This window comes from Notolepis coatsorum (assembly GCF_963971535.1).
Source record: "Notolepis coatsorum genome assembly, chromosome: 16".
NCBI lineage: Eukaryota > Metazoa > Chordata > Actinopteri > Aulopiformes > Paralepididae > Notolepis > Notolepis coatsorum.
Genome location: NC_140180.1, coordinates 34,068,775 through 34,212,953, shown reverse-complemented (window position 1 = coordinate 34,212,953; position 144,179 = coordinate 34,068,775). Strand labels below are relative to the sequence as shown.

General features: G+C 44.1%; 1 protein-coding gene across 1 annotated transcript; it reads right to left on the bottom strand.

Annotated features, from left to right (window-relative positions):
• Positions 1-114,122: 114,122 nt before the first annotated feature.
• Positions 114,123-115,964, bottom strand: lingo2 (leucine rich repeat and Ig domain containing 2; the record flags this gene model as incomplete). Its single annotated transcript, XM_084332245.1, has 1 exon — positions 114,123-115,964. The coding sequence occupies one exon, from the start codon at positions 115,962-115,964 to the stop codon at positions 114,123-114,125; it is 1,842 nt and encodes a 613-aa protein (XP_084188371.1).
• Positions 115,965-144,179: the final 28,215 nt, after the last annotated feature.

Below are 144,179 nucleotides of genomic sequence, written 5' to 3'. Positions count from 1 at the left end.
AGAATATTGAAGTCCATGTAAACACAAAATACAATTAGATGATATACACTCACTTGTGTCTCATCCAATCCGTTGTGTGAATGAATGATGATGTATCATTGTTTGATCATATAAAATCAGTCCCACATCTGCATGTTGATGATAATAGGTGACAACAATATTCTGGCCAATCTCTTGTGAACTCTCTTATCTGTCCGACCATAATTTTCAGTGGAAGAACTTCAATTACACAGTAATTTAAATTACCTTGGCAGCATCGTGTATGACCATTTTTATTTGTTTCCCATCTGAGCCAGTCGCCCTCTGTATGAAAACACGTTTTAATTTTGAGACTGACCGCAGGTTACTGAGCTTTGTCATATTACTGTCACAGAAATGCCCGTAAAACGCAGACAAGAACAGATTTATTTCATCTCATCCTAGATCATTTGATCAACCCTGCAGGGGCACTGGTGGGAAACATTGCAGAAGGAGTGGGTGGCGACTGGGAGGTGTCATTTTGGTTTCAAGTTCAAGTTTCAAGTTTCTTTAATAGTTGTCATACAGAAGTACAGAATACTTTTATACAAAATGCTTCTTTCTGTTACACTCCAGAGACTGTGCTAGACAAAAAGATAAGTATGAAATAAAATAAGTATAGCAAGTAAAAAAAAAATAGAAGTCACGTACGTAGACACAAGTGTTCAGTATGTACATATGTACAATGTTCAATGCAGAATAGAAGTAACTGAGTTACCATACAATATACTATGCAATATACTAATATACAATGTACTATATAGTGCAAAGCAAAAATGGGATGAGGTACAATTTAGGTACAATTTACAGTAAGGTGTACTGAGGTATGGGTTGTAGTGCAAATTTTTTGCCAATAAATATAAAGTGTGTCTAGGTGTTCTAAAGTGTGTAGAGTGGGTTCTGCAGTGGGTTGTTTGTTTAAAGTGAGTGTGTGTGGATGTGTGTGCTGTGAGTGCATTTGATGGTTGTTGCATAGTGTTATTGTTCGTTGAGCAACCTGATGGCCTGGGGATAGAAGCTTCTTCTGAGTCTTTCTGTGCTTGCCATGAGACTCCGGTATCGCTTGCCTGACCGCAGCAGTTCAAAGAGGCAGTTGTTTGGGTGGCTGGAGTCCTTGATAATTCTCTTAGCCTTACCCCTGCACCGCTTGTTGTAAATGTTCTGGAGAGTGGGAAGCCCCCCTCCAATTGTGCGCTCGGCTGAACGGGCCACTCTCTGTAGTCTGCTACGGTCTTGTGCGGTGCTATTCCCAAACCAGGAGGTGATATTGCCAGTCAGGATGCTCTCTATTGTACATGAGTAGAAGTTCTTAAGGATCTTCTGACTGACTTGGAACTTCCTTAGGCGCCTGAGGAAGTAGAGGCGTTGCCGTGCCTTCTTCACAACACTGTCAATGTGTGTGGTCGATGTCAAGTCCTCGGATATGTGGGCTCCGAGGTACTTAAAACAGTTCACTCTCTCAACCGGTGCCCCGTCGATGCTGAGGGGGCTGTAGTCCCTGACCCCCGACCTTCTAAAGTCCACAATCATCTCCTTTGTTTAGCTGACGTTCAGGGAGAGGCTGTTCTCTTGGCACCACCCCGCCAGGACCTTGACCTCTTCCAGGTAGGCAGTCTTCCAGTCGTTTGCAGAGATCAGGCCCACCACTACTGTGTCATCAGTAAATTTGATGATTGTGTTGTTGTTCCGCTGAGCCACACAGTCATGTGTGTACAGGGAGTAGAGGAGGGGACTCAGAACACAGCCCTGGGGGGCCCCTATGTTGAGGGTGATGGATGAGGAGGTGCAGTTGCCTGCTCTCACCACCTGGGGTCTGCCCGTCAGGAAGTCCAAGACCCACTGGCAGAGGTCATAGTTCAAGCCCAGGTCCCTGAGCTTGGCTATGAGTTTGGAGGGGACTATGGTATTGAATGCTGAGCTGTAGTCGATGAACAGCATTCTCACATAGTTCCCCTGCCTCTTGTCCAGGTGTGATGCTGCTGTGTGCAGCACATGGGCTATGGCGTCCTCCGTGGACCTGTTGGGGCGGTATGCAAATTGCAGGGGGTCCAGGTTGATGGGGTTAAAGCACATACAAAGAATTTAATTAGTTATTGTACAATAGGACCACTGTGCTTAGGACGCAATATCCCCATAGTGTTCCACACACAAGTTCCACAGCCAATGAAGACAATTCAGCTTCCTTATGATTCCATGATCCTTATGATTCCACCTATGAATGCACTTATTTTTTCTTTTTTTTGTACTTATTTTATAGCATTTTCAGCTTTTTCTGGCCACGCAGGACAGAGAGAGGGAGAACGGGAGGAGAGGTAGGGAAGACATGCGACAAATGGTCGCCGGGACTGGGAAACGAACCCGGGACGACCGCTTTGCGACTCAGCACGCTATGTGGTGTGCTACTGGAGTGCCCCTGAATGCACTTCTTCTAACATTGAATCGAATTAAATCTTTATTTTGAACATGTGAACACTTTTTATAAATACAAATGTAATGAATAAAAAGCAACAACAAACCAAAATACTTAAAACAACTACACAATATTAACTTAACATGTCCGAAAAGGAGTAGATAGAAGTATAAACATATTTAATCCTACCCCTTCTCTACTACTCTGTGATTGTGTTCTCCATGCTGCAATTAGTTAGACCAACTGAGACCACAGACATCGCCTGCTTTAAATAGATTGTTAAAAAACATTGCGATTTTCGGTGCCATGGAGAGTACCCCACTATATGAGCATGTCACTGACTTAAATGCAAATCCTACACGAGGGACATGTTTCATTCTGTCTGATAAGTGCTAAAACAAAATCATTTATTTGAGACTTATTACAAGACTTGCCAGGAACTTTAAAAGGAGCTCCTGAAGTACTGGTGTCATTAGAGAACTCCCTAGATGGATTAAAGTCTTCGACCACAAAACACTCAGAAAGCCCACGGATCGTCGTCCAGTGTGTCCCGGATCCTTCTTTCAGAGAGAAAGGACATGAGACAATGTCACTGCACAGCCCCAAAAAAGGCAATTAACTAGCTGGTCCATTGTGGGAGTAGGAACATCACAAAGGCCAATTTCCTTGTCTTGGTCTTGCCTTTTTAGACAAAGTGGAGATAAGACGATAAGATGATATGCTCATTTTCGTTAAGACAAAGCAACCCTTTTACTATAATGATGGTGGAATGTCATTATCGCCTTGCTGATGAAGCCTTTGATATTCTTCCAAGTGATGTGAACAAACTTAAGAAAAGAAATATCTTAAATGTGCTGGAACTGTGGCACAGTTCTATTTTGCAACCTTTTAGGATTGTCAGAGAATAATCTAAAATGAAGGCCTGTACCCAGAGATAATTATTTTTCATATGGGAATTGTACTTTATTTGCAAACCATCACAGTACTTGCCATGAAAAATGCTAATTGAGCGGAACTGTTCAGAGCCTAACATTTATGACTCAAGGCGTACGCCAATGTTACTCCCTTTTCATTTGAACACTGCAGTTCCTGTCTTTATGAATAACTCAAATCTTCCCTCAAGGGCTTCTGTCTAATCTTAAGCTCATTATCAAAACATAGTGATACATGAGGACTTTGTGGATTTATTTTAATTTAAAAGAGGCATTATTTTTTTCTCTCTTTTAATCACAACCCTTTTGGAACCTGATTATAGCCACCAAGTGTGCCGCTTGCATTTTCTACCAGAGGGAACTTAGATAAGGGGAGACAGTGACCCCTGTTTATGACCTTGTGGCTAACCACCATCTTGGGTTTTTGTGTCTGTTAATTTCCGGGGGCCATGCATATGTAGGTCTAATGACAAAACCCAAATTCACAAAACCACTGTCTCCCCCCCCCTCCTCTCAGGCATGCATATTTGGCATCATCCCCTTGACCCTCATATCCACCAACTGCCAAATCCTCCTTCTACCACCGTCACAATATTTCATAGATCCAGCCCTCTCTCTCACACACTGCTGCTGAAACACTGACAATCCAAGCCTTAATCTCCTCATGTCTTGACTACTGCAACTCTCTATGCTTTCTACGCACAACGGGAACAAACCCAAACAACAACAAATCTTTACTTAGGAAAATAAGGGCGCTAATGTCAGAAATGGGAATGATGGATGTATGGAGGGAGCTGAACCCGAAAGGTAGGGATTACACACATTATTCATAAACACACTTAGTTTACTCAAGTACTACTTGATGATGTATAACAGAATTAGGAATTGTGACATTGGTATAATGGATCTTTCAGACCATAGCCCTGTGTATATGACCTTTAATCTGAACAATAGAAGGAAAAACACCCTCTGGAGACTGAACTGAAAGTGTTTTAAGTGAAGCAATGAAAGAAGAATTGAAAAATGAAATTGAGCTGTACCTGACCTGACAGAGAATGACAATGGAGCGGTGAACTCGGCCGTGCTCTGGTGATGCCTGTAAGTCAGCACTGAGAGGGAACATTCTAGCTAAATCAGCATTTATGAAGAAGGCAAAACAGGAGAGAATCTGGAAAGTGAATATAAACAACTAGAATCAAAACATAAAGAATCAGGAGACCCCAAGATAAAACAAGAACTAAATAAAACAAAGAATAAAATTGATGAAATATATACACAATACTACTATGAAGTGGGTAGAAAAGCAGCCAAACCTTTAGCTTATAGACTAAGAAAACCATAATCGGAGAACACCATAAGCAGAATCCAAAATCCCAGAACTAAATAAAATCAGGAAACATTGGAGGATATTAAGACATACTATAATAACCTTGTCGTGGAAATGACTAAGAACAAAGGATGAGCTGAGTGATCATTCTGAGTCGAGTTAATATAAACAATTTACATAGCCACAGTGAAAATTATCAGTTTATAGAAAGACACATGTTTACACACACGCGTCTGACCAGAGAGTGACCCAGAGGTCTGGTCAGACACAGATCAAATACACAATTGAAATGACGTACATTATACATCCAGATATGTCAGAAAGGTAAACAAAATGTGCCCCAGTTAGGGAATAAATAACAAGATTGGCTCAATAGCCGTTGTTATGTCTTAACACCATTTCCAGTAGTGGGCAGCTTGAATTGCCAGGTCCTAGAACCAGCGCTCTGGGGAGATCTTTTATTTTTAGAGCATTAACTCTGTGGAATGGCCTGCCTCGGAACCTCTGCTGCATTTACAGTAGATTCACTTTTAAAAAGAATCTTAAATTGTTTTTAAATTGTTTTTAACACAGTAAAGTAATTTTTTGTTTTTGTTTTACACTAATGTAATTTTAGCTATATTAATTGTTACAGTAGGTTCATTATGCATTGTGTGTACTGACTTTTAATAATTTTGTTTTTTGCAATAGTGATTGTTTTTGTGTGTTTTTTTTGTGTGTGGACCCCAGGAAGACTAGCTGGTTGCTATCGCACCAGCTAATGGGGATCCCTAATAAAATAAAATCAAATCAAATCAACTGGAGAGAGAAATAGCCTTGGACCTCTCCTATCTCCTGGCCCTTTGGCTGAGTTTAAGGGTGTTTTCACACCTGTAGTTCGTTTGCTTTGTTCCGATTCAGGGAGACACAGGGACTATTATGATACAATTGTTGTGTGCCCCCCCAACCCTGAATCTCCGCGTTACATTGAAATCGGGGAGGAGAGAGCGGGGGAGCAAATGAATGAATGTGGATGAGAGCTGTGATGTAAGTGGTTGCAGATACGGCTGTGGGGGTGCTGGAGACATGATCGAATAGACTTGTATGCGCCAGAATCTCCTGAACACGGCGCGAGCCCTTCATAATCGATCAGAAGTTCAGAACTAAATCGGCAGCGAAAAAGCCCATTTTAAAGCACCTATTACCCATGCACATTTGCAGATTGCCCACAGAGTCTGGACGATGCGAGATGACGCACGAATGAATGTGGACTGTTCCATCAGAGGGGGGAGCTTCGGTGGCCAGTGTCCTTTCAGCCGACCAGGATAATGAAACAATGATCCCACTAAATGGCCAGAAGCGTCTTATGGCGACATCTACAATTACCTCATTGAGTCTCCCAGGTAGACTAATGTTTATATTTAAGTGCAGCGGTCTGTAGCCACTCACATTACCACCGAAGCTCCCCGATGGAACAGTCCACATTCATTCTCTCGGTGAGAGAGAGAGAGAGAGAGGGAGAGAGAGAGAGAGTCAGTGAGAGGGAGAGAGAGAGAGGAGGTGTTGTCTCGCACGGTGCTGCTGTTGCAGCGTCACTACAGTCACTAAACTTTCTGTACACTTGCGTGTTCTCCAGCATCTGACGAATGTGATCGTCTGCCCAAATATCAACGAGGCAGTGTACCGAGTCATCGCTGCTCCACGTTGACCCACGGCTCACTATTATTATTATTGTGTCGGTTTGCTAAATCGATTGCATTCTCACAGCATACGAGTCGCGTCGGGTTCGTTTGGAAGTGTGGTCTCGGCCCGCTTGTTTTGTTCCGCAACAGAATGTGATTGCTGTGTTCATATATGCCCAACTGAACCGAAATAGGGGGTAAACGCTCCAGGTTTCGGAACAATAGCTCCAAACGAGCTAGGTGTGAAAACGCCCTAAGAGACACTGAAGAAACTGTCACCCAGTGTCTGAGCTCAGTTTACTATATTAACTAGTCAAGCTGTAAGACATATAATATGTATTTTTAACACAGATGTATAGACATAGATAACATTTCCATAACACTCCCATCTTTGATAAACAAATCATAAACATTAACATAATGTCGGCTTGAGAATCATGTTGGCATTCGGGGTCACGCACTTGCCTGGTTTAAATCTTATTTAACTGATAGAACACACTGCGTGGTCTATAATGATATAACATCTGAGACCCTCCCAGTGCAATGCGGTGTCCCACAAGGCTCTGTCCTGGGCCCTTTGCTATTTTCGATTGACATGCTACCCCTCGGCAATATCATACGCAAATTTGGCATAAACTTACATTTTTACGCTGATGACATCCAATTATATATACCTGTTAAGCCAAATGATTCCTCCCAATTACAAAATATTGAGGCTTGCCTGCGTGCCGTCAAAAAGTGGATGTCGCAAAACGTTCTACTCCTTAATGCAGATAAAACTGAGATGTTAATTGTTGGCCCCCCAAACCACAGAGGCCTGTTTCAGGACATCTCCCTCAACTTTGATACTTGTCATGTATCCCAGAGCTCCACCATAAAAAACCTCTGAGTAATTTTTTATTCCTCCCTCTCATTTAATGCACATGTAAAAAAAATCACCTAAATTGCCTTCTTCCATCTTCGTAATATCGCAAAAAAATCGTCCCATTTTAACTCTGGCTGATGCTGAAACCCTAATTCATGCTTTTGTCTCATCACGTCTAGACTACTGTAATGCACTTTTTTCAGGCCTACCTAATTCAAGCATCAAAAATCTTCAACTTGTGCAAAATGCGGCTGCACGGATACTAACTAAAACTAGAAAATTGTATCACATCACACCAGTTTTGTCCGCCCTACACTGGCTTCCTATTCAAGCCTGATCTGACTTTAAAGTGCTACTCCTCACCTACAAAATGTTTAATTGGCTTGCACCGCTCTATCTATCCGATCTCATCTCTCGATACTCGCCCGCTTGTGCTCTGCGCTCACAAAATGCGGGGCTTCTATCGATTCCTAGGGTTAAAAAGAAATCCGCCGGCCACAGAGCCTTTGTCTACCTCGCTCCCTACCTGTGGAACAAATTACCTGCTGTCGTCAGGGGCCCCTGCTCTGTCGAAGCTTTTAAATCCCTGCTTAAGACCCATCTTTTCTCTCTCTCCTTCAACCTACCCTGATCTCACCTGGTCGGGGACTGACCCTTAGATTAATCTGTCTAGTTTAGTTAGGTTGTCTATTTAACCTCTGTCTCAACCGGTCCCATGGAACAGCTTCATACCGTCTTCTGTCTGGCCTGCAGTGCTGAACCTTCTGAGTGACTTCTCCTGCCCCCACGGGGCATTCGGCCCTGAGCTATTGTCTTGTATCTCATCCTGTATCCATACGCCTGCAGTAGTTCTATATATTACTCTATTTCACAATTTTCTTATATACTATGATTCTACTGTCACCATGTATGCATATGCTTACTACATGTATTGTATTTATTGCTCCATCTCCGCCCACTACAAACATGGGAACTTTCTAACCCCCCCCCCATCTCTCTGAGTTTGTCTTGTAGTGCTGACCAAGGTGGTGGATGTCTCGGGGTCTTGGCCAAGATTGCAGTGACTGTTCTACGTGCACCACCGAGGCCATGGATCAGCTTCTTACCGTCTTCTGTCCGTGGTCTGTCAACATGGTTTGTGGTCTGTCAACGTGGTTTCATTGCTGGGTTAAGTACTTCTATTCTATTCACATAATAGATAGATAGATAGATAGATAGATAGAAACTTTATTGCCATTTCAACACGGTTGATTGGGATTTGTCTTGGTGCCACATACAGTACAGACATTGTTAAAAACATACAATATAAAAACACAAGAATACAATCCCCACAATAAAAGTTTTACACAAACAATTAAAAAGAAAAAATGCTACAGTACCTAAAATAAATTGCTCAGTGTTCCAGTTTAAAGTGCATATTGCCTTAAAGTGCATGTTGGCTGGTGCTAACCCTTGTTGTGCAAAGTGCATGTACATTTGTCCTTGAGTTCAGGTGACGGACAGCCTCGGGATATGTACTGTTTTTAAAACGGGATGTCCTGCACCTGAGACGTTGGAGTCTTCTGCCATAGGGAAGGGGGTTAAAGAGGTCGTAAGCAGGGTGAGAAGGGTCCCTGATCACCTTTTCCCCTTTCCGTCTGATTTGTGTGGCATAAATGGAGGCCACAGAGGGGAGCTCACAGCCGATGATTTTTGACGCTGTGCGTACAGTTCTTTCTAAATGTCCCCTATCATGGACGGTGGTGTTTCCGTACCACACAGTCATTGAGAAGGTAAGGACACTCTCCACAGTGGCTCTATAAAAGCTGAGCATCGCCTCCCTGGACACACCAAACTTTTTAAGCTGGCACAGGGAGTGGAGCCTCTGGTGGGCTTTGCTAATTATGAGGCTGGTGTTAACTTCCCATTTTAAATGATCACATATGGTGATGCAGATGAATTTAAAACTGTCTACCCTCTCCACCTGCTGGCCGTTTATGTACAGAGGAGGGTGGACTGCCTCTATAATTTCCTTTGTCTTAGAGATGTGAATGAAATGAAGGTTCTGAGTCTGGTCCTGCTCAGACTCACCAGAACACTTGCCGACGGGCAACACAGCAAACAGGGGTCCATGAAAAACGGAGTGAGAACATAGGCATCCTCCCGTGGAAGCATAGAGAGCAATGCCGATGCCTCACACTACAGAACACTGCCGACGTGCAACTCAGCAAACGAGACCCACGAAAAAGGAGTGAGAACATAGGAATCCTCTCGTGGAAACATTGAGAGCGATGACGATGTCTCACACCAGGAACGAGGCCCACGGAGAGAGAGTGTAGGGCAGTAGATGGCACGACGTCTCACCCCAGAGACGCGGCGGTAGATGGTAGCAACGGATGGCACGATGTCTCCCAGTGAGAACATAGGAAATCCTCCTGTGGGATTATAGAGAGCGAAGACGATGTCTCACCAGGAGCGCGGCGGTTGATGGTAACATACAGAATGACCTGGCCATGAGTGGAAGGCAGTCGGCAATCTTTGTAGTCTCCCGACGAGCTAAATGCCAACCACTCTCAGGTGCGTGAGCTGAATGTTCAGCACGCCCCCTCATTGGGAAGCATGCAGTTCCTACCCAGCCCTCACACTTTGTATATAATAAGGAGGAGTACCTTCAAATACATTTTAAGTGTCACTGGAAGCCAGTGCGGAGTAGCTACTACTGGACTAATGTGCTCTTTCCTCTTGGTTCTAGGTAATTGTTCTAGTTGCAGAGTTTTTAATGAGCTGAAGTCTCTCCATGGTTTTTCTTCGAGAAGCCAGTAAAGAGTGCATTACAGTAGTAAATTTGGCATGAAATAAAGGCATGGATCTGTTTTTCAGTGTCCTTTTGATTTATAAATGGTCGTACTTTAGCTATGTTTCTAAGGTGGAAGAATGGTGTTTTTGTCACCTTGTTAATGTAGGACATAAAGCTTAGATCTGAGTCTATGATAACACCAAGACTTGTAACTTCAGGTTTAACCCAAGTTTCCCCATATTATTCAGCAGCATCTGTTTGTTATAGGGTCGACTAGTAGGATTTCAGTTTTGTTCTTATTTAAGAAATTGTTGCTCTTCCATTTATTTATTGCTAAGAGACAGACAGAAATAGCTATAGCGTAATTTGGTTCAGAAGAGACATAGTTGTCCCAACTGCACACTCCCAGTGCCCATTTTCTCACTGCTAGTAAGATATGCTAGGCCCGTAGATTGTAAATCAAACTTGTTGATGGCATAGCAATATGCACATAAAACAGTGGATTTATCCAAACATCCATTCGGACGCCTTTTCTAATTAGACGTGGTGTTCAGGAGACCAGGGGGTGTGTCATCACTCATCTGCATGTCAGGAAAATCAACAAAGTAAACAAACATTGTGTACCAACGTGTTACTTCTGAAGTTATTGTTTACAACAATGCAATTTCCTTGAGGTCATCATTGATTTGTCTTAGTTATTTATTTATTTTTACGTAATAAGGTTTTGCAAATCAATCACGAGTGACAGGCCTGGTTTTAACCCCAGCATTTCCTTATGCAACAGAATGCAGCCTCTTTACCTCCTGTTGGCACAGAGGTAGAGTAGGGTGCCCACCACGCGGGACAGTCCCGATGGCTGAATTGGAGTGGGACGGTCACGTGACCCAAATCAGCCAATGGGAGCGAGGGTCTGGAGAGTGTGGGTCCGCAAAGTGTTGCGGTCCTGAGAGTGTCGGTGCTGTGGTCCTGCAGCTGGATGCATCTCCAGCCAAGGCTGCCGAGCAGCTCACTCGAGTCTCGCGAGTCGCGCTGCCTGTCACCTGTCCGAGCGAGGCCGGGGCAGCTGTATGTGTGACGTCAGAAGAAAGACCGCCAATATTACTGATACAAGTTGTTTAGCTAGCTAAGAAAAACAAGTAAATGGAGGCAAAAAAAGAGACTTTGCTCATATAACAGAGACGCGTCTCTACTTTCCGTAGCTGCATTTCTGCAGACCCCTCTCTGACATATACGTGGCTGAGATCCGTTTCAGATGATCCCCAAACTGGAGGAGAGGGCGACGTCACATATAGTTGTTCAGAGGAACGCCTCTTCAGCAAGTCTGGCCTGACTATTATTGAGAACTGAATCAGAGGGTCGGTTTGTTATAATAACAGAATACACGGGGAGTATCGCCGGGACAGAGGGAAGGGGGCAATAGAATCCGGAGGCTAATATCCCCAAAACCGGAGGTGAGTTTAATAAGATTAATAACAAAATGAGCTATATATAGCCTACCGTCTGCGTCGAATATGATATAAAGGCATTTAAATAATAAATAAATTTCTTTAATTTTAATTAGCAATAAAAAATATTTAAATACGTTTTTCTTTCTTTTTTCTCCCCCCCCCCTACGTGTCCCGCATTGTCCCGCAAAAGCAGTGCTGCTGTCCTGCGACTGACCCATGTTGACCTGGTCACCCTAAGGTAGAGGCTTGCAGGTTCTGTCCCTGGCAGAGACAGGGTATTTGTATTTTGCATATTTCAGCTGTCAATTTCTTTCTGAAAAGGTCGACTCAAAAGTAGGACACACTATTGTTACAGCATAATGAATATTGATCAGATCAGATTATTTTATTGTCACTTCTTTATACCTTGTACATAGAGAAAAATTATTTCGTTTTGGTTCCTCGACCTTGCAGTAACAATTGCACTTAGAATACAATAGAATAAAAGTAAGGCAGTAGAGGTAGCAAAAAAAACAAGGTAGCAGCACAAGAATAACATTAAAGGTAGCATTAATGATATGGCACAGTATATCATGTACAAAATATACAACATATAGAGCAGTGGCAATGGTGTAGATATAGTGTGTGTAAAGTGTGGTGTGCAGTATGTGAGCAGTAGAAAGTACCTGGTTTGCATGGGTGTGTATATTACTAGGTGCTCTACTTCCTCAGTATGAAACTCAAACATCCTGGAGGACATTCTCCCACTAAAAAGAAACCCTGCACCTCTAAAATAGCACATGTTCCTCCAAAGCCTGGGCTAAACCGCCCCAGTGCAATGTGGGGGTAATTCAAACTTAAAGTCATCTGATCTCTGATCTCTGATCTCGTAAATCATCCACATTAATGGATTAATTAAAGGACCTGTGCACCGCTGATAAAAAAAAAAAAACACAGATTCAATCACATGGGTTTACAGCCTCGTGTTCATAACTTGACATGGATAACTATGTTGCTTTATTAACTTCTCATAAATCAGCTCTTGGTGAACTGGACATCAGGATGGAGTGTGCTGCCAGAATTCAAAATGCTCATAGAGCCTGGAGGCATATACAGCTGTCCTATTAAGAATCAAGGCCAAAACTAAATTGTGTGCTTGGATTTATCCAAGTGAATGGTATTTACATATTTAACTCTGCACTTTAAAGAGGCTCCCATGCAATCATATCAAGAAGTTTGAGCCCATATGTGTAAACTCTCTTTGACTATGAATGTTTAATCTATTAACTCATTGACCGCCACGCTGTTTTCCCATCTCTACTCAATGGCGCCAGCGTTATTGACCATTTTAGCGATGTTTGCGGACCCATCATGTGTTCTGTATTATAGCTATGGAGACAATAATCCAGTATTTTTTCCTAGATCGCGAGATATGACGTGTTCGGGTTGCTCGCCTGAAACTCCAAATATTTCCAAATCAAAGTTAAATACTATATATATATATGTCTTCACAGGATCATCAAGGGGGGGGGGGGGTGTGTAGTTTTACCTCGAAACTGCGATCGTTACCAAAAGCATGTTTTAGGTCTGGTCAAATACGACACTGATCGGTACAAAAGCATGTTTTAGGTAAAAAAATACCAGCAGGTTACCTAAAATAGACCTTACCTCAGTCAGAAGGTACTCCAAAATGAATAAATCCCAGTCATCCCATTGCGATCGCAATTACTCGTGTATATTGGGCATACGGGAAACAATAGGTTTGAGGCATCAAATCTCCGACCGATTGCTATGTCCTGATCCACTTTGAGGGGGAAGCAGCCGGCAGTAACTCAGTACTGGAAGACAACTGATATCCCCAGTTCAAAAAGTCCCACATGGCGGGATTCTATCGTCATTGCAATTTTAACCTAGGCAGCTGTGCCAGGGAGACACAGGCAGCTCCGAGCGAGTGTTTAGAATGGGGATCAAAGGAAAAATATCAAATTATCGAAAAACGAGAAAACTCGTTTTTGGCATTCAAGCGTTGACGACGAAACACAAGTATACTCGTTTTTGGCGCCCAATGAGTTAAATTAAGACACTGTGAAAATAATGAGGCGGAAAAACACACAAATCCTTCAAATGTAAGAAATTCAATTATTATACTCCAATATAACGTAAGGTTATGTATATAACCAAGTTCTATGAATTCTGGTGACGCTCAGTGTCAGTCTGCACTAACCTCACTTTGTGCACATGCACTGAATAAAAAATCCACAATGTACCTTTACATACCAACATTCGTCTGGCCACACCCCTATCCGCTTACCTTCATTAGCAGGTGTGTGGTCATCTACTCGCCTCCTTCCCAAACTTTCACCACAAGGCGAGATCAAGGGCCGCAGTGGCGTCCTGACGCTGAGCGTCACCATAATTCATAGAACTTGGTTATATACATAACCTTACGTTCTATTTCATTCTGGCCTCCGCTCAGCGTCAGTCTGCACAAGAGGAGCTGAGCGGAAGCCAGAAGCTCGACAAATGTACCCCGCTGAGGCCCCCCACAACCATCAGACCGGGGAGGACCGAGCCCCCCGACCCTCCCTAATGGAGGGATACCCTTCCTATTGGAGGACGGGAGGGAGACGGATCCGACCGTGCAAAGAGGAACTCGAGCAACTCAACGCACAGGGTGAGCAGACCGTGGCTTGATCCCACGACTACGCACACGCACAACCCGCATGCCACCAGGGAACGAACGGAAGGAACAACCTCGTTACTGCCCCCAAAAAAACGGGGTCAAGAGCAAACTCAACCCCGTGGCAAGGCCGTAGCAGCGGAGCGCGAAGGAAGACCCAGACCCACTGAAGGGACTGGATCCCCCGGGAAAAGGGGGCCCGGAGAGGTCAATGACGCCAGGCATCAAGACCTCACCACTTAGTGACACCGCCCCCCACATCGCCAGCGTATTCGGACAGGGCCCCTCCAAGAGCAGGCCCTCCCCCCACTAGTATGCCACCAGGCACACTGACCCTGCAACACAGGCAGTCAGCATGGCCGTAACTTGAAGCACTCAAAAGGCTAACCATAACGGAAGCAGGCAGCGCACCGGGGAAACCAGGCAACAGGCTGTAGACCAGAGCCTGGAGCACTGCGGACGAGACAGGCGCCAAAGGGGTCAACTGAAAACAGCACCCCGGCGGAAGGCTGACACGATTGGCAGACGTCATGAACGTGCAGGGGCACACTCAACCGGGTAACCCAGGAGTTGACTCTGCTCCAACACACCAGGGAATCAACCACCCTCTTGGTCCACATACGGTGGTTGTTCCTATAACCCCTCAAGAAAAAAGGGTTATCCCAGGCCTACGGTATCAACGAAACCTTAATTCGGACCGGGCCCGGCGGCTCGGGAAGCACACAGGGTTACCAGAGGAGGTCCAGAAGACCACCCCAACAGCCCCCTCTTCACCATGCGTGAGAGAGGAGCGAAAGAAAGGAGAACCAGCCCCTTATGATAGTGCCAGGTACAACGTGTACCCAACAAAGGGTCTCCATAACGCCTAACCCTGCGACACCCGGGCCGACCCGGCATTTTCCACCCTGAAAAAAGCACAAGTCCCTCAGGGTACCAGAACAGCAGATCTGCGTCCCCGGCGAACAACGGGTTAACTGACCTGGACCAGTGCGACCAGAACCAGTCCCGTGCCCTAACCACGCCGACATGCCCACTCCAGGAGAGGGGGTAGGTATCCGTGTTGATCTAAAACATGAAAAGAGGGCGCCACCCAGACGGTCCTATTTGTACCGCGCTCAGTGGCCCACCCCAAGGGCGTGAGACCCCTCTACCTATGTTCTGATCTATTCCGTTAACATCCCCCAGATATGAACGAGAATCCGTCGAGACCCAGTAACAGGCTCTCGGAAGAGGAAAAAATCCCCCATCCCAGTTGCCCTATAAAAACGCTGTTTTAATAACGAGCAACCAAGGCGTACTAGCCTCCTGCATGATTCTTAACAGAAACACCCCGAGCGAGCACTATGTATGCGTCGGGACCCAAACACATCAATGGATAGTCTAACCAGACCCCAACATTGTTCCTTCAAGTCGCCTGGGAGAACGACAAGAAGTTTGTCGTGCTTCATATTCTCCACTCTTTTTTTTTTTTTATTAAAAAAGAAAGAAACACCGACCGACATGAATCCCACGTGACGCAGCCGAGGGTAATTTTTTTTTACATTTTTACATCCCGCCACCCTCACCACAGAGGAGAGACGGGACTCCTCAGAGAGACTTCCCACGTGAGCCATAGATTGAAAAGTCACGGTAACATTGAGTCACATGACCAACAGACAGACTCAAGTTACACATATATCGAGCGTAGTAGAACAGTAAGTTCTTACGCTCTGCCCCGACAACTTGACAACAACAGACCCTACATACGGGTCTAAAACTCACGGAAGCCGTCGTCCAATAGAAACGTGCCTAGTGACGTTTGCTATGACGGGGGGAAACCCAAGACTCAACCGCCTGTGATAGGTGCAGAGTCTGGGAAACCCTTTCCCCCCCCCGTGCCAAGCTGCCTAACAGCTTAGCCCTGACCGAATGGAAAGAAAGTCCAATAACCCCCTGACCAATCAGAAGAGGGAAGGAGGGGTTTATCCGGTACCCCCTCGCAAGCCTAACCCTTGCATACGACAACAACAACAGCCATATGATACCTTCAGTAGCAAATGCTAATGAACAGCGCAAGCTAATTCAATGCACGCTAGCCACAGACACATCTGTGAACAGGGTTTATAGCAAGGCCAAGTTGTGTATGTGTGAACCCGACACCCGTATCTATGTTGTAAGACACAGAAAATCTGAAAAGCTGAGCCGCGGTACATTTTCATACGAGCATTACTGCAACCAACACAATAGTGTTGCAGCTCAATATCACTGTGTAAGCAACAGAGCACACAACTAACCTCTACCTTTATGTGAAGATTCAGGTCGAGGCAGAAAAAAACCTTTCTCAACCGAGTGTAGGCTGCAGGCCTTGCTTAAGCTCTAACATGAATGTAACGTCTAGCCCTCCTATCAAACCCATACTAGCGAAAGATTCACACATCGCATCCCCATCATATGTTTGGTGAATAAACACACAGTTTGTAACAAAAAATGCAGTCCCTCCTTTAGGAGGGACTCTTTATTTTTCAACAAAATCATATTAGGGCCGGGAAGGGAACAGGGGGGGACCACAGAGGGAAAAAGTCATTATTTTTAGCGATGCCTGCCACGAGCCGCTCGGGATTTGCCACCCCGTGGAGCCCCGGAGGGACGGCAAATGATCTGCGGCTGGTCACGACGATCCCTACCGTCACCTCCGGACGTAGATGGGCCGGCTGCAGTGGCGGAAGCGTCCTCTCTCCTCCTGGCCTTCTTCGCCGAAGGTCCAGCAGTGGCAGTGGTAGCAGCGGCGGCCATGGTGGAGGAACCTCGACGACGCGGCGGCCGTCTGACTCCACCGGCGTCATCGGGCGGGGGGAAATGAGGCTGGAGCACGGAGCGCTCCTCCTGCATCTCCCTGCAGGTTGAGGTCATCAGCTGCAGTGCCGACCCGAATAGTCCACCATCGGAGAGGGGTGCCGTCAGAAGTGGAGTCCTCTTCTTCTCCGGCACATGCGCCTGCTCCAGCCAAAGGTGGCGCTGGATTAGAGTGGCCAGGGCACGCACTTTCCCGGCGGCTATAGCCTGCGGCTGAATCAGATGCAGGATGGCTCCTGCCGCCTGGGCGAGCTGATCATGTTGTAAATCAGTCAGCTCCGTGCCGCCCGTCAGTATCCCGGACATGAATCTCGCCAGCTGCGCGATGTTGGAAGTGGCAGCTAGAGATTGCGTCCCGGAGATAAATGACTGGTCACTCCAAAACGCCAACCGCCTCGCCGATTTCCCTTGGGGAACCGGCTTCCGTAACGGCTCCCACACCACCTCAGGACAAAGGAGCGCCGCCATCGGCCTATCAAGCCGAGGCACGCCCTCCTTCATGCCTTCTACCAAACCCACCACCCGCGTGACTTGCACGTAGGCGGGAGTAAGGCCCATGATGTGGGAGACCACCTGTCCCTGACGGACGTAGGCCTCCATTGAGGGGAAAAATGGGCAGACAACGTCCACCCCTCTCACCGGGCGACGTTGCCATAGATGACCTATGAGATCGTCAGGGACAGGAACAGGCAGTGGCTGCGGTAGCGGCACGGCGTTTGCGACTGCCGCCGCCGCCATGAGCTCAAGGAACAAAGCACGCAAGTCCCCCTGCATACTTTCCCCACCGAGCCCGCGTCCCTCACATGCAGCAGACTACTGGTTAAGGAGCCACATTCTGATGTGGCTGATAGCAGGGCATCCCGCCGCCGAGTCGGAGGTTCTAACCCAACATCTGCGGACGAGGAACCCCAAGGAGACATCTCACCCCCCTCCACATGTCTCCACCGGGCCTTCGAACAAGAACCCGTCCGCTTCTATCATGTAGTCCTCTGTTTCCATCGGCCATGTAGAATCAGACGCATCCTCATCCGGCTCCAGCAACTCACCAAAGCCAGGCCGTTCGCGTCTACAAGCGACCATCTTGCGACGGGAGCGAGCTGACGCAAAAAGTTTGCGTCTCAAATCCCCCGCAACCAAAGGCGCCGGCCGCCTAACAGCGGACGACTCCCCGGAAGCGGAGGAACCAGAGCCGGACCCAGGCCATCGCACAGGAGACGGCGCTGGTGCACCAGCTCCTTGGAGAGGCAAACTATCTATCGGACGCCTACCGGGCGTGGCTGCCGACCACGAGAGAGGCCTCAACCCCGCTCCAAGACGTACGACAGAGGCGGCAATGGAGAACCGCTGGTGAAGGGTGACGTTGCGAGCGCGACCCTCCGAGGTAAACATTATGACTTAGCTTTTTTCTTTTTAAATATATGAGAGAAGAAAAAAGCAAGAAAAAATTTAAACACGTATCAACTTTCTTCAACTAAACAACCTCGTCAAGTGTGGGTATCTACCGAAGGCACTTCCTTGTGGTGAAAGTGAAGAAGGAGGCGAGAAAATCTAACCCAGACTAACCTTAATGTCATGCACTTGTCCTAATAAACTAACCTACACTGTAACACGCAACACTTTGATGAACATTGTTACTCAGCTGATAGAGTTATACCCTTCTTGCTGTCTTGTCGCACAGAACTTGTAAGTCGCTTTGGATAAAAGCGTCAGCTAAATGACTAAATGTAAATGTAAATGAGTAGGTGACCACACACCTGCTTATGAAGGTAAGCGGATAGGGGTGTGGCCAGATGAATGTTGGTATGTAAAGGTACATTGTGGATTTTTTATTTTATTTTTATATTTATTTTATGTGCACAAAGTGAGGTTAGTGCATACTGACTCTGAGCGGAGGCCAGAATGAAATAGAACTACTGGAACTAATAGCTTTGGAAGCTGAGCGTGCAAGAAGGGATGCTGAGTCATCATTCTAAGCCAATGAAACAGACTGGGGCAGAGGTACAGGTAAATATGATAGTTTTGGACTTGTTGGAAGTTGTTTTTCTTCACTTCAGCTAGGCTAACTGCTTCCCCCTGGTTTCAGTCTATAAGCTAGGCTACCATGCACCCTGACCTGGATCCTGGAAGCACAGGTGTGAAATTGTTATCGGTTGTCTCGTCTGACTCTGGGGAAGATTGCAGATATGTGTATTTCCCAAACACTGTGAGCGTTCCTTTAAGGAGTTATTGACCATGTTTTGTGTTGAGATATACTATATATGTATCTATCTTTCCATCTATCTAGTTTCAAGTTTATTTGTCACATCCCTATCCGTATACAGTATAGAGGAGTGCAATGTTGTTGTTTGTTGGCTCCTTGCCCTAGCAGCAGCATCAACACAATTAGTACACAAATCAACAGTGTAGGATTTTAAAATCAGAACAACACTACTACTAAGTGTAGTATGTGCACATATGTGGTGTATGCAAGTCAGTAACAGGAACAGAGATACAATGCACACATGGTTTCCTCCAGTCATAGGCCAGTAGCCATCCATTAGTGTTATTTGAGTTATCAGCTGAAGCAGTTTGTGGTTGGGGTGGCTGGGGTCTTTAATAATCCTGCAGGCTTTGCAGACACACTGTCCGTTGTATATATCCTGGGTGGAGGGGAGCTCACAGCCACAGATGTTCTGGGCTGTTCACACGACCCTCTGTAGCGCTTTGCAGGCGAGGGCAGAGCAGTTCATATACCAGGGCCCCGTTCCCCGTACCTGGATAACTGAGTTAGCCAGATAACTTTCGGTGAAGTCTGACTTAAGCCGGACTTTCCGGCTCCCCGTACCTGGATTATCCAAATCACCATGACAACAGATCCAAAAGTTTGAGCCTGGTCGAAAGCAGGGTTTAAGTTCAAGTTAGCCGGATCAACCATCGCCACGCCCCCGCAAAGAAGTGACAGCCCGTTTCCTGAAATTATTCCCACAGTCTACGATCTGCATTATACCATTCTGAATTACGTTTTTGTGCTCCATTCTTCCAGAGGGGGCTTTTGAAATGTAAAATAGACCCAAAATGCTGATACTAAATTCACTTTGTCCTAAATAATGCACGTTATATATACCGTGGCGCTCGCTCGGTGCGATGTACACATTATGTGGTTATTTTAATTGTAACTGGGATTAAGATGTCTGATGAGATGCGCTGTTTGACGGATTTGAGAAATTGAATGAGCCGTTGACGTCACATTAATGAATGAGGATAAAGAAATAAAACTTCATTCAAAATAAAGAATATTCTAAACACGGGTCTCTCGTTCATTAATGTATAAACAATGAATTTATCCCATCTGGCACAGTGGCGCAGCGGTAGTGCTCAATCCTGCCAACCCAGCGACCGGTGTTTGAAACCCCGTGTTTCCAATATACATTTTTGGAATATAATATTAATGATTATACGCCAAAGTAGCCTGGTTTTAAGTTAAAATATTATAAATCTACATGCATTGAGGATGTCATTCTTTATATAGCTCTCAACGTGCACCAAATTGAATTATTCCTATATTGCAAAAAGAAGGAAAAGACTAGGGTTTCGAACCCCGGTCGTCTGCGTGAAAGTCAAAAGAACAACCCGTTAGACCACAGTGGAGATAAGTAAAAGATCGACCACACATCAATCAATGGGTAAGAGAGCCGTATCGTAATTCTGTATAACAGTTTAACTAATTATTTTCGCTAGCAAGATCTCATTTGATTATTCAATCCAGCAGGCAAGTTTAAAGAAATATAATCTGATTGATTGAGGTAATGAGGGACTTAAAATTAGCCTATAGATAACGCATTTAACTTGTCGGCGAGGCGATTGAGCCGTACTGCAATATGTTACTAAAGTTTTAAATCAATTAATCAATCAATGCCGCTAGAGAATCAGGATCTCTGCTCTCGACACTTGCTGCCTTCTCGGCTGAGGCGGGCACGCGCACTTATCCTGGGTCTCAAGTCTGGCTTGAGTTAACGAGATTGAATCCACCTTCGAGGAACAGGAAAATCCCGGCTTCAAACATCGGGTTAACTGAATCTGGATAATGACATCTTGATCGACTTAGTTGAACCAGGTACGGGGAACGGGGCCCAGGTGGTGATGAATCCAGTCAGGACGCTCTCGGTTGTGTCTCTGTAGAAGGCCTGTAGGATACGGGGCCATATGCCGAATTTCTTCAGCCACCTATCTGGCACACTGCTGAAAAGAAGCATTAGGTTGTTATCAAATATTTAGTTTTTATTTTACCAAGTTATATTTTTATATATTATATTTATTGGTTTAAAATACAGAGACAGTGCATATTAAGGAACATTTGACTGTAAATATGCCAGTTTAGCCAAATTGGCTAATTTTCAACTGTAGTCTCTGGGGCAGGTGACATGAGCACAACAATAATTAAAACATAGTACAATAATTAAAACACAGTAGGAATCAGTATAGGTTACAATTATACACTAAAATACATACAAATAAATACATTAAAATACATTACAATACAACCCCTCAGCAGTGATGGGCAGTAGCTTGCTACAAGTAGCGACGCTACATAGCTTAACTACAATTCTCAGTAGCGTGCTGGTAGCTCGCTACTTTTTAACCAGGGTAGCAGTCTCTGTAGCGGAGCTCTTTATAGAACGAAGTAGTAACGTAGCGACGAGAAACGTTACACGCTACTTTCGAGAGAAACAGTCATTCATTCATTCATTCATTCATTCACTAGAATATCTGCGAGGAGAAAAAAAAATCCCCGTAAAAAACCCACTATGATTGGTTGCTTGGTTTGTTTAGATATGAGTGACGACTTCACGATTGGGTATGGTAGGCCAAAACGTTATGGGTAGGCCAATCAGAGGCAGGATAGGGCGGGACTCCAGCCGCAAAGCAGGAAGTGAAAATCAAAACAGACGTATTGAATGAATGCAATTTAACGGATTACATGAACAAGAACCAGTCTGAGCGAAATGGCAGAGGGGTTCGATGGCATTGATGAAGATGATGATGTCAATAACAACAATGACTCTCCATGGCCCTATCTGGGACACATTTATGAGTTTGACTGAAAAAACGGCTAAAACTATGCTGCTCTCAACTTGAAGACACATTCAGGTGAGCTGATGAAAATCAACTGTTCCCAAACAGCACACAAGTCAGTACACTTTGTCAACAGCTTTAACTAAGATAGCTGCTATCATGATGTTTCACTGTAGGCAGAAAATGAACAATATTATTGGGGTGGAGAAAAGAAAAAAAGAGGGAAAAGCAGTGGTTCTCAACCTGTGGGACAGGACCCCCAGGGGCGGTCCCCACATGATTTTGGGGCCATGGAATGTTTTGTGAGTTACATATTTAAATACATTTGGTCATTTAGCTGACACTTTCATTCAAAGCAACTTACAAATTGTGTACAACAAGTCAGTAGGAGTGGTACATATCTAGCAGCCAAGGATAAGTAGTATTGTTTGTCAGTGTCAAGCTTGAGTGTTATACTCTGAGTACATACTGTAGTAGTATAGACATATTAGCATAGTTGGTACTGGTAGTAGTATATACATGGTAGCATAATACTAGTAAAATGAAGTAAAACAATTCAGATATTGAAGAAGTGTGTAATACAAGTTCATGTTAAAAGGATGACACAAAAAGCCAGACCGAGGGCTTGTTTCAGTTTTATAATAAACAATCAAACTGAGAATTTTTTTTCCTGCCTATTTGTTTGGTGGAAACTTGGTCACGAAGTAAAAAAAAAATAAAAAAGTAGTGCCGATGTAGCTAGCTATTTTTGCCATATTCTTGTAGTGTAGCTTGCTACATTTCTCTGGGGATAGCTTCCATTGTAGTTGAGCTATATTTAATCGAGAGTAACTTGTAGTGTAGCTTGCTACATTTTCCAAGTAGCTTGCCCATCACTGCCCCTCAGTTAAAATGGTCGCACACTTGACCATCTCTCAACCATGATTTTAAGTTAGTTTTAAATGAAATGTAACTTTGATACTCCCTGAGCCGTGTTGGCAGACTGTTCCAGGTGTGGGCTGCTCTCACGGAAAAGGCTGTCTGACTAAAAGCAGACCTCCTGTTTGGGACTACACAGTCCCCTCTGACTACAGACCTGGTATATCTGTCAGCAGATGCTTTCTGTTTTATGAAAGTACAGAGGGGGGGAGGAGCCAAGCCATGTAGGATTTTATAGGTAAGGCAGGCATCTTTGAATTTGACAAGATTGTCCCAGCTCAGTAGGTTCTGGTTTGCTATGCTATAACAATGGTGGTGGCTGTTTGTTTTCCTGTCCAGAACTTTCACAGCCTGATGGTAAACTACCTGTACAGATCGTAGTGTTGTACAGGAGGCTTGTGTCCAGCTAGTCAGACAGTATGTTAAGTGTGACATAATAATGGCATTAAAATACAGTGCTGCTGCTTTTGTTGACAGAGAGTCTCTGATGTGACGGAAGTTTGATAAGTGAAACTTTGCATTGTTTACTACCGATTTGATTTGTTTTTTAAATGTAAGATTGGAGTCCATTTTTATCCCAAGGTATCTATATTCGGATACAACTGTCAACCTTTCTCCTCTGACATAGACATCAGGTGAGACAGTATTCATCAGCCTCTTTGTAAAAAACATGCAAACAGTCTTTTTGTTGTTTAAATGCAGACATGAGTTAGTCAACCATTCAGTGACCGATGTCATCACCACTGTTAACTTGTTTGCAGCTTGCTGCTTGGTTTCTGCATGGACATAAATTACCGTATCATCTGCATACATCTGGATGTCAGACTTATTGCATACAGCTGGAATATCATTAATGTATAAACTAAACAACAGCGGTCCCAATATAGATCCTTGGGGGACTCCAAAACCACAGCTAAGGGCAGAGGATAGCTCACCATTTGCCCTTACTCTCTGAGTTCTACCTTCAAGATAAGACTTCATGTATGTGATGGTATTAGGGGAGAAGTTGTACTGAGAAAGCTTGGTGAGCAGGACACCATGATCCACAGTGTCGAAGGCTTTCTTTAGATCTAAAAATGCGGCTGCAACAACTCCCCCCTTATCAAGCTTAGATTTAATATTCTCCAGGAGGAAGCAGATTGCAGTCTCTGTTGAGTGTTTTGCCCTAAAACCAAACTTCTATCTTGGATGACAATGCAATACACACAATCAATATACTATAGGTGCTGATACTAACACACAACAGGCACATTTCTGAAAGATTAATAGCTTTTTGCTTCCTTGTTGACCATGGCAAGTAAAGACTTTTAAATGCGTTCAAATCACTGAAGGGAGATCTTCTAGTGATATGATATAATGTAAGCCCAACTAAGCTGTGGGCAGAGCAGCATCAAGGCACATGGCCTAAATGGCTCCCTTTACTGAGTTAATCTGCATGTTCTCCCCATGTTTGCGTGGGTTTCCTCTCTGTACTCTAGTTAGGATGGGTGCAAATGCAGAGGACAAATTCCTATTAAATGCAAAAAGGTATTGGGCAAATAAAGAGATTATAATTATTATTTTGTTCTTATTCTGACTTATATTGTTTACACTGCCTATTTGTATTCTATTTTTACTTCTCCACTGTACTATAATTCTATGACATGTACAGTATATAAGTTATTGCCTTAAGGAAGGTCAACTCTAACACCTTTGTCGGCGTAGTTATTGGGAATGGAGTTAATCTGCCTGTCAATTCATGCATTTAAAAGAAAAAAAAATGTTAAATTTTTTTAAAGCATGTCAAAATCTAACACAACACTGCTGTTTTTCATATTACTTGAATTGAAATGTTATGTGTTTTCTATATTGTGAGCAGTAGGGCCCAAGAGACCCATTCAAAACGACATGGTTGTCAATCTGAAATATATAGGTTGTTTTCTTTGCTTACTTCCTGAAACGCCTTGGGAGGGAGCTGGATTTGCAAGATCCCGTCAGAATACATCTTGTCAGGCTTCAAGGCTTTACGTGCTTGTGGGCGAACCACAGTGGTTCCAATCAGTGTCCTATGAGGAACTACTGGCAGCTACGAGCGTGGTTTAAGTGTGACATTCGTTACCTTTTTTGAATCAAATATCAAAGAATCAAACACAGTTAAGTCAAGTCAAGTCAAGAGTTTTAATTGTCACGGCATACAGGTATACAATGAAATGCGGGTGGTCTTGCCCGCAACGATGTGCAATACAGTGGTACATATAATAGAATCAAAAGAAGAAACAACATTGTGCAGTAACAGATAGCAGGTAACATGGAGTGACATCTCGGTATCTGTACATAGTTATTTACAGCGCATGTGTGACATGCTAGTTAGCTTTGGTAGTGCAATACACTGTTCCTGTTATTCTAATTTAAAGTGTCCTTTCCTTTGGCCATAAGTGTGCGTGTGTGCGACATGAGTGTGTGCCCGCTCATGTTAAAGTGTTAAGTGGCTGCTCGTGTGTGAGCGTGCACAGTGTGCGTGTCGTGTGTGTGTTCATGTGTGCTTGTGTGTGGACAGTTCAATGTTCTGAGCACTCAATGTACATTGTTCATGGCTCTGATGGCCTGGGGGAAGAAGCTGAGCCTAAGCCGCTCTGTCCTAGTAGCTAGGATTTGCAGGCGTCTGCCTGACCTCAGCAGCTGAAACAGGCTGTTATTGGGGTGGTGAGGGTCTTTCATTATCCTGCAGGCTCTGGATTTGCAGTACTATGCCACATTGGCGGAACCTATACACACAAACACACAGTTTCCTAATGCCAAACGGTAAAATGTAGGGTGGGAGTGCACAGGTTTTACTCTCACAGGTTTTACCACATTCTAATCACCAAGCAGAGCTTAGTTTGTGCATGCCGTTGTGTAACCACTGGCATTCCTTTGGAACGCATGCTTAGCCCCGTTGCTTGTAGTGAAACGTTACAATCACATAGAGGGTGATTGTTGAGAGCTATGACCGCAATACGCATGCATTACAAGCATCACAACGGGTGCTTGATTTTAGGGTGCAAGGCATTCTGGGTATGTTCCCCACAGTAGGGCATCTATCCTCTCCCGGTTCTACTCAGGTTGATGGCGATTCATCTATTATTAAAGAGATATGCATTCATACCTCATTTGCACCTTACCTTAAAGTTTTGTACCTCATTTTCTGCATTGTACCTCACTGTTTACTCATTTTTACTCACTGTACTTAGATTGTACCTATGTTGTACTTTCGATTGTATATTGTATTGTATATTGTATATTATGTATATTGTATATTCCTCTTTACTTACTTTTTACTTTTTTTTTTACTGTATGAAGCACACTCTCAGGGGCTCATACAGAACCAAGCATTTCACCGTAAAGTACGTGTATTTTATTGTGACAATTAATAAACAAACTTGAAACTTGAACTTGCTTTGATGATTTTTCGATTGTACACCCCTTTAACTGCAGGACATTGAACAATCAGAAACTGAAAATAAGTTTTATGAACTGTTACCCCACCACCACTTTTTTGCCTGTTTTATTTTATTTATTTATATTTTTCATCTCTCTCTCTCTCTCTCTCTTTTTTTTTTTTTTTAAAGTAAACTAAGATTTATGGACTGTCTGTCTAGCCAGCCTACTGATGCGGGACAGACCAGGAATTTATTCAAGGAGAAAGTTGTATTTTGACATAAAGTCAGTCTGTTCAAGTTCATGTATAAGAGATGTGAGATAAGTATGCTGATGATGCCTTGACACTTTCTGCGCCAACAACGAGTATACTTGTTATTGGTTGCCAGCGGTTGAGCGCCACGGGCGGCAAATAACTGATCGTTTTTCCTTTTTTTCGATTTTAATATTCTATTCAATGTCACGGACCTGTATGTTGCCGTTAGAAGGCATACTGGGACGCGTGTAGCTTATTGCCAGCGGAAGAGTGCAAGAGTACCGCACGCCAGTACGGTAATGCGCCTTTCCTTTCGCCCCGCTCAGACAAATGCATGTAGTACATTGCAACACAACGCAGCATTTCCGCGTACATTGCAACGAATCACTTGGAGTTTGAAAGTGATATCAGAAGAAACTACTCAACCTCGGCTGTCTTTAACTATGAGTGAACACAACGCATTGTAACGTTAACGCAGCTGTCAACTGTACTTTACTATGGAATATACATGTATATTATCGCGACGCGTCGTCACAGACTAAACAGTGTTCTGGATTTTCCTACAATGGATTATTGATTGTAAATTGAACCCTTGCACTGAAGAACCATTATGAATCTGTGTTAGAAAATGTTTTGGATCTAAATCACTTGGAGTTTGAAAGTGATATCAGAAGAAACTACTCAACCTCGGCTGTCTTTAACTAACGTTACAATGCGTTGTGTTCACTCATAGTTAAAGACAGCCGAGGTTGAGTAGTTTCTTCTGATATCACTTTCAAACTCCAAGTGATTTAGATCCAAAACATTTTCTAACACAGATTCATAATGGTTCTTCAGTGCAAGGGTTCAATTTACAATCAATAATCCATTGTAGGAAAATCCAGAACACTGTTTAGTCTGTGACGACGCGTCGCGATAATATACATGTATATTCCATAGTAAAGTACAGTTGACAGCTGCGTTAACGTTACAATGCATTGTGTTCACTCATAGTTAAAGACAGCCGAGGTTGAGTAGTTTCTTCTGATATCACTTTCAAACTCCAAGTGATTCGTTGCAATGTACGCGGAAATGCTGCGTTGTGTTGCAATGTACTACATGCATTTGTCTGAGCGGGGCGAAAGGAAAGGCGCATTACCGTACTGGCGTGCAGTGACGAATGCGGAAGCATTCTTGCACTCTTCCGCTGGCAATAAGCTACACGCTACTGGGACCCCGAGGGTGCAGTACCGGCCAGATCCTGCTAGTTCGCCCACCCTTCAAAACCTTTTTTTCACACCCGGTGTTACGTTTAATTCACTCCGGGCGTAGTTTTTTGGGTCAGGCGAGTCTAGCGGTTCACTCAATCACATTGAAACGCATCCAATGCCCCCAATGCATGTGTTGTGGTGGATTATGTTGGCGACACGATGGACACCAATACTGGAAATCGCGATCAGACAATTGGAATATTCTTTTTGGGGTACCTCCTAGTGAAGGTAAGGACTATATAACATTCAAACCTGCTTTGATCCAACCATGATTTCACATCGATCGCAACGACCATGTGTAACGTACTCCAAAACGTATGCCGTTGGTGACAATCAAAGCATAAAAAAACTACCCCCCCCCCACCTTTCATGCATTCATGATGAAACATAATACCTATTATATACATTTGATTTGGAAATAGTAGCATGTCCAGGCGAGCAACGTGAACGCTTTTAGCTAAATGCACGTATTGCTCCATAGCGCATAGTTTTCTGGAATTAGCCAGGATCACTCTGAAACTATACTTATATTCACCACGGTATAACACACGAACGTATACATGAAAAATTTTATAATTTTTCACATATTGAACAATGGATAGTTGATGTCAAATGAGCCATAGTATTGTATCCATAGCTATAATATAGAATATATATAGCCCTGCAAACACCGCCACGCATCCCTATCTCTTAGAGCGGTGGCACAGTAGGAACAAAGATGGGCTAGACTCGTGGCGCTGATTGAGTTAACCTACAACACAATTAAATGAAATCACGAATAGGAATGAGAATAATTGTCCACTGGGAGTTGAGATTCAATTAAATTAGCCTACTCTCATAAATCCAACGGTATCCTCCTTTCATGACTTTTCCTAAATAATTAGGATTTAAATGCCAGCACTTTCACGGTTCTAAAAAAAACCTCTTAAATGTGACATGCATTATAAATGTCTTTTTTCAGTGTCTAGCATTGTATTATAGTAATAGGAGTTAGTATCAATGTGTTTGTGTCTCTAAATACCATATTGGCGGATTGCCGTCATTCAGGTCATTCATTTCCTGGTCCATTTTAATCAGGTTGTTCTGATTTGACTCGCATGGTGACGTCACGTGGCGAGGATGGAGCGGATAGTGATCCGATTGGCTCTGTGGTTGTAGCGCACCAAACGGGGTTTGACAGAGAGCGAGCGAGAGAGAGAGAGGGAGAATCAGATAGACCCTCGCGACAGAGCACACATACACATACTCTCGGTCTGTCTCTCTCTCTCCCCCTCTCTCTCGATTCGGGAGCATAGCGCGCGGCACAGTGGAAGACTTCCTCAAACGGGAGAGGGAGAGAGAGAAAGATAAGGGGACCTGCGTATCTCGCTCGCAGCTATGTTTACACAGTTCTCTCTCTCTCTCTCTCTGTCTGCCACTCGCAGACTGTGTGGATGACTGTCAGTGAAAGTGCTTATGGGCAGAGCCCAGCCAATAACTGAAATCTTGAGGCTGGAAAATGATGCTTTTGATTACTCCATTTGAAATATAAAACAATGATTTTTTTTTTTTAAATAAACCTTACAGGGCGCCCCAGTGGCGAACCACATAGCGCGCTCAGCCGCGGCACGGCCGACCTGGGTTCGATTCCCGAACCCGTCGTTATTTGCCGAATGTCCCACTCTGTCTCCCATTCCTCCTCTCTCTCTCTCTACTGGACTGCCCAGTAGAAATAAAGCGATAAACGCTAAAAAATAAATATTAAAAAAAAATAAAAGATGAGTCCAAAGTCCCCATACCTCCCCACACAAGTCCAAATTCACCAGAGAATCATGGATGTAGAAAAATATAACAATAGATGTACTGCACTGAATAGATAAAAGTAAAAAAAATAATTAGAATAATAATCATAGTCTGCCACTTGGTACAGTTTCCGCCTTAAACCCTCGGAGCGCCTGAGTGCAAGTGTATGTGACCAGGACCCACAATAAGTATGGGGCTTAGAGCAAGAGCCTGCATACATTTACATAATAAACAATTCTCTATTGGAAACTGAAGCAACCCCTTCCTGATAAGGAACTCGCCTTGGAAACGGCAATTGGGGACTAGACAAGACCATGGATGGAGTCATCTCTGAGAGGCAGGAAACAAGTAGTGGAAATTAATGGGAGCATCTCCTCACTCCAACAGACGTGCAGGGTGCCGGAAGAGAGTATTTTAGGACCACTTTTATTTATTGTATATGTCAATGACATGAAATCTGCCTGTGAATGTAACGATGCTGCACTCATGATCTCCCATCAGGACAAAAGAGAAGTTGAGAGGTCACTCAGTCTTGAGCTTGACAAGATCAGTCAGGTTGAAAGTAGGTTATCCCTCCACCTGGGTAAAACCGAAGCTATCCTTTTTGGCTCTGCCATTCGACTTAAAGGGGACATGCATTATAAATGGCCTGTTCCAGTGTTTAGCATGTTTTCCTAGCAATTGGGGATTATATCAATGTGGTCTGTGTCGTTAATTATCATATTGACTCATCAGTCTAGTCTCGAGTTCACGAGATCCTCCCTCACTCAACTAAGCTGTTCTGATTTGACAGTTTTGCTGACGTGAATATAGCACTGATTTGCATAACTAACGCCCCCTCTATGGTTGACAGCGACAGCAGAGTGAGTGGAAATATCTTCACTTCCTCAAACAGAGCGAGGCAGAGAGCGCATAGTGTAACCCGACACTTCCTCAAATGGGTTTTGACTGCGAGGCAGGGAGCGGGCGAGCGAGAGAGATGGAGAGAGAGGGACCCGTCTTCTCTCACACACACACAGAGCGTTTACACAGGTTGTGTGTAAGTGCTCCGTGCCTCTGTGTGTCCTTCTGTCTCTCTCTCTCCCTCTCTCCCTCTCTATCTCTCTCTCCCTCGCAGTCGGGAGCACCAGCATATCACTGTAATATTTTTGCGCATGCTCCCACGCGCACGCCCGTATTCCGATACGTACAATAATATTCACAGGGGTATATATTGTCATTTGAAACAAGTTACCAATGCATTGTCCCGTGGGATTATGCCCCCCCACGGCAAAATTAATTAGTATCCCCCTCAGTCTCTCTATATCTCTCTCTGTGCCAGTCGCAGACTGTGTGGATGACTGTCACTCTAAGTGCTTATGGGCGGAGCCAGGCCAACACAGCCTGAAATCCAAAGGGAGAAAAATGTGGCTTTTGAGTACTTGATTAGTAATATAAAACAATGAATAAAAAAAAAAACTTACAGATGTGTTCAATAGACTCACAGGAATTGTGTAAAGTTGCCCAAATAGTGCTAGGAATAGTAATGTATGTCCCCTTTAAGAGGTCTCCTGGGTTCAAAGTAGTGGTAGGAGATACCGAGGTGACAGCTAAGGAAGAAGTCACGTACCTAGGATGTGTTTTGGACAACAACTTATCAGGGGTGAGCATGGCACAAAAGGTGGTCTCAAAGATCAACCAGATAATAAAATGTCTCGGCAGAGTGTCCACCTATATTAACAGGTCAGCCTTATAAGTCCTGGCAGGGTCCCTGATTCAATGTCATTGTGACTACACATGCTCCTCCTGGTACACTGGCATCACAATACAGTAGCACTGGACTCTCCCAGGACTCACCTTTCACAGAAACATTTTAACAGCCTCAAGTGGCTCAGGGTTGAGGAGAGGGTCTCTCAATTAAAACTCTGCATGGTACACAAGATACTCGGGAATACTGTCCCTCAGTACCTCAGTGGATATTTTAACACGTTGGCTGCCACGCTGTTTTCCCATCTTTGTACTTAGTTGGCCAGCACTGTAAAGTATAGGGATTTTCACTGTGCGTTGCGGTGTTTGCTATTATAGCTATGGAGACAATACTATGGCTCATTTGACATTAACCATCTATCGTTCAACATGTGAAAAATAATTAATTTCTTCATGTATACGCTCACGTGTTATACCGTGGTGAATATTGTATAGTTTCAGAGTGATCCTGGCTAATTCCTGGTAACTGTGTTATGGAGCAATACGTGAATTCTGCTAATAGCGTTGGCGTTGCTCGCCTGCACAGGATATGCCTCAAGTGTGCTGAACACGTTTCAAAGTGGTCAGATGAAGCGCTTCACTTGGCTTGGTCTAAAAACTGCGCCCGACCATATACGGTGTAACACAGTGTGAAATAAGGTTTCAAAGGGTGGGCAATACTGCCACCTAATAGGATGCGGCCGGTATTGCACTTTTGGGATTTCAGAATGACTTCCTATGGTATCACAGAGGTCTGTGGATGAATAATGAATAAAAAAATCGAATAAAAGAAAAAACAACCAAAACCCGAGAAATCTCCGGTCTGGCAGCCAACGCATGGCAAGTTAACCCGAGAAATCTCGGGTCTGGCCAGCAATGTGTTAACAGGGTTAGGGATGTACAAGGACACGCCACCAGGCGGAGCCCTACAGACCTCGTCCCAGTAAGATGCAACAGAGTAATAGGCCAAAACTCATTCTTGTATTCAGTAGCAGTACTATGGAATAGCCTACCAATGGAGTTGAAATCCATAAGCCCCTTCTCCACTTTTAAATCATCTATAAAGAGATGGATCATGAGTAGCAGAAGCTGGGAGTAGATAACAAAGGGATTATATTATGTGTCTTTCCTTTTGTTCTTTTGTTGTTTGTAAAATGGATTACTACTGTATGTATTGATATTATTGAATAGTTGATCAATTGATTGTAAGTTGTCTGCAATATGTCCCCCCCTCCCTGGTGTGGCGGGATCACTCATGCATATCCGCAGACTCTGATCATGGTATTCTATAGCACACATCCTGACACACTACAAACACCCACGTCCACACACCAGTACATAACTCCACAGACACCAATGATGAAGGGCCGCAATGGAAACGATAGGTTATGTAGATAACCTAGTTATATTAGTATTGGCTAAGCGTCCCGCTCTGAGCCTTACGAGATACTCTATCTCCTGTGATACCTAATGTATCTCCCACGAACAAAAACACATGCACCCCACCTGTATGGGGCCCCGCCCCTTACGGTGGTACCACCCATATAACCATGACTCTGGTCATGAAACACCCTTCCTCGCCAAAAACCCGTCCCAGGAAAAGACCCCTCAAGAGGGAACTCAGGGCGCGCAGAGCGGGACGCTTAGCCAATACTAATATAACTAGGTTATCTACATAACCTATCGTTATATTTCGTATAGCATCGCGTCCCGCTCTGAGCCTTACGAGATAATGGGGAAGAGCGGGCGCGAGACCCGACAGATGTACCCCCTGAGGACCCGTAAGCCCACATCAAGGGGTGCGGGGAGCCCTGTCACCCCATCCTTCCTAACGAAGGGGGGGCGCAGTCAACTCCACCTGAATGCGAACAAGAGGGAGCCAGAACCCCTTGAACACACCGTACAGGCGGAACCACGTGTGACTCAACACACTGTGGCCCATACCCATACACTCCTGCTACCCGACCAAAGGACGGGAAGCAGGAAAGGCCACAGACCCCAGAACCGCCTGGGAGACAGAACCCCCGGTCATGTCCATGAGGTAAAACCTTACAAAGGGGCCCGGTGAGGACCATGAAGCTGCAGCACAGATGTCCTCCACCGAGGCCCCACCCAGGAGAGCGGCAGAGGCAGCCACCCCACGAGTGGAGTGCGCCCTGACGCCCCCAGGGGGATCCTGCCCAGCCAACGTGTAGCAGAGGGCAATACCCTCGCACAACCAATGGGACAGGCGCTGCTTCGACAGTGCCTTACCAGCACGAGCCCCACCGTAACAGACAGAAAGCTGGTCGGTAACCCTGAAGTCCTGAGTGCGGCTGAGGTAAAACCCCAAAGCACGGACTGGACATGACAGGTGAAGGCCCGCATCTAACTCACTAGTGTGAGGAGGAGGACGAAAAGCCTGAACCACAATATCCCGGGAGCGGAAGGAACTCCGGATATTCTTAGGCACGAAAGCAGGATTAGGTTGCAGAGTGGCACCGCAATCGGTCCGAAAAGACAGGCACTCTGGACGTACCGAGAGAGCACAGAGCTCACCCACGCGTTTAGCGGAAGTGACAGCCAGTAGGAACGCGGTCTTGAAAGACAGCCGTCCCAACGGCGCCTGCTCGAGCGGCTCAAACGGGGCCAAGGACAACCGACCGAGGACCAATTGAAGATCCCAAGTCGGAGCCAAGGAGCGTTGCACCGGCTTAACGCGTCGAGCGCCAAGCAGGAAACGCTTCACAAGAGGGTGGCTGAACAAGACATCCCCCTCAAATCCCTCATGATAGGAGGATATAGCTGCTGCATATACCCTCACTGTCGAAGCCGACAGACTATCAAGGAGAGACTGGAGATAACCCAGAACAGCATCCAGGGGGCAGGAGACTGGGTCCCAGCCCCCCCCCTTACACCATTCTTGGAACGCACGCCACCTGCCCGCGTAAACCGCGACAGTGGAGGGAGCATGCGCACACCGGATGGTATCAACCACTGCGGGATCCATCCTCTCCAGACTCACCCTCCCACCAGCCACACCACCAGGCGTTGACCCAACACCGGAGGCTGGACAAGCACTCCGTTGTGCTGCGAGAGGGCCGTCGCTGACCACGGAATGACCCAAGGAGGAGCGACCAGAAGCTGGATTAAGACCGGGAACCACACTGACGTGCCCCGGTCCGGCGCGACCAGGATCACCGTCCTGCGCTCCCTCCGTATCCGCTCCAACAGCTGACTCAACAGCTGTACAGGAGGGAAGGCGTACAGAAGACCGGGCGGCCACGGAAAGGTCGAGAAGGCATCCACCCCCAAGGGGGGATGATCCGCTCGACTGAGCGAGAACCACAAGGGGCACTTGTGAGAACGTCGGCACGCAAACAGATCTACCGAGGCCTCCCCGAACCGATCCCAGATCTGTCTGACTATGTCGGGGCGGAGTTCCCACTCGTCGCGACGAGGACCGCCCCGAGACATTATATCCGCCGCCACATTTTCCGTACCAGGAACGTGGAGCGCCCGCAGACTGCGCAGCCTGCGGGATGCCCATAGCAACAGTTCGCGCGCCACCCGGAGCAGGCGGGCGGAACGAGTCCCACCCTGCCTGTTGATATACGCCGCCGCCGTCACATTGTCCGTCCTGATCAAAACATGTTCGCCTACCACCAGGTGGCCGAGCCGTTTGAGGACCAGGAGGACCGCCTTCAACTCCAACACATTGATATGCAGGACAGCTGGGTCGGCATGACCCGTCCAGCTGCCCCCCACTGCGTGGGTCCGAAACGCCCCTCCCCAACCTGTGAGAGAGGCGTCGGTGAAAACCGTGACGTGGGAGCCACTGCTGCCCATGGGGACCCCAGCGGAGAGGATACCCAGCCTCCCCCAGTGGGCGAGATCCCCCCATATCGACAAAGGAACCGTCAACCGTCTCCCTTTGCCCCACACCGGATCTATTCTCAAAGAGAGAAACCACCTCTGTATCCGCCTCATAAAGAGGAGGCCAAGAGGAACCACCGTGTGGGCCGCCGACATAAGGCCCAGCAGACGCATCACCTGCAGCGCCGTAACCGTCCCTCCCAGACGGAAACCCCCGAGCGCGTGACGGAGATCCCCCCGACGCTGCTCCGAGAGGGTCGCAAGCATGGGCTTCGACCTCAATGTCAAGCCCAAGTACTCCACCTGTTGACTGGGAAGAGGGCTACTCTTCTTCCAATTCACAGCAAAACCCAGGCTGGTGAGGAATTCCACCACCAGTCGAGTATGAGACCTGGCAACCTCCTCTGAACGGCTGAGGAGCAGAATGTCGTCGAGATAGAACAGAACTCGTATCCCCCGACGACGTAAAGGCCCCAGAGCAGCCGCCACGCACTTGGTGAATGTGCGGGGAGCCAGAGAATAACCGAACGGCATTCTGTGGTACTCGTACGCTACGCCCTGAAACAGGAACCGTAGGAACTTCCTGTGAGGAGGGAAAATGGGTATGTGAAAATACGCATCCTTCAGGTCTATGGAGGTGAACCAGTCCCCCCTCCTGACAGCAAGCAGAAGGAGTCGGACGGTCAACATCCTGAATGGTCTCACTACAATCAACCGATTGAACATGGACAGATTCAGTATAGGTCTGACCCCCCCAGTTTTCTTGGGCACCAGAAAATAACGGGAGTAGACGCCTGACATTGCGTCCTCTCTCGGGACCACAACGACGGCCTGCTTCGCCAACAGAGATTGAATCTCGTCGGCCAGGGCTGTCACCGCGCCCGACCCTAACAATAGGGTCGGCACCAAACCTGAGAACGGAGGATGGGGCCGCGCAAACTGCAAAACCAGCCCCGCCTCTAACGTTCTCCTCATCCACCGATTCAAGGGACATTCCCGTCGCCATATGTGAATATAATCCCACAGCGCCCCCGCCGTCAACTGACGCTGGGCCGCAAGGAACAGCAGATAATTGGCCCGGTCCCCCCCGTCGTGCAAAGCACCCAAGGGGGGACCCCGACAGAAAGGGCCGGTTTGATACGGGAGGAGCGGTCATCAAACTTGTGGACACACACTCACCCCCTGAACACCCCTCCAGCACACGCTGAGGAGCCGTTCCGCAGCCAGACACGCAAGGCCTGAGGACCCCATGGGCTCCTACACGCCGAAGCCCTGCAGTGATATTGCTACCACTCAAATCACGCCAGCCTCTCCTTTGCAGACCACTGCCGGTTTGACGGGAGTGGGAGGCAACAGCACGATACCCCGCCTGGCGAGGGCGAAGCCGGGGTAACCCCTGCTGAGCATTCAACAGAAGAGGCACCGAGTCCCCCTGCTGACCACTGGAGCTAGTGGCAGCTGCAACACCTGGTTCCACCCACCCACAACCTGCGGTGTAGGAACCACGCGACGACGGAACATTCTCACGGACAGACCCAGGCTCAGCCATCAACTGGGTGTCAGCCCCTGTCTCCATGAGAAGTGAAGAATGGGGCCGCATACGCTTCAAAGAAGGTTCGCGGCCCGCAGCCAAAGGAGAACGCTCAAAGCCCCGCTTCTGGGGATACCAGAGAGAGGACTGAACGGGGAGCGGGCTGCTCGCGGCAAAATGACGACGGGGTGGTTTACCAACCCCGAAATCACCCAAAATGGCCGATCCCTCGGCCGCCAAGACTGTCGGCCTTGCGAAACCCTGTCGATTCTCCAACCAGGGCACCACTGGCGGGGGAAACATGGCCGCCTGTCGAGGATCTCGCCACAGTCGTTGACGAGACCGTGCTCCCACCCCTGGCTGCACAGCGTGAGGCGGTGTAGGACCCGAATCAAAAACCGCCTGCGCCTCCACAGAACGCCCAAAAAGACTATCTGTGGAAAAAGGAGTCGTGGAGAGAAAACCTATCCTCTTCCCCAAGAGGAGACTGCTCCAACCAAAGATGCCTAACAACCAAAGTCGATAGCATCCGAATCCTCCCCGCAGTTATAGCTTGCGACTGAGTCAAGATCTCTATAACACCACAAACATGAATCACGTTCATAGTGTCGGTTGGACCCAAAGACCTACAACCCGACGCCATCTTGGATAGGAAAGTAGCCAGCTGAGCCACAACACTGGCCGCCGCTAAATGCCATCCTGCAGCAGTATACCACTCATTCGTCCATACTGCCACCCTCCGAGCCGACATGCTATCAAGCAACGTCGTTCATCCCCGCCTGGGCACAAAAAAGAAGCTACCTGGCTACTTAGCCAAGGTACCCCCGGGCTGCACCCCGTCGTCAGCCCCTTCACCCGCAAAAAAGGTAAATAGAGCTCAGCGAACCCCCCCACACCCACCACCGACTGACCTTCATCAATGAAGGTGGCAAGAGGAGGGAAAAGCGGAATCCCGCGGCGGGGATTATTAGACATTCCAGCGTCAACATCAGCGTTAGCAGAAGAAGCAGCAGTAGCATTAGCATTAGCAGTAGCAGTAGCATTAGCGTCAACAGCATGTTCCAGGATCGCCAAGACATCGCCCACTACAGTGGAACGATCGCCAAGCCGCCCCGGCCCTGGTGCCGAAACATACTCCACAGCACGACCAACACCGACATTGACGCCTACTGACACAGACCTCACCTTTGTACAAGCCGACCCGTTAGCCAAACCTTGTACGCTGCCCCTCGGTCCGTCGCCGTCAGCCGAGGAACCACCAGCATAGGTCTGCGTCGTCGAAACAAGCTCCGGAGAATCCAGGGAAACACAATCCTCCGGTAAGCCCTCAACATTATTAATCTTCCTTAATCTTTTCATTCCGCTAGCTCGTATGGTGCAAGCATCCAGTACGCTGGGACGAAAATAGAGGAAGGGTGTTTCATGACCAGAGTCATGGTTATATGGGTGGTACCACCGTAAGGGGCGGGGCCCCATACAGGTGGGGTGCATGTGTTTTTGTTCGTGGGAGATACATTAGGTATCACAGGAGATAGAGTATCTCGTAAGGCTCAGAGCGGGACGCGATGCTATACGAAATATAACAAGCCTATGGCTTTATTGTGTTTTGTAATCCTATTGGTTAATTGGTTAATTGGTTAATTAATTGTATATGTGTTATTAATTTAAATCAATAAACTATTAAATCAATCAAAAACCAATACCTATCCCAGACACAAGAAAAGAGTGAATGTTCTTGTAAGTGTTTAGTAGTAGTTATTTTGTTTGCCTGGTCCTGTTGTGCCGACACACTTGTGACAGAATGGACCGACCCGAAAAAGGGGAAACAAAATAACTACTACTAAACACTAACAAGAACATGAGACACGGGGAATACTCAAATGCAACATTGAACAATGGACTGACACAGAGAACAGGAAACAAGGAACACAGGAACAAATGACAAACAAGAAACACCTGGGATGATTACAACTGGAGGCATTACAAGGGGAAACAGACTGACAAGGAACTACAAGAAACAACACAATGAACTACAACTATGGATGACAAGACAACCAACACCAGACACTGGGACAAAACAAGCAGACTACAAACACTAACACTAAACAGTGAACTTAATACAAGACAGTAAAACTCTAGACTAACAGGGGAACATGAAGAAGAGCAAGAGAGAGAGAAGGGGGGAGAGAGCAAGAGAGAGAAGAGAAAGAACACTAAGGGACAGAGAGACAAGGAACACGCATACTGAGACAGGGAGAGGTAGAGCAGGGGAGAACAGTCCATGGACAGGGTGCACATTACAGTCAGGTCTGAACCAGCATTGAAATCCCATTGATGAAAGTCTCATGCTTTCAGGGACACGTCCTCAGCCACATGTGTCAGATGCATCCAAACCACCATAGTTTTTAGCAGCACTCTTCGACTGGAATAATATAAATAAATAATTGTGCTGCTAAAAATTGTTCTTATTTTAAAATACTAATATTAGCCTCATAGATTAGTGTTAATATTTACCCTCTTCCTTGTTCTAGCAAAAATGGATTACGAGTTAGGAATAATGTTATAGAGAGACTAACTTTTGGAAGTGAACCGAAGAGGATCGCCCTGATCTTCACAAGCATGTATATATTTTTTAACCTCCTCAATGTGTTTATGTGCCCCAGTGTTGTGAACGGTGTGGGTCATGGTCATTATAAAAGGATTGTAAACCATGGACCATGAACCTTAAAGATGAAGGAAAACCACAACGGTAACCACAACTAAATGGTAAAATAGTAAATGGTGCATTTATATAGCAGCTTTTATCTGAAGTGCTTTACAATTTGTTCCTCACATTTTACCCATTCACTCACACATTCACACACCGATGGCAGAGGCAAGGTGCCAACCTGCTCATCGGGAGCAATTAGGGGTTAAGAAGCAGTGGTTTTTCAGAAGCAGTGTTTTGCCTACAAATGTCATCATTGTTTACAAACAGTACAAGTATCTGTAATGTTACTTGAAATACCTGACATGTGGGAATATTCCATCCATCACGATAATTGCATCCATTTTGCCAGTCGAGCCGATCACAAAAAAAGGATATTCCAAAGGAAAAAGGATAAGTGTGATTTATGCTAAATATGACCCTCAGTTCCAGGCAGCTGTAGACACTTGACATGCCTGCAGTAAATTGTACACATTAGTACACAACACACACCTTCGGATCGATTTTTCTACTCCTGCCCACAGTGACAAATTCAATGTTGCCAGGAGCTGTGACGTGAGAGACCTTGAGTACACTGAGTGACGCGGACGGCGGTGTAACAAGACGAAGAGCAATTTGTGTTGCATGGTTTCACTTCACGATGCTGCAACAACTTGCCTTGACGTGTTCTAAAACGAAGACGGATTGCGTGTGATAGCCCGAGTCGAACTCGATTCACTCTCTGCTAAAAAAGAAACGGGAGCTCAGTTGAAGCAGAGAGAGATGTATCGTGGACCGGGGCCAAATTGACTCAATAGCCTATAACAAAAGCCCACAGTGAGGCTTTGATCTTTTATTAGTGCCCGTCGTGACGTCCCCATTTCATCTGACCTGCAACTTGGGTGGGCCTCAAGACAATATATGTCAGCGCTGAGAAAGGGCTCCATCACATAGACTAAAGAAGATGGGTTTTCTGTTATTCTTCCGTTATGTCACCGTTATTCTTGTATGTGTTACATATGCACAACGAGCCAGTAGCGGCTGCTGGTTCTCTCTCCACTAGGGGCGCTATAGCAAAACATTTTGCAAACATGTACAGTACCACGCAACCGACTCATGGCAAGACGTGAGCGATTCGACTCACGCTCACGGCAATGAATCGGCTCTTATGAACGAGTCGCTCAGCTGTTACTACAACAACACACAACCAGTCAAATAAAGTATAGTCTAATTCACAACTTGAAACACAATATATAAATAGAAAAGTTAGAAACAAAACTCGCTCCGTCTCCAAACACACGCAGATCTCTCCCTCTCTCCTTCTCTCTCTCACACACAGCGCGACGTGGAATCGATTCGTTACACAATCAGACCTATTATATACCAAGAATAACTTCAGTATGAGTACAGGGCTGTACACATATTTTGCATATTGTTAAACGAGCCAAGGCTAGCTATTAAACTATCGATATGAATCGAAAATCTGGGACCCTGATGTAAACAAGACAAACGTCTTTCTCTGGTCTGCATCCCCTTAACAATTGTGTGTATTGAGCCGTACTGTATTGTACCCATTCTGCAATCTGTTAATAAAGTTTTCATTCATTCATTCATTCAAACATAGACGATATTGAACAAGCCATAATCCACGTATTTTCAATCCAAAAGAAAGAGAGAGAGAGAGAGAGAGAGAGAGAGAGAGAGAGAGAGAGAGAGAGAGAGAGAGAGAGACTCACTGTTTAGTTGACACGTCCAGGGCAGGAGGGCTTGCCTTGATAAAGTGTATAATCCACTGTTGATGTATTCCAGACCACTGTCCACTGTGTCCAGACTGCATCCGCCATATAGCTTGTTAGCCAAGTGTTAGCTTGTTAGCAGTTAGCACCACACAACACAAGTACTTCATTCCTTTGTCCATTTCCGCGTCGAACAGACTGCAAACTACCTGGCGTTCTATCGCCATGCTCTAAGACAAACTCTAACCTTAACCAACTTTGAAAGAGTGCCTAAGCTTAACAGTCTAAAGAACTTGCAGTCACGGCACGCTCTAAGACAAACAGCTGCATCTCACAACGACACAACTATCTCTACCACCAACGGACCAACCTAGGAATAAGCTAGAATTGGAACATAAAAAATTGTATTCGGCCAATCAGAGATCGTCTCTGTGAAATTCTGCTACGGAAAAAAATACTGGCGTCGGCCAATCAGAGAGCGTCTCCGCGAAATGCGGCTACAGAAATTCTTGACGCTACTGGCTAGACCGCTTCAAATCGCGCCCGGATTCCAACATAAGTCATATTTCAACGCACAACGCGTTACGCACTGATTGGCTGCGACGGATACAGCGATCAAACCGTGACGTGCACTCAGAGCGCTATCGCGTCTAGCCCGGGCCGAGAAATACAAAAAAATAATAAAAAAAAGAAAAGTGAGTCACTTCCTGTTCAAGAAAACGAGTATTTTTTTTTTATATAATGTTATATTGTGCATTGGAAACACAAACATACTTAAAATGAGTAAATATTATTAATTTTAAACATGTTTATATTATTTATAGGGCTATAAAACTAAAAACTAAAAACTTATTTTTCTTGTTCTCTCATATAACCAGGGTAGGGCCTGAGGGGGGGCGGCGCCTGAGCGCCCCTAGTGGCGAGCCGCCACTGCAACGAGCTGTCCTTTAACCGTGAATGTAACCAACCTATGTGTGTTCTAAATTGTGTCTCCATAATAGCATTGGTGTACTGTACAGTTCATTAAGCAATGCATGAAGCTTAAAGTTGGACTGTAATTGTTCAGCGTGGATAGATACGATGGGTGACCGAATGCATGTTTCATACTGAAGTTATCTATATTGGAACTCAAAAACATGTGGTAGCCAACTGCAGAGCGTGGAGTGTGTCTGCACATTCATTGATTGTCTGACATTCATGGTTGTAGCATCAGTGTCATCTGAATGCAGTGAAAGCTTGTTGAGAATGACTTCTGTTTCATGCCCGAAGTTAACGCTCCCTATCAAATACAAAAATAGACTAATTAATTTAAATCAAATTATGAATATTCTTTTAAAATATTAAAATGCATGCGTTATTAATACATGTCCCTAATTATTGTTCATGTCTATATTTAACAATACAAATTAATTGGTTAACATTCCCTATAAAAAAAGGAAGAAAATTGAAATATAATTATTAATATTCTTAAAATATTAAAATACATGTGTTATGAATGTGTGTCCCTATTTTAACAATCAAAACTAATGGCGAAGCGAGTTCTGGCAGGACACTAAGTCATGCATGGAGTTAGCTTAGCTGGAGGTCCATCATCAGTCTATTTAAAGACCTCCCCGGTCACACACACTCTGCTGCTGTACCTGCTAGGTTTTCACCCACCACTGTAACTGTATAACGCTGTATCTTCTGTGTGCTCTCTTGCAGCACGGAGCACCCCTAGAATTAGAACTGTACCGCCAATACTAACTGTATTGCCATTTATTCTGCATTACAAATGGTTAAACTAATATGAGTGATTCCTGACAGAAATAATATTCATGAGAATCTCATATTAGTCTTAGCAGGACAAAGAAATTGGTAAATGTGGTACAGAAGGTATATTTTACTGACCTTGGTTTGCAGCATTTTGAGAGCTGTAATTTGGCAGACCCAATTAAAGGGGTGGTACTCTGCTATTTTAAACACAAGTCACTTTTCTGAAATCACATGGATTTAACTCAAATGAAATTTGAAGCCACCCTCTATCCGGAGACCCCAAGATTACGTGATGATGAAGTGAAGGAATGTGCCGAGATTATGTGTGTATCAATGGGAGTAGTTGAAAAGTGAGTCAGAATAGCTTCTTCCCGGATGCTGTGAGACTACTGAACAGTTCATCGCAGCGTATCACTGCCATGCCTCTGCACACTGCACTGTAGCACATTATCTCTTTTAATCAGTGAATCTATTGGTCTTATTGAATTAAATCAGTTTTACTGAATTAGACTAGGTTTCTTATTTTGGATTAGTTTGCTAATGAATCAATTCACTGTTTTTATTGACCGTTTTTAACTTTTTATTGAATGACTAGTTTCTACTGGATTTTTATTTAATCAGTTTGTATGTCTGTCATGAGGATCAGTATTTTATTTATTTATTTAGTATATATCTAGCACAGGGAGGGGCAACTGGCGGCCCGCGGGCCACATGCGGCCCTCACAGACACTCCATGCGGCCCCAGGCCAATATAAAAAAAAGAAAAAAAAACATTTATAATATTTTTTTTCTTTTTTGCATTCGACCAAAAAAAACATTTATAATATTTTTTTTCTTTTTTGCATTCAACCAAGAGGTTGGCAGTCGACTATGGCTCCTTTCGATCGATTAGTCGACTATTCGACTAATAGGGGTCAGCCCTAGTGTGGACATATTCAACGCTGTTGAAAGTGGCGTGCAGCAATATGGGGGGTTTGATAAACTGTCCGCTGTTGTTACCGATGGAGCACCCGCAATGAAAGGAAAACACACAGGATTCGCCGGGCTTCTAAGGCAGAGTGGCGTTGAGTGTCCAATGCTGCACTGCATTATACATCAGGTAAGTTCGCTAACATAATTTCCATCTATTGTGGGTCACTAATAATCAGGGGTGCAGTGGTCATGCCACGCGGTACCATGCCGTCCCAGCACTTTTCTAAGCAGAAGTACACGCACGGATGTGCACGCAAAAATGAAACGTTATTTCATCTGATGCAGATCGCATGCACAAACATTGAAGTTGACATTCCTTCTATTGTGCGCCAACAGGAGAGACCACAAGTGTCTCATTAAAGACAGAACCATTATTGACCCACTGTGGGGGGAGGGTGAATGTCATGCCAGTTTGATAAAGGGTCAATGGGAGGCATGTAGAATTGCACAAAAAGGAATTCATTATTCTGATGAGCATTGCACTTGGCTACTTGTTTACTTTTGTAGTGTTCAGATAACACTGAAATGCATGTTATGGATATGAAGCACTCAGGAATGTTTTGTTTAGTAGCAGGATACAAGTTTATACATTTAACAAAATCATTTATTATTGCACTTTTGATTTACTGTTGTAGTGAAATGCAGCAGGAATGCTGCTTTGTGTTTGTTGAGCAGTGGGCTTTAAGTTCATACATTTATTTTAATAGAAGCCTTAATTATAATTTGTCATTTTTGTATATATTTGGGTTACACAGCAATACTTTCAAATTCAGCTGTATTTATAAATTCATAAAGTTGAAATTAAGCATTACTAAATGCGTTTGAAATGGAATAAAAACAAAGTTACAACAAATTATAATAGTTTATATGCCTTATTTATCACATCTGTGACTATTATGGGCTATTTGAGTGATGGGGTACTACTGGCAGGACTGCCGATAAACAATGCAGCCCCCCAGATTGAGTGTGGAAATTTAGTGGCCCTCACCATATACAAAGTTGCCCACCCCTGATCTAGCATCAAATGGCTGAGTACTGTATCTCGTGCTTCCATGTCAATGGAAAAACGACAATAAACATAACTTTGACTTTGATGTCAAAGGTAGAATCTGTGATGTCGTCAAACAGCGACCTCTAGCAAAAGAGCCCTGCTTGGTCGTTTTTGTTTTGGTCTGATGTGTGGGCTGGAATTGAGTGTTGGTGGGGAGGGGTTGCTACTGCTGGGCACACCTCAGGCTCTGGAAAAATTCACAGTATAATAAGTTACTAAACTCCAACCCACACAGATTCTACCTTTAATTAACCCCCTCCCCTTTCCTAGTCATGGCCTGTTCTGTTAAGGCCTTGGCTGTTGCAGTATCACAGCCACACCATATAACTAGGCCTACAGTATGGTAGACACTTAACATGAATCAAGAATAATACATGTCATGACAATTTTACTATGTTAGATCATCATTTGGTGCACAGATGTGTTCCATCAGTCCTAATCAACTCCATAATTAACTCTCCTCTGCCCGTGGCAGTAGTATCTCCTTTCCTCCACGTAGCCATGGGACGGGGGATGATACCCACCAAAGGTGAGATCAGGAGACTACAGGTAGTCCAGAACAGGGCAGCACGGTTGGCTTTGGGTTGCTCACTAAGGTCCAATGTCAACCGTATGCATGCTGGTCTCTCCTGGCTCACAGTTGAAAAAAGGTTATCATCTAACTCACTTGTATTGTGTGAATCAGTCATTAACACTTTGATCGCCGGGGTTAAATTCATAATTTACCATCCCTCGCCAGCCCTATTTAACATGGAGAAGTTCCCCTTCTTTGCAGGGCTATAACTTTTTAAATTGTATTGCTAAATTGACATTACCATGGCCCATTCAAAGTCCAATATCTATTGTTCAGGGTGTAGCAACGTTATACTTTTTCATTCACATATTCATACTAAAATACAGTCACTCTAAACTTAAGTATAAGTATGTTTTTATCGTTTTCTGCAGCTTTCTCCAGAACTTGATTTATAGCCCTAAATGCATTATATTGATGATCAAATACAGTTTGGTAGGAATCTGTGCGAGATAAAAAATTTCAACTGCACGTACTTCTAGAAGTTACTACGTATGATCTGATGTTGACCGGATGGGCGGGGGGTCGTTTATAATTCCGTGGGCAACGTTATATCATTCATCTAGTGTGGGTGATATGATCATTAGAGCAGTTAGTATAGAAGACATTAAAAAATAACGCTGAAACTCACCGTAGCTTCCTCTCGCCGTTGGGTGATGAGCGTGGAACAGAATTTTTTCTATTATGGGATGTAGAAATACCCGATCCATTTCCAGGTTGTATAATAGTATATACGTCCAAATCATGTTGTTTATCGAGTTATTGGTAACGGATCACTATCCGTCGTGATCAGCTCGAGTCCTGGGACTATTACCGAGTGATCGGACCAAATTGAAATGAGCACCAGCTTCCACTTCCTGTTTCTTCCCTGGGCGATCCGCCGATCCGCCACCAGATGGCGCTCTTGAACCGTTAGAGAGTTGATAGGGGCTCACCAGTACATCTCATGTCTCCGGGGGAGAAATATGATTTCGATCACAGATTTTTGAAATATTGATATCAAAGACGCTGTCCAGCGTCATCGGCAGAATAAGCATGGCGGGGAATGACGTGATCCAGCGTCAACGGCGATTAAAGTGTTAACAGCAAGACTCCATATTTTGTGTTTGAGCAACTTGTTTACAGAAGCTCTATACAAGACCATAATACAAGAGGGGCCAGAAATGGTCACTTTGTACTCCCTCGTCCTAGAACCAATGCTTTAAAGTGGTCTTTTATTTATAGGTGCATAACACTCTGGAACAACCTACCTAGTTATCTCTACACTTTTAGTAAATCGATTTTTTAAACGAAACTCAAATCTCAATTACAGCTGTTGCCTTAATGTGTATTGCATTTGTGTATGGGTTTTTGCCTATTAGCCTACAAGTTCTCATTTTGTATCTTTAAAAATTTATATTTATTGTATGTTTTTAGTTCATTGTTTTGTTTTATAGCATCTGTGAAAGTAGCTTATTTGCTATATACTAAATTCTTGTTTTTATCTTTTGTATTGATCTATGTGTAACCGATCGATTACGCTTGCGTTGTGTTCTTGTGTGGTGTGTGGCGACATTAACCAGGCAGGAGGCAGTACTGGATCTCAGGCTCTTTAATCTGTGTGACATAGATCCAACATACACATGTATTAGATTTGGTGTGCAGTGCCTTCTTCCACCTTCTCATTGCATATCCAAAGCAACTCACTTTCACAATTATTATATATATTGTGTTTAGCCAAAGTTAAATTCCACAATCAAGCTTACCGTAACAATCTTAACAAAAATATCAAATAAAACCCATATATATTTATATGACAAATATGAAAATAAACACATTAGAGTAACATGTAACTTTGCTGTGTTACAATCACACCAGCCAGACTCAACTTATATAGCTGAACTGGTGTGAATTAGCTACACTGTATAAGGCTATTAAACATACAGCCTTTCATTTCACACTAAAATCATATAAAACGTTTGCAAAAGAAACAGACAAAAACATCTCCATACCTGTGTGACATAGATCCAACATACACATGTATTAGATTTGGTGTATAGTGCCTTCTTCCACCTTCTGACAAAAGATAAGAATGACAAAACGTCAGCGGTGTGTGTGAATACATGTAATGAGAAACCGCGCAAACATAACAGTGAGTTTATGCTAGTTACCAAATGATAAATTAGCCCATCAAGACTAGACTGATATAGAATGGTTCGTGATCTTGGATTCGAACAGGATGTACACAGGATGAGTAGAATATTTAACTGAACATGTAGCCATAAGTAGATAATGTTTAAAGCACAAATTACGACTTTTATCAATGTTTATCAGGCGGAGATTAACAACGTGGCTCACCTCATTGCATATCCAAAGCAACTGAGCGTGAGCCAGGTGAGATCGCGCATAATGATGTCGTCACGCAATGTCACGATGGTGCGTTCAGCATCCACACCAAACCCCAAAAACAACACAGGTGACACCACAAATAGGAGATCACGGTGGTGCGTTTAGCATCCACACCAAAACAACAGGTAAGAGATTCCAACAAAACAATGAAAAAGGGTGTTTTGGCGAAATTCACAAGGGGAGCATATTAACCTGTTACATTCCCCCCCCCCCCCCCCCCCCCCTTCCCCCCGAATTTCACCAAAATCATCCAGCACCAAAGCTGTACTTCCATACCAAGGACGCGCGTAAGACACCGCTCAATTCTGCCCCTCTGGATCAGTCAACACAAAGATCTAATCCCTGAGTTCAGTTGAAAAAAACTATCCGTAAAACAGATTAAAAGGCGTTACAGGTTGATCAGACCCCCAACCCTTCAAGAACATAGAGGTGCAGTCTACACCCCATTACACCCGATCCCCAGGCACTCATATGCGACAGCGTCCTATCGATCCCATTTACAAATATGTGACTCGCCGTGACCAAACCCGATTTGATCCGCAAAGGGGGAGGTGCTCTGAAATGAAGAAAATGTCTTGCTGTTTAGAAAATCCTAAAAATCGATATCTTGATTTTTTTTACATATTTGAATTGTCATTGATGTGTTCCCTTATTTGCCCTTAGTTGCAAACTTAAATACAACTTGTAAATGAGGTAATTATTGTTATAATAGTTCCACAAATTTTCTTCCAAGTGAGGAGAAAAAACTACACGCGCGGGCTGTGGGGCCTGTCCACAGGGGCCAAGTACTGTACTTAAGTGTTACTTAGGTGTTAACACACAGACGTCATTAGCTTTAGAATAACACACTATTAATACACTATCTTAATGTTATAAGTTCAGATGATTTATAAGCAACGTAACGCAGTGTCTAAAAAAAAGATTAAAAAAAAGAGGCCTTTACGGCCTTTATAAAACGTGTGTTTTAACTTAATTAAAAACCATTAAAACACAGTTCGAATTTTATGAGCGAACGAATTTCGGTAGGGTGCATTTTTTCCAACCTAATGGCTAAAAGTAAATTAATTTAATACGGAAACGGAGTGATAAAAAATGGCTTTTTCATCGGCTTTTTCATTATTGTGGGGGCCCTGATGTAAACTGCTGCTGCTGCGGCGCGATGAGGGCGCGTTAACCCTTTCACTGCCACACTACAGAAGCTTAGTAATGCTTCGCCTCAACTCCGTTTCTGGTAGAACTAGTGAGCGAATCTTTAATATTTTTTTTGATTCATATTCAGAGGTAATTCGTCGAGATATTTATATTTGGTATTTAGCCAAAATAAATATTAGAAATATGGTGAAAAAAACTATTTATCCGTTTTTTTATCCGTCACTACCACACTACAGAAGGTTAACCTTTCACTACCACACTACAGAAGGTTAACCTAGTTGTTGTGTCTTTCACTACCACACTACATGTATTTACATCTAAATGCTTATTGGTCAGGCGGTGACGTCATTAAGTTGATGCCATTGATCGGTGAGTATTAAACAGAGAGCAGGGCAGTGCATGTTTGCCAGTCACCATGGAACCCAGTCAGCAACCCACAGCGAGGGCACTTGCCGAGGCATTAAACCGGTTTGCTCACTTCGGAGCACACTGTGTTGAAGACGAACGCGCTTTAGGAACATTCATCACGGATTTCTTTCCGCAGAAGAAAAATCCAAAAAGAAACTCAGATTCTGGTTCAGAAGAAGAAGACAGTTGTGACGAGTTAGAGGCAGATGATGATGATGGTGACAACACTATTGAAGACGAGGCAGAGCCAGAAAATGATGGTGATGGTGGTGATGGTGACAAAACTAACGGATTTGAAGACGAGGCAGAGCCAGAATCTGATGATGGTGACAACACACCTAACGGATTTGGAGACAAGGTAGAACACGTAATGTGCGTTGTGGAAGTTGAATCTGACGAGAACCACGAACGCCAAATGGAAAGACTTTTGCGATTTACTTGTAAATGCGTCCAGGTTGATAAAGAAAATGACATTCTTAATCGGCGGTCATGTATCACAAAATTGGACCGTGATGAAGTTTACACAAGGCGTTTTGAGATAGCGGCTCTCGAAGAGGATCATAAAGACTTGATTATTATGGCGCAGCTCCAGGCTTTTGGTCGAAAGTCAGAATGGACTATCGGAAATAAATCGTTTTCCAAAAAAAGACAACGTGCTTACACAAACTATTTCTTCGGGGCGATACAAATCTGCCGTGAAGCTTTCCTCTTCATCCACGGGTAAGTTATTATTATTGTCTATTTAAAACTAATATAGTACATCATGCCTCTCTCTGTCTCCACAATCATGTAGACTGGGTGTGGTACAGACAGGTACCGGTACTTGTGATGATGATGATGATTGATGATGATGATCTAACTATCTCTCTCTGTCTCCACAATCATGTAGACTGGGTGTGGTACAGACAGGTACCGGTACTTGTGATGATGATGATGATTGATGATGATGATCTAACTATCTCTCTCTGTCTCCACAATCATGTAGACTGGGTGTGGTACAGACAGGTACCGGTACTTGTGATGATGATGATTGATGATGATGATGATCTAACTTCTCTGTCTCTGTCTCCACAATCATGTAGACTGGGTGTGGTACAGACAGGTACCGGTACTTGTGATGATGATGATGATTGATGATGATGATCTAACTATCTCTCTCTGTCTCCACAATCATGTAGACTGGGTGTGGTACAGACAGGTACCGGTACTTGTGATGATGATGATTGATGATGATGATGATCTAACTTCTCTGTCTCTGTCTCCACAATCATGTAGACTGGGTGTGGTACAGACAGGTACCGGTACTTGTGATGATGATGATCTAACTATCTCTCTCTCTGTCTCCCCCCCCCCCCCCCTCTTCTCTCCCAAGAATAGGTAAGGATCGCTTGATTGCAATAAGCAAACACATGTCAGAAAATGGCATGTGTCTTCGCACAAAAAAGCGATCACCACACAACAACAAGCATTGCATAAAATATGAAGATATCGAAAAAGTAGTTCAATTTGTGTTGAATTATGCAGAAGATCATGCTGTTCACCTCCCTGGACGCCAGGCACACCAAAAGAACTTTACCGGTCAGCTGTTACCATCTTGCGTCACGAAGGCATCTGTGTGGCGTTTATATACCAAGGCAATGCCAGTTGGTAGGTGTAAGCAAATCTTTGTCAAAGAAATAGGTCAAATAGGTCTTTGTCAAATAAAAACAAAGCTTGAAAATGAATGACATTGTGCTAACATGTGTTCTTATTAATCTTTCAGACCAGCGAGCAGTGGGCCTGTCCACATTTAAGTCCCTCTGGAGGCAATTACTGAGTCATATCAGAGCAATCAAACCAATGTCTGATCTTTGCTGGGTGTGTCAGAAGAACAATTATCTGGTTAGTGAACATCACAGTGTTATGAACTTTGAACTGCAACTTCTGTATGAAAAGTGTTATACAAATACAGTTTATTATTATTAATATTAATCATCATTTACTTAACTTTTTTTTTTCAGATTTTCAAAAGTGCCAATCTGCCAGAGGCTGAGAAGTCTGCAAAGCTGAAGCAGCAGGAACAACATCTGGCGCATGTAACCTCCGAGCGGGCTGCCTACAAGGGCATGCTTAAAGCCGCCAAGGAGATCGGTGATGGTCTTTCTCTGGGTGGTCATGTGCCACCGGCAAGCAAGCCCTTGACAATGCATTACAGTTTCGACTACGCTCAAAAGGTGACTACATACCAAGCCCTCTTTCACAACATCATGTTATAATTGTTATAACTACTGCATTGCTCCCTTTTTTTTCTTTCTAAAATCCTTATTCATTTATTGCAGGTGCACTACCCATCAGACCCCCTTCAACCAGGGCCCATGTACTTCTTGGCTCCACGCAAGTGCAGCATATTCGGTGTTTGCTGTGAGGCGATTCCACGGCAAGTCAACTATTTGGTGGATGAGGGGATGGAGTCCAGCAAAGGTAGCAACGCCGTCATAAGCTACCTGCACCACTTCTTCAAAGACCATGGTCTTGGGGAGACAGATGTTGACCTTCACTGTGACAACTGCAGTGGCCAAAACAAGAACAAGTACATGTTGTGGTACTTAGCGTGGCGAGCGCTACATGGTCTTCACCATCGTGTCAATCTCCACCTGCTGATTGTAGGCCACACAAAGTTTTCCCCGGACAGTTTCTTTGGGCTTCTCAAGCAGCGTTTCAGAAAGACCAAGGTGAACACTCTTGATGAGATTGCAGCAGTCGTAAGGGACAGCTCAGTGGCTGGAATCAACATACCACAGCTAGTGGGAAAGGAAGATGGCACTGTAATCGTGCAGTCCTACAACTGGCAGGAACATCTGGGGCCTTACTTCAAGCCACTGCCACAGATCAAGCAGTACCAGCACTTTAGGTGGGTGTGGTCACTGTGTGTTGTGTATTTACTGTAATTAATTATTCACACTTTAGTGCAAAGAATGTCATTGGTAAATGATACAAATGCATTGATATTGTTATGTGCCCTGTACTAACGTTTCACTTTATTATTGCAGCTTTGATTCCAAGGAACCTGGTGTGGTTGTGGCAAAGATGTCTATTGATGGCGCTGAAACCAGATTCCAGCTGCTCCGTGACGTCCGTGTCCTGCCGCCTATAGATGGACTTCCTGTGCTGCCACCACCGGGACTGGACTCTGCAAGACAACACTATCTGTTCCACAAGATCAGAGAGTTCTGTGATGAGGAAGCCCAGGACGTAACATGCCCGGCACCACCAGCCAAAATATCCAGCGGCGGTTCAAAAAGACCACGGTGATCATCTGGAGAGGCCATCAGAACATTGAACATTGACTTTAGCATGTCTATTTTTATCTCGTGTTATTTTAAATGCTAATAAAATCTTGAAACTTGATTTTGTCTCTTGTTTATTATCAGGGTCCCTTTCACTACCACACTACAGAAGGTTAACCCTTTCACTACCACACTACAGAAGGTTAACCTTTCACTACCACACTACAGAAGGTTAACCTTTCACTACCACACTACAGAAGGTTAACCCTTTCACTACCACACTACAGAAGGTTAACCTTTCACTACCAGACTACAGAAGGTTAACCTAGTTGTTGTGTCTTTCACTACCACACTACATGTATTTACATCTAAATGCTTCTGGAGAGGCCATCAGAACATTGAACATTGACTTTAGCATGTCTATTTTTATCTCGTGTTATTTTAAATGCTAATAAAATCTTGAAACTTGATTAAGTTTCTTGTTTATTATCAGGGTCCCTTTCACTACCACTACCAGTCACCAGACTCATTTTAATAACAAAGAGCCTCAGACTGGAAAGCTGCCAGGTGTTAATTGCCCTAGAGAGAGGGGGGCCATGGATTACAATGACTTCTGGGTAGTGTTGTAGTTGTTTCACTATTGTCACTGAATAGCCTGCTCGTCTCTTGAAGGCTATTATCTCTGAATACGTTTTGTGATAATCACCATGAATCATAGGAAGTAGCTTGCAAAGTATCCCACCAAAATGTTCAAGTGATGGCTTATTTTGAAGGTATGAATCTGTACTTTCATAATATGTAAAAAAAAAAAAAATGAATATCCCTCAACATGACCCTGAAGTCCATACCTGGGCACATATGTGTATGAAGTGACTTTAAAGCTTTATGCTACACCATGCCTTGCGAGGCGGCAACAGACCCCATTTAACAGGTTTCTGAACCATATTCTCTATGAGCCTATTGACCGGCTTGACCACCCTCCCCGCCCTTGTGACTACCCCACCCGCAATCGGAACTTGGACAGAATCATGCTCGGGCAACCCTGAGAGTGGTCTCACTGGTCTGTCATGTCGGCAGCTAAAGGTTTGAGATAGGTCGGGCTGAGGGCTGTCACGTCTGTGTTCAGAGGTCTGTGGCATGTCCGAGTCGACAACAGGAATAGTCTGTGTCTCTTCAGAGTCAAGTGGACAACTGGCCAGAGTGGAGGCTGTGTCAGTCAGTGCGTCATTAACGTGATCAGAGGGAGGCGAGTCAATGGCATCTGCCACTGTGCTTCCATCCTCATTTTGGTCTGAGTCAGACAGGACCCACAATGATGTCCGCTCCCTAGAAGACTCGTCGTCCAAGCCACTGAGATCACCAGCATCGGATGAGATGTCTGAATACTGATCCTCCAGTAGATCCCGAACAGGCAGGAAACTGACATCCAACAGCAGGGTCCTGTGGACGACCTTCTGCCGGCCTGAGACATCACTGATTTTGTAGATATGAAACGTGGGTTTTTTCTCGACAACAGTGTACACCACAGGCTCCCACTTATCAGCCAGCTTCCTCTTGCCCCGTTCTCCCTTGTTGGCCAGCAGCACACGATCCCCAACTTGTAGACTGACGCCCTTGACCTTCTTATTGTACTGACCAGCCTGGTGCGCTTGCTCTTTGGCGGTGTGCTGTTGAGCGATTCTGGCAGCCTCAGACAGGTACGTCTGGAGGGTCTTAGAGTAGCTGCTAAAATCCACCACAACGGGATCATGCAGGGCAGACCTGAATACAACGTCCACCGGAAGCCACGGCACACGCCCAAACATCAGGTGGAACGGCGCATAGTTAGTGGTCTCATGGACCGTCGTGTTGTAGGCAAAGGTCAGCGTCTGGATCTGTTGAGGCCATTCTTGCTTGGCTCTGAGAGGGAGTGCTTGCAACATATTCCCCAGGGTGCGATTGAACCGCTCTGTGCCCCCGTTGCCCATGGGGTGATAGGCGGTGGTATGAGACTTGGCCACACCAGACAACTGCAGCAGCTCGGACACCAGTTCACTCTCAAAGTTGGCACCCTGGTCTGAGTGAATACGCTCAGGGAACCCGTAGATACAGAAAACACAGTCCCACAGCTTTCTGGCAATCTGTTTGGCCATCTGGTTTCTGCATGGGAAGGCATGTTCCATTTTCGTGAAGTGATCAGTTATCACAAGCACGTCAACAGAGTTCTTGTTCTTGCCTTCCGCTGACCAGAAGTCGATGCAGACGAGCTCCATGGGAGCTGAGGTCTTTATGCTTTCCAACGGGGCTCGTCCTGCAGGCTCTGGAGTCTTAGCAAGCACACACCTCTCACAGCACCGAACATACTCCTTCACATCCCTCTCCATGTTAGGCCAGAAGAAACGTTGCCTTGCCAAATGGAGGGTTCTGGCCCGACCTTGGTGTCCTGCCAAATCATGCACTCCCTCCAACGCCTTGTCCATCAGACTTGCCGGCAGCACCAACTGAAGCCTCTTTATCTTGCTTACTGGGTATCTTGTCTCCCTGTACAAGACACCGTCTCGGACCTTGAGCTTCTCCCAATGTTTCAGCACAGCCAGTGATCTTGCATCTATACCACTTCTCTCCCGCCTGGAAGGACGTCGCTTGCGGACAACGAATGGCAACACACCGGCGATGGCAGAATCTTGAAGCTGGTGATCCTCCAGCTCACGTAAGCTGAGTGAAGGTAAGGTATCTTGACCAGCAGGTTGCAGCTGCTGTACCTGGTGAACGAGGCAAGTAGCCCTGTTCTCTGCAGTAGCCGTCCAGTCACTGTGATGCAGCAAGGCAGCCCTTACTTCAGAGGAGCCGCAGGAACCAGCCATGTCTGGTGCAGACTCAGATCCCTGGACCACCTGAACATGCTGGATGCTAAGCCTGAAAGCATCCTGCACTCGGCCAGCTTCTTCACCCTCTGCTTCATGCACCAAGCTACTGTAGGGCTCCTGAATGAGACGCCTGCTGATGGAAGAAGTGAAGGGGTCACGGCTGAGTGTGTCTGCAACAACATTCCTTGGACCTGGGATGTATTTCAAGTCGAAGTTGTAGGCCGACAACTTGTCCACCCATCGCTGTTCATAGGCGTCAAGCTTGGGCTTTGTCAGTATGTGGGTGAGTGGGTTGTTGTCAGTCCACACCGTGAAGCCGTGCCCCTTTCAGCCAGTGACTGAACTTCTCCATGACGCTCCACTTCAAGGCCAAGAATTCAAGACGATAGGCGGGATATCTCTGCTGCGACTTGCTGAGGGCTTTGCTGGCAAAGGCAATGGGGCATGCCTTATCCTCTCCAGCAGGTAGCTGTGACAAGACTGCCCCTAGTCCATCCAGAGATGCATCGACAGACAAGATGAAGGGCCTCGAAAAGTCTGGATGAGCCAGCACAGCACAGCTGAGGAGCTCCCTCTTGAGCCTATGAAAGGCTTCCTCACATGCAGGACTCCAATCTGCAGCGGTCAACTTCCTGAACATGCCGGCACTCCTTCCACCACGGCCCTTCCTTTTCTGGCCCCCTGTCAGGGCAAACAGAGGCTTGGCAATGGCGGAGCATCCAGGGATGAAGCTCTGGTAGAAAAATACCATGCCCAAGAAGGACCTAAGCCTCTTCACAGAAGGAGTGCAGCCATCCTCCTCCATTATGGCCTCCCTTGGCATGTTAGAAATCACATCCACCTTGGTTGGATCCACAGCAACACCACTCCGGTCGATTACGTGACCAAGGAACTTGACTGACTCCCGCAGGAGATGACATTTCTTCGGACTCAGCTTGAGATTACTGCTCCTCAGCTTCTGGAAGACCACTCGCAGCCTGCTAAGGGCTTCCTCTTCAGTGGGGCCGAATACAAGGAGGTCATCCAGGTAGCAGAGCAAACTGGTGAAGTTGAGACTGCCAAAGATATCCAACATCATCCGCATAAAGGAAGCTGGACTGTTGCAGAGTCCCTGTGGCATTGTGTTGTACTCATACAGGCCAATAGGTGTCGTGAAGGCAGTGTAATTTTTGTCTTCCTCGCACATGGGGACGTTGTAAAACCCAGAGGTTAGGTCCATTGTGCTGAAGAAGGCATTGCCTCCGAGGGCTGCCAGACAGTCGGCTTGGTGAGGAAGCGGATGGGCATCCTTCAGAGTCCGAGCATTCAGCCATCTGAAATCTGTACAAATCCTCAGCCCACCATCCTTCTTCCAGACCATGACGAGGGGAGATGCATATTCGCTGATGGATTTGCGGATGATGCCCATCTCCTCCATCCCTGTGAGCACCTGCCGGATGTTCGTAGTGGGCAGGGGGCACTCTCCTGTATGGCATGCGGAACGGCCGGTCATCTGTCAGGCGGATGCGATGCACAAACCCCTCTGCTTTGCCGCAGTCAAGTGAATGCCTGGAGAAAATATCCTGATACTCTTCGACAAGCTCAACAAGCTCTTTCTTAGAACAGAAGCTGGCATGGCACGAGTCGATGTCGAGGGCACTCAAACCGAGGGTGGAGAGCCTGTCCCTGAGGTCGGTATCTGTGGCAGCCGGCCTGATACCCTGTCCTGGCCTTCCTGCCTCCATCATGCAGGAGCCCTGCTGGATGTCTAGGTCTTCCACCGCAAGGCAAGGTGAGACATCAGCGACCTTGGAGTTGCGTTTCAGGGTGACTGGTCTGGGTGAGAGGTTGGTCATCTTCACAGGCACCCACGATCTCCCCACATTGGCGTGATAACCCGCCCAACAAGCACGTCTCTCGGTCTGGCCTTAGAAGTGCAAGCCTCCACGATGACCGTGCTGCCTGGAGACACTGGCACATTGCTGGGCAGCCTGCCCCACACCAGGTATTCGCGTTGAGGAAGCAGCGTGATGGCACGGGGTAACTTCACAGTGCCGATCCTGTCGGGGGCCTCGTCTCCCCTCCATCTGGTGGTACATGACATCATATCCAAGAACTGCTCATGATCAGGAGGCGAAAGCTTGTCTGCCGCAGATATGAGTTTCCAGTAGGTGTCACTGCCTTTCATGACACTCATTAGGTGCTTGAGAACGTTTGATCCGATGATGAGGTCATCGCGCTGACCTGGGACCACTAGAACAGGGACGAAGCATTTCACTCCGTAGATGGTCAGTGTTAAGTCATATATGCATTTGGGGTGGGTCTGTTTTCCTCCACAGCCAACCAGCATAATCCGTCCTGCTGACTGAGGTTCTCCCACTAGGGCCCCAGCTTCTCTGAGCTTACATTCTGCCTCTTCATTCAGGGTGCAAGCCATGGATCCTGAATCAATCATGTCCTTCAGTCCAACTCTGTCACTCTCCTGCAGTGCATGAGCGTGGAGTGGCTGGTATCACCACAGACCCGGCAGTTCCTCATCTGAAAAGGACCCGGAGCAAACTGTCTTGGCGGGGCCGGTGCCGGTGCATGAGCTGCCACCTGCACATTCTGCTGTGTCATCATGCGACCCAAGAGACTGAATAGAGTATGCATGCCATCTACGTCAACATCTGCAGTGAGGCCTGGAACCGGCTGGCGATGACCTGGCTCAAAACCAGGTTGAGCAGTGGGCACTGGTACCGGGTGAGAGGCTATTAGCACCTGGGGAAGTTGTGGAGTGAGAGCGGCTGTCGTAGCCGGAATGAACTGGGCTGCTGTGGGCGAAAGCTGTGGGGGGAGGGCTGAGACTAGGGATGTCCCGATCCGATCACGTGATCGGGATCGGCGTCGATCACATGCTTTTCAGAGGATCGGGGATCGGGAAAAAATAATAATAAAAATCGGCAGTCAAAAAAAGAAAGATTTTATTCAACAAACATGACCATGTCCACGTCTTAAACTCATACGGAGGCCTTAGTTTTGGTTTTAAATTACATATAATATATCATCATTAATGTATTTATTGTCACACAGAGCAGAATAATTGTCCACAATAATTGTCCACAATTGCCCACTTTGACAACCTAGGATGGCTTAGAGTAGACGACAGAGTACAGCAACTTGCAATGGGCCTGGTCTTCAAGATACACTATACGACCGGGGTACCCATGTACATGTCAAAATACTTCCCAAAGGTCAGTGAATACCACAACCACTACACCAGAGGAAGCTCAACAAATCATGTTAAACCCAGATTCGGCTCAAACAAGGGACTAAACACGTTTCGCAATTATGCCACAACAATGTGGAACGCCCTACCCAAAGCTGTAAAGGAATGTGAATCCCTGCCCACATTCAAAACCGCTCTTAAAGAGCACCTACGGGAGGCTGCAATTCGAAACTGGCCACCGTAAATGCCCAAAACCCCCACCACCTCCTAATAGACAGTCTCCTCCCCACCGCATGTTTATATTCCCTCCCCGCCGTATGTATATTTCCCTCCCACCCACCCACCCCCTCCTAATGTACAGTCCCCTCCCCATCATATGTATATACTCTGTCAGGATCTAGGGGTAACAGTACTGTATATTTGAATACCGCTTATGTCACAAATGTGCCAGTACTAAATACCTATATGTCCCTATGCCATAAATGTCATGTATGTTGTGTATGTCATAAATGTCTATATGAAATGAAAATGGGGGACCCTGATGGAAACAAGACAAACGTCTTTCTCAGGTCTGCATCCCCTTAACAATTGTATGTATTGAGCCGTACTGTATTGTACCCATTCTGCAATCTGTTAAATAAAGTTTTCATTCATTCATTCATTCATTCATTCATTCATTCATTCATTCATTCATTCATTCATTCATTCATTCACAACAAACACATTCCCCTTTAATTTACACCGTTGCAACAAACACATTCCCTTTAATTTAGACCGGCTACACGCTACACGCTCCACATCACAACAACAGTACAACACGTCGCTCCCGAAACACGGTTAATATCCACTGACTTGAGCAGCTAGACTTAATGTCAGAGGTTTGGAACTAAGCATTTTAAAATAGAAAGTCAAGCCAGTTGCAATGTTTGCAAGGAGGACAGGCTGGAGGCGAAGTTTTCAGACTAACTTTTCACCTGGAGGATAACGTGACTGAGGATTATCGTCGGCGTTTCAGACCAGAATGGACTATTACGTAAGTCGAACACTGAATGTATACTAATGTGCAAACATATATTGAAACTTTTAATATTTCTCATATGAAGCAGAAGCACATTTCTCAGGGTGAATGTAATAACAAAAGCCTCCGCGCTCGCGCCCCGGACTATAGGCAACAGAGGGGCTTGTCGCGCTCCACCAGTTTCTGACAAAAATGCGTCAAAATTGATTACTAATGTGAAAGATCGGATCGGAAACGATCGGATCGATAGATATTTAAAATCACATGATCGGGATCGGATCGGAAGCAAAAAAAGGCGATCGGGACATCCCTAGCTGAGACTGATGCCATATCGTATGCTGCCGCAGTTGGGACAGCTGAGAGATGTGAAGCTGTGCTGACATGCACTGGTGGTGGTCTCTCCATATGCTGTGATATGGCCGTCTGGGTGTGGCTCACTGCATGTATCTGCGGGGCTTGAGAACTGGCTTGGGTGCATGTCCTGAGCTCACGCTGGTGGCTGTCGATGCGCTCCTGAACCTCGCTGGTCGACCACTCTTCAGCCGCCCTGATGCTGAGCCTGTTGAAAAGGACCGGGTCTGGACAGTACTTAATGAACATCATTGACACTTCACGTCCTGGATCCTCAACACTACGCCCCTGCCTCTTTAGACACTCATCCGCTATATCAATAGCATTGTTCAGTCTAATCCAGTACTCCATCACTCCCTCCTGCTGCAGTGGCTTGGTATTATAGAAGTCAGCCATGGGCATGGAGGAGTAAGATAGCTCACCGAAGTGCTGCTTCAGTATGTCAAATATCAAGTCGGGAGTTTTGATGGGGTCAAGTGTGGGGTTGTGTCGTAGCGTAATCCTCACTACATCTTTCGCTCCCCCCATTAGCTTAGACAATATCTCTTGTGACTGCTGGTGTTTCGGTGTGTTTCTCTTCATAAGATACACCCCCACTACTTCCACCCACTCACGAACGGAGTATTTATCACTGCTATCGCCCCTGAAAATGGGTGGCTCCTTAACATCGGACTGCATGACGAGCTTTACACCTGACAAATTCAACTCAGGAGCTCTCTGCTCTGATTTAGGGCTCTCTGCTGACATGGACCTAGTAACACCCCTGTCACCCTGTAACTGGGTCGCAATAGACTGACCGATCTGACTGGCCAACTCTGAGATGAGAGCACTCAAATCTACATGAGAATCTGTTTGTGGGGTTGGCAATTCATACCGGGAGACCTGGACACCAGTGGAACAAAACCGTGGGGTTGGCAATTCATACCGGGGGACCTGGGCACCAGTGGAACAAAACCGTGGGGTTTGCAACCCACCCACCCTAGGCGTTTGGCCCTCATCACCCAAAAACCAACCTCTCCCAAAGCCCACCCCAGAGAAACCCTCTCCTTCAGAAACCCCAGCCCCTTCTGAATTAGCTGCTGGATCCATGACAAATGAGAAATTCACAGAAATATACAAAAATATAAATCATATGTACATAAGTACACATATATATAGTCACACAATATCCAATAATCCAAATTCCAATGTTCCTATTTGACACTTTAAAATAATTATTCTCCTTTCTTCAGTTGTCAACCTTTTCTCCTTTTTTTTCTTAACACCTTATCTAATAAAGTATTTGATTCATTCAAAATGCCCCACACGGCCGAGAGTGACCAACTTGGAACAAAGGCGAGCTTCAGCTTCCCACGGCGATCGAGACGACATCGATGGCAGATGAATCCGGAAGGTCAACGGCACCAATGTAACCGATCGATTACGCTTGCGTTGTGTTCTTGTGTGGTGTGTGGCGACATTAACCAGGCAGGAGGCAGTACTGGATGCCTGTACGTTAATGCCAAGCAAGCAGTGCAAAAATGCTTCCGCATTCGTCACCGCACGCTAGTGCGGTAAAGCGCCCTTCTTTTCAGACAAATGCTACCATGCGTGCACCGGCGGCGGCGTGCTCGCTCAGGTGCGTGCGTGCGCCGGCGTGCTCGCGCGAGGTGCCCGCGCATGCGACACGAGCGGAGCTCAATATATAGAAGTCACCGCCCCTTATTCAGTATCTAGCAAATAGCTCAATTGGCAAGGACACATGGCTGTGGATCCTATGGCTTGTTTGCTGGCGAGTTCGAATCCCATCGAAAATATTTTTTAACGTGATTTTTTTTTAACGTGTATTCTTTCGCCGATTAAGGTTAGGCATTGTTTCGGAGTTGGTTAAGGTTAGAACGGTTAAGTTTAGGCGCTGTTAAGGAGCTGGTTAAGGTTAGAGTTTGTCAAAGAGAATGGCAATATAATTTCTATGGTTAAGGTTAGGCATTGTTTCGGAGTTGGTTAAGGTTAGAACGGTTAAGTTTAGGCGTTGTTAAGGAGCTGGTTAAGGTTAGAGTTTGTCAAAGAGAATGGCAATATAATTTCTATGGTTAAGGTTAGGCATTGTTTCGGAGTTGGTTAAGGTTAGAACGGTTAAGTTTAGGCGCTGTTAAGGAGCTGGTTAAGGTTAGAGTTTGTCAAAGAGAATGGCAATATAATTTCTATGGTTAAGGTTAGGCATTGTTTCGGAGTTGGTTAAGGTTAGAACGGTTAAGTTTAGGCGTTGTTAAGGAGCTGGTTAAGGTTAGAGTTTGTCAAAGAGAATGGCAATAGACAGCCTATTTCCGCGCGACCTGGGCGCTGGGCGGCGGAAAATGAAAGGCGCATTACTGCATGCCACTACGGTAAATTTTTCCACTGCTTGCTTGGCATAAAGCTACACGCGTACTGGATCTCAGGCTCTTTAATCTGTGTGACATAGATCCAACATACACATGTATTAGATTTGGTGTGCAGTGCCTTCTTCCACCTTCTCATTGCATATCCAAAGCAACTCACTTACACAATTATTATATATATTGTGTTTAGCCAAAGTAAAATTCCACAATCAAGCTTACCGTAACAATCTTAACAAAAATATCAAATAAAACCCATATATCTTTATATGACAAATATGAAAATAAACACATTAGAGTAACATGTAACTTTGCTGTGTTACAATCACACCAGCCAGACTCAACTTATATACAGTAGCTGAACTGGTGTGGATTAGCTACACTGTATAAGGCTATTAAACATACAGCCTTTCATTTCACACTAAAATCATATAAAACGTTTGCAAAAGAAACAGACAAAAACATCTCCATACCTGTGTGACATAGATCCAACATACACATGTATTAGATTTGGTGTGCAGTGCCTTCTTCCACCTTCTGACAAAAGATAAGAATGACAAAACGTCAGCTGTGTGTGTGAATACACATAATGAGAAACCGTGCAAACATAACAGTGAGTTTATGCTAGTTACCAAATGATAAATTAGCCCATCAAGACTACACTGATATAGAATGGTTCGTGATCTTGGATTCGAACAGGATGTACACAGGATGAGTAGAATATTTAACTGAACATGTAGCCATAAGTAGATACCCAGATAGCAAAAGATGTTAATTCAATGTTGAGTTATGGTCAAAATGCTTGATTTTTGGTTAAGGTCGACGATTGATGGTGGATCAACCATTAACCGATGAACCACTTGGCCAATGTTGAAAACATGTCATTGAATCAATATTGTTTTGTGGTTGCATTTTAATGATTGAAATGCCAATATCTAATAAATGTTGAATCAACGTATGCTGCTCAACGTATGCTGTCGTCATTGTGTCTCATCACCCAGACTGCACTGCACTTGTGCTGCGCCGCCTCCCAGAATGCACCTGTGCGGCAGCTTCCTGGCTGCTACCTCATGTCTCTCTGCATCGTTAAGACTGGTGAGTACTGCATGGCAATAATGTCGATTATGTTGTATGTTGTATGTTGTATGTATGCTTTCGATTGCAAACGCCAGCGGAGTAGTGCCGTGTTCGTTTTTACATGGTAGAGAATATTATATTAACCGCTATTCATGCCTGCTAGCTGAAGCTAATTTAGCTAGTAGCGTTAGCAGTTAGCTATGATGAATGTTTCCACCTGTTGCATATACTGTTTAGGGATGCACGATAAGGCCGATATCAGCAATTATGACGTCATCCCGATAAACTCGATAACGTTATTGATAGCTCCGATAACATATAATACATTTTTTGGTTAAAAGAAATCCGGTGTGGGTGGATTTGGATGAAGGGCGCTTGTTTTTATTATAGCCTCCTCCCGTTTTGCCAGTACTGTGGTAAAACTGATAGCGTGTGGTTTAGGAACAGGGAGTTTTTCACAAATCGAGTGCTCCCTTTCTTGGCTGTGACGTAGTCACGTTACATTCGGAGACAGACAGTCGATCTGCCAATTACGTCCCACGGCTTGCACCCACCTCTTCTTCTTACCACCAATCAGAAGCTCTCGTTCGTTTATTTACTTCCGGATTGTCAGCCATTACTCTACTCAGAGCTAACGTTATCTCCCCGCCAGCCACATTGACAAGTACCAATGCTTATACATTACTGGCAAACAGTGGCGGCTCTACCACTAGGGGCGCTCGGGCGCCGCCCCCCCTCAGCTCCTACCCTGGTTATATGAGAGAACAAGAAAAATAAGTTTTTAGTTTTTTGTTTTAAAGCCCTATAAATAATATAAACATGTTTAAAATTAATAATATTTACTCATTTTAAGTATGTTTGTGTTTCCAATGCACAATATAACGTTATTATATTAAAAAATAAATACTCGTTTTCTTGAACAGGAAGTGACGTTTTTTTTTATTTTTTCGTATTTTTCGCCCGGGCTAGAAGCGATAGCGCTCTGAGTGCGCGTCACAGTTTGATCGCTGTCTCCGTCACAGCCAATCAGTGCATACGGCGTTGTGCGGTTGAAATATGACTATTATGTTGGAATCCGAGCGCGATTTGAAACGGTCTAGGCAGCAGCGTGAACTTCCGTGAAGAATTTCCATAGCCGCATTTCGCGGAGACGCTCTCTGATTGGCCGACGCCAGTATTTTTTTCCATGGCAGAATTTCACAGAGACGATCTCTGATTGGCCGAATCCAATTTCTAATGTTCCAATTCTAGCTTCTAGCTTGGTTCCTAGGTTGGTCCTAGGTTGGTCGGTGGAGATAGTTGTGTTGTTGTGAGATGCATGCAGCTGTTTGTCTTAGACGAGCGTGCCGTGACTGCAAGTTCTTTAGACTGTTAAGCTTAGGCACTCTTTCAAAGTTGGTTAAGGTTAGAGTTTGTCTTAGAGCATGGCGATAGAACGCCAGGTAGTTTGCAGTCTGTTCGAGCGGAAATGGACAAAGGAATGTACTTGTTGAGTGTTGTGCTAACGAGCTCAGCTAACACTTGGCTAACATAGCTATATGGCGGATTATACACGTTTATCAAGCTCTCCTGCCCTGGCGATAGAACACCAGGTAGTTTGCAGGCTGTTCGAGGCGGACATGGACAAAGGCACTCACAGTACTTGTTGGCTATTAACAAACTATATTATGAATGCAGTGTGGAGGGACATGCATGGACATCAATACAGGCTGGGTGGACAATGCCATGGAGTGGATATACTTTATCAACAAGCCCTTCTGCCAACAACAAGGTAGATTAGCGATCTTTCTCTCTCTCTCTCTCTCTCTCTGCCACTCAGATAACGCCTCTCTCTCTCTCTCTCTCTCTCTCTCTCTCTCAGCCACTCAGCTAACGCTTAGTGGTAGATTAGCGATCTCTCTCTCTCTCTCTCTCTCTCTCTCTCTCTCTCTCTCTCTCTCTCTCTCTCTCTCTCTCTCTCTCTCTCTCTCTCTCTCTCTCTCTGCTTAACGTTAATGTTTGTAAATAGTTTTTTTTAGGAGCAGTACTACTGCTGGCCATTCATGAAGCGAGACATTGCTGATTGTTTATTTATTTTATAACACAAGACTATGACTACCAACTGCCTAGCCAGCCGTGTATCAATCTTGGATGCAATAATAACGTTACTTACCACACTGACTATGTCGATGGCTCATTGATTTAACTACTGCAGCTCTCTCGGATTGAAAATACGTGGATTATGGCTTGTTCAATATCGTCTATGTTTGAATGAATTAATGAATGAGAACTTTATTAACAGATTGCAGAATGGGTACAATACAGTACGGCTCAATACACACAATTGTTAAGGGGATGCAGACCAGAGAAAGACGTTTGTCTTGTTTACATCAGGGTCCCAGATTTTCGATTCATATCGATAGTTTAATAGCTAGCCTTGGCTCGTTTAACAATATGCAAAATATGTGTACAGCCCTGTACTCATACGGAAGTTATTCTTGGTATATAATAGGTCTGATTGTGTAACGAATCGATTCCACGTCGCGCTGTGTGTGAGAGGGAGAGATCTGCCTGTGTTTGTAGACGGGCGAGTTTTGTTTCTAACTTTTCTATTTATATATTGTGTTTCAAGTTGTGAATTAGAGTCTAGACTATACTTTATTTGACTGGTTGTGTGTTGTTGTAGTAACAGCTGAGCGACTCGTTCATAAGAGCCGATTCATTGCCGTGAGCGTGAGTCGAATCGCTCACGTCTTGCCATGAGTGTTGCGTGGTACTGTACTGTACATGTTTGCATTTTGCAAAATGTTTGGTATAGCGCCCCTAGTGGCGAAGTACCCACCGGCCGCCACTGCTGGCAAATGTCTTGTTGCACTCGACTTTAGTAAAATAGACCCAGACTTTTGAACATTTCGTTCTCTCCGCCATTATGAGAGCAGAGCTGTCTGTACTGAGTCGGCAGCGCAGCACCCGTGTGAGTGAGTGTGTGTGTGTGTGTGTGTGAGTGAGTGTGTGTGTGTGTGGGAGGGAGCCTGCTCGCAGCAGGCAGAGACAGAGGCAGGAGAGATAATAGACAACGGCCAACAAGATTAGTTTGCGACATTTAAATTCCTCAAAAAAAAACTCCATAATTTCTCGAGTACCGATAGCAGTACCGATGACGTCGGAGCTTATAAATACTAAAGAAAAAAAAAAAATTGATTAAAAAAAAAAAAATATATATATATATATATATATATATATATATATATACAGTTAAAAAAATATTATAATACAATAAATATCGGTTATCGGTATCGGCTTGAGGAGCATAAATTTATCGGTATCGGTGTCAAAAAATCAATATCGTGCATCCCTAATACTGTTATACATTTTATGTAGGCTAACGTCAGTAACGTTTCAAAATGTGGCTTATGATGTATTCTTTAACAGGATACACTGGCACAATCAGTTAGCTTAGCATTGCTGCTACCTTGCTTGCTAAAAAGTCATGGTAAACCAGGGTGCAGGCATACAGGCCGGGCCTGTCTCTCTCCCTCCCTCCCTAATGTGTTTGTGCTTAAAACAGTGATGACCGCATGTTCTCAGAGCATTTTCAGAGCACTGTTAAACTGTTAAATGGTCATTTTAAAACTAATATAAGAAATTAATGTATATAGTGGTATATTTATGAGGGAAAAAAAATATTTGCAACAACTTTTAACATTTATACAGGTAGGTTATTGATAACTAATTCTGCTATGAGTGTCATATTACAGTGACATTCATACAGTATCCTTTGATTTCACATAATTTAATTATTATTTCACAATAAAATACTGTAATCAAAATCCTCTGTAATATCACATCAGATTTTGTAATCTCACAATAACATAGCAATATTTCACATTTAATTATTATTTCACAATAATAGTAATCAAAATCGAAAGGTCCATTTGCATATTATTGGTATCTAGGGACATCTATGGACCTCAGGGAATGTATTCACATTGTCAGAAATATTGTGTCTATTACTAGGCTTGCTTAAATTGTGATGAAACAAATGAGAATATGAATTATGATGTTTCTTTGCATCTTTGACAGTGAATAACACCATGCTAATAATGACCAAACATTAAAAACTGCCACTGATCTCGTTCAGTCCCCTCTTGAGGTCATGTGTAAAAAAAAATCGAAGGAAATTAATAAAGGGAAGATGATTAAACCGAAGGTTCTGTAGATGCAGTACTGAATTCTCCCATCCGGACCAATGCAATTTGAAATATTATTATAGAATATGATGCTTATAAATGACCTTATTATAGCCAATTCGCACATTTATATATATATTATCTTTCAAATGCCTGAGTTCAATTTGGATTTAGTATCACCAGGCATGCATAAGAACAGATAATAATCTACTGTAATCTACTGTACTTTTAAATTTTCCCCACAGTGCAACCGTTTTGAAACTAATTTCAGATCTAATTGTTTCTCCCACTTTGGCCTCCTGACAGACACTGATGCCCTTCAAAAGATCCAAGATGCCCTGGGTCAGAGAGGACGGACCATCCTGCAGTTCTGCCAGAAACTGGACAACCCGGAGATCAGGGAAGTTCTGGCCAGATATGATCCAGAGGCTTCGAAGAAGACTCCTTATGGTGTACTTCAAGGAGCCTACGGAGAAACTGCTGCTCGGAGTTGATGTAAGTTTTATTTATTTAAATATTAAAATATTTGAAATGCTAAACGAGTGATTACAAACCCTACAAACACTGTGATAGACCCTCTAAACACTGTGATAGACCCGACAAACACTGTAAACACTGTGATAGATCTATCACAGTGTTTAGAGGGTCTATCACAGTGTTTAGAGGGTCTATCAGTGTTTAGAGGGTCTATCACAGTGTTTGTAGGGTCTATCACAGTGTTTGTAGGGTCTATTACAGTGTTTAGAGGGTCTATCACACCCTCTAAACACTGATAGACCCTCTAAACACTGGGACAGACCCTCGAAACACTGTGACAGACCCTCTAAACACTGATAGACCCTCTAAACACTATGATAGACCCTCTAAACACTGTGATAGACCCTCTAAACACTGTGACAGACCCTCTAAACACTGTGACAGACCCTCTAAACACTGTGATAGACCCGACAAACACTGTGATAGACCCGACAAACACTGTGATAGACCCTCTAAACACTGTGATAGATCTATCACAGTGTTTGTCGTGTCTATCACAGTGTTTTGAGGGTCTATCAGTGTTTAGAGGGTCTATCACAGTGTTTAGAGGGTCTATCACAGTGTTTGTCGGGTCTATCACAGTCTTTAGAGGGTCTATCAGTGTTTAGAGGGTCTGTCAGTGTTTAGAGGGTCTATCACAGTGTTTAGAGGGTCTATCAGTGTTTAGAGGGTCTATCACAGTGTTTAGAGGGTCTATCACACCCTCTAAACACTGATAGACCCTCTAAACACTGTGACAGACCCTCTAAACACTGTATCAGACCCTCTAAACACTGTGACAGACCCTCTAAACACTGTGACAGACCCTCTAAACACTGATAGACCCTCTAAACACTGTGACAGACCCTCTAAACACTGATAGACCCTATAAACACTGTGACAGACCCTCTAAACACTGTGACAGACCCTCTAAACACTGTGATAGACCCTACAAACACTGTGATAGACCCGACAAACACTGTGATAGACCCTCTAAACACTGATAGATCTATCACAGTGTTTGTCGGGTCTATCACAGTGTTTAGAGGGTCTATCAGTGTTTAGAGGGTCTATCAGTGTTTGTCGGGTCTATCACAGTGTTTGTCGGGTCTATCACAGTCTTTAGAGGGTCTATAAGTGTTTAGAGGGTCTGTCACAGTGTTTAGAGGGTCTATCACAGTGTTTAGAGGGTCTATCAGTGTTTAGAGTGTCTATTACAGTGTTTAGAGGGTCTATCACACCCTCTAAATACTGATAGATCTATCAGTGTTTAGAGGTGTCAGTGTTTGTCGGGTCTGTCACAGTGTTTAGAGGGTCTGTCACAGTGTTTAGAGGGTCTGTCACAGTGTTTATAGGGTCTAGCAGTGTTTAGAGGGTGTGATAGACCCTCTAAACACTGTGATAGATCTAGAAGTGCATGGATACACATTGTATTGCCTAGATGGTGTCAGGCTAGGCGATTGCTTAATTCTCTTTCCTGTCCAGGTACATATATTTTTTCGTTAAACACTGGACTGCAGATATGTTAATTGTCATTTTCTCTCTGCTCTTTCCAGAGACCCATGATGAGGCCAAAAAACGAGAGACCAAGTACACCTCAACTATGTGTCCAACCTCTGAAATTGAATCTGAGGACGAAGGAGATCTCCGCCCAGAAAAGAAGATCCAGGTACAGTGTTCACTTTGTTAAAGGGACAATTCTCCCTAGGGTGTTGTAAATAATTGCACTGCTGTTGTAGTTGCAAGTAGTGCTAAAAGGATAACACACAGTGGCCTGAGGGCCTATGTATTCAGACTTTAGCCTTGACTAATAAACGTAGTATCATAACTACATTTATTACATGTGTGTATATATATACTTTTTTTTAGGCCAAATCAGCAGTATGTGCACACAGACTCTGATGACCACTCGAGTGGCGACGCCAAAAGAAAATGTTTTGCCAAAGCACCTGATGTGGGTTTCCCAGGTATTGATGCAATGCATTTATTTTATATAGGCACTTTGGAAATGATCACTGCTACAGTTAATAATAATAATAATAATAATAATAATAATAATAATAATAATAATAATAATAATAATAATAATAATAATAATAATAATAATAATAATAATTGTAGCTGAGGGGTACAATTCCCTGACTGTATTGTTAGATATGATATTTAATACCACTACCTCATGTACTTTAACTTCTGGCCACCCAGTACAAGATATAAGTATGATGAACACTTTCCCACCTGATGAAACGAACCAACACAAATGGACCAAATCGAATATTTAATACAGCAAAGGGTGTATACAACATTCACTTAATTACATTTATGATTTGAAATGTTGAGTATGCACTTTTATGGCAAATGAGTATTCGTAGGTAAATCAACATTGAATGTCCAATCTCTGGTTGCGCAGGGAGTAAGTATACAACCTGGCATATTTAGGAAACGATAGCGATAGTACTTAAATGATTATAGCTGGATACACTAAGGGGGGGGGGGGGTCCCGCTGGTTGTAAGACAGTAGGAGGGGGGGGTTAGAGAAGTCGCTGGCGGTATCCCATCTGGCCGACGGTGTCTTGGGAGAATCCAAAGTCTTAGACCCAGTGCCCACAGAACCTCGGGCCGCAGACGAATACAGCTGGACCCTCTGTGGAACGGTATCTGCCGGTCCACAACGGAGAGACGTGGTGCGACCTCACGTGTAGAGCGCCGCCTCACCTGTAGTCCTCTCCGGGGGGTAATTCCAACACTCGACAGTGTTGGCCTTTATCCATGGAATAATCAAAGCACATAAAGCATAATCCAAGAGCCGTGGAAGGCTCGCCGTCGTCGGGTAGAGTAATCCAATATACAGGTCCAGTCGCTCTTGACCCGGAGCTCCTCGGATGCAATCACCACTAGGGGTCTGACCAGCCTGGATAAGCGTCCAGATAACGTCAGGAACGATGGGGGTACTGATAACTGTAGAACTCGAACCGAACGATGCACCATACATAAATAGACTATTATTAGCTTAATAGAATACGTCCAACTTGACGGTATGGTGCCAAACTATGACCATTCAACTATTAATCTACACGATATCTCAATGCCTATTCTGGGCCAAGTAGGCCCTACTACACCGCACGTGCTTCGTGGGGAGGCTTTTGCGTCTGTCACTCTGTTGGAGGGTAAAGAACTGGACTAAAAGAAAGTTCTACTTTACGAGCGCCATATATATATGCGCTATGAACAAATAGTACCACACGTATTTCGCCCGGCATATTACTGCGCGGAACCGGGGGTTGCCTCGACATGTTAGGCGGCACGATTGAACTTGAACCTAGGGGTATGGCAACCTGGCGCCAGGTTCTCGTCCAATGGTAGAATGAAACTATTATGGGCTGTTTAGTAGAAACGGGGATATTCAATGCATATTGTACAAGGAATATACAGGGGATATCAAACGATATACAAATACAATTAAATATATATATATAAATAAATATACATATTCGGTTTAATCTGATCCTTCACAACAATAATAATAATAAACAGTTAAACAAATTAGTCTGACCATGTACCGACAAATTGAGCATTTTAATTTGATTGGACTTCTGCATTTCTTGCAGTTATTCTATAGTTGGCCCAAAATATATACATTGTGAATAACATGCCAACTAAAATATGTTGTAGGACAGACTCCAAAATCGAGCCGGTCTCGTAAGGCGCTAAGATCCGTCAACCCTCCAGTTGTTGGCCAAGAGCCTACAATGAATGGTATGTTGCTATGCATGTTAAAATGCCAACTAGATGACTGTTTAAACATGATTTGTAGCATCTTCAATTCTCACCCTGGCTTACCTTTTTTAGATTCTTTGGATGGTGGCATGATCTACAGCTATTTAGATTCGTTGCAGACTCCTGATCCAAATAACAGTAAGTGAACCCATATCTGTGTTCTTGTGAGAAGCTTGCTGGCAGGTCGCTGGCATCATGCATGCAACAGAATACATGTTTACAATGTGCATGCCAGCCCACTACAAAAATTCAAAGCATTCACAACTTGCAAGCAATGTCACAATAAAAATGTGTAGTTGTACATAATGCTTTTATATTGAGCACAATTTCCACCATGTTTGAGTCGCAACTTATTTTACATTTCCCCTTTGTAGATCTGGTTACTAGCAACTACCGGCAATCGCTAACTCAACATAATGGTGAGTTATCAAGCAATCTCATAACATAATATTCTGGCATGTTTAAAATATCTGTATTGTCTCGCATTGTCTTTGATATTTTTATTAAAGTAGTATTTGGCAGTGCACGTGAAATCAGCTGAATGGAAATCAAACATTTTCTCACATGGGGGATTACAATAGCGTCATTTGCTAATAACTTTGTGTATTTCCTACTGTGTTTCAGCCGAGATGCCAGGATTTGATATTGTTCAGTATCACCAGCAGCAGCAGGCCTCACATGTCCAGCAGCTGCAAGATCGACAAAGTGCAAGTAGTGGTATGATACTGTACTCTTTCAGTAACAGTGTTTTGAGAGACGGGGATACAACTCCTTACACCCCTTCCTGACATAGAGCGACGCGAGCGAGCGAGAAAAAGTGATTAAAATGTATTCGTTTCAATCAGACTATCCTGACCTGCCGCGAGCGACAGTGAACTGAGCAGCGATGTCGTTCACCCCTCAAATATTCGCTCGCTGTGTCTCTAGTTGAGCGATTACGCGGCCGAGTCCCGCCCCTAAACACTTTTTATTGGTCGAGAATCCAGGTAACACACACTCGGACACGCGCTGCGTCATATCAGGACAGTGTCGTGTGCGATTTCGTCTCCAGTTCGCTCGCTTGCTGCCTGTCAGGAACCGGTGTTAGTGATTATGACATGTATGTTAATTTGACTGACAAGTCAGATTTTGTATTTTTAAATATAATGATTTGTTTCTACAGGGATGTCGGGATGCAGCTCGGGGCAATACTACAGTCCCCCTGGTCTCTCACAACATGCACAAAATGGTATGCCATTTTAGAGGGAACTACCACCAGTTTGATCCAATGCAGTCAAACTAGTGAAATATATAACTATGATTTTGTTTCTACAGCGATGTCAGGACACAGCTCAGGGCAATCTGGTGTTTCACAGCGTAGACAGATGGCCGGCGATGACGGGCAGCTTCTGAAAGGCAAGTCTATTGGACATGGTGTAATTCCTCGTGTGATTTGCTGCTTATTTTTATTTCTCACTTAATGATTTTAACTCTTCTTCTGAAGACCTTACCATCCAGAAGAATAATTCAATGCTGGCTGAATTACTTGTCGTGGTGAAGGATCTATCGAGAGATGTGCAGTTCATCAAGACCGAGTTGGCTGAGGGCAACATATCTGGTGGGACCAGGGGACACAGGGTGGCCACCACAACCACTATGCTCCCCTTCCAGCTGCCAATCGCCAGTGAACAAGACTTCAATGAGGCAGAATCATTACTGATGGAGCAATCAGTCCGTCAAAAGATGGTAATTTATTGAACTGCATTCATTTATCAAATGTAGATCGTTTCAGTGTGGTCTTGTTCAGGGGAAAAATTTGTTTAGCACTTTCTAGTTCAAAACGTGTTAGAGCTTGTATATCTGCTATTTATGAAACGTTTTGAAATTGTTCAAATATACCGTTTACATATGGACAGGAGGGTTAATGTGGTTAAACCTAATGACTGGCATGGGCTGGAATATCAGTGCATGCATAAAGTGTGTGTATAAACAAGTTGGTTGCTCTGTGTTCATAAAATAAACGTTATGCTGTTTCTAACGCAGGGCCTTCATTTTCTTCTCTCTGATTTAGATTTCTCGCCTGGCTTTGGTAGGAGGCACCAATTCAGAGAACCTGATCAGACTGATGTTGAAAACTGCTATGACCAATGCCCTGGCCAGTGGGTTCAACTGGGCTGGAAAGAAAGACAAGCGTTGTTCAGAAAGCAAGAAGCCATTCAAGCACACCACACTACAAGCCTGCATGTTTGGTGAGCTTCCTCCCCTGCAAACTACTTCATAGGTTAAGTTTAGGTAGTGAGGTGGTGATGCTGGTGATGCTGGTGATTCAGAATATAATTATGCTGTTGCAAAAACTTAAAAAAAAAGTGTTATGTTGGAATAAAGTGATGAAAGTGCAACCTATAAGAAATGGACAACGTAATTGAGCTTTAGAGGTGCATGGATACACATTGTATTGCCTAGATGGTGTCAGGCTAGGCGATTGCTTAATTCTCTTTCCTGTCCAGTCTAACTGGATGCTGACTGTAGCTTGTTACTGTAGACCTACAGAGTGAGTAATTGAGTGATTAAAAAAAATCGCACTCGTGTGAAGTGAGGGGTGCTCTTATCATCGTACATCATCTCACCCACCTCTCTTCCTCCCTTTTTTATTTTTGTGTCTATCAGCTGCTGCTCGACAGTTTGACCCCAAGCTGACCGACCAGGACTACAGCGAAACTGTCAAGAAGTGGCTTCGTTATGCGCCAGACCGGGAGGGAGGCATCTCAAGGAACCGAAGTGACCCAAACTTAAGTCAAGCGAACCAGAGTCAAACTTAGGGTACCCCAGCACAGCACAGCACACACTGTTTCCCTGGTTCATACAGTACAAGGAATTACCCTGATGGACACTGTTCTTCCATGGACGGCATCTACTTGAATGACATGCTGCTTCAGCCTGTTCTTGGAACCGAAGTGACCCAAACTTAATTGTCAAGCGAACCAGAGTCAAACTTGGGGTACCCCAGCACACTGTTTCCCTGGTTCATACAGTACAAGGAATTACCCTGGACACTGTTCTTCCATGGACGGCATCTACTTGAAGGCTGCTTCAGCCTGTTCTTGCAGTGTTTATTTTTTTTATTTTTAATTTTAACCTTTATTTACCCAGGGTAGGTTCGCTGAGCACAGATGCTCTTTTTCAGCTACGCCCTGCTTCACATTCACAGAGTTCCATTCACACCTGGGAGCTGCCCAGGCCTAACAAAATTAATAGTTGGTTTCAGGTTGCCGACCGACCCTGCCGATTTAGGTGCGACCCAATATATTTTATGAGTTTTTAGAAAAAATTCTAAAAAAAAAAAAAAAAAAAAAAAAAAATTAATAAAGTTTCATAGAAATCTTAGTCAAACATTTAGTATTATGGATATTAAACATGCTGGCAGAGTACATGCATCCATGTTGTTGTGAACATTTTAATTAAATAAAGAAATTCCCTATCCATAGTCGCCGTGGGAAAGAATAAAATAAATAAATAAAATAAAATAAATTCCCTACCTACCCATGGCCAAACTGACAACCAACCTGAAACCAACTATTAATTTTGTTAGGCCCCAGTACAACCACAGTCTGACACTGTTGGCCACTGAGCAACTCCACTGGAGCAGTTGGGGGTTTAGTGCCTTGCTCAAGGGCACTTCAGCGGTTGGTGTTAAGGGTATGGGAGAGAGTTATATGGGAGAGAGTTATAGAAACATTAGGGGTGTAACGGTAGGGGGGGGGGGGGGAATCCAAAAAAATTTGCTTTTCATTTATCTATTTATTTAACATTAAGTTTTATATTAAACAATATAAAACGAATTGGCCATCATTGACTGAGCAAACTAATGCTTACTGCTGTAACCTACTAATAACACTTAAGTAAATCTGAAGATTATTATATAGCAGATGCCTTGGAGGATAAGTCGTGGACAACTGTAGATCATCTAAGCTCCACTGTGTTTAAATTCAAATCCTATGCCATTGTTATTTAACCTTTGTGTCTGAAAACTAAAGTATTATACTCTTATTAGGGGACTAAATTGAAAAACTCCATAAAAAGATTATGTTGAAATAATTTCCCACTTTCTTTTCCATAAATATTTTATTCAACTTCAGCCCTGATCATAACAATTTTTTATATTATTTTTGTAATGAAATACTCCCACTTTTCTGAAAAGAGTTGTTAAATATGACAAAAAAAAGAATATGTGGTGGTTATGATCGGGCTGAAGTGGAATAAACAATTTATGAAGAGTAAAAAAAAAAATACAAGATAATTAAAAGATTATGCCACATATTATGTTGGCTCATCACTGCAAAGTTACAAATACGAATCTGATCAGACACAAGGGTTACGTTGTTGTTCCCTTTCTAATTTCCTCAAACATCTAGTCTAGTTAATGTGATCAATATTATTTGACAATTGATGCTTTTTGTTGGACATTTCAGTCAGTAGTGAGCTCATACTTTGAGCTCATAAATTTATAGTTAAAATGATTGAGACAACGCAATCTTGTCTTCGTTGTGCATGAATGCGTGTGCTCACCACACACAATATGTGTGTCACTATTCTGGCAGTGGCTATATTGTTAATGAAAGCCTGTTATAAGGTCTGTTATTTGTTTTTTGTAAAAAGTTTTAGTCACTGGAAGTTCTGATACCCTAGAAAAAATTTTTTTTTCATATTAAAGCCATGTTGTCATTTTTGTTCACACATTTTTGGAAATATGGTCATATAAGAATTGTATTATTATTTATTTAACAATAGTGTGTTTAACAGCAGGAAAAAAACATGTAATGTTATGATGTATACATATCAGCAGCAATATTTTAATGTAAAATGTACATTAATCAGTATTGATTCCTTAACTTTACAAGTTACAAGTAGATGTACAAGTTACAAATGTACAAGTAGAGTACCATTTAGATTATGGTTGAATAAACATTGATGTCTAACATTGATTCAATATAAAATCAACTAAAATGTGCATGTAGATTACCATTTAGATTATGGTTGAATAAACATTGATGTCTAACATTGATTCAATATAAAATCAACTAAAATGTGCATGTAGATTACCATTTAGATGATGGTTGAATCAACATTGATATAGTATCAGCTATGGTTGACACCTAACGTTGATTCAACGTGTAAGTCATAGACAACGATCTATATAATTTAGATGTCAGGCTTCAACATAGATTCAATATTTCTGCTGAACCCTATTTCAACGTTGATTCACTCATTTTTTGCTATCTGGGTAATGTTTAAAGCACAAATTACGACTTTTATCAATGTTTATCAGGCGGAGATTAACAACGTGGCTCACCTCATTGCATATCCAAAGCAACTGAGCGTGAGCCAGGTGAGATCGCGCATAATAATGTCGTCACGCAATGTCACGATGGTGCGTTCAGCATCCACACCAAACCCCAAAACAACACAGGTGACACCACAGGTAGGAGATCACGGTGGTGCGTTCAGCATCCACACCAAAACAACAGGTAGGAGATTCCAACAAAACAATGAAAAAGGGTGTTTTGGCGAAATTCACATGGGGAACATATTAACCTGTTACATATGCATTAACTGTTTTATGTATTGTGTTGTGTGGACCCCAGGAAGACTAGCTGGGAGCCATGGCACCAGCTAATGGGGATCCTTAATAAAAAAACAAAAACAAACCTGCCACACCATGTATATACCCACAACTGTCTGTATTTACCTGCACATAGTCCTTTTACATAATCTGTAGATACTATATCTATATCTGTATATATCCTATACTCTTACTGGTTACGCTGCTGGACAGTATGACTCCTACCATACTTTTCTCGTTATACCTTTATCACTGTATATTATACTACAACTCTGTACATACATCTGATTAGCATTACACACAGTATTTGTAACTGAGGGGTACAATTCCCTGACTGTATTGATAAGTATGGTATCATTAAACCACTACCGCTTTATGTACTTTAATTACTGGCCATACAGTACATGATATCTAAATATAATGAACACTTCCCACAATGAACCGGTTCTACACAAAGTTGTCTTTAAGTATTTATTGCAGCAAAAGGTACATAATACTTCTCTATTATACTTTGAATGCACTTGTAAGGCAAAGGAATGTGCGTAGGCAAATCAACAATGAATGTCCATTCTCTGGTTACGCAGGAGGTAATTATACAACCTGAATCTTAGGGAATTATATCCATGGTACACTAGTAATATATAGCGGGAGATACTGGAAGGGTCCCCCCGGTTGTAAGCCAGCAGGGGTAGAGGATCTGTCGGTAGTAGAGAGTCTGGTCAACGATGACTAAGGAGACTCCAAGTACAGGAGACGGTGCAATAGCCTCTTGATCCACAGACGAATACAGCTGTTCTCCGTAGACTGTAGCTCCACAGTGAAGAAAGCTAGCCGGCCTCAGGCTCTCTGAGGCGCCGACTCGACTTGGCTCCTCGCGGGGTAAATCCAACACGTGTAAGCGTCGGCGATTCTCCGCTCCATAAATCACAGGACCAAAGCAAATATAATCCAGCCGCAAAGGGCTATGTAGTCGTCGGGTAGATTAATCCAGTGTACATGTCCACACGGTTCTCGTCTAGGTCTCCTCGGGTGAAAGCGCCATGAAAGCAGCCCAGCCTGGATAAGAACTCTAGCTAATACGAGGAAGCGTTGGTGATGCTGGTCACTGTAGAACTTTAGCCGCACGATACACTATACACAAATAGACTATTACTGACTTAATAGAAATATGTCGCACTCGACGGTATAGCGCCAAACTCTGACAATTCAGTTATTAATTCGCACGCGGTCTCAATGCTCTATTCTGGGGCCAAACAGGCCATACTTCACCGCACGTTGTATCGTGGGTGAGGCTTCAACTTATTGGGTAACTCTTGACTTCTGACTAAGTAAGACTAAGTGCTTCTGTATTCACCTGCGCCGTATTTATATGCACGGTGAACAAACTAGTGCCAACGACATTTCTGTCTCATATCCCTGGGCAAGGCCGGGCATGCACAGACATGTCTTGACGGTGACTTTGAACCTGACTCCGGAGGCACGGCTCTGGCGCCTGTGGACCGCTGTCCAATAGGAGAATGAAATATTATGGTCTGGGCTAAAGGGATATTCCGTGTATATGTACAAGGAATATACAAGGGATATCAACGATATACAAATACTATGCAATATATATCAATCAATAAATATATATATTCGGTTTAATCTGATCCTTTGTAACAGCCGCCCCCTAATTAGTCCCACCTAATTAGCTAAGCAGAGACAGATTAACCGCACTGTCCACTACTCAATGTCTGTTGTGAGGGGTCGGTCAGTTCACAAAGTCATGGGGTCATGGTCGTCATCGATAGTATCGGGGAGCCTTGGCAGTTCTATTAGCCTCGCCACGGGTCGGGTGTAGATCCGCCCTTGGACGAGCACTTCGGCTGCTCGGACCTTTCCGTCGGCACCGGTGATCACTTTGCTTACGCGGCCAGCCGGCCACATAGCTCGGGGTAGTGACTGGTCGATAATCATGACGACTGTTCCCTCTGTCAAATTGTCTCTCTCTTTCACCCATTTCTGGCGGGTCTGTAGAGACGGTAGATAGTGGAGTAGGAAGCTGTTCCAAAACTTGTCAGCCAATACTTGACTGTACCTCCACATTCTTCGGCCGTTCGCTTCTTCAGGCCTGTACATTGTCTGTGGTAGCGCGGGGTCCAGCTGCCCCATCAAGAGTGTGTTGGGGGTGACTGGGTCGACATCTGCTACATCACTTGAGACGTAACCGAGGGGCTTTGAGTTCAATACTCCCTCGATCTCCGTGAGGACTGTCATTAGGACTTCTTCCGCCACGGTCTGGGCCCCAAGCACGGCGTACAGGGCTGTCTTTATTGAACGTACTTCTCGTTCCCAAGTTCCACCGAAGTGAGGTGCGTTCGGGGGATTAAACTGGAAGTCAATCTGGGATGGAGCGAGGTGGGTCTTAAGTTCTGGGCCCATAGCTTGGAAGCTCTCTCTCAGCTCTCTTTCTCCGCCTTTGAAGTTTGTCCCGTGATCAGACAATAATATAGACGGTTTGCCTTTCCGCGATGTGAATCTTCGGAAGGCCATAAGGAATGAGTCTGTGCTCATGGTTGGAAGGAGTTCTATATGCATCGCTCGGGTGGTCATGCATTTGAATACAATACCCCACCGCTTCTCGGTTCCTCTTCCTTTCTTTATATACAGCGGGCCGAAACAGTCCATACCGGTGGAGTGAAAGGGCTTGTCGCCGAGTCGGAGGCGACAGGGAGGTAGGTCAGCCATCCGGGGTATACTGGGCTGCGCTCGCCACTTACGACAGTCTAGACAGGTTCGCTGGAAGCGCCGCACTGCTTCTCTCCCTTGCAGTATCCAATAACGACGTCTGATCTCCGCGAAGACTCTCTCTGCCCCGGCGTGATGCACATCCTCGTCGTATTTCTTTATGATCAGCCTTGTGATTGACCTTGTGTCGGCTGTTTAAGACTATCGGGTACTTGACGTCATCCGGTAAGTCTGGAGCTCTCCGCAGACGACCACCCACTCTGATGAGACCATGGGCGTCGCTCTCGGGGGCTAGGTGGAGCAGTCTGCTGTCTGATGGGACAGGCTTTGCTCCCTGTAGACAGTCTAGCTCATCGGGGAACGAGTCTCTCTGGGCTCGTTGTAGTAGAAGAAGTTCTGCTTCTTCGTAGTCAGCTGCAGTAATGTCAGTAGTGAGCTGAACCTCTGGGTGGTGCCACAGGAATGTCTTTAGCTGCGCACTCTCTAGGGTGAGGCAATCGTCTATGTCGGGGTCTGTGGAGACGAGTGTGTTCAATCCACAGAACATAGATTTCTTGTTTTCGGCCTCCTCTTTACTCGCTTCCCGTGGGGTGGGTGTAGGCCACTCTTCTTCCGGGAGCTTGAGGAACTCTGGCCCGTCACTGTATAGGTTGTGACGGGTGAGGTCATCCAGGGACATTCCCCGGGTGATGACGTCAGCTGGGTTGTGTTTTGTGTCCACATACCTCCAGCTTGCTACTTCTGTTAAATCTTGAATCTCTGTGACTCTGACTCCCACGAAGACCTTGTATCTGCACGAATCAGACCGGATCCATGTGAGTACTGTCGTGGAGTCTGACCACAAGATTGTTCTTTGCACCGGAATGGTGAGTTCACGTTGGATTAACGTGGCGAGTTGCGCTTCTGCTAGGGCTGCGCAGAGCTCTAGACGCGGGATAGATTGTTGCTTTCGTGGGGCTATTCTTGAGCGAGCCAGGATGAAAGCAGTATGTATTTCTCCTCCCTCCTCTCGGGCACGCAAGTAGGCCACCGAACCGTAGGCTACTTCGGAGGCGTCGCTGAAGACGTGCAGGTCCATCTGGCACGTCTCCGGCCTCACTGTGGGTGGGAAGTAGCTGCGGCGTATGTTGACACCTGGGAGTGAGCTGAGTTCCGTCTCCCACTCTCTCCATGTGGATGCAAGGTGTTCGGGTATGGGGTCGTCCCAGCCCTGGTCCTTGTCCCATAACGCTCTTACAATCATCTTTGCCCTGGTGGTGTAAGGTAGAATACATCCCAACGGGTCATATTGTCTGGCGAGTGTTCTGTATACACTCCGTCTGGTGGTCGGTAGTGCAGTCGACCTTCCCTGCTCCTTGGTCAGGGGTGTGTGTTTATAATGGAGCGAGTCTGTTTTGAAGCGCCAGACTAGTCCTAATGTCATTTCTTGGGCTTCTCCTGGGATGGTCGCCATCCAGGTCTCGCTGCTTGCTGCCTTGTCCTCGGGGGAGAGGCTGCGCAATACTTGCGGGTCGCTGCTGGCCCACTGCCTGAGATCAAAGGCGCCTTTGATCAGGGAGGCGCGGAGCTTGAGTAGAAGGGCCTCGGCTTCTTCTGGCGTCGAGACGCTTTGCAGACAGTTGTCCACGTAGAAACTATTTCCTACACTTTGTCCGACCTCTTCATCAGCTGCTGGGTCCTCTGCGACGTGTTTTTGCAGTGCAAACGTAGCACAGCATGGGCTGCATGTGGTTCCGAAAGGGAGGACTTCCCATTGATAGATGGCTGGTTGCTCATCCCCGATCCTCTCTCTCCATAGGAACCGCAGCAGGGGCTTGTCCTCTGGGGAGAGGCTGCGCAATACTGGGGGGTCGCTGCTGGCCCGCTGCCGGAGATCAAAGCCGCCTTTGATCAGGGAGGCGCGGAGCAGCGCACGACGTCGCCAGTCAGTTTTCTTTATGTGTCCCGCTGTGAGTCGCTTGTTAATCTCAGCGCGGTACACCGTCTCTTGAGCGGGGTCTCTGACTAGGCGCCGCTCTGTGTTCAATAGATACCGCTCCGTCGCTTCTTTTGGGGCGTGGAAGGTAGGCATACCCTCTCGCCTCAGGAGTGGAGTTGCGTATCTCATCACTCCGTTGACTTTGACTCTCTTTGCCCCCTGCTCGAGGAGGGCTATAGCGTAAATGTCTTCCTTGGAACGAATGTCTTTCTTTTTGTTCTTAAAGGGCATTGTCTCTAGTGTCCATAGCCTCTCGACATGCTGTAGGAGGGTGGTGTCTTCTTCTGTCACTCTGGAGTGGAGGCAGTTAGTGGCTGCTGTTCGGTTAAGAGACTTAGCGAGGGGGCCTTGTAATGTCCATCCTAGGCGGGTCTCGACTGCTGCAGGACAGCCTCTGGGCCCTGTGTGGACCCGGTCAATCGGGACGATGAGGTCTGCATGGTCGGAGCCTATCAGCAGGGTCGGGGTGGCACCGTCTATGAGCGGTATAGGTAGTTGACGCAGGTGCACATATTTATCCATCAGCTTGGCGATGGGGTAGGTGTACTGCGACAGGCCTATTTCTTGGCTGGTGAAAGCGTTAGTAATCCTGTACCGTCTCTCTGGCTGCCCGCTTGCTGCGATAGTGAAGGAGACATTCTCGCCCTTTATCGTCTTTAGATCTCTTCTTATTGTCCGAATCGTCATCTGGTTTTCGCTCCCCCGCAGCCCCAGCTGGGCCGCAGCGGACGCGAGGAGAAGGGTCTTCTCTGACCTGTCGTCAAGGACGGCGTAAGTGTCCATGACCTTATCTTGGTAACTCAGTGTTACGCGGACCACCTTTAAGAGCACCCGGGCGCCCCCGCTGCTGGCGGGGTCAATGTACATAACACTTGCCTTTGTGCTGCTTGAGGGTGCAGGCTTTCTTCTGTTACTGTCGTGTAGGACATCTAGGTGGGCTCCGTCTCACCGACTACACCTCTTCTTTAAGCGGCAATCGGCTGCCATGTGACTGCACGCACATCGGTAACAGCGTCGGTTGGACTTTATCCATTGACTCACCTCGTCGGCGGTCATCTTCTTGAACGTGTCACATTGTGACAACCAGTGTTCCTTTTCGCAGTACGGGCACACCATCTTCCACTTCTCTTTCATCGAGGGGGTACTGTGGTTCTTGCTGCTCGGTACTGATTCTGATTGGTGCATGACGGTCAACAATCTTCGGCCATCGTTTGCTCTCCTAGGTCCCTCTCTGGAGCTTGGGGTGCTCCGCATGAATGTATCCAACCGTAGGCTGTTGACTTCTCTCGCCAGGAAGTCGGCTAGGTCTAGGAGGGATGGCTCGGGACCGTTAGGATCACGGTGGTCCTTTTGCCGCCTGAAGCGCTCTTGTCGGGCGGGCGGAAGCTTCTCTAAAATCCTCTCGACATTAGAGTTCGCGTACAGTTCGTCCATACCCTTTTCTCTTTGCGCCCCCAGCATCCCTACCAGGGATTGTACCTTGATAGACAGGTCATCTAGTGAGCGATTGTCTGTGGCTGGGGGTAGGCGGTCAATATGCCTTATCTCTTGTATTACGTAGTCCCATATGCGTCCATATCTTTGGTCGAGTGCTGCTAGAGCCGCTGTGTATGGGGTAGTAGAGGTGGCATAGGCCAGCGCTATATTGTGCGCTCGGGGCACCTTGAGGTGCTTCAGTAGGATAGCATACTTGTACGGTTCATCAGCTACATCGGACATCATTGTCTCTAAGCACATTCGTAGCTCCGTGTACTGTGCTCTGTTCTCGTGGGTGAAGTCCGGAAACGTCAGTGTGCCAATGTATGATGCCATGGATGGCTGGCACATCGGTGAGCGTTGGAAGAGAGGCCTCCTAGGCGAGTCTCCTCTTACGCCTCTTGGTGGGCTGGTACCTGCTGGGTACCATGGCCCGCGTATCCAGGTGCTATTCCTCGGGGCTGGTCGTGCGTCAAGCTCACCCGTGAATTGAGTCGGGGGTCTGTAGCGCAGAGCCGCGGGGGTAGAGCCTGGGCTGTACTGGACCTCCTGGTCCTGTGGAGTACTGTGCTGCTGTCGGGCTTGACTCTCCTCCTCTCCCTCTTCTTCTTCCTCTGGCAGGTCCTCTAGATCCTGTAGTCGTCTATTTAGCCTCTCCGCGGTGTAGACCGTTTCTTCCTTGTAGCTGGGTCTCACTTGGACCGGTCGGGGAAGGGGTTCGGAGGGGGGTATAGGCTCTCTCTGGTGGTCGGGCTCAGGGTCGCTTGATCGGGTAGGGGAGGGTGCCCTTGACCCTTGTCTTGACGAGGCCCTGGAACCCCGTGCGGAGGGAGGGGGTGTTGCCCTGGTGATCAGCTGCTCCATTATCCGCGCTTGTAATCGGTCGCGCTCGGCTTCACGCTTGGTGAGAGCGAGGTCGCGCTCTGCTTCTCTTTGGGCACCGGCAGCGGCGCGCTGGGCTTCGGCGGCGGCGCGCTGGGCTTCGGCGGCGGCGCGCTGGGCTTCGGCCCGGTCCCTTACCATATTCTCTTCCGTCTGAAGGCGTCTAATCTCTAGACGTATACGATCTTCGTCGCTCCGTTGCTGCGCTTGAAGGCGTTCTCTTTCCATGGAAGAATGTTCACGCTCACTAAGCGTCTGTGCTTGGAGTCGATCGCGCTCTGTTGAGGCTGCTAGGCTGGCGAGGAATGCCTGTGCCAGCATCTTGTCCGCCTCGCTGGGGGAAGACGCTGGTTGAGGTGATCCGCTCCTGGCAGTACTCGTTGGAGATCTGTTCTCCTGTGGCGAGTCCTGGAGATCCATCTCCGGGGTGCTCTCCTCTTCTTGTAGCGGGTAGAGTTCCATCCCTGGAGAGCTGTCTTTATCCTGGAGCTCTCCGGGGACTACTTCTTCGGTCTTGGCGGGGGTAAAGTCATGTCGGGTCCCTCCTGGTCCCTACCGTGAGCTTGGTCAGTTACGTTAGAACCCACTAGGGCCTCTATTGGCGGGGTAGCCTGGTCGATAGGGTCGGACATAATTTTACTATCTACTTTTTCCGCGTTTACCGTCTGTAGAAGGCTAGGTAGTATATTGGCAACGTAATCCTCTAAGTACTGAGGTGTCTGCCGTCTACGCTGCGGGCGATCTACTTTAGGAGAACCGTTTTGTGGAGTGTTCATCATAGGCCATGTCAATATTAATACCACTATATTAATATTACACTAGTTACCCTCCGGCTCGAAGGACCAATTGTAACTGAGGGGTACAATTCCCTGACTGTATTGATAAGTATGGTATCATTAAACCACTACCGCTTTATGTACTTTAATTACTGGCCATACAGTACATGATATCTAAATATAATGAACACTTCCCACAATGAACCGGTTCTACACAAAGTTGTCTTTAAGTATTTATTGCAGCAAAAGGTACATAATACTTCTCTATTATACTTTGAATGCACTTGTAAGGCAAAGGAATGTGCGTAGGCAAATCAACAATGAATGTCCATTCTCTGGTTATGCAGGAGGTAATTATACAACCTGAATCTTAGGGAATTATATCCATGGTACACTAGTAATATATAGTGGGAGATACTGGAAGGGTCCCCCCGGTTGTAAGCCAGCAGGGGTAGAGGATCTGTCGGTAGTAGAGAGTCTGGTCAACGATGACTAAGGAGACTCCAAGTACAGGAGACGGTGCAATAGCCTCTTGATCCACAGACGAATACAGCTGTTCTCTGTAGACTGTAGCTCCACAGTGAAGAAAGCTAGCCGGCCTCAGGCTCTCTGAGGCGCCGACTCGACTTGGCTCCTCGCGGGGTAAATCCAACACGTGTAAGCGTCTGCGATTCTCCGCTCCATAAATCACAGGACCAAAGCAAATATAATCCAGCCGCAAAGGGCTATGTAGTCGTCGGGTAGATTAATCCAGTGTACATGTCCACACGGTTCTCGTCTAGGTCTCCTCGGGTGAAAGCGCCATGAAAGCAGCCCAGCCTGGATAAGAACTCTAGCTAATACGAGGAAGCGTTGGTGATGCTGGTCACTGTAGAACTTTAGCCGCACGATACACTATACACAAATAGACTATTACTGACTTAATAGAAATATGTCGCACTCGACGGTATAGCGCCAAACTCTGACAATTCAGTTATTAATTTGCACGCGGTCTCAATGCTCTATTCTGGGGCCAAACAGGCCATACTTCACCGCACGTTGTATCGTGGGTGAGGCTTCAACTTATTGGGTAACTCTTGACTTCTGACTAAGTAAGACTAAGTGCTTCTGTATTCACCTGCGCCGTATTTATATGCACGGTGAACAAACTAGTGCCAACGACATTTCTGTCTCGTATCCCTGGGCAAGGCCGGGCATGCACAGACATGTCTTGACGGTGACTTTGAACCTGACTCCGGAGGCACGGCTCTGGCGCCTGTGGACCGCTGTCCAATAGGAGAATGAAATATTATTGTCTGGGCTAAAGGGATATTCCGTGTATATGTACAAGGAATATACAAGGGATATCAACGATATACAAATACTATGCAATATATATCAATCAATAAATATATATATTCGGTTTAATCTGATCCTTTGTAACAGTATTACTCATTTGTATATTTTGTACTTAGTGAAAGATTACAGTGTTCTTCAGCCTCTAATGAGCTCGTCACCTGCTGCTCCGTGACTTTCCTCTGCGTTGTGTTTGTGTCATCGATACTTGGTTATCTCACATTGGCTGTCACACACTGCATCAACCCCGTCCATGCAATCCGTCTCATAAGAATTTCGACACTGGCAAAGGTGGTACCTTTCTTGGAAAACTTATTCCATAAACAAAGGGCTGGAAAACAGTTCTGAAATGTCCTTGAAAAGCCTTTGAAGAAACTAAATTCATTATTCTAACAATCTCTCTTCTGTTTCCCCGCTCCCGCTCGGTGGTCGTGCGGCCTAGCTGTCCAAAAGGCCTTCCCTGTTAGCCAAAGCTAGCAATGTCGTGGCATTCCCTTCCCCCACCCCCCAAGGGTGAGGAGGGATCGTTCAAAGTCTGCTTGTCTCAAGCCTTGTGTCCTAGTCTGGTTAGTCTTCGGAAGAACTCCCAGCTTACCGTCTCCAAGTCTCGCGATGTCGAACTCTCTGATATTGATATTACCGGCACCGCTCACCCAAAACAAAACGATGTGGCTTGGTAATGCACTTACCTGCTGTGGTGGTAATGACCTCGGCACCTGATAAAGGCCCTGATCTGCACAGTCGGCTACCCCCCCATCTCCAGCCCTCTGCCTGCTTCTCTGAAACACACACTCTCTCTCTGTTGTCCTCCTCCTCTGAGATCTACGAGTAGATGCTGTGTCATCTACAGATATTTACACCATATACACATTGAAAAACAAGGCCATTCTATCACCTGTACATTATATATTGCTGTTGCACTTTACTGCTACATTTGCACTCTGGTTGGATTCCAAACATATTACTTAACCCTTTAATCGCCAAGGACGACTTTAGACGTCATTCCTCGCCATGCGTAATCTGCCAATGACGTCTTACAGCGTCTTTGAGATCAATATTTAAAAAATCTGTCATGGCAATCATATTTCACCCACGGAGACTTGAGACTTGCTGTTGATCTCCTCTCAACTCTCCAACGGTTCAAGACCGCCATCTGGTGTGGCGCGCCGGAAGTGGTGGTGGTGCTCACCCATATTTCGTCCGGCCACTCGCTATCGCTAGCGGGACTCCAGCTTGATACACTGGATAGCGATCCGTTGCCAACAACTCGATAAACAACATGATTTGGACGTATATATTATTATACAACCTGGAAATGGATCGCACATATCAACATCCCATAATAGAGATCTTTCTGCTCCACGCTGATCGCCCAACGCTACGAGGAAGCTGAGGTGAGTTTCAGCGTGTTTGATTATTATTAAACATACACACTGCTCCGATCAACATATCACCCATACTAAATAAAATGATTTAACGTCGGCCACGGACTTATAACCCCCCCCCCCCCCCCCACCCCCCCCCCCTCCCGGTCACCAGCAGATGATGAGGCATGACGTGTAGGACCTTGTACAATTGACATTTTTTATTGACGTCAATCGGTATCAAACTACATTTGATGATCTAATATATGTATTTAGGGCTATAACTCACGTTCTGCAGAATGCTGCAGAAAACGCTAAAAACATATTTATACCTTAGACCGTATTTAGTATGAATATGTGAATGAAAAAATAGAACGTTGCTACATCCTAAACGATAGATACTTGACGTTGAATGGGCCCATAGTGTAATGTCAATTTAGCAATACAATTTAAAAAGGTATAGCCCTGCAAAGAAGGGGAACATCTCCATAGACAAATAGAGCTGGCAGAGGACGGTATAAGGATGGATATAAGCGTGGCAGAGAAAGGGTTAATTTTCCTAACTGTACTTGGCACTGTATAATTTATAATGACAATAGATTTTAATCTAATCTAATCTAAAAACGAATTTCAACACAAAAGATAGAGGCTAACCCCTGGCCACAGTTAGACAAAGGCTCTCTCCATTCTCAATACTCAATTAGGGTAGAGGGTTTCAGCATGACAACAAGACACCATGATGAAAAAAGGCAAATCAGAAACGGTGTGATGGAGCCTTTGTAACCATTCCCCCAGCACCGGCTTCTATGAAAGGCTTCTTTCCACCTATTTATGATTTACATTTCCCAGTGTTTCTGGGACTTCAGAAGGTTAGATGATGTGATGTTATTAAACATTTGAGAAATTACCATTTTTCAATCACCTTGATTCACCAGGTTGTCTAACGTGCATCAATGTCAAATGTCACCCCCCACCTATATGTTCCCCTATAGTTTGTGCATGTAAGCAAGTTGAATGATGTATGACACACATGATATTGCCTGCTCACCTTTGGGTTTCAGTCAGGATTGGATCATTTCCATGTTGTATTATTATATATATATATATTACGGGTGGAACGGTACGCATTCGAACCGTACACCGTTTGGTACGACCTCCGCGGTTCGGGGCATGTGTGTATTGTTCGGTTATAACGTTAGCCTCGAGCTAGGCTAACGTTACGTTAGCCACAAGCTAACCGTGGAAACGCTCACAGCGAAGTGACTCCACAACACCAGAGTGGGGAAGGGGGGTATATTGACGAGGCTTGACAACAGAGGTTCAAAGATAACTGTGTTCAATAACGAGCCAGGAGACTAGAGCATGTGTGTCAACTGTGCCGTGCGTCTGTATTGCCAACCCATAATACAACATCATAGTTTACATCCTGGTCCCTGCTGGGACGTACCAACTCCACACACCACTGTGGGGGGGGGGGGGGGGGGGGGGGGGGGGGGGGGGGGGGGGGGTATATAATATTCCCCATTCCCTATTCCCTTGTAACATCTCCTCTTTAAAAAAAAAATTTTTAGATAACAGTTACAACATTTCTTAGTGCAAATCATTATTAATACAAGAAACCCCATAAACGTCCTTATTTAAACCCTAATCATATTTTCTGTGACTTTTCCTTTTTGATAAGACAGTCTAGTGCTAGTTGAGCATATGCATACTTTATGTTGATGGCCTTTGTCTATAATGTGGCCACAAAAATGGAAAGGTTTAATTATTTTGTTTGTTTGCACTAAGTTAATACTTTGACAAATGTTGCCTATATTTTTCAGTCAGTTCGGTCTTTGTGTGCCAAACATTATTTAAGGCAAACCGCTGTAAACCTTTTTTTTTACCAAATAAATGAGAAGCATGTTTAAATCGGCAATGCCTCCCCTCTTGCTGTACCAACATCTCTCCTAGCTCTAACCCGGTCACTGTCAAAATGATGTGCCTGATGTCAAACTGCCTCATTCTTTCAGTTTTTGCATGACTATGTCCTTGAGAATAACTGAAAAGTTGGATTATTTTTAGGCTATATATCTTATGCTGATGTATGGTATTTTTGGAGTGTTAATAATTTTTTTTAAACGTATACCGAACCGAAAACCGTGATACGTGACGCCAAGACCGTGATACGAACCGAACCGTAGATTTTGTGAACCGTTCCACCCCTAATATATATATTGTGGCAGATATCATCCCTCATCACTTGGTTATGTGGAGGAAGGGAGATACTATTGTCACAGGCAGAGGAGGGTTAATTGAGGAGTTGATTAGGACAGATGGAATACACCTGTGCACCACGTGATCACCCACATCCCACACCTCTGAGTATTGAATGTTCCCTTTTTGTACGAGAGCATGGAACGTGTTTTGACCCTGGACTGTAATTTGACTACTCTATTGCCCATCGGACCTGTACTGTTGATCAATAAATACCATTGTTTATTGAAATTGTGCTTGTGTGGACTTTGGAATTGTCGAGCTTGAACCCCACAAGGCTTGTCACAATATATATATATATATATATATTATGGCTGACCCCTATTAGTCGAATAGTCGACTAATCGATCGAAAGGAGCCGTAGTCGACTGCCTGCCTACCTCTTAGTCGAATGCAAAAAAATATATATTCTCATTCTTTCCAAAAGAAAAGAGGCCTAGAAGCGTGGCTAACGCTAATGACACGCATACCAGAGGCTAACTGCCTAAGAAAACAGGCACAGAGGCACTGAAAGAGGATTTTAACCCATCTAATGAACACGGGATCATCCCTATGTTCCCTGGGTCCTATGTTCCCCGGGTTCTATGTTCCCCGCTTTGATTGATTAATAGATTGAACATTTTATAAATTTTTATTATTTTATTAATTATTAATGTCCGCCTTGTTTCGAACGGTTAAGCTTAGGCCCTCTTTCGAACTGGTTAAGGTTAGAGTTTGGAATCAGGGCTGGTGGTCTAAAATGTTCAATCAATCAATCAATCAATCAAAGCGGGGAACATAGAACCCGGGGAACATAGGACCCGGGGAACATAGACATGCTCCCATGAACACACTAGACTAGACAAATATCAAGATGTATCCATCAGTGGACCAATTGCATGCTTTTGCAGAGGACAAGAAGCCTTCAGTCGACTCCTTCAGACATTAAGCCCCCCCCCCCCCCCCACAGCCCAAATGAAAAAAAAAAAAAAATATATATATATATACTTTTTTTCCTTCAAATTATTTTTTTTCATACGACTATCGGCTAATTTCGGCCAATGAAAGTCGACTAACCAAATCCTTAGTCGGGGACAGCCCTAATATATGTATATATATATATATATATATATATATATATATATATATATATATATATATATATATATATATATATATATATATATATATATATATATATATATATATATATATATATACCATTGGTAATAACATTGTGTTTGTTAGAATGCATACTTGTATACCACCATGTGCTTCTAAAGTACATCAGCAGCATTGGTTACTGTACTGTATATTAGTTCCAATGCATGGGTCCACACATCATTAAACTGCCTATACAAAAAATGTATAGGCAAAGAATTCAATAACATTTCTCCCATTTGTTCTTCCATGACCACATTTTCCAGAAAGGGCAAAGACATAATTACAGAATGCAGCAGCACACTAACAAAGAAATATTGACTGTTGGCTTAGAGAGAACATTATGTCTGAGTTGTGAAGTTTTTGCTAATTATGTTTTTCCCTTGCACTATCCTGGATAATTTGTTTACCATTGCTTGGCAGATGGTATGGGATTTATAGGAAGAGGAAGAGAATAACTCTTTTTCATGGTAGTCAATTTGCATTCTTTTTCGGAGTTACCCCGTTTTTCGGAGTACGTTCTTTTTAGAATGATTTCTTAGAAGTCTATGTTAGAATTCTACCACTCTAAAGACTGCAGAAATTATATTCCACTAGTCCCTCCCCCTGTTTCTAAATACATCAAATTGAACATTGTGCAAATATGCCTCGGGGGAACACTATCTTTTAATAATATTGTAAACAAATACAACTGCTGACAATAATGATAATTGTGTTAAATTTAAAGGGGAGCTGAAACACCAACATTATAATTAACAGTACGGTATTATATGTATATACAGTAATAGAAGTAATGATTATTAATTAATAAATCTAAAGGAATTTAGACTGTTGTATTGAAAGCTGTTGCAATGCTAATGCTCTGCCATGTTTTACTGTGATGTCACCACTGTAGGCATACAGTACCATTAATTTTAAGGACAGAAACTGATTTCATATGAATTATTATAATAAGTAGACGAAGATATAGAATTATTAGCTAAATACATACAAGCTGCTATTTAGAAAAGTATACATACATTCACAGACTCCTAATAGCAGCAGTCTGACCTTACAACCACTGTGAAACAGCAGGCTTGCCAAGCACTATCTATTCTGTCACAAAATATCCCTAATGGCGGTCAGGTGGCGTAGCGGAGATTGCGTTCGTCACTAAACGCCGGAGACGCTGGATTTGCCTGTTCGAATCCAGCTCACAGCTCCGGCGTTGTCACCAGCTTGGCTGGCCGTTCACACTAATACAATTGGCTGTATTAGAGGGTGGGAAAGCTGGAGGGGTGGGTCCGGGTCGTTGTAAACAGCGACTCCTACAGTTCGGTCGGGGCGCCTGCTCAGCGCGGATAGGATCTAAGGGGGGTAGTGTGATCCTTCCACACGTTACACCCTCTCAGTGAGAGTCCGCGCTGCCAGGTGAAAAGAAGCGGTTGATTGGCTAGACGTGTGTCGGAGGAAGCACGTGATAGCCTCCACTCTCCCAGACCGACTGTGGGGGGTAAGTGCGCAGCGACCAGGAAGGGGATTGGGAATTGGCATAACGACTAACATTGGGATGGGAGAAAATCGGAGGAAAATGGAGGGGGAAAAAGATCAACAACAAAAAAATCCCTTATTTGGCAGTTTAGTTTGAGCATGAACCTCATTACTGTATGATAACCAAGATAACAAATAGCCTACCAGTTAAATAAAGCAAACAGTAATTGTAATCATGGCAGGTTTGAGTTGACTAAGCTATCGGACAGCCACAGCACCAGAGCCCATCCCTTCACACAACTACACTCAGGCGAGCAGAGCCACCGCAAGGGACATGCGAGAGGTGCGGTCGCACAGGGTCTCGCACCTAGGAGGCCTAGCAAAAAACTAAAATTAATTTTTTTTTATCATTATTTTTTTAATACAAATTTTTATAAATAGAATGTTAACAATCACTTTCCATCACAGACCTAAAATCTAGTTTTGCTTACATGCGATAATATTTCACATTAGACACGTTTGTAGAATAGTAATATGCATATAAACTGCCTCACTATATGCGACAGCGTGACTGCGTCATCTATCAAGCGCATTGGGCACGTGGGGTGGTGGTCAGGTGTAGTGGATGGTGTGTGGTAAGCAGCTGCGGGGCCTCGCGTCGGGACATTGAACCGAAAATTATGTTTTGGAGGCAGGGGAAGCTAGCAGCACCGGCGGCAGCAGCACAACACACAATCAAGAATCTTTGAAAGCTTTTGTACGAGATGGCTTTTCCAGTTGGGCTAAAGCACTAGAAGGATTCCGATTCCACGAAAAGTCAAATCTGCATCGAGCTGCTGTTAGCATGGTTGCCGCTGCTAGATACAAGATACAAGATACAAGAGTTTTATTTGCTAATGCAGGTGTTAATGTTGCCGCTTCTATGTCTCCTGGTAAACAAAAGCAGATGGCTGATGCGAGAATAGCTTTGTTGGGTATTCTATCCTCTATCCAATATATTTCGTGTCAGGGATTAGCCATTAGAGGAAAAACAGACGAGGTGAAACTCGCACTGACTGTCCCTGTAACATCCTGCAGTTCAGAAAGGTAATTTTCAGGCCTGCGGCGTCTTTAAACGTATTTGCGGTCCACAATGGGGCAAGCAAGACTGAACCATGTTGCTGTATTGAACTGCCACAAGAATGTGTCACGAAAGAGGAACCTGGATGTAATCGCAGATGAATTCATCAAGCGCACGGCTGCAAGGAGTAACACTTTCCTCGTAAAGAAGTAACTCAATGGTGAGTGAAAAACAAATCAAATGTTTTATATTTAGTAGCTGTGTTAAGAATAGTTTGACTTGCATGCCCAGCCTTGTGCTATTATTATTAAGAATACGTTGACTTGTATGCCCAGCCTCGGGCTATTAGTATTATTATTAAAGCCATGTCCACACAAATCCAGATATTTTGCAAAACGCACATTTTCCTCCACGTTTGGGCCTTTCATCCTCACATAAGCGGTGTTTTCAGAAACATAAACGGAGATGGAGATAATAACGATGGACAGCGCCTGGTGCTGAAATGAGAGACAGAAATAGCATGTACAGTTTCTTCCCCCTCAAGTGCATATATTTTCTTTTATTGATCTCTGCCTCTTAACACAATGGTGCCCGACCACGGATAAATCCGTGTTTCGAATCCAACGGTTGAGGACCAACCAGGTTGTTTTGGCTTTTATTCCATTTTAATAACTTACTCGATGTCACCGAGCAGCACTGCAGAAGTACCCTACTCTTTGAATTCGAAAAAGTGCATTACCGGCCAGATCGTCTTAGGGGCGCTATCTTGATAATGCAGTGTTCCCTGTGGCAGAAGTTGTCTTGTTTTTTCTGGATTTCCAATGTAGTTTTCTGCTAACCTGAAGCGATGCCTATAGACCACTGCAACACTTCCGGGATTCTGAAATCGGGGAGGAGATAGCGGGGGGAGCATATGAATGAATGTGGATGAGAGCCGTGATGTAAGTGGTTGCAGATACGGCTATGGGGGTGCTAGAGACATGATCGAATAGACTTTTATGCGCCTCAATCTCCTGAACACGGCGCGATCCATTCCTAATCGATCAGAACTAAATTGGCAGAGAAAAAGCCCATTTTAAAGCACCTATTCCCCATGCACATGCGCAGATTACCCACGGAGTCTGGACGACGCGAGATGACGCACGAATGAATGTGGACTGTTCCATCAGAGGGGGGAGCTTGGTGGTAATGTGAGCGGCTACAGACCGCTGCACTTAAATATAAACATTAGTCTACCTGGAGACTCAATGAAGTAATTGTAGATGTTGCCATAAGACGCGTCTGGCCATTTAGTGGGATAATTTTTTCATTATCCTGTTCGGCTGAAAGGACACTGGCCACCGAAGCTCCCCCCTCTGATGGAACAGTCCACATTCATTTGTGCGTCATCTCGCGTCGTCCAGACTCCGTGGGCAATCTGCGCATGTGCATGGGGAGTAGGTGCTTTAAAATGGGCTTTTTCTCTGCCGATTTAGTTCTGATCGATTAGGAATGGGTTGCGCCATGTTCAGGAGATTGAGGCGCATAAAAGTCTATTCGATCATGTCTCTAGCACCCCCACAGCCGTATCTGCAACCACTTACATCACGGCTCTCATCCACATTCATTAATTTGCTCCCACTGCAATCTCCTCCCCGATTTCAATGTAACGCGGAAGTGTAGTGGTCTATAGCCTGTTACACGGATTCCGTTTTGGGATGCGGATTTCAGTGTGCAGTAAGGGAATATATCATCAGCCAATGGACATATCGATCTACCAGATGGCGATCGATAACTGGGAAATGGTCTGGGGGATCCAACCGGCTCATGGTAAGATATTTTTCACGTAAATTACATGCTGATCAGGGCTTGTTATGATACTCAACCAGCCGATCAGCGTATGTGGCTACTGAGACGAACACGGTTATTGGTAATCAATAATCAGAAACGACATCCCCCGCCCCCCCCCTTTCATGCATTCATGCTTGTTTGAGTTTTAACTGTAGCTTCTGTATAACCGAAATGCCATTGGATATAACGTTAGTAGCTATTAGCCCTTTATCCAGCCTTCCAGGAAATATACTAGACCAAATCCTGTATAACGCTTATATTCAGAACGTATTGATGAAAAGATTATTTCTTTAAGCCATTTTGAAGTGACGGTTTATGGTCTCAATTGACAATGAGAATGGACAGATAGCAATACTATAAAGTATAGATTTAGCTCTACAAACAGCCCCACGGACTGTGCAAGTCTGTTTACATATGCTGGCCGTCTACAGTGATTTTAGACGCATCCAAATGGCCATCAATGTGTTAATAGACTGTTTTTTAAGAGCATGAGCTTCAGATACTGGATAGGTATTCAAACATAAAGAAAATGTTCTTGAAGTATAACACTCCAACCCATCAAGTGCTCCTGTGGAACGGCTTTTTAGTCTGGGAGGGTTGGTGCTCACGCCTAGACGGAACAGACTTTCTGACAAGAGGTTTGAGAAGATTCTGTTACTGAGATATAATCACTGGTTTACTCACCCCTCTCCCCCGTTTCACTAGGAACATTAGAACCATATCTGAATAGGGCAGGTAGGCCTCAAAGGTAGGGTACACATATCAGCCTACATGTGGTGTTATTGACCATTTATCTTTTGTGAAATCTATAGATCTATAGATAGGCCTACCTGCCCTATTAGTATATTTGACTCAAACGGAGTACATTGTACTAAAAAAAACTGTTGTCATTCTTATGTTGTGGCAGCAGCAGGGGGGGGACGACGACTTCGTAACCTAGTTACTTTCAAAGTAACTAAGTTACTCTGATAATCAAGTAATCAGTAAAGTAACTAGATTACTTTTTAAAGGAGTAATCAGTAATCAGATTACTTTTACAAGTAATCTGTGGCATCGCTGTTGGCGATCGCCTAGAGCAAACTATTGGATATTATGAAGAAGAAGACAAAACGGATGATATGGATGATGTTTATGGATGATAAGACTACATTGGACTCAGCACTTCTGGTAAATCATAAAAATAATATAGTCAAACCGGCCGATGAGGAAACCTATTCGGCTCTGTGGTATAGTCTGGCCCGAGCACTCCGATGCACAATAGTAGCCTGCAATGCAATGGCGAGCGAACTATTGGAGATGATGAAGAAGATCCTGTTCAAGACACTTGGAGCGAGAGTGGAGTACCTGCTGACAAAGGTAATGTCTATTTTACGTCTATTTTACCAAACCCCATCTTAAAACATGCTTTTGTAATGATCGCAGCGTTGTAAAATGACACCCCCGCCCTTGATGACTTTGTGAAGAAACATCTATATCAGGGGTTAGCAACCTTTTTGACATGGAGTGCCTGTTTGAAATATAGTTGTAACTAGTGTGCCTCAACAATATTCCATGCATTGTAATTTTTTTTTCTCATAATCAGGTATTTTTTATGATAATTTTTACATTATTACATCATTATTGTTATTGTTATTATTAACAATATTATTATGATGGTTGTATCAACCCTAAATCTGAGTTGGGTGGGGGGGGGGGGATGCAATGCAGACAAACAGCTGCACTCACATTTGCCCATTCATTTTTGGACACATCACACACCATCGGTGTGTGTACTGTACTTGTGCTGTCATAGCTCCACCTACAGGCCTAATGGAGAACACCAGGAGAACACCAGGATGTGAATGGAGGGTGAATGTGAGGTATATTGTGTAAATAAGTTTTGATTGATCGCAAGACTACACTGTAAAAAAAATTATAATAATAAGTGACCAGAACTTAAAAATATTGAGTTCAGTTACTGTGCATTAAGGTTTTCAGTTTTCAGTTTTCAATCCATAATAAGTTAACAGAAAAATAAGTACACAACCACATTATTTCAACCTAATAAAACTATGTTTATTGTCATTGTTTTAAGAACACAAGTTGACTTGGTAATACTCACATTTTGAGTAAAAAAATGGCTTTTAACATGTGCAATGTTCAATGAAATAGAAAAATAAATAATAAAATGTGTTGATTAATCCCACTGGTCACAGTGGTGACCGTAATAATGTTTTTGTTATAAGGCTCTGCAAATGTTACTGAATGATGTAGCAATGTATTTCCAGCTAAATTGAAATAATAAACAAATAAAGGGTCTCAATTAAATATGTGGTAGTAAAAATAACCTGTGGGAGGATTTCAACAAGATAAATGCGACAACAGTGCAAAATATTTCACTATAATATTTCAAAGCAACATTTTTTTTTTTTTTTTTTTTTTTTTTTTTTTTTAATGCTGCCCCCTGTGCCTATGAAAATGCCCCTACGTGCCTATGTAGGCACGCGTGCCTAGGGTTGCCTACCCCTGATCTATATGGTCGTGTTTACCGTTGACTTAATATATAATAATAAGAAGAAAAAGAAATAATATAGGTTTCAGGTGAGCAGCCGCAAGATTTGCGCATTATGCGCACAAAACACGGCATAACTCGCGTTCCAGATAAACAAGACTGGATTATTGTGAAACGGGGCGATTTTTTTAGTGGGATAGCGCACAAACGAAGGTATGTAGAAATAAACTGTTTTGTCCCTGTTGGAGTATAAATAGTGCCTGTCAAATGAACTGTACTATTGTCTCCATAGCTATAATATAGAATATATGATGGGTCTGCAAACATCGTGAAAATGGTCAATAATGCTGGTGCCAGGGAGTAAAGATTGAAAAACAGTGTGGCAGTCAATGAGTTAAGGCTGACATGAGGAAGTTCTAACCTTATTTAGAGGTCACCAGTCACTTTCAAGTATTAAAAAACGAACGGCTAGCTAGGTTATCTTACTTTCAATTGGAATTACTTTTAGTTAATTATATGCAAAGATCCAGTAAATGGCTAGCATGACGAATGGTTAACTACTGCGACATGGCTACAGGTTGTAGATCAACTAAAATACACTCATGTCACATGGGTAATTTTGTGACATTTTAGATATTCACATTCTAGTTTTATTGGGTTGTTTCATGGTTTTGGAAAGATATTCTGTTGGAACCTAATGACGCCTACTGTTCTCATAGTACTATCACTGCCATGACGAAGAACAAAATATAATAACTGATATATTATATTGCAGTAGGCTAACCATGTTTGCTACGATTGCCTTGGTGGAGAACAAAACATAATAACTGAGGCTGCAGTTACATTTCGCAATTTGTGCTGTCTAGGGATTAACATTTTTTAGGTTTGCAATGTCTCTTGCATTCCAGGGAAGACTCTGTTCATGCTCTGACAAGCAAGTTGAATATTCAGGATATTCAATATAACAACATTTCAGATGCAAATCAACACATCCATCCAATCACAATGCAGATGGTGTTACTGTAAGTAGGCAGAGTTGTGCACATTACCTGTACAATGTTCTCGGGTGAAGAAGCAGGCATTCATTGCAAGAATTTAAGGGAAGCCTTTTTATGTCTTGTGCCATGTCTTATGGGACATGGTAGTAGTATTTTCCCTGGAGAGAGCTTTTAATTATTCCTGCAGTCAGAAGTTATGCAACATGTTGAGAAGGATCCAGGACTCGGGACCAAACATCATACTGTTCTGTGCAACAAGAAAAGATAATAATTATATTCCTTTAGTAAATTATAACACTACCTTATGCATACTGCACCTTATGCGAGACTGTGAATATAGTTTTCAGCTAGTTAGATAGTAAATTATATTGACCTATTTGTTTACACTGCTTGTGTTGTTTTTACTACCTGTACCCCCCCTTCCCCCATGCTGATATGATGCCTGAATTTCCCCAAGGGGATCAATAAAGGAATATCTTATCTTATCTTTATTGAACCCCCTGGGGAAATGTGGGTGTCATAGCAGCATGGGGGAGGGGAGATACAGGTATGGACAGGGTAACATCTTTCCATTCAATGTCGACCATTTCATCTCCCCGAGAATTCACCACCATCATCATGACTGCGGTGTACATCCCTCCCCAAGCGAACACCATCAGGTGTTACGATTCGGCATGAAGAAGGACCCAATATGCGGTTAGACAGTATAAAGGAGACGGTGGTTGCTCTTCTCAACGGTGTTCTTTAATATAGAACTCAAGGCAGGAGCAAGGCAGGGATATAAACAATACAAAACAAAAGGCAAAGCGGCGCTGACGCTAACTACAAACACGGACTGTGATACGAAAACAAAGATGACAAAAACAGTATACAATATCACTTACTGACTCTAAGTACAACAGCAGGGCAAGGCAGACGACAGCAAAGTACAAACGAACGGGTAACATGGAGGTATGACGCCACACAGGAAGTGGGAACAGGACAACCTAATATACTCAACCTAATTAACAATGATTACAAACGAACAACAGCTGGGGGAAGACACACTAGAACTGATACAATACAAAATACAATACAACCATCAAAGAACACACACAGGCTAAATACCAAAACACAGAATAAGAATACTAACACAGAACAAACCTAAACAGACAACACTTGTAATAAGGACACTAATTGCCACATTAGGACGTTATTGATTTGAACCAACATGTTCAGGACTGAGTGCATTGTCTGCAGGTGACTGCTGGATGGCGGTATGACACAGCTGTCAACTCTCTGCCTGGGACATTCTCTATCCCAGGCATGAGTTGATCTTGGAGCGTTACAGTATCTCCCCCCGAACGGGGGGCTACCAGACCCCCGAAAATATCGTCCGGACACGGGCGACGCAGGAGGCCGGGACCCCGGAAAAAAACGAGGGCGAGGACCCGGAGAACTGGGGCCGGGAGTCAGAGGAAAGAACCCAGGAGGGGCATAGCAGCCAGGGGGGAGGAAAACGGGCGCAGATGCCCGGAGAGGGGGGGCGGGGACGGGAACAGAGGCCCGGAGAGGAGGGGCGGGGATGGGAACAGAGGCCCGGAGAGGGGAGGTGGGGAAGGGAACAGAGGCTTGGAGAGGGGAGGCGGGGAGCGAAACAGGGGCCCGAAGAGGGGGGGGTGGAGAGAGAAACAGGGGCCCGGAGAGGGGAGGTGGGGAGAGAAACAGGGGCCCGGAGAGGGGGGGTGGAGAGAGAAACAGGATCCGGGAGCCTGGAGCCAGGAACCGAGGGTAAGGACCCCGGAGCAGGATCCTGGACGGGAGACCCTCCAGCAGCCGGACTAGGGACCGGATCCGTAGTAGCCGTATCAGGCGTAGAGGCCGGGCAGGGCGTGGAAGCCGGAGGAGGAGCGGTGACATCCAGGACCACGCCGATCGGAACCAGGACGGCACCGACGACCGGATCAGCCGTGGACGTTCTGCCAGCGGCACTAGCCCCGCCCGCCCTCCGAGCCTTGCCAGAACTCTGAAGCCTGCGAGCCGCGGGGGCTAGGCCGATCGTGGGCCCTGAGCTAGCTGTAGGAGCTAGGCTAGCTGTAGGGGTTAGGCTATCTTTAGAAGCCCGGCCAGCCTGAGGACCCAGGCTAACAGTGAGTTGAATGCTAGTCGGTTGGACCTGACTAGCTGCAGAAACACGAACAGGAGGCAGATCAGAGGGTTGAACGCGATACCTCTCCATGAGGACTGCGGCCTGGTCGGCCATCACTATCAATATATATCAATCAATACATCAATATATCAATTAGAAATATCTATCTAATTATTTTAATCGATTCCGTGACAATCATTCATACTTCACTAGAAGGAGCAGTACGGATTGGGCACAAATACATTTTTATATTCTGCAGCACTGGAGTGGAACAAGCTTTCAGTGGCCCTGAAAAACATCGAAGAGGGGGGAAGTTTTAGACGTGCCACAAAGAAATGGCTAGCCAGTGAAGTATAGAATAGCCATAGGAAGGAGAGGGTAGGAAGTGTTTTTTTGTATGGGGTTGCTATTATGTTTTATTCTGTTTTTTTATTATGATGATCTATGTTTTATTATGATGCTCTATGTTTTATTATGATGCTCTATGTTTTATTATGATGCTCTATGTTTTATTATGATGCTCTGTTTTAGTATGTTTTATTATGATGCTCTATGTTTTATGATGTCTGTCCATGTCCAAAATCAGGGACCATGATGGAAATAAGTGCTTGCACTTTCTCATGTTTTTATCCCTTGGATGCTGTCTTTTACTCCACAATAAAAATCAATCAATCAATCAAACCCTCATCTCTGCCTCCTGGTCCGGATACTGGTCTGCTGCGGACTGGATTGTCTGAAACAGAAATACCCATTTAGCTGGGGAATATTTCGACAGATCTCCCTCCATTAATTAGGAGAGAACCTTCATCGTTCCCACTATTTTTCCCGCTGGGTCTTGTGATGGTGGCGTCATAATGTTACGATTCGGCATGAAGAAGGACCCAATATGCGGTTAGACAGTATAAAGGAGACGGTGGTTGCTCTTCTCAACGGTGTTCTTTAATATAGAACTCAAGGCAGGAGCAAGGCAGGGATATAAACAATACAAAACAAAAGGCAAAGCGGATCACATTTGTGCCTCCCTCCCCAGTGATATGGACCCTATGCAATTTGCATACAGGCCAAACAGGTCCACTGATGATGCGGTCTCCCAAGTACTGCACAGCACCCTCTCTCACCTAGACCGCCAGAAGGGGGGCTATGTGAGACTGTTGTTCATTGACTACAGCTCAGCGTTCAACACCACAGTCCCCAACAGACTGGTGGACAAGCTGATCGAGCTGGGTCTGAGCTCCGCTCTGAGCGCCTGGATACTGGACTTTCTGAGTGAAAGGCCCCAGGCGGTCAGGGTATCGGGTCCCCCCAGGGCTGTGTCCTGAGCCCCCTGCTGTATTCACTATACACACATGACTGTGTGGCCAAGTTCAGCTCCAACTCCATAGTGAAGTTTGCGGACGACACAGTGGTGGTGGGGCTGATCTCTGACAACGACGAGAAGGCCTACCGGGAGGAGGTTGAGGTACTGGAACGCTGGTGCCAGGACAACAGCCTGCTCCTGAACATTGGTAAAACCAAGGAGCTGATCGTGGATTTTAGGAGAAAACAGCAGGGGACACACACACCACTGAGGATAAACGGGGCTACCGTGGACAGGGTGAGCAGCTTCAAGTACCTGGGGGTCCACATCTCAGAGGATCTGACATGGACAGCACACATAGACTCAGTCGTAAAAAAGGCGAAGCAGCGCCTCTACTACCTGAGACAGTTAAGGACGTTCAGAGTATCGGGGAAGATACTCCAGTCCTTCTACTCCGGAGCTGTAGAGAGCATCTTGACTGGAAACATCACTGCCTGGTATGGAAACAGCACGGCACAGGACAAGAAGGCCCTACAGAGAGTGGTACGCTCAGCCGAGCGTACTACGGGTATTGCACTACCACCCCTGCAGGTCCTATATAACAAGAGGTGCAAATCCAGAATAATGAAAGACCCTCACCACCCCAACAACAGCCTGTTCAAGCTGCTGCGGTCAGGCAAACGCCTGCGAACACCAGCAACTAGGACAGAGAGACTTCGGCTCAGCTTCTTCCCCCAGGCCATCAGAGCCTTGAACACTGAACTCTCCACACACAAGCACACACAACACACACACTGTACACGCTCACACACTAGCAGCCACTTTATCATGAGCACACACACACTCATGCTGCACACGCTCACACTTATGGTCACTTTACAAAAGGAAAAGTCACTTTAAAAATAGTATAGTATAACTTGAGATTGTATAATATAGCATTGTATAGCAGTGTACATAATGACCCAGTGCCTCATCCGTAGCTAACAGTGTATTGCACTATCACGAAACTCATGTAGATATACCGATATGCCCTACTTTGATTAATTGTATTATTGCACAATGCCGTTCTATTGGATTCTTATTATATTATTATTATTGTATTATGCACAATCGTTGCGGGCAAGACCCCCCGCATTTCACTGTATACTTGTATGCCGTGACAAATAAAACTCTTGACTTGACCTGACTTGACTTGAATAGGAGAAAGTCATAAATATAGGCAATACAATGAAATCTGAATATAAAAATATGGGGGGGGGGGGGGGGGCAAATAGTGTAACCAATAATTAACTCTGAGAACCTCTGTAGGTGGCACCCACTCATGTTATGGCAGAACTCTGAGGTGTAGAGGGTGAACAGGAAGGGTGACCAGTACGCGTCTATGCTTTGAGCAAGTGGCTTGTCCTTCTGCTTCCCGTTTTGCGCTCTGATTGGCCACGCACGTTTCTGGTCATGTGACATGTGCGCCAATCATGGGACGGCAAGATCAGCGCCTATTTCCGGGTCTAACAGCCTGCAAACTACCTAACGCCTAGTTTATCACTGGTTAAGCTTAGGCGACTCTTTCGCAGTTGGTTAAGGTTAGAGTTTGGAATCAGGGCAGGCGTTCTATCGCCATGCTCTAAGACAAACTCTAACCTTAACCAACTTCGAAAGAGCGCCTAAGCTTAACCGTCCAAAAACTTGCCGTCCCACGATTGCCGCACATGTCACATGACAAACGTGCGTGGCCAATCAGAGCGCAAAACGGGAACGCGGAAGGACAAGCCACTTGCTTAAAGTATAGAAGCCACCAGTACAGCTGACTGACTGCCCTACATCTGACGTACTGTGGTCTGTTGGTGAGGTAGTGAGTGATCCGGGCCACCAGGCCATGCTCCAGCCACATCACCGTGAGCACCGAGTGTTGCAGGTGCTGAGGAAGTCAACGCCTCTCCAGGTGTGTTTAGGTTCTGTGGAGCATAGACAATGGTATCCTCCACCCCAATGTTTGCCTGGTATGCAAACTGCAGGGGGTCAAGGGAGTCACACACCAGGGGTTTGAGGTGTTGCAGGACCAGCCTCGCAATGGTCTTCATGACGTTGTGATGTCAGAGCAGCCTGTAATCATTGAGGGCACTTGGGTGTCCCTTCTTATAGAATAGAATAGAAATCCTTTATTAATCCAGAGGGAAATTCGGCACTACAGATCGCTCACATTGAACAATAAACATTTAGGTAGTCAATAGGACTAAAATAAGAATAAGAATATAATAATGTAAAAAAAAAAGAATAAAATAGAATAAAGAAGGGCATCGAACAATGCACAGTGTTCCAGAGCTGTGCAGGTGTTGGTGGGTGGGGGAGGGGTGTGGACCCTTGATCAAACCCATTGAACAACAAGTTAAACTTGTTTGTGGGCTCCGGGGGCCCCTCCACTGCTTAAACACTGTAAATCCTCGGGCGGCTAAGTAGCGCAGCGGACTAAGCGCCTGCCTACCACCGCAGAGACACTGGTATCGAATCCAGCTGTCAGCGGTACCTCCGACTTGGTCGGTCGTCCCTACTAACACAATTGGCAGTGTTAGCGGGTGGGAAGCCGGTGGGGTGTGTATCCTGGTCGTTGTAAACAGCGACTCCTACCGGTCGTTCGGGGGCGCCTGCTCAGCGAGGAAGGGAACTGGGGGAAGTAGTGTGATCCTCCCACGCGTTACGCTCCCCCAGTGAGAGTCCTCGCTGTCAGGTGAAAAAGAAGCGGCTGACTCCACATGTATCGGAGGAGACATGTGATAGTATCTATAAACCCTCCCTAGGCCGACAAGTGGGGGGAAAATGCGCGCAACGACCAGGAAGAGAATTGGCATAACGACGAAATTGGGATGGGAGAAAAATACAGAAAAAAGGGGGAGAAAAAGTAGATTAAAAAAAAAACACTAAATCCTCCTGACACCAGACCACACCTCTGATGTGATTGGTTTGTAGCCTGTCTCTATAGCTGTCCTTAGCTCCAGTCTGTCTCTATAGCTGTCCTTGGCTGCCCTAAGCTCCAGCCTGTCTCTATAGCTGTCCTTAGCTCCGGTCTGTCTCTATAGCCGTCATTGGCTGCCCTGAGCTCCAGCCTGTCTCTATAGCTGTCCTTAGCTCCAGTCTGTCTCACCTGACAGTGAGTCGTTTCACTCGGGGAACGTAACACGTGCGGAGGTTCACGCTGTTTCCCCCAGATCGCCTCCCTGCTGAACAGGCGCCCCGACCGACCAGTAGTAGTCGCAGTTTACAACGACCAGGACACATACCCCACCGGCTTCCCACCCGCTAACACTGCCAATTGTGTTAGTAGGGACGACTGACCAAGCCGGAGGTACCGCTGACAGCTGGATTTGATCCCAGAGTCTCTGCGGTGGTAGGCGAGTGCTTAGTCCACTACGCTACCCAGCCACCCTGTTTAGTAGGTTTTTAATGTCGTTATTGATCCAGGGTTTCTTGTTGGGGAAACAGTGTACCTTTCTGGTTGGTACAATGCTCTACAATATGGTGGGAAGTAGACAAAATAATATGTGTTTTAGATGTGAAGGCACCTCTATGATGAGCAATGTCATTAACTCACTCATTCAGTAACTCAGTTGTACCTCAGTCAATACCTACACAATCAGACAGAAGCTACTAACCCTACTACCCACACCCAATGCATTTAACAAAGCAGGTCAAAAATCTTCTCCTACTGTGCAGAAGGGAAGTTCAGTTTTTGTCTTGCAATGGGATAAAAAAAATCACATTGCATGTTATTTGTGTCAACAGTAGCCATAATGCAACATCTTAACTTGGTTGGGCATTACATCATTGATGAACAGACAAAAGAAAACTCTAGGTATGATAGGCGCGTTGTCGGCATGGATTAAAATGGACTGCTTCCATGATTGTTTTAGTTGTAGTGTCAATGTCCGTCTTTTAACTACTTTCTAAACCCATAGAGACACACACAATGGTACAAATACATCTTCATTTATTTCACATACATGATTTTTTTCCTTTTAACTTTTTAAGGTTTCACAATCTAAATGATTCAACAACAAAATGAGGAACTACCACAACAAAGTCCAAATTTCTTACTGGTGATGTGATGTGAACTGTCACTGTAGTAAAATAGACACATTATATTTTTTTCTTTTTCTTTTTTCTTTTGCCAACCAGCAAAGATTATGGTCAACAGAATAAAAAGAGACAGGAATAGGACAGAAATGTGGTTGATGTTGATACTTGACCTGGTACCATGTCAATTTTGAGATTACCTCAAGGTGTTAAGTTGAATCGATAATTATGCTGTCATATGATTGCTGACAAGGCGTCCTGCTTCGCATTTTCCACTGAAAACATTTTACTCAATGCACCTATCACTGGAATCTCCCTCCATAGGTTATTTCACGTTCATTCACTAAATTCTTTGTGCCAGATAAAACACAAAATGAAGATAAAGAAAAGAAAAAGAAAAATACATTGAACAAATAGGTTAAAAAAAACAGATGCAAAAAGAACCTAGACAAATAACAAAGAAGATCAAAATGCAAAACAGTCAGACTGAATCAGGGAGATTTGTAATCATGTTTTTAAAGTGTCCATAGGATAGTGGGGTATTGATTTTTTGTGAGAGCTGAAGACCATTCCAAGAAGCTGGGGCATTAAAACAAAGAGCCGACTTTACAAGCTCATTCTGCACTCTGGAGACCTTAAGCATAAGTCAGTCATTTGAGCGTGTCAGATAGTGTCCATAGTTCCAATCTAGCAACATTGTTATTTAAGGTGGTAATTACCCAGCAATGGCCTTAACCTCTTATGCCTGAGCCATATTTTCAGAAGATTTTTACTAAAAGTACATACTTAAGTAAATGGAAGATTGCTCCACATCTACAAAGTCCTTTTGCATGTTCTTGTGTAGGTGCCGGTAAAAACAAGAGGACATCTTTTTTTGGAGACAAAACGATAATCATTTAACGACTATTTGAATATTCCGATTGCCCATCCCCCACAGATACCAATATTTTGCAAGACAATCTTGTCAGTAAATTGCAAGAAAGAATAGGCATTGTGTATGATGAAGTGGGTCTTCTTTGGCAGAGAGGTGAAATAAACATTGGTATCTGTTTATCTCAAGGCCATTGCTGGGTAATTACCACCTTATATCACAATGTTGCTAGATTGGAACTATGGACCCTATCTGACACGCTCAAATGACTGGCTAATGCTTAAGGTCCCCAGAGTGCAGACTGAGCTCAGAAAGTCAGTCTTTTGTTTTAATGACCCAGCCTCTCGGAATGATGTGGAACTCCTATGGACAAGATTTTTTTTGCATCTGTATTTTGTCCTATTTATTCATAATTTATTATTGTCTACGATGATTCTTTTTTTTCCTTATATTGTGTTTTTAATATGCCTGTAACCTTGACAGCATTGTAAATGATGGAAACCTCAATTGCCTTCTTCGAGTATAAATAAAGGTTTGAATGAATATTTCATGCTGGCTCTGTGTCTTGCTTGCAAAGTGAGTGTGTAGCCCTGATCAATGTGGCCCCTAATGACCAAAAAAGTAGTACAGAATTACGGTGCATAACAACGCACCAACCATACAACCAAAACTTTCAAAGTCAGAAGGAAAGGCTGAGAATAGGGATGTCCGATATTATCGACCTACCTATATTATATATATAAAAAATATATATATATTTTTTTTTACATTTATTTAACCTTTATTTACCCAGGCAAGCAAGTAAGAACAAGTTCTGATTTTATTTATTGTCAAAGGTATGCATAATGTTGTGTTAATTCCACAACAAGAGATATGTAATGTTAATTACCTGAAATTACCCTGCATATATCGGTATCGGTTGATATCGGTATAGGAAATTAAGAGTTGGACAATATCGGTATAGGTAAAAAAGCCAATATCGAACATCCCTACTGAGAATAGAGAATAAGAAGATTCCCATGTGTAAAAGCAACGGAACTCCAGCACTGGGGACAGAGTGTGAGAGGGTGCTCCAAAACATATCCAACAGGTAAAGCCTGATAAAGGGGCCAGGGAAATATCAGGAAGCTGCTGAACAGATCTCTTAACCCAGGAAGAGGCAGCTACTCCACGAGTGGAGTGCACTCTGATCCCGATAGGTGGGGTTTGTCCAGCTAGGGTGTATATTCCCTCACACAGCCAGTGTGACTGATGCTGCTTAGACAGATAGTCAGTCCCTATGACACACCAGTGGATGGGGGGATCTGAAGAGCATCCAATTATTTTTTAAAGCCAACGATAAGGATGAATATAAATGTTTGAAAGCACAGATAACGCAATGGACACAGATAGTTTTTATACTCAAATATGCTCGTTATTACTAAAAAAAAATTATACATTTTCACGTTATGTGCCTACGCAGCTACCACTTAGTTATCTATGCCCGGTCTCTCAGACAATCATCAAAACTACATTGGAATCAATGATAATATAAATGGCAACAACTAATAAGCACATCCATATTATGATGCATACTGTCTTTTCTTGAATGACAAATTACATAATTAAATACATTTAAATACTTTAATTTGATTTTAGGATTTTCACATGAAGATATAAAAGATCAGGGCGGCTAAGTGGCGCAGTGGGCAAGGCGCTCGCCACTAACGCAGGAGATGCTGGGTTCGAGCCCAGCTCTCGGCGTTGCTTCCGGCTTGGCTGGTCGTTCATACTAATACAATTGGCAGTATTAGGGGGTGGGAAAGCCGGTGGGTGGGGATCGGACGTTGTGGACAGCGACTCCTACAGGTCGGTTGGTGCGCCTGTACAGCAGAATCAGGAAGTATCAGGGGCAGCGTGAGCCTCCCACGCGTTACTCCTCGCCACTGAGAAATCGTGCTGTGCAGGTGAAAAGATGCGACGGCAGCCTCCTCGTGTACCGGAGGGGACACGTGATGCAAGGCTTTGTCCACATTGCAGCCGACCAGTGGGAGGCATGGTCTAACAACGCTCGAGACAGAGGAGGGTAGAATTGGATAATACAAAATTGGGATGGGAGAAAAATAGAAAATGGGGAGAAAAAGTAGATAAAAAAATATATATATATAAAAGATCCAATAATTTGTGCATGGAACAGTCACATATACAAGAGTCATGTTCTTAGCTGGGTGAACTCTGCACGGTGAATGTTCTTGGAAGCCTTGGCACACGCATTTACGCAGACAACCAACGTTAATTTAGTTTTTTTTAACAAGGGAAAGTCCATATATACATAATTTACTTTAAGCGTGGAAATACTAGTTTTAATATTGGTGAACATTTATAATAATGCACACTGAGTGACAATACTGCAGTGGTTGTCTGCACCTGTGTTGTGTGTCCAGGGGCACACAATCTGCTAATTTTGCATTCTAATTTGTATATAAATTACACTGGCCTACATTATACCACATAGCTTATAAAAACTTGATTTAATGACTTGATTTAATTACATGTTATATTCATAGTTTTTAAATGGCAACATTCAATAGGCTACAGCCTATAGCTACTTTACTGAATGCTTGTTTTTTGTGGCAAAGATGGTTTCTCAAAATCAAGCACAAATGGGCAATAGTGTTTCCCACATTATCTAATAATGAATGATTTGTAATTGATCTGATTGGTCTATTGTACTGATAATTCCTGAGAAAAGGTGGAATAAGTCAAGCGCCTCTCGTGACCATTTTCCATATTGTCTGGTCTGGTGCTATTATTTACATGCGTCCTTATGCAATTCATTTTATAATTGAAATTGAGACCTATTATTTATGATCAGTCTTGGTGTATATTGATATTTATTCTAATATTGTTTGCTTATTGTGTCTTTCATGATGCAGTTGATGAACAACAAATACTGTTACTAATAGGGATGTCCCGATTTTCAGAAGTTCGGGATCTTTAAATTTTTTTTTTTTAAATTCAACAAACACAAGAATGTTCACGTCTTAAACTCATACTGAGGCCTTAGTTTTGGTTTTTAATTGCATATCATCATTAATTTATTTATTGCCACACAGAGCAGAAGAATTTTGCCAAAACAAACGCATTTCCTTTGATTTAATTATACATCAAATGATTTATGTCAAGGATGAGGGACATCCAGTAGTTGCAGAACTTGCAGTCACCTGATTTTTACAGACAATGGCGCCATTGCTCTCATGAAGCAGCAGGTTGGAGGCGGAGTTTTTAGATTACTCCGGTTGCAATGCCTCGCTTGAATGAAGTTAACTTTTCACCTGGATAACGTCAACATTCAGGGTGAATGTAATGTGAGAAATTGTAATGTGAGAAAATAATTTAATAAAAAAAGAAATCCCGGATTGGGAAAGATCGGTATACTCAAAATCACATGATCGGGATCGGATCGGGAGCAAAAAAAATTGATCAGGACATCCCTAGTTACTAATGTTAACAACGCGTGAGACTGCTTAGATGCTGTCACTGTCTGTACTGAGTCATCCAGGGTGCTCAGCTGGAGAGGGAAGCTTGACACAACTGTGCATAAATCTGTCCAACTGAGGCCACTGGCACCTTTTTCTTTGCATTGTCGGTACTAAAATATGATTCACGATAAAGGGTTTCATTGTGCTTGGTTACCTCCACAACTAGACACTCAATTTCATTGAATTATTTTAAAATTTAGATTATGCTTATATCTGATTGTTGGCTGAATGGCAGTGGGTGATAATTAAATCATTTGCTATTATTTTATTAGTATATTACCTATTCCTCACACCTATATTCTACCTCAGCCTGTTATGAGCATCAAATTGTGTTCCAAGAAGAATGGGCTATAGCCCATTAATGATCAAATCTGTTGCACAAACTTCCACAGAAGTTTAAAACATTTGAATCACTGGTATATTGAAGTTTTCGCTCTATTATGACATTTGTCAACTGAAGGAAATCCACTGGACAGGCAGAATCTTTACAAATAAAGGCAAGTGTGTTGAGGGAGGGAGACGTATCCATTGAAAACACTGTTACCAAGAAACCTGCAGTTTAAAGATGCCAATAACAGGTAAAAGGTGGATAAATAATCATTAGCATTTTAGGATACAGAATTATAACCCTAGGTACCGGATATGCTCTGCTCCGGACTCCAGTTGAGTCCCATAGCAAACATCAGATGTTTATCATGTTATCACAATCATTGGCTGTATGTGGCCTAACTGCGATCGTGTCAAATTAGTCATCGACGTTTCTACAATGAGATATATGAGAAATAAACACTGTTTGTCTTTATCACTTGAGTTTGTGTTAAATAAGTTCACAAGCGCAAAGAAACTCATAGAGTTTGAGAAAACAAATAACATAAGGGATTTCCCCAACCAGATAATAACGAGCATATTCAAGTATAAAGACATATCTTTTTTTTGTATCGACTTTTTCTCCTTATTTTTCTATTTTTCTCCCATCCCAATTTCGTGTCGCCAATTCTCCCCTTCAATTCTCACCTCCCCTGTCTTGAACGTTGCTAGACTATGCCTCCCACTGGTCGGCTGTAGTGAGGATAGAAGCCTTGCATCACGTGTCCCCTCCGGTACACTAGGAGGCAGCCTGTCGCATCTTTTCACCAGACAGCACGGTCTCTCAGTGGAGAGGAGTAACGCGTGGGAGGCTCACGCTGCCCCCGATACTTCCTGACTCTGCTGTACAGGCGTCACCAAACCGACCTGTAGGAGTCGCTGTCCACAACGTCCAATCCCCACCCATCGACTTTCCACCCGCTACCTCTGCCAATTGAGATAGTATGACGACTGGCCCAAGCCGCAGGCAATGCTGACTCCGGGAGTCGAGACCGCAGCCTCTTGCATTGGTGACGAGTGCAATCTCCGCTATGCCACCCAGCCGCCTGTATAAAGACATATCTGTGTCAATTGCATTATCTGTGCTTTCCCAAATTCATACCCGAATTCGGACTCATCCCAAATACATTGAGTAAAATAATTTCAGTGTGCGCTAGTTGGCAAAAGGATCAGTCCAATAGGCGAAGCAAGACACAGAGCCAGCATGAAATATAACCTGAATAGTGTTTGAGTATTCACTTTTGAAAAAAAACTCAATATTTTCATGAATTGTTTTGTTATATTTTTGTCAATGAATGATAAATATATATATATATACGCACATAAATGTATATATATATATATACATATGTAGATATATTTGCTATTTAGGAGTCAATTACAGGAACCAGGATTATATAAACTCCCACAAAAGCCCTTCCTGAATCCAGGAAACTCCAGTAGGCAAAAAGTCAGAAGAGTGGTATTTTCAAACATATGGGGTTATTTAGATTTTGGCTGATGTATACCATGAATATTGCTATGAGTAGTTGTTTTGAATGCATATGTACATACATGTACATAAATAATGACGCATTAGGCACACATATGCAGGGTACTGAACAGAGGAAATGATGGTTGGTTTCATTGATTTGTTCAGTGAATAAGCATAAATAAGCATGAATAAGCACTCAACGAAGTAGAGTAATACCTTACTGTACGTTCAAATACAACGCAAAACGAAATTTAGAGGCGGCGCGAATGCGTACAAAGTCAATTGAGAGCCGCGAACAGACGCAGCTACGCTCTGGGCAGCGCGACCACCTGAACATGTCTCAACTCGAGCAAGGAATTCGCCAGGCGTGGTGGAGCAAATACAGGTATATCTTAACAATGAATATGAAATAGAATGCTATGAATACTCTGTAGCCTATATACATTGAATAGGTTACATTTAGAATTGATCACATTTTTTTTATGAATGTCAACAATGCCACTGTTGAGACCAAACTCATTAGCATCTATTCACGGCAGTTTTGTTAGTTATCAACTGTCAAACTGACGCGAGTAAAGCGAGACAATATTTCTATTTGCGTTGTATCTGAACATACAGTTAGATACAAATTTGTACTGTACATGGTTCTGTAGAGTCTGTGGATCCAACCCAAAATTGAAAGGGTGCTTTTTTCAGCATACAAATTTCAAAAACGGATTACTGAAACTTTTCGGGTCCTCTATGAAGGTAGAGTAGTCCTCTCTCATCCAAGTTGAAGCAGTTGCTTCACTGGCAACTGTGTGCAACACGGATGTCCTAGCATGTGCATTTCTGTATCTGAAACACAGTATCCAAACATATCCAACAATCTCCAATGATAGTAGTAGTACTGCTCATCTTCTTAGCAGTTCTCTTAGTTACATTTCCATTTTCATCACCATTCTCCCTGCAGTGGTGATAAGTTCAGTAGTCCTATTTGCAATAAAAATACACAATCCTTTGGGCATTCCCGCCATTTGGATTCTCAGAACTATAAAACAAGTCACATCATTTTCATATTAAAGCGGCGAGGGCCGGCTTGCCCCTCTGCCGAATCAATATTAGTGCCATTGGACTTGGACCTAGGCACGTATTCAATATCTATGTTGTTTTTATGTTTCCCTTTCCCTCTGCTCCATACGAAAAGGAGCAGGAAGCAGAACAAGACCACCCCCAGGAATGTGAAACAACCCATTGCTGTCGACACCAAGATGGTCTTTAAGTCCAGTCCGAAGGTCACATTGGTCGTCTCATTGGCAGTGGTGTTGCTGGGATCTGTGTAGTACTGGGTCCTGTTAGCGTAGAGCGATCCCAGACTTTTCACCGCGAGTGAAGCCCTCAAGGTGTCATTTCCAGCTGTGTTGGATGCCAGGCAAAGGTACACACCACTGTCTTGTACCTCTGCTGTCTTGATCTCCAGTGTACCGTTGCTGTGAACAGTAATCCTGCCCTGGTTCTTGTTGGTTAGGAATCGCCGCCGTGGGGATAGCCAGGAAACTATTGGCCTTGGGGTTCCCTCGGCACTGCAGCGCAACGTTGCAGGCTGCCCCTCATCTACAGTGACCATTTGTGTCTTGTTTTCACGAATTTTTGGCTTGGTGCACGTCACATAATAGGACAGCAGGCTCTCCTTGAACTCCTTAAAAGGCCGGCCACGGATCCCTTCGGGCGTGCTACACTCTGGCTGTGACTCGCCAAAGAAGATGGAGTGCCGTTTCTGTAAGATCCACATGAGACGGCAGTCACACACCAGGGGGTTGTTGTCAATCAGAAGAACCTCCAACGCCTCAGGAGCTTGAAATACACCCTTCTCCAGCGTGTCCAAACGGTTGTGTGAGACATTGAGAACTTTAAGCCACCTTAGGCCCTGGAAAGCATTAGGCTCAACAGTGGAAAGCTGAGCCCCAACCAGATGCAGCTCTCGCAATCGCACCAGCTCCATCAGCATCCCTCCTTCAATATGCTTGATGCGGTTGTAGGACAGGTTGAGGTGTGTCAAGTAAGGTAGGTGCTTGAGGGCCTGGTATGGGAAGGTGGACAGGTTGGTGTTGGTTATGAAGAGGGTGGTAAGGTTGAGGCCATGCAAAGTGTTGGCTGGCACATGGTCTAGTGAGGGCCAATTGTCGATCTCTAGGTGCCGCAGGCGGAACAGCTTCTTGAAGGAGTAAGGGTGCAAAGTGCTGATGCTGAGGTATCTTAGATGAAGGTTAACCAAACTGTGTAGGTGGGAGATGGCCTCTGTGGGCACAACTGTAAGGTTGCACCTTTCTAGGGTGAGTATCTCCAGGCTTAACAATCCACTGAATGCGCGGTGGGATATGTAAACCAGGTCATTGTCACCCACTTCCAAGAATCTCAGATTGTGCAAATCCTGGAACATATAATCCAAAAGGATGACAATCTTGTTGTCACTGACATCCAGTCTGGTGAGGTTTGCTAAACCCGTGAACACGCCTAGAGGGATGAGCTTGATGCGGTTGCTCTTGAGACTGAGTGTGTGCATGGTAAATAGGGCATTGAAGGCTCCGGGTTCAACGTAACTGATGATATTTCCACTGAGGTCAAGTTCCTCCAGTCCAGGGAAGGCAGCAAAGTCATCAGGGTTGATCATCGTCAGCTTGTTCTTGCTCAGGTCCAGGATTCTAGTCTCAATTGGAATGCCATCAGGGATGCTTGGCATTCGCTTGCGATGACAGACAACCGCCTTGCTCTGGGCCGAGCACTCGCAGCGAGAGGGGCATCCCAGGGCGGATCCCATGAAGACGGCCACCAGGACCAGTCCCAGGACGGGTTGCCAGCAGGAGATGGCCGTGTGCAGCATGACTTTGCTCATACAGTCAATCATTCTGTCACAGCTCTGCATGAGAGAGAGAGAGAGAGAGAGAGAGAGAGAGAGAGAGAGAGAGAGAGAGAGAGAGAGAGAGAGAGAGAGAGAGAGAGAGAGAGAAAAGGGGGGGAGAGAGAGAGAGAGAGAGAGAAAAGGGGGGGAGGGGCATAGTTAGTTAGTAATCGAAAAAGGTGGAGCAAGAGGTAGTGGAAACTAGTCTTAAATTCAAATCTGTGAGGCACACTATTTCCCTATCCGGCATTTTAAGATTAAACAACATTAGCAACATTATCTCAAGGTTGATGCAAGTTACAACAAAGATGGATAACATGGAATGTGTGAAAATCCCTTGATTTATGAACTGGTGTCAAGTGTTACTCCAATAGACTTAGTCAGGATTATACAATTTACAAGACAGATCAGCCTGCTACTGATGATACTTTCATGTGCTTTCCAAGGATCTAAAGACAGATTAGAGGGTTGTTTCTCTTACACACAAATGCCTCATTCTTGCCATCCTGAGCCACACTAAGCCTTTCTTACTCCCCCCCAGCTTGAGCCAACAACCATGTCCTTCCTTTGACTCATTCACCTGATAAAAAAATGCAGGCATGTGCCACTATTGTGCTCTAATTCCTTCTTGGTTTGTTCTCAGACTTTGAATTTAAGAACTATTTGCTAGAAGCCTTTCATTTCCCATCTATCTCTTCCACCACCATCAGTTGAGTCTGTAGCCTTTTTTACTTTAATTTTTTTTATCAATAGCATACTGATCAAGGCTGCACCTTGGGCCAGTGTTGTTGCACAGCCAGTGTTGTTGCACATGCAAATGCCCTTGTGAGGATTGGGGGATGTTATCTGATGTCGGTCTTCAGCAGCAAGGTTTTTAATTAATAGAACATGTATTGTGTTGCTTTTTACTCAGTTCTTCTGCTATGTTACTGTGACATAATCTCGTTTTAATATATATTATTGCTCTTGTTATTTACTGTATTTTGTTACCTTGTAACTATATTATAATTATAACAATAATTAATTATAATAACACTGAACTACTGGTCTATTCACTTTTAAATGTTGAGGTTAGATACAAAACATTCAATATGTTCATCTGACAGGACTGGGTATTTCTGGGCACAATGCTAACATTTCAAGATAGCTCTGATATTGCCTGACAGACCCATGGGACGTACAAAAGCTAGGAGAGCTAGTTTGCGTACATTCCATGGGTCTGATGTGTCAGGCCTAGGCTAGCTCTGATAATGTATAATACTAGAGCTAGAAACAAGATGGAGTAGAATACAAGAAACACATACATAAGAAAATCCTATTCCTGTATGATAATTAAGCTGCTTAATTTCGTTGGGGGAGTTTTGTTGGGTTTTCACTGAACCCAATTTGACCTCATTTTATCAAACCTCAAATGATCTTGGGCGTGTTGTGTTTTTCACACATGGAAATAGTTCCATTGTTTATATACTGCAAAAACAATGGGCTTTTCTGGTGCTTGAAATGGTGATGTTAGAGGGGGGGGGGGGGGGGGGGTGAATGTGATAATATTGATTTCCTCATCTACCTTGTAGAAAAAAAAACTATTCAGAACAAACTAAAAATAGCTTAATGAAAGAGACCCATCAATAACAATGCAGAGTGGTTTACATAGTCCAATTGCAAGTGTGACCAAACAGTCAACACAGAAACAGTTGGAGGGCATCAGTTAATGGAGGATTAGATTATGCTTGTATTTATATAGATTATCACAAATTCAGCAAAGGATAATAAATTAAGGTTTTAGGGGTTAATATGTTTCTTTTATGTATAATATATAATCAAATGTAATCCAAACTATTAAATTCAACAATTCAACAATATTCATGCAACAAACAACATAATTAGTTGTTTTCCTTTGCGCTATTTGGTTTAGCTGCTTAGCTGCAAACAGTTAGACCAATGACCATGCATGTACCAGGGTAAGCATACAACATGATCGTGCTAACTAATATGAATGGGACGGAGGTTGTGCGCATGTCTCAAGGTTTAATTTTTTTTTTTACATTTGCAAATGTAACAAACATTTTATAAAAATCATCGCCAATGCTGTACACGTGACGGCACATCTGCTCTCAGACTGTGGTTCGCTCTTGCGAGAGGGGGGAGAGAAAGTTGAACACTAGTCAATGCAATGGGATTTCACTCGCTTTGGTTGCTCTTCACTGATCTCTGCTGCCCCTTGCTCCTCCCAATAGGCAACCGTCTTTTCCGGGAGACTGGTAATCAGCCCCCTGGTACCAGTTTACAACATGGCAATGCCCTAGTGAACCTTGGATTGTAGTTGATATACCGCTACAATCAATATTGTACTGTCATAACAGTCTTATGTTTGCAGTACATGATGTTTGCAGTACTAATGCCAATTTGGCCACTGTCACTACCTTATTATCAACCAGGAAATGCCCAAGTGAAACTCAATTATCTAAATTACTTTACAACAAGATTGTGCTAACTAATGTCAACAGAGGTTGTGCCTGGATGTCTCAAGCTTCAAATTCCTGGATTCCTCCGAGGATCTCTCTTGATCCTTCTACCAGTGCGCCATAGAAAGCATACTCACTAACTGTACTATAGTCTGGTATGACAGAAGGCACTGCAGAGTGCAGAGGATGGTGAAAAAAGGCAAACAGGCTCAAAAACAGCTTCTTCCCTTCAGCTATCATTTCACTGAACTCTGTACAACGGGGACACCTAATAATACATCAGATTAGCACATTTACTCAGTAGCTTTGTTATATATATTCCACCACATTTTATATTGTTATGCACTTCACTGTTACCTTGCACTATGGTTAAACACCAATTTATTTTTGTTCTACTGTACTTGTGCTGTACGATGACAATAATTGTAATAGTAATCTAATCTAAGAAAATGCACTCGGCCACAAATAGACTGGGTTGTGAAGAGTAGCACCCATCCCGTCTCCTCTGGTGCGTCATAGGGTGTGCTAAATTTAACTGTGAGGGGAATAATTTATCCCCCAGGCACATAATATGGCAACATAATAGGCTGCCATTCTAACATGATGACATTAAAAAAGGAACAAGTACCTCCTCAGAGAAAACCTTGATGTAGGTATACTGAAGTAATACAGGTCAAATAACACAACTGACATCATAGAGCCGTGTGTGTGTGTGTGTGTGTGTGTGTGTGTGTGTGTGTGTGTGTGTGTGTGTGTGTGTGTGTGTGTGTGTGTGTGTGTGTGTGTGTGTGTGTGTGTGTGTGTGTGTGTGTGTGTGATGCAACTAGGCTACAAGTGTCAACTTTTAGTTTTCATTTTTGGCAGCCTGGGTCATGTTTACAAGTTGGTGGTTAGGGGCCTTCAGGTGGCCCACATCTCCAAGAGAAAGGCTAAACAGTTAGCAAGTGTAGACACTTGAATGTGTCTGACTATGTTCATTATGACTGTTTCAATGATCTGTCCATTTTGTGCCAGTCAAAGCATTGTTGGAGGACTAACACTAGGGGGAGCTGGTTGGCGTCAGTCTGGTGGTTCTGTAGGGGCATGCAGAGAGGATGCGTATCAACGAAGAAGCCACACGTGCAGGGCCTTTTTGGAGCAAACCAGGAGAGCGATTGGACGTGTTTACCGTGAGACTCCTATTTTGAAAACGTGAAAATACCAAATGTGCACCGGAGTAGAAGAAATAACGCTGCATGCCGTGAGTTTATTAATATCAAGTATAGCGTTTAGTCCACGCCAAGAAGAAGAGGACGTTCGGCAGATGGATGTGAATGTAACGGGGAAGCCCGTGGGTATGTCCACAGTCACGGAAACAGGTGTGTTGACGAGTGACTGTGGCAGTGCGGGCTGGTAAATTAAACTCACTTCCCCATAACAGGGTTAACAGACGCATAGGTACGGTAGTTAGGAGTGAATTCACTTCTTAGTGCAGCGGCCTGTGTCGTCGCCCGCGGACGCGGGAGCCCCCTGTTCGACTCCCCCTCGGGACATTCTCATTTAACATCAACACAACGCAGACCAATATGATCCGTCACATGAAGACGAATGCTAAGCTCTGCGTATTAGAACGTACAGTCGGAGAGTTAGGTTAGCCAACTCGGCTATTAGCTTAGCTAAAGTGTATTGAACTAGCATTTTAGCTTAGCACGTCGCGTCGCCCGTTTTACAGCAACAGAAGGACTCATCACCAGGAGGCTCTACTGGACGTCTACAGCATCACTACAGACCACCTACTGACTGCCAGACCAGCCTTGCCTTTGAGTACCACAGGTGACGTTTTCTCGGGACCTTTTACGGCCGAACTACCCCAGACATTTTGTATGCGGGGCTAATCAGCACTTCGTCTATAGACCCTCACGTGCGGGCGAGTTGATTAAAGGTGCATTCCGCACCTGCAGTGTTGCGAAGTATTAACTGTTTTATTTTGATAGCATGCTCGGGACCGAGTGAAGGGGCTGTCCTGTTTTGGGCCACTACGTTCTCTATACTAGCCACGACATGGCGCTGCAACAGGGGTTTTTGTTTATTCTTTTTATGTGGTTATTTTGGGGTGCCGGCTTAGAGTAATTATAAGCAAATGTTCTTAAGGTGTGGGCCCACTTAAGTTTGTGTACTGCAATGTGTTATCAGCGTGGTTGAGCTGAAGTGTATGCGGGGGCAACAGAGAGCATTCGAGGCTTTCGGGTTGGGAAGTGTGTGAAGCGAGCGTTAACCCATAAGGGAATATTGTTTTGCACTGTTCTACTGTTGTGTCGATTTTGCAGTACACAGTAAATGGAGAGACTGATAATTGGATCCACGGCGTTGTGCGTATTTACTTCAAATAAGATAATTACTTACCTCAGAGAAATACTTGTGACCCCCTAAGGTTGTGATAAATTGACCAACACATGTAAAGGGGTTCTGCACTAATACGATTTCTCAACAGCGGAGCAAGAAGGTTTATATATTTATATATATATATACATATATTATCTTTCAAATGCCCGAGTTCAATTTGGATTTAGTATCACCAGGCGTGCATAAAAACAGATAATGAAATCTACTGTACTTTTTTATTTCTACCACAGTGCAACCGTTTTGAAACAAATTTCAGATCTAATTGTTGCTACATGCTAACAATAGGGAAGAGAAACTAACTGTGTTTCAATATTTGTCAAAAACTTTACCCTTTGTGGTAGAATTATCCCGAATAATAACAGTTATTGAAATAATCCATACAGAACTTTGAACCTTGAACCCCATAGAAATGTACAGGAAGTGTAGTTTTGAAAAATGCCAACACTGGTAGACAGCTAGCGATGTCTATTACAAAATGGCCACAAAAAACTACAATTCCCATGATTCAAGGTTTTACAAAATGGTCGCCTCTCGCAGAATATACAGACATTTCAAAGAGGAAAATCTATCTAACACTTTAACCTATTCCTAAACTAACATATTGATGATAATATACATTATACATGCTGTTGTGACATGGTTATGATGTTTATACTTGAATACGTTTGAAATAAAAATCGCTACTTTTATACAACAGTCTGGAAAATATTGATTTATGACCAGATGTCATTTCGGGACCGGTACCGGAAGAGGTTAAGGGGGTTATAGGATACCGATGAGTATTTGTTATTACAAAGTCCTGCATCACTACTGTACCTGCTCCTAGGTTAGTAAATCCTAAGGCCCTGTCTACTGCTGTCCTACACCTGACGTCTAGCAACACGGCCACTACAGTTGGGGGTTCGGTGGGACTTAGCTGCTCCGTGTCGCTACTATCTGGTGTTCGTATAATCTCACCCTCACTAAGCGGAGGTAATCCACCCTGCTACATTTGGCGTCACGAACAGGATAAAAATCCAAACCAAATTCCTTTAAGCGACCTGTCGAAAGACCTGAAATGAGCGAAGAACAGACCCGCGCCATGCAGGACCTGGCGACGAAATACGAGGCGCTTCAGGAGAAGTTTCTGGAGCAGACGGCGCTCCTGGATAAACTGAGTGTCGCGCGGACTCCACCCAAGGTGGAGGAAGAGGGGGCAGACGCCATGCAAGACATGACCGAACGTTTAGAAGCCCTAAGAGTCAAATACCTCGACCAAGCAGCGCATATGGACCGACAGAGGGTGCTCATGGAGCAGTCCCGGAGTGAACAGAGAGAAGCACTTTCGTTGGTCAAGGCCGTCCTCGAGAAAAGCCCCAGTGCGCCCCAAGTGACCCCCTCGACTGTGTATGTCCAACGGGACCGAAAGTGCAGCGAGTTCGACGGGGGAAAAGAGAAGGGAGAGCCGGCGGTCGAGGATTGGATTGGTGCGATGTCCAGCTTCCGGGTTAGCAAAGTACCAGAGGAAGACCAAGTGGAGTTATTAAAACAACACCTGAAGGGCGAGGCCAAGCAGACTGTGAGGTTCATGTTGGACGTGGCTCACCAGCAACCGGAAACTGTGTTCAAGGTACTGGAAGAGGCCTATGGGGACAAAGCCCCAGTCAGCGTCCGCCTGGGGGAGTTTTATGACCGCAGACAAGCAGCCGGTGAGACCGTTAGGCAATACACTTACAACCTACAAGAGATGCTTCAGCGTCTGAAACGGCGGGAGCCCGCCAGAGTCCCAGACACTGCCACGCAACTGCAAGAGCAGTTTGTCCTAGGCCTAAGAAACTACTCACTGCGACGAGAAATTAAACGATACTCGAAATGGAAAGAGGAGCTGACGTTTATCGAACTGATGCTAGCGGCGATTGACTGGTCCGAGGAGGAGGAGGTCCTGCCCACCGCTAAGAGTTCCGCCAGAGGTGCGGTGAACACTGTGGCCGCAGAGGGCAACGTGCCCTCCCCGATCTTACAAGATCTACTGGAATCCATGCAACAGCTAGTGACCCTGCAGGAACAGCTATTCCGGGCAATACAACAGAGAGAGCCCAAAGGTGAGGAGTCCGACCGATTCACTAGGGGATGGCATGGAGGCCCGCCCCGCGATTCACGCAGGTTACCCTGTCAGCAGCCAGGACATATCAGTCGCGAGTGCCCACATGAGAAGGGTGAACCACGTCAGTCGGAAATACTGGGCCTCAAGGTTTCTCCCACACGAACACCAGCAAACAACTACAGTCCACCCGATGAACAACCCCAAAATGGGAATTGCTCCCAGTGCTCACCTTAACTTTGCCAGGCATTTTATCGAACCATCCCCTCCAGAACAGTTGAGCTGTCCAACCCCCTTGGTCCTAAAAGACAGCTGTGACAAGCACACAGACGTGTGTGTGTGGCCTTTGTTCCTGGCTCAGTGGAACAGGACCTCCTTCTTTTACTTAATTTCCAATCCTGCAGACCCTCACACTAATGATGTATGATGTATATCATGGCATACTTTTTATTTTATTTTATTAAAAAGGGGTGCAGATACATTATATTAATTTCATCAAATAATAATTGCATCAACATTTTACAAGAATTGCTTACATTAAATCATATTTCTACACAGTAAGTACCCCACCCATCATCCCTGCTCCCCAATTCCACGCCATCCTGAATATCCCCCAGGCTTACATGAATAACAAAATAAATTTTAAATAAATAAAAATTTAAGAAAATAAAGAAAATATATTTGATCTAGGTGATCAAACCCCACCTAGACCCACTCCAGTTCGCCTACCAGCCCGACTGGGGGTAGAGGATGCTGTCATCTACCTGCTGAACCGAGTCTACACTCACCTAGACAAGCCGGGGAGCACTGTGAGAGTCATGTTTTTTTACTTCTCCAGTGCTTTTGATACCATAAGGCCTGGGCTGCTGGGTGAGAATTCAGAAGCGATGGAGGTAGAGGCCCCCCTGGTGTCCTGGGTTGTTGACTATCTGACAGGCAGACCACAGTATGTGCGCTTACAGAGCTGTGTGTCAGACAGACTGGTCAGCAACACCAGGGCCCCGCAGTGGACAGTCCTCTCTCCCTTCCTCTTCTCCGTCTACACCAATGACTTCCACTATCGGTCAGAGTCCTGCCACCTTCAGAAGTATTTATTTTTTTATTATTATGTTTTTGGTAGATTTTAAATTAAAAAAAATAAATTTACTACCGGGCAGTCCGGTAGAGAGAGAGTGAGAGAGAAAAAACGGGAGACAGAGTGGGGGGAAGACATTCGGCAAAGGACGCCGGGTCCGGGAATCGAACCCGGGTCGGCCGCTTCGCGACGCAGCGCGTTACATGGTTCGCCACTTGGGCACCCTCCTTCAGAAGTTTTCTGATGACTCTGTGATAGTGGGATGTATAAAGGACGGTGATGAGAGGGAATACCGGGAACTGGTAGTGGACTTTGTCACATGGTGTGATAAAAACCACCTGCAGCTAAATGTGGCGAAGACCAGGGAACTGGTGGTGGAGCTGGGGAGGAGGAGTGCACCTGTGACCCCCGTTCCATCAGGGGAGTCGATGTGGACATGGTTGAGGATTACAAATACCTTGGTGTGCACATCGACCACAAACTGAACAGGTCAAAACACGCAGAGCCGACTCTACTTCCTCAGAAGGCTGAGATCCTTCAATGTCTGTACAAGGATGTTGAGGATGTTCTGAGTCGGTGGTGGCGGGCACCTTCTTGTACACTGTGACCTGCTGGGGCAGCGGACTGAGAGCAGGGGACGCAAACAGGCTGGATAAGCTGGTCAGGAAGGCTAGTAGTGTGGTTGGGGTGGAGCTGGACTCTCTAGCGAGGGTGGTGGAGAGGAGGAGCCTTGCTAAGCTACAGGCCATCAGGGAAAACCCCTCCCACCCACTATACACAGACTTGGCTCCCCCCCCGATAAGAGAAACCCAATGGAAAAACATGCAAAACAACAGATTGCCAACGCTGTCGCGTCCGTGACAAAGACGGGCAGGAGCACTTGGATGGTCCCCGGGCGTGGCTCACGCCACAGCCCTGGTCTGCTCCCGGCTGCCCTTGGGGGGAAGGACGACGTGATGGGTTAAGCGCAGAGGAGTATCGCATCGGCGATGCTACAAAAAAACAATGCATGCGTGTGTGTTCCGGTGTGTGTGTGTGTGTGTGCTAACCGTGTGTGCTAACTGCTAACATTGAGGATAATTGCATGCCAATTAAAGACCTCTGCGACAGGTCCTGCATTATTATTATTATTATTATTATTATTATTATTATTATTATTATTATTATTATTATTATTATTATTATTATTATTATTATTATTATATTATGTATTATTATTATTATTATTATTATTATTATTATTATTATTATTATTATTATTATTATTATTATTATTATTATTATTATTATTATTGTATATCAAATGCCAAGGAAGTGGTACATCAACAAGTTCTTCCCATTCTTGTTGTATCTTATACGGCCGATGCAATATACCCTTGGTCTTTATCATGGCATACTTACCTTTACGGATACCGCACCTTATGTGTATACTGTATACTTCATCAGAGCATATATTTAGCATTTTGCATTTTTTGATTATATATTAGATTCGATTTAGATTATTGGATTATTAGATTATATATATATTGTAACTATATTTATTGTAGGGCAAATATAACTGAGAGGGCATACATACCCTCATCTTGCAGCTTGTTGCCCATATGCGCATGTCCAGAGTTAATTATATTGTTATAATGTTTAAACTGCCTTTTTTCAATTATATTTTTACTTCTCCACTGTACTATCATTCTATGACCTGTACCATGTCTTCCACTACCTGTACCTCCCCTCCCCCATGCTGCTATGATGCCTGCATTTCCCCAAGGGGATCAATAAAGGAATATCTTATCTTATCTTAATGCCACGTCCTCCCATGGGTATATGCTTTGTTTAGCCTGACCACCCAAGCTACAGTAGCTGCTTAGTGAGTAATCTGCACTCTTTGAGCTATACCCTGTGGTGGTCACTGCACATCTTTGGGGGGGGGGGGGGGGGGATTCCAGCAGTCGGCGAAAACAATTCTCAACGATTGAGATACCGCTTTTCTCCGTTGGTTAGCACAATAGCTCTATATGATCATTTCATTTCATCTCTATGTGCAGCTCGTGTATCCGGTCATGTGAGTGTAATCATTAACTCCCTCTCTCGTTTGCACTTTTAGATCTTCAGGGCTCAACTAGCAGCAGATCAGAGGCCTGACTCTGGTTCATCTGTATTCAGACACAATGTTCAACTGAACCGTTATATCGTGATCCTCTTTCCAAACTATCCTCCACCTTGTAGCTTAAAGGAACCTCAACCCTGTTGTTCGCTGTTAACCATAGATATTCTTGATGGCTGTGTCTCCGCCGCCTGCGCCTTTCTCACTCCACATAAACCTTCCCTCGAAATGATGTTCATTAATGCGTCACTGACCTCTCCATTGCAGACACAGTTCACCATCATATTAAATACATAAGCACAGACATGGTCGGGACAAGACACTCAATTCCTATTTACAATTTATCCCCTACTATCAATTAATTACAATCCCTGCCTGCCTACATGTTCCAGCGCTCTCAGCCTCCTTACGCTCCTCTAATCCCACCGTCCATCACAGACTCTGGCCTCGCTGCTACTCGACTATGATTTCAGTCCCTCCTGAAAGCCACAGCTATCACAAGCTGTTATCCCCGCACACTGATATTCCATCTCATTCATACCCCATAGGCACAGCCTCCATCGCTTGCTTAACCACGGCCTTTTAGAACCTGTAATTCAATATTTTTGGAGATGATCCTCCCAACATCCACAAGACACCCTGGATACACAAGTCCCTCTCAAAGTCTGTAAGATACAATCAATACACTTGCTCTAATTGGTAAATGGTGCATTTATATAGCGCTTTTATCCAAATCGCTTTACAATTTATAATTCACATTTTACCCATTCATTCACACATTCACACACCGATGGCGGAGGCAACCATGCAAGGTGCTAACCTGCTCATTGTGAGCAATTAGTGGTTAAGTGTCGCTCAAGGACACTTCGACACACTGCCCGGGAGGAGCGGGAATCGAACCGGGAACCTCCAGATTACCAGATGACTGCTCACCTCCCGGGCCACTGTCGCCCCACATTGCTCTCCTCTTCATTACACCAGCCTCTTACTCCTCTTACTCTTACTCCTGTGCATTTGTCAGGCACCTACATTAAATGCGGGTGCCCATCCAGCATATGGGTCACTCGCATCCATTACGCACCCCGTGCAAAACCACAATCCCTGAGGTATCCCTTATGCCGGTTTAGCACCTGCTCCTACGGGGGACTCCCGCTACTCCTATGCTCAGCACTGACCGCATGCATACAGGCCTCAACCATTGGCCTCGCCTTGGGGGGTGTGATGCTCAATCTTGGTCTGTGACCCGGGGGCTGACATCCCCCCCACAGAGAATGTCTCGTGCACCTCGGCCGGTTGGCTGAAGGCAGACATCTCTTGCTAGGAGATATCCTGCGGTCACATGGCCGAAGGCTCACTGTCAGGGATATTCTGCTCAACCTCGTTCCTTTGTCTGAAGGCAGATATATCTCCATCAAGGATATTCTGCTAAACCTCTGACCGATGGCCGTGAGCAGATATCCTCAGGTGAGATTTCTTGCCGCAGCGTACTTTAGTTGGTTGGATATAAGGAAGCTGGAACTCGTGAAATGAACTGCTCCAATTCAAGAATGAAATGTAATCTGGGATGAAGGTGATCACCTATAGTAATTATTTTTGTAGTGATAGGAATCCGAGAGCCCTCTAATGGATGCCTTGATGTAGTCTAAAGGCCTGCCCACAACATTGACTTTATGTTGATGTTGCTTGTTTTTAAAGGCATACAAAGTAGTGTCAGCTACTCGATGTCACTAGAACACCACCACAACAATGTGGTGTTTAAAAGGCCGTACCAAACTACCATCGATCTGCAGATCAGTCAATCAAATATGTGTTCATCCGGTGCATTCACCATTGGGGAAATGGCAAGTAGGGAGGGGTTACATGCACATAACGTAACGCGCACTCGCTGCCCAAAGGTTGACGCCCAGAAACTTCCCAAGCACAGCAACATAAGAGAATACGGCCCCTCACACTGATACAATTGGCCGTATCAGAGGGTGGGAAAGCTGAAGGGTGGGTCCTGGGCGTTGTGGACAGCGACCCCTACAGTTCGGTCGGGGCGCCTGCTCAGCGAGGGTTGGAACTGAGGAGAGATAGTGTGGCCTCCCACACGCTACACTCTCCCCGGTGAGAACCTGCGCGGCCAGGTTGGCCTGCCCCAGGCTGCACATGCGTCGGAGGAAAGCATGTGACAGTCTCCGGTCTCCCGGACCAACAGTAGGGGAAAGTACGCAACAACCAGGAAGGGTGGGATGGGGAGAGAAAATCGGGAAAAAGGAGGGGAAGAAAGATAAAAAATAAAATAAAAAAAAAACATAAGAGAATACAGGGAGAGGAACACTATGGGTCACAAGTGGTGATTGAGTGGGATTACTGCATGTTTGAGTCTGAGTAAATATATATATAGCAGATTTTATCCAAAGCGCTTTACAATTTGTTCCTCACAATTTACCCATTCTCTCACACATTCACACACCGATGGCAGAGGCAACCATGCAAGGGGCCAACCTGCTCATCGGGAGCAATTAGGGGTTAAGTGTCTTGCTCAAGGACATTGTTTTTTGGGGGGATAATTCTATCTCATTATACCTTTAACTGCACACTGCGTGTCATGCAGATTCAAAACAGGGATTTGGCAAAACATGTCTATTCTGTGCTATTTTACCATTACATATAATGGAAGACAATTAAGTAGCTAGTTTGTCTGTGGCTTAAATGTACTGTATTATATCACCAAGATTAAGTCACAGATGTTGAAGTAAACAGGTGCTGGGGCTGACCAGTTGTCATGGAACGTCAGCATTGACATTGTCCATGTTTTTCTAAAGACCTTGAGTTAAAATCCCCAGATGAAACACAGTATTTATGTTAATATATAAGTGTTACAAAAGAGAAGTCAGTTCACTCCAAAGCCATCTTAATAATAGGGATTAACACTAGCACAGCCGACAAGGGGTCAAATGACCCCTTTTCAATAAATGTATCCTCGTCACTCGATCGAGCTCCAGCTCTGTCACTCAATGACTTTTCCTAAAAGTACCCGTTTGATCTTGCACGGTTTCTGACATTTCTAAATGACCTCAGGAAAATGCTATTAGAACGCTATTCCACATATGGGCCATTGGAACAGACGAAAGTCACAGCACTTTGCGAGCATGTAGCGCAGGGGTGGCCAACCCGTGGCTCGCGAGCCGCATGTGGCTCTTTGCCCGTCAATGTGTGGCTCTTCCATCAAAAGAAAATGTCATTCAAACCTGGTAAACCTCATATTTTTATATTCAGAGGTAATTATATAGTTTACACTGTTTATTTTTCTCATATTTCTCATATAAGCTGTCGGGTCATCTGACCCGTTCCTGGCGGGAATTAGTGGCATTTTCTCCATGGCTGTGCTAGTGTTAACAAGACATGAACCTGACCCCATATTGCTTTTAATGGTAAGTCATTTGTATCTAGGAATCTGTCATGCATATCGTTGCTTTTCTTTCATATTCAAAGTTACTGGTAAATCACTGACAACACAGACTTATTAATTTGGTCAAACAGGACAATTGTGTGATTAGACCAGCTTCTATGAATGAGACATCCAGTGCTTTCTACAACAGAGTCATTAGTTACCATGGCAACCACTGACGTCTGGCAGAGATTTTGGTGAATTAATTAAAACTCACATTTCACCTCAAAATACAGTTAATTATCATGTTACTCAACATCAAATCACAACACATTTAATTTTTTTTTGTGTTGGTTTGTTACAGATGTCTCCATTGAAATAGGTCCATGGGGTGTCTGACTTAGCATGATAAGCATGAGCATTATTGCCAACGACAGCATGTACATCACCAGCATACGGATTATGAATTATAATTTGGAAACCCTCAGATAGAAAACAAATATTTGTTGATGTCTTATTTTGAGACATAACCCACCCTACCGCGGCCTCATTTCTATACCAATAGCTCAAAACACCTTCAATCCCATGATGCTGCTCTTTGCTTTTCATACAGGCCTTTTCATATCCTGGGGACTATCCAGTCAGTGGATGAGTAGCGATGGCGTCTACCCTCGTCCGAATGGCACAGGACCCAGTATGTTTAGTTTTTTTCGTAACACAACTCAACTTCACAACGTTTCCTCTTGTGGTCCAGTTTGACCACAGCTGGCTCTCCGAATGGCATCTTTCCTCTGTGTAGCCACAGTATAGACAAATTGTGAGCAAAGATTTCGGCAGCATGTCATCTGATAATGCGACAAAGGCCTCTATTCACTGGCTATCTGGGATTGTGAATACTCAAAGAGCTTTTATCCGACATAAATCTAGAGGTGAGAGTGTACAGTAGCTAGAGGAGATAACAATCACTCCCTTGGCAGTTGACCGATATATTCTATGAGTCATAACAGATTTCTCTCTTTTTCTGTCCGTCTGTCACCCTCTCCATGCATCCTACCCCATTTTCTCACACTTCTGCATACTCCTCTATCTCTCTCTCTCTCCCCAATCTCTCACTTCATATTCTATCCTGCATCCTCGGCTATAATTCCTCTCCATCTCCTAACAGAATGTTGCACAGAAATACGTTGTGCTCCCCCCCCCACCCTACACATTTCCTGCAGACTGTCAGATGAATAAGGTGTGTGTGCATTGTGCAATGCATTCTAGACGAGGAGAATACAAAATATGCACGCCCACTCTGCTCCTAGTGGTGGCTCACAGGCATGGCACTTGGTGTAAAACCAGCTCAATCTACTGTATGCGAGAGTTGTGTCCAGTGAGAGAACCTGGAAAGCTGCAGTGCTTTGATATCATCATCAACAACAACAACAAAAGAGTCGCGTGGAGATGGAAAGTAATTAGCAAACAAAGCAATAATCTCATTATATCAGATTAAAAAAAAATTAAGAAATCTCATTGACAAGTGAAACCCTAGCCTGTGATTCTAACTCCTCAGCAGAGACATAATGCACATGGTTGGCGGGCAGGTTCTATAACTACTACATTTCCTTCACACAATGACTCCTCACTCCTATAATCCCAACAGACAAGTTTTGTGGAAAGCTATCATCTGGGGAGGTTTCCACACGCTGAACCCTCAGGAGACTGTCTCTATTTTGCCCAAGTTGTTTGAGGATTTAGATAACAACGTGGCCCCTGTGCAATCAACCAATGAAAAGCCACTTGTGAAATTGGCCTGCCTCTATCTCCTCTGGAAAGGTTTTCTGGCCCCCAGGCACTGATCACATCATGTGATTCCTTTCTGTAACAGGGAAGCCTTCCCCGGGTCTGTGCTGGATGGTGTTGGGAGACACTTTCTTTACCCAGCTATTATCACCCTTAAAAAAGCACAATCCAAGCATCGAAATGTACTATTTCTGGTCTGAAGACCGCTCTGGAGAATAGCTATTTCCAGTGGCAAACAAATAAATAGAAAAAGAGAGGAACATTTACCCTTAGAGCAAGAACGAAGACACAGTGAAACAGGAGACTGTGAGAAGCTTAAGAGATAATGAAAGCAACATTGTGGGAATAAGCAGTTTCAAGCTCGGTCTTTTACATTAGCATCTGACGTGGGTGCTCTTGGAAAGTGGCAAAAAAAAAACAACAACATCCATTTTAGCTAGAAATGGTATCACTACCCTCATGCGTGACCTTTATTCTGTATAGTTGCTGTTGACAAGATGGAGAATAAATTCACTGTTATTTCACTGTACAACCCAAGCCAGTAGATCAACAGAAATACATGCCCTGTATGCTTTAGTGCCATCACACTAAAGCACAATGTCAGGACCTTCCACGTAATCCCAGGAGACAACAAGACAACTCTTGAAATAAAGGGGAAGCAGTGAAAAGGTTGCAGTATATAGAGTATATGCACAGAGTACAAACACGAGAGCATGAAAGGGTTAACGTATAGTGCACACTGCACAGAGTCCAAACATGAGAGCACAAAAAGGTTAGCGTTTAGTGCATACTGCACGCTACACAAAGTACAAACACGAGAGCGCAAAAGGGTTAACGTATAGTGCATACTGCACACTGCAATGAGTGCAAACACGAGAGCACAAAATGGTTAACGTATAGTGCATACAACACGCTGCACAGAGTACAAACAAGAGAGTGAAAGGATTAACCTATAGTACTACATTGAGTACAAATATAATCACATGAAAGGGTTAACACAGAACAATATATAAAGTTTGGCCTTTGATGCTTTAATTTCCCAGATAACTCCTAACTGTGGATCCTCATAAGAGTAATTGTCAGGGAAAGTTATTAAATCATCATTTCATTTTAATGAGGCTTATCTTCTAATGACACTACCCTGAAGGAAAATTGTAATTAACTTGCAGGTTACTGCATAGCCAGAGTCACAATTAACCCACCTTTTTCTAAGGTGTGTCTGTGGGTAATCATCAGAGAAGACCGTAATGAGAAGGAGAAGCCTCCCTGAGTTGTGATTGGAGGATCAAGAAAAGAGGGCAGGTTTGAGATAGGTCACTCGAAAGGGATTTCTGTACAGGGTGATGACAGCGAAAATAGCCTGCCAAGGTGCAAAATGACACTGGTCTCATTGTTTGATAAGCTAGTGTTACTCTGGCTCAATGCAACAGTATGCCCATTCAGGATGTGACCTAGATGTGATCAGATAAGTTCAAACAAACCACAATGCTTGATTGATTGATTGATTGAACACTTTATTAACAGATTGCAGAATGGGTACAGTACAGTACAGCTCAATACATACAATTGTTAAGGGGATGCAGACCAGAGAAAGACTTTCGTCTCGTTTATGGGGTCCCCCATTTTCAATTCATCATAATGCTGATGAGGTATCATTATGAATGGAGCTGTTAACTCTGCCAAATTATGATTAGCTAGATGTAGCCAAATACAGATAAAGATATGATGCTGATAATAATAATACTAATAATGATGCTGCTACCGACAATGACAACAATAATAATAATAATAATAATAATAATAATAATAATAATAATAATAATAATAATATCACAGTATAATGGTAATAGATGGCATATGGCAGTGAGCAATGTTCATCAAAATGGTAAGTAATTAGTTGTCTCAAGTACTTTGATAAATTGGAGGCAATAGCTGCAGTTACATGGACAATATTTCCTCAGCCAGATTGAAATCATTCAGATTGGACATTTCAAATCAACCATTTACATGGACACAAAATAAGATGAACCACATTTACATGGCCCAGAGCATGTAATCAGAATATTACTTGTTTTATGTACCCAGAAAGACCCCGCCTACACTTAGCCCCTAGCCTGCTGAGTATTAACACATTGACGACCAGCGTGTCGCGCCGATTTATAGGCCAGAGGACAGAGGTTTGTCAACAAACCGATGTACTTTCTAACAGCTATATATATACTTTATAGTATTGCTATCTGTCCATTCTCATTGTCACTTGAGAGCATAAACCGTGCCTTCATAATGGCTTAAAGAAAATAAAAATCCATCGGTTGGTTGTCATTTTATAGCGCCGTGAATATAAGGTTTATCGCAGTTTTCGCCTAGTTTTTTTTCTGGGGAGCTAGATAATAGGCTAAAGGCTAGTCACGTTATATCAAACGCCATTTCTGCTGTATATATACGAATGAAATAAAACAAACTGCGTAGAATCCGGACTATTACAGAGCATCTATGGATGAAATGGGGGCGGCGGGCGACGCCGATTACTATTATTGATTAGCAATACAGTGTGCGTTCAATCAGCCATTTTCACTGATCGATCACAATGTCCAATCCGGCTGTAATTTGGGGGAATAGTATCCTACCGTCAGGCCATGTGATCGCCGGCAGCATTTCGTCAGTAGTCATCAGAATCTGGTAGATCGATATGTCCATTGGCTAATCATAAATCCCATTATTCCAGGCTGAAATCTGCGTTCGGTAACGGGATCAAAGATGGAGGGTGTTCGTTTGGAACCGAGGCTCATATGAAACGCCCACAGACAGTAAAATATTTTTTTTTTTACAATCGCCCTCAATGATACTGCAGTGGAGCGATGGCGCCCCTAAGCGGATCTGGCCGGTATTGCATGTTTCGAAAATCAAATATGTGGGTAGGTCCTGCAAGTCGATCGCGGACGTTAATAGCGTTATTAATATGGAATAAAACAATAACAACTTGCCACGAGTTAACTCGTGGCTCTGGTCCACAACGCATGGCACCGAAACACGAGTTAACTCGTGGCTGGTCCCTATAGTGTTAAGAAAGAAACACATAAACTCATACTGTGCATCATTTTTAACATTTCAACATTTGAACAACCCATTGTTTTAAGCCTTTCAACCTTGTTCAACCAATGTTCAAGTCGGAGAGAAAATTCAAAATGTTCAAAATGGACCATATTTTTACGGCTTAATTTGTATAACGTGATAGAAGAACAAGTTAAGCTGCCAATAAAGACAACCACGGAAAGGGATATTATTCTGATTATTAGTGGGGTATTAGGGTCTATGTAAACACAGCTAATGAATGGCAGTGTTTAATTCAATTAAACACCACAAACTGCTACATAATCACAGTCACAGTTCAGACTCAGAGTCTTATACCGTAAAACCTTTTAACAGTGAGAGTCAACAGCCTTGCAGTGACAATAGAACTCCAGGTACAAATTGGCCCTCTGGTTGATTCAAAGCTCAATTAGAGATAACAAGTGTTAATTAGAGAATAGAGATACATTTGGTAGATTGATACATTTGGAAGTCAAAGCTCAATTAATCTCTGTTAATTAAATACATTTGGTAGATTGTATAGCTTTTTTTTTTAATATTCCTTCTGATAACCTTTGGTTAGGTGAAACAGTCCAAGGGGTGCCATCAAACCACCAGATCTCAAATCATCCACCAGCAAATCCCTGCAGAAAGTATTTTGCAGGCTGACCCACAGCCATGTTTAATAGTTATTAAAGTCTTGACTTTGAAGAGGAACAGGAGCTTTTATGGAAGGCTGAAAACTTGGTGATTAAATGCCCAGTGGTTAAAATGATAACAGTGAGAATCTACGAGCAGTCATAATGAGGTGTGGGGAAAAGGGGACATACTACTTCATTGAATAGAATAACTAATAGGGGGAAAACAATCTAACAATCAGCAGGGACCAAGTGTTAAATAGGAGAATTGTATATAGGTATATCTTTCTCACTTTAGGGAACCCCACACGACCCATGCAATATCAATATTAATGCACTTTTCTATTGATATTGAAGTGACGCTATTGTGGGTTAACGTAGCACTTCAGCAGATCAGAATGCTCTCCGGGGAAGAGGCGTTGTTCCGTCACTGTGATTAGGACATTCAGAACAGGTACTTAATCTCACATTAACAGGGCCAAGGCGTCTAAAAAGGTGCAAATTGCCCGAAGGACACATTATGGATTCATCTCGCTAATAGCTGTGGAACACAGGGCTCTTTCTATTCCATGGGAATGAAACAAATCTAGGCCCAAACAAGTCGAGAATACATTTTCAATGAGATCTTCATTTATTTCAGGATAAGAAAAATAGTCTGTCTTTATTTATTATACTACAACTCTGTACATACTTCTGATTAGCACTCGCTAGTACTAATTTGTATATTTTGTACCCAGTCCACCTGTACGTTGTACAGTATACTGCTGTTGCACTTTACTGCTACATTTGCACTCTGGTTGGATGCCAAACTTATTTCCGTTGTACTGTACTTGTGCTGTATAATGACAATAAATTAGAATCTAATCTAATAAGAACAATTCTGTCTGTATGCGTACCTAGTTGACTTTATATATTTCATGTGAGGTGTGTTTACTTCCTCTAATCTGCATAAGAATGCAGAATCTGTAGGCGAGGGACAAGATTTTGGTATCAGAAGCGTTCTGGTTTCCGTTAGGTAGGTTTCTGAATAGTATTGATTAGAGGGGTGTAACGGCACGTGTATTCGTCCTGCGACTTCACTGCGATGTCACGGTTAGGTACGTGGAGCCATGCAAAAAATATGTCTCAGGGGGGGACTATAAAACACTAGGTGGAACTAGGGTTGAATAAGTCATAGGGGGGACTATAGACACTACAGTAGGTGGAACTAGGGTTAAATACGTCTCAGGGGGGACTATAGACACTAGGTGGAACTAGGGTTGAATACGTCTCAGGGGGGATTATAGAAACGAGTTGGAACTAGGGTTGAATACGTCTCAGGGGGGGACAATATACACTAGGTGGAACTAGAGTTGAATATGTCATCACATATTCACTAAGTAACTAGTTACTCTAATCTGATTACTTTTTCAGTAAATAGTAATCTAACTTACTTATACTTTTTACAAGCCAGTAATCTGATTACAGTTACTTTTCCAAGTGGCTGTGCGTTACTATTTAGTTACTATCTCATAATGCTGATGATAAGAGAGCCAGGGGTACAGTCATGTTTACGTTTATAGATGAATAGAATGGCTTCAGCATGAAGTTAAATCAATTATCCAGTTAGTTTTATAGTGTAATTTGGCTACTTGAGAGAGAGTGAGAGAGTGAGAGAGAGATTCATGTTACGCAGGAATTACCGGATAATGGAAACCCTGCCCAGTGTATGTATCCAGACAATAGTTCACATTTAGGAGCATAGTTATGCGGGGTAAGGGAGAGGTGGGCTATCGCATCATCGGTTCAGGAGAAGACGCGTATCGCTTGTAAATATGGTGACGCAATGGGGGGCGTCTTCAGAATTGCGCACTCTGGGAGCTGGTATCAGAAAGTACCGTCTTCAGGCTGCCAGAACGCAGTTCCGTGTGACAGAAAGATGCAAACGATCAAATACTTTGCCTAAAACGACCAACATCGTTTTATTCTGGACATGGCCTCAGGCTCCCAGAACGCAGTTCCGTCTGGATGAAACGTGCATACGATAAAATACTTTGGCGGATACACCCAAACTCATCTCCATCTGGACATGACCTGAGTCCGTTGTCTCAGAATGGATTTGGTAGAGAGAGAGACAAAAAAAAATGTTGTCATTCTTATGTTGTGGCAGCAGCAGGGGGGACGATGGCGACTTCGTAACCTAGTCACTTTCAAAGTAAGATAATCAAGTAATCAGTAAAGTAACTAGATTACTTTTTAAAGGAGTAATCAGTAATGAGATTATTTTTACAAGTAATCTGTGGCATCACTGCATAGGGGGCACTATAGACACTACAGTAGGTGGAACTAGGGTTGAATACGTCTCAGGGGGGACTACGACACTAGGTGAAACTAGAATGGAATACGTCTCAGGGGGGACTATAGACACTAGGTGGAACTAGGGTTGAATACGTCTCGACTATACAACACTAGTTGGAGCTAGGGTCAATATCTGTAGAGGCTAACGTTGAATATTAAGCTTGTATTGCCAAATTCAGATGATAAATTAAATGCTGACACTAAAAGCATGATGACAAGCGGGCGGAGCAACTTAACAACTGCACACTCTGCACTGGGCTGTTTCTCCCCATCTCATCGCCTCCCCTTTACTACAGGTGTCCCTGAAACAAAACCATGAATGAATGACAAGTTTGTAACACAGCAGGGTCATGGCTGAATATTTCCATCTTTTTCTTGTTCGCCCCAATAATGTTAACCACTGGAAACACACACATGATACAACTGTCTTCCGTGCCACTTTCCCTCACAGCTGATCTGAGAAAAAAAGACTGCTGGTCTTTAAATCCGAAATATTTATAAATCCTCTGCCATTGTTGAGTTAAATCTTCTCTAGAAGTGAACGTGGAACAGTCTGTTCAAAATAAATTAAAATAAATCTAGCATTATACATTTGGCATTTTTGTTGCTTTTTTCCTGTTGTACCAAACTGTGACCCCAAAACTGAGGCAAGTACCGAACTGACTTCTTTGTACCATTACACCACTAGTACACAGCAATTTCTACAGGAACATGCTTTGGTTGCATGCAGGTAAATAATCTGTTTTGATGCATTGGCCCAAAATGTCGTCTGGACCTAAAACACATACAAAAAGTATCAATGTTTGTGTGTTGTGTAGGGAAATGTTCGACTTGTGTAATAAAACAAACACATTGCTTTCAAAGTTGGATTACACAATTGCCTTTGGAAAAAATTACAGGAGTTGGCGAATCTCCCGGACTGTAAACAATGACTGGCACACGGAAATAGGAGTCTTGGCCTGGATACTGGGGGCGTGACTGCAGGAATCAGAAGCCCAGAAGCTGGCCGCCAGCAGCCAGCAGCTACACCAGAAACTCTGAAAACATGGCCGTTGCCCCCAGACGCTAAATTGTCATCAGTAATTATTTTCTTAAAAAAACGATAACCTAGTCCTTTTCTGTCACAAAGTGTGTGGGCTTTTGAGAGTTCTACTGTCAGTCACCATGTCAACATTCTGACTAAATGGTAAACTAAAAAGCCAAGCCTCCTAGTGTTAACATTTACTGTTAATAGCAGTACTGTAATATAGCAGCATGCAGCTAAGTATATACATCCATTGCAAGCATCTTTCACAGTTGGCACCTCTTCTGCCAGTAATGTGATATGCAGCTCAAAACCATCATTGTTGTCTTATAAGCAGATATTAACATCCCACTTTCAGGTAGGGAGGCAAGCCTGAAACTCATTAACATGACAACCGGCATAAAAGTAATTTCTCCCCATCTGTACTTCGTCTGGCGCTCAGAATGATAAGGGCCTTTTCCCCAAACGTACACACAAGCTAATATAATTCATCTAAACGTGCCACGTGAAGCAGCATTTCCTGGGACAAACACAAGGAGCCATGTTTACATCAATTATGTAAGCTACCTGGGAGAGATTGAGAAAGCTTAGTGGAGAGAACATGAGAAAAACAGGAATTTAATGGATAATAATTGAATGCACACAACACAGATTCATTTGAGACCATTATTCACGTTGGTATAACGTTCATCATAACCAGACACTAAAGTCCTTTCATACAGCAAATCACTCAGTCATTTAGAGCATCTTGTTTTTTTCTTTCTGAGTGGTCTGCCATCTCCATTCGCATGTGAACAATAGTCATCAAGGAGAGCACTTAAGACCACCTCCACACAGTACAGCGTGCTTGCGTTAACGTCATATTAAAAAGGGGAAGTACGGACAATCTAAGGATTCACACGTGTTATTCCCATGATCTAACAGTAATCCAGAAGCGTTAGTGAACAACTCTCTCCCAAATCCCAAAACTAGAGTGTTAAAAAAGATGTGTGATCTGAGTCATCAGGTATCTGAAGTCTATCACCCCCCCATAAGACAATTAAAGGTGGTAAAGGTGACACTGAGAACACCCATGGGTATACGGATACATTGTTTGTTTCAGAACTGAGAACACTTCTACACTACTGGAGAAAAAAGCTAATTTGGGAATAAAAATTAATAATTATATGGGTCCACTAAATCAGTCTCACGTTTTTTGTATTGTGTATGGTGTAGCTCCAGACTTTATACCGGATGGCATCACAAGTTTGAGTCTTACTTCTCTGCCTTTCTGGCATTATATACAATATGTTCACAAATATTGATTGAAGTTTCCTAGGCCATGGAAATAGCATATTGTAATTCTTCATTTAGGTTGGTGTTCCTCTTCCTGTATAGTCATTATAATAGCTTACTGTAGGCCAAGTAATGTGTCCAGTAGACATTGTTTAGAAATGCATTGACACCATGTGTCCCATACTGTACATACGAACCAAGCCTGTGTTATTCTAACATACCTTTTTGAATCAACCAGTTGCAGATTTATCTAATGTTATCACTAGTCAGTGTTATTCCCTGAATTGACGCTATTTGAATTCAAATTGGTTACCAGCTACCATTAGTCATATTGCTCCACCTCCAAGAAATTATGACTGGGTGAAATGATGGATCAAGATGTAATCCTTTCATGCTGGGTTGCTAGGTTACAATGGTGAGACATCAACAACTGCACAAGAGGCCTCTGCCATTTTGGTACAAACCCAACACAGCATTCTCTATTGTAATTACTATTGTGATTTCTATTAAATAATCCAGTTAATGCTCACATCACATATTCCTGTCATAAATGTACGTAATAAGCAGCTTGCTCTCTCATTTCCTTGCTTCCTCCTATATACCATTTGAAGCATTGTTTTTGCATTATGAGGAAAGTAACTCGGACTGATTGAAATGCATGTTGCAGGGCCAGCGAGCAACTTATGTCGGCCTCATGAGGACCATGGTGGGTTCCCTCCTCAGCCATATCCCCCACCTCTGGACAACCTATGTCTGATGTGAGTCAGGAGTCCAATCGCTACTATGACAACACGCAGCACCTTTTGACTTTGAGTACATTCCACTCACATTAACATCGGTGTTGCCGTTGAACCGCTATTATATTAGCTTAGGCCAAGTATTGTGTTGAGAAGGCATTGTTACAAAAATGCATGGGTACACTTTGCATGCGTCACAAAAAGAATAATAATACAAAATAAACCTGTGTTCAGTTACGACATTGTTGCATTCGGCAATCTATCCAAGCTACCAAAACATCCCGTTTCTGAAAGGTTCCATTTTCAACACAGCGACCAGATAAATGGTATTTCATGCACAAAACAACAGACAATCTATCCAGAGATACAATCTTGAAAATGTTTAGAGGGGAGAGACATTATATATTTACTTGGCAAAAAGAGAGACACACAATTCTCCATACCCATGTATCTTCGTGATACCCCAATACTGCTCTGGGATACTTGGCAGGAAATAGTGTACAAATATCTCCGAGCCATCTCTCCTTCCGGCTCAAAAATGGTCGTAGTACTGTACATCTTCTTGTATCCACCTCTCTATCTACCTCTATTCTCTCCCCTTCTCTGTCCCTTGACTTGTCTACCTCTCTCTCCCTCCCTCTCTTTCTCTGCCTCTCTCTCTTGCTCCCCCTCCTCTCTCTCTCGCTACCTCTCCTTCTCTTTCTCTCTTGCTCCCTCTCCTTCTCCCTCTCTTGCTCCCTGTCTTGTTCCCTCTCTCTCTTGCTCTATTGCTCCATCTCCTTATCTATCTCTTGCTCGCTCTCCTCTCTCTCTTGCTCCCTCTTCTCTTTCTCTCTTGCTCCCTTTTCTCTTTTGCTCCCTCTCCTTCTCTTGCTCCCTCTCTTTCTCTCTCTCTATTGCTTCATCTACTTCTCTCTCTCTCTGGATCCCTCTTCTCTCTCTCTTTTGTTCCTTCTCTCTCTTGCTCCATCTCCTTCGCTCTCTTCTCTCTCTCTTTTGTTCCTTCTCTCTCTTGCTCCCTCTCCTTCTCTCTCTCTATTGTTCCCTCTATCTCTCTCCCCCCCTTCCATACCTCTAGCCAATCAAGACATCTGACCTTTGGCCCGGCGGCTCAATGCCATTACAATCCATTGAGTTGTTCCAAAGGGAGGGAGCGGTGAGTCACTAAAAGCATTAAGGAACTCTCGTAGCATCAGCTTGTATTATTGTGTTCTCTCATATTGTCTTAATCATGTCAGAACAGAGGGTGGTGAGAAAGTAATTTACTGCAGCCAACCTAGAACCCTCACCCCCCCATCCAAGGCCTCACAGATACAGTACATCTGGAATTATCCATCTCTTCAAACGCCGGATTGATCACAGTCCAAGGAACATTGCGGGGAGATAATGGCGTATTGACTGACTCAGCTGCATTCAAATCTATCTTTGCACTCTAAAGCCAAATCAAATAAACCATAACCATAGAAGCAAGGCAAAACAAATAAAAAAAACTGAAGGTTGAGAAGAGTATGTCATTTTGAAATACTGAATACTGAAATACTGATATTGATGTCAAAATACGAGTGGATAATCACTCACAAAACTGAACCTCATGCCGGGATCAGCATATACGAATTCAGCCAGATTTTGACACCATTTTGTTGCAGCCGACACATTTCTAGCGTCGGGCCCGAATATGAGCATCAGGAACAACGAACAGCCCGCGATGACATTCACAGAACAGCGGCGTGGCACCCGGCGAAAAGTCTAGTATGTCGGAATGTTTTGCCTTTTCTCTTCCAGTGTGACAATTCCTGTGACGTGTTCCTTGCCTTTTTTACCAATGAGCATAGAGTGCTCCGTAGTCATAGAAATGGAATGAGTTCCTCTGCTATTATCGGTTCCATAAGGGGTTTTAAAATTCTTATACAGTATCAGCTATGGACATACAGTATACAGGCAAAATTGTTGGAATGTTGGTATGATAGCATGCCTATGAATCCCCAACAGCAAGCAGCATCATCCGCCCGTTATCTCTCTCCTTCATACATCTCAAAATGTACTGTTGTCTTAAATAATACCAGGTCGCCTCACCTGAATGAAAAGCAAAGCATCAGTTCCACCGGCAAAATAGTTGTATTCACCATAGCATGGCAACTCATGGGCAGAAAAGAGTACATTTTAAACCAAAAAGAAAAGCGTGCTCTGTGCAACGAGAGGATTCTGACAACATATTGTAGTCACTGTAGTGTAAAATGTTTGATATTATGTCCATTTGCCCTCCATAAATAATATGCCCCTTTATTAAAAATTAAATCGTTTCTGGCAGCTTGTGAGCTCATGGTCTAGCAGCTGCTTTCCAACATGGCTTATTGGTCAATAACCACGGCTTATTGAAGATTGTTACTCTGTTTCAGACAACTCTGAGAAAAGCCTCTTCAAACCTCTGAGTCATGGACAGAAAGTAAGGACAGGAAGTTAGCATCACAGAAAATATAAAATAGTTATAAAATAAAGATAAATGCTTTGTGGTAATGGGAATTTTGGGGGACATGTATTAATTAATTACATAATGTAAAATTATAATTAATTAATTAATTGAATCATCAAGAACATTTATTTATCTATTGATTAATAATAGCAGTCTATCTAAATCATGATTATGGCATGAAAATAGTCAAGGCCATGGTTTTATCTGAGTTGTGTGATGTCACTAATAGGGCCAACCTATGATGGTCCAATATGTGGTAACTTGTAAATATCAATGGGTGTTTGCTGTCAATTTGCATATTCATAGATCCTTGGATTCGATGAGGGTAAAGGGGTAGATATGCTGCTAGCTAAGCCATTTTCAGTAGTTTATTGAACAATTTGGAGGAAAAGCCATATGTATACAAATTGTTATTTTAGGTTGTCCCAACAATAAGAACATGTTTGTACATTGTACAGTTCAGTTTCTGCAGCTGTGACAAGAACCCTCCATTTTGAAATGAGCCATTTAGAATTGCAGCCACAATCGGCCTAGTTTATAATGTGCAAGTATGTGCATGTAAGGAAACTTTGATAAAATGTACAAGATGGCAGCTCATACATAAATACTCTCTTTTTTACCTAAAGTTGAACCTAAAATTTGCAACGTCTAGTCTGAAAGTTGGATCTGAATTCCGTTAGACGGTACAGGTTCATGCACCACTGCTAATAATTGTATTTTTTATGATAAAAGCAGCTTGCTTGTTACAGGCAAAAAAACAGCCCATTGAGAACAGGACTAAAACAGAGAGGTACAGAGGCTGCTAGAATGCATAATATGAGTGGGTTTTCTTTCAGCAAAAATCTTAAAAGACATGTTCAGGGGACCTCAAATACCTATATTAACCTGTTGAAAAGGACAAAAAAGATGTCCCCTTTAAGATACATCTGGAGGAGGTCTTTAAGAACCACTCAGGGTTTTTTGGCTTGCAGTCTGGTGTTGCCTAGAATCAGAAAACTAACACCACCATTGTGTTCTTTGTTGAAAAGTACTTACCTTACTGACCGCCCGCCGATCAGAAAAACATATTTTTTCTATTTCTTTTAACAGTTAACCCGAGTGCGACCCGAGGGCACACGTTACGGCACTTTGCCCTCGTCTGTTGGCATCAGGCTGTGTTATTGCCGATCAACCAACACATTGTTGGAAAGCTAAAATGGCCACCGTTTGATTGACACCCTACTCAACCTATTACGTGCTTCAAATCTTGGGTTACAAGACCAACAAGCGTCAGTTTCGGACAAGTGACCGCGCCCGGTTTCACCTGGCCCTGAACGGACCAGTTACCTCTGATGGTGAAAATGATTGAGCATTGATTAAGCATTTTGTAGTCAATACAATTCTGGAGCTAACGGTATCTTACACAAGGGATAT